General features: G+C 47.1%; 1 protein-coding gene and 1 pseudogene across 2 annotated transcripts; one reads left to right on the forward strand and one right to left on the reverse strand.

Annotated features, from left to right (window-relative positions):
- Positions 1–2,917: 2,917 nt before the first annotated feature.
- LOC144826373 (uncharacterized) lies at positions 2,918–36,543 on the reverse strand (annotated as a pseudogene). Its single transcript, XR_013609807.1, has 2 exons — positions 36,449–36,543; positions 2,918–4,933 (listed from the first exon to the last, which is right to left on the reverse strand). The product of XR_013609807.1 is annotated as an uncharacterized LOC144826373 (transcript).
- Positions 36,544–41,266: 4,723 nt separating this feature from the next.
- On the forward strand, positions 41,267–66,074 carry ZNF408 (zinc finger protein 408). Its single transcript, XM_078684703.1, has 4 exons — positions 41,267–41,513; positions 53,204–53,265; positions 55,856–56,514; positions 63,706–66,074. Exons 1-4 carry the CDS (start codon positions 41,343–41,345, stop codon positions 66,018–66,020), a joined length of 3,207 nt encoding a protein of 1,068 aa, XP_078540829.1. The 5' UTR covers positions 41,267–41,342; the 3' UTR covers positions 66,021–66,074.
- The last annotated feature ends 78,105 nt before the right edge of the window (positions 66,075–144,179 follow it).

A 144,179-nucleotide genomic window follows, 5' to 3' on the forward strand; every position in this document is an offset into this window, starting at 1 on the left:
GTTAGGGTGGAGCAAAATCTGACTAGCAAAATCTAAAAATGCACAACAACCTCGTCATCTTAAGACCACCTGTAGAGGTATTCAGAACAGTGTGCGGAAATCATATTACATGAAAAGCAATTCCTAGTACCACATATACGTACAAGGGCCTGGTTCCCTACAAATCTCGAAGTCTCCCTGGCCAACTGGCCCTGAATCCATAGTGTCAATGTTGCTGCCAATGCAGCGGGAGTCCTAACTCAATCAGAACTGTCCGCACGGATACATTTGCCTAAATGGCACTACTAGCAGCGCATCTGTAAAAAGCCCTAAACGGTGCAGCTGGCACTACTTGCTGCGCAGCTGTAAAAGGCCTAAATGGTGCAGCTGGCACTACTTGCTGCGCAGCTGTAAAAAGGCCTAAACGGTGTAGCTGGCACTACTTGCTGCGCAGCTGTAAAAGGCCTAAACGGTGCAGCTGGCAGTACTTGGCGCGCAGCTGTAAAAGGCCTAAATGGTGCAGCTGGCACTACTTGCTGCGCAGCTGTAGCTTAACTATTTAATGAGCGCCTCTTCCAATGGTTTATTAGGAAATGAAATTAAAATCGCACTGTAAGTTGTGAGGTTCTGTGAATCCTGAACCCGTGGGTTCCATTTTGTGTATGGCAGCCATTTTGTGGTTGCCCTCACATAGGCCATGATTGTGGCTGAACTAGTCTTTTAAGACATGAAGACCTTAGCTCGAGTTCATGCTGACTCCTGTTTGACCTGAGTGAACTGACCCTGTTGCCTGAAGCTGACCTTGTTAAACCAGTTCCTGCCCTTTAGTTGATCAAGATTGAGGATCAAAGCACAGGACATTGTAGAGTTTGGTATGCACACACACACACCTTATCCTGTTTCTTATCTGTTTCTGTTCCTTCTTTTATGGTCTGTTTATGATATGGGTTGTTGTCCTTTTATTATGGGTTTGTCCGGCTTGTGTAAGAAGTAATGTTAGGCATTTTGCATGCTTGCAAAAGCTAGGACTGCCCCTTACTTGTATGCTGAGGTTTGTAACCCTAAACATATAAAAAGCCTCTGTTTTCTGTATTCTTCAGACTACCTCATTCAGTTGCTACGGCTTCTGTGTGAAGTGGCCTCACTTATTACATTTAATAAAGATGTCTTTTCATATTTTCAGCTTCTGTGCAAAGTTCTTTTTATTAGTAAGTATTCCCTGAGAATGACGATTACAGTTCTTCAGTTGTACCATTTAACCAAATTCCACAAGCGTTGCATAGAAAGACGCCAAAACGCTGGAGAAAGTCAGGTGTGTTACTTTGCTTGCCGGCTTGGTGCATTTGAGGGGTGAATACATTTGCATTTTACCAATTTCGACAATTTGCTTTTGAAGCAGGAGGCTGGGCTGGAGGGAGTGACATTTGGGAGACAAAAAACACAGTTTGAGGTGACCTTGAACAACAATCTGAAAGGAAACCGAGAGGGATGGAAAAACCCACTGGAAGGGGGGGGGCCTGGGGCAGTGGTGGGGTCCTTCCCGTTTTGGTGATCCCTTCTCTTGAGCTTTGGTCCAGTATCGTTTTTCCCGAGTTTCGTTTTCTTCCTCACATGGCCAAGTTTCGGTCACGTGAGGAAGTGATGTGCCCAGGATATTGAGGAGACGCCGGGGCACTAACCACTATCTAATATCTGGCAATGCAACTGCCCCTTTGAATAGCAGCATCTTTGCTTCCGGGTTACTTGAGACCGCAATGTGCTTCTGAATTGGCGTTCATTTAATCACTGACCGCACAGATATTGAAGTGCTCTTGGTCGCCCAAGCACGTGTGTAAGGCGCGTGCGCAATGGATCTGGAGACACTGACGGTCGTATCATCCCAACATTCAGACGCGTGTTGGGGGTCCTCGCTACGCCCGAACAAGTAGCCGGCTGTCTCTGGGTCAGTCGGTGAAAACACACAGCCTACACGACGGCCCACTGGCAGCTGGAACATATTTTTCCGGTCTTTTTGCTCTTCTATAGGAAACGCCGTTCCACACACGTACACTTTCAATATAATATTCTCTCACCCAGTTTTAAAAAGAACCATCAAATAAGACTGTGTAAAGTCCCATACCTAAATTTCTGTCGTACAACAAAGCACCTGATCGTTCTTTTAATCCCAGCTTGTTCGCAGACAAATGGGACTACTTCACTCCCAAAGCCGTCGCTGCTACCGTCACTGCTTTCACCCTAACACCACTGCCCCAAGAGCGGCCACCACAGCACTCTCTTTCACTCCAGCTTTTTTTTTGCATTTTGTTGTTTATTGTATTGAATATCGGAGTCTGATAATAAGCTTTAATTAGATATGGTACTAATGCATACAGGGCCGGCTTTAGGGCGCTGCGGCCTGTGTACCCACACCTGACCTGGAGTGGGGAACGCTGTGTTTAGAAACAAGGTATGGGTTTAAAAGCATCTGCTGCAGAGTTCCTTGTGTGACCGGAAGTTTTCATGCAACAATAAAAATGTCAAGATAACTCTGGTGATTAATGGAACTGAATATATTGATTAATGGAACTGCTGGAGAGCATTGGAGTTTTGTCTATTGGCAGTTTTGACTCATCATAAAGTAGTGCAGAGTGTTAATATGTCCGCTGCAAAGAACGTGTGCCATGCAGATCAAAGAACTGTATTTCATTTGGATAGGTCAGTGGATAAGTATTTTTGTCACAAAAAACGTTTTGTTACTTGCAGTTCAAAAGTTACAATACGAATATAACAAAGTAACCTAAGAACACAGAGCTGCGTGCCGTCTGCATTGTATAGGTTAGAACATTATGCCCCCAGTCTTTTATTATCCTGTTGAAGGGAAACATCTCTATTAAGAAACAGCAAGGAAGAAACAAGTTGACCAAACAATATGAGTTTAATGCAATAATCAGCTGGGGAGATCAGCCAGGCTCAGCCGAGACTGCAATCTGATGTCCAACGCACATTTTAAAAGCAGTGGCTTATATACTCTAAAACCACAACAAGAAAAAGTTACAATCATAGGATTTGTGTCACAAATGGGTAGATTAAATCAGCAGATACAATAACTTCTTGGAAACAAAGCACATATCAGTGTGGGCCACATGGCCCTCGCCTCGCATGTTTAACGGAAACCTACTCAGTGTTTTTTCTATTTTCAGAATCTAAACGTTAGTAGCAAACATTTCACGTACATCTGTTTTCCTGCATAGCGAGGGTTTATATCTGTGCTGAATGCTTATTGGCTACGCTTATCTGACCTTTTGCATGTGGTTGCACCCATCATGCCTAACATCATGTAGGTGTGACATGTGGTTTTCAACAGAAGCGGACATTCATGTCACCATGAACAGTGGCAAAGCTTGCATCTAGACCAGTCCAACCTGTGTACGTACTTTATCTATGTGTGCCAGCATCAGTAACATGACTACAAAGCAAACAGAATTTAATAGGATTGATACATTTCGCCATCTCTCTAGCAGATGGAATGTGTGGTAACCTAATTTTGTAGTTTCTCCACTTAAGCACTACCGGTTTCCTGCGTCTAAAAGAAGATATGATCTACGCCTAACCTCCCATCTTCAAAGGGAATCTTCTCAAGTATAGCATTCTGTTCTAAGGTATCCGTGATACTTTTCCTAACCAAAAATGCTCCTCATACGCTAGCTGTCCTAATTTTGTAGTTTCTCCACTTAAGCCCTATCGGTTTCCTGAGTCTAAACGAAGATATGATCTACTCTTCATGCAGAAATCCAACATGTTAGCTGCAGGCTACTTCCTGAGTTTTCAGCAAACTGTGTGACCGTATTAGTTCAGCCCAACCCATTGTCCTTTGTGACATGCAATTTTTAAACTATTTCTCGCAGAGGCCTGTGTTTCTACTGGGGCCTATAACTGCTTCCAACTTCAAATCTTTGCATGGAAGTTGCAGGCCTCAAGTCTGTGTGTGTTTGTATATAATGTATCCTATTTTTCCCTATATCAGTCCCCCCTCTAGTTGATTCTTCAAAGACTTCTCCTAACCTCCCCTCTTCAAAGGGAATCTTCTCAAGTATAACACTCTGTTCTAAGGCATCCGTGATACTTTTCCTAACCAAAAATGCCCCTCATACGCTAGCTGTCATCCTTTTGCGACATGCTAGTATCACCTAAAATATAAGGCACGTCAAAAGCAAAGCAACATTTAATGGCAACAAGGCCTTGAACACCCCAATATCCAGGACGGCATCCAATTGAACCAGCCCTCGAACCACTCATTCGGAGCACCCCCCTCTTCAACCATCTTCTTGTGGAGATCATGAAATGCCCGAATGACCTCGGTCAATGTCCCATTGTGTGCATCATTGGCTGGCACATATGTGCAGCAAGCGGATCCAATCTTCTTGCACACCACTCACTCCATGGCCGTCATTAAATCTAAAATGTATCTGTGCTGCATCACCATTAATCTAAGGCCACATAGTTCTTCCTTTATTGCATTGAAGCCATCTTCCATTGCAATGATCACCTTCATGAGCTCCCATCTCGTGATCTGGAGCTAGCAGGCAGTTGCTTTCGCCTGAATCCACAGTATGATGCTGCAAAGAGAGAGCTGGACATCACTGCACAGTCTGTATTCTTGTGGAACATCTCCCCACGTTGTGGTGCCATAGTACTCAGCTGCTCTTTTCTTCACATGGTGATGCAACAAGGTAGTTGGATGGCTCATGGATGGTCATGCAATGTCTTAATGTCCACTGCTGGTATCACCAGGGAGGGGGTGTGCAGCGTGACGAGGGTTCAGAGGCAATTCTAGTTTGATGGTAGCTGTATGTGGAACTGGGCCCCACACTGCCAAAAGTAGTCCATCGGGATGGCAGTGCCCCCCTGCATGTCGGCGTTGTCCACTTTAGTATTGCAGTTGAGGTTCCTTCCCACCTTTACTGTCCCATTTCCTCTGAAACAAAGAGAAAACTGTGTTAATTTCATTGCTCTTCTAGGATGTGTGTTAGTTCCTGTCCTTGTATAGCTCTGTATGTTTATATCCCATATTTGCTTACATTGTCCTACTATCTTATCAAATTCTACAGGGCTGTTTCTGTGCCATTCCACAATGATATGGTGTAGAAATTAGACTTTTTGTGATCTCACCAGTGTAGGGCCACCTTGTCTACGAATTCAGAAATCAGAATCAACACTTGAGTGAAATGCAGAAGTGTCTCAGAGGGAACTGCTCTGCATACAAATCAATACAGGCGTTATACACGTTTTTCAAGACTTACTCAACCATGGTTCAGATGGTGGTATTTCCCTTTCTTACTCCTATGCAAAAAAGTAAGCGTCAAAGCCCAGTCGATATGCAAAGTAAATATTAATAGATCAACATGCAAAGCTGTTAAGCTGCAGAGAGAGAAAACTCCCAGTTTATATGCCAACAATTCTTTAGAATATCTATTCGTACATTTTGCGGTTGGTGGACATCTGTGCGTCTAGAACATTTACACAGAGGCGAGCCTTTATTTTCTATGCTTAAGCATGTTTGCATATTTCTGTTCACTCAGCAGCCCATGGCCTGCAAAGTCCCTGGCACCTGGCAATCACCGAAGTACAGTAGGGAGAGAGACACAAAATGGATACTAAGAGACAAAATGGAAGTCAGCATGGGCTAACTAAACATGCAGCATTTGTACCGTTCAACAGTCCCTCCTTTTAGCCTATGCTAATGTCCATTGTGTCAGCGCATGTAGACAGGCGTGTATAATTAGAGCCAGCACAGGGGGCGGTGTAAGTTCGGGGATGGAATGTCATAGGAGGACTGGGCCTGGGAGAGCATGCTTGTATACTCTGATTCAACGGGCAAGTTTGGGGATGTAACGTCATAGGAGGACTGGGCTCGGGAAAGCATGTTTGTATAGTATGATTCACCAGGAGGTGGCGGAATCATTGGAAAGTTGGTATCCTGCTCTTGTTCAGCACCCCCTGCAGCATCATCATACATGTCTCCTATTTTCATGTTCATCAAATTTTTTACCTCCTGTTTGAGCATCATTTGTTTATTCGTATCGTGTATACTCGTTTTCCTAGGGATGCAGGATGTGCATGCAGATGTACACATGGAACTAATCAGGGGTATACACTGAATACAAATACAACATCCTGGTATAGTGCCCCTGATACAGGCTGCTATGATCAGTAGCTTCCAACCCCAGGACATAAGGATGCTCCAGAGCCACCCTGACCAAGTCCAGGTCCCTGTCTCTTGGTGTATCTCAGCAGCTATTTTATGTAACTTTGAGATGGCATGGTAAACGCTAGATGCGTTGTCAGGTATATATACACAACAGCTGCTTCCGATGACACAGCATGCTCCACCCTTATCAGCTAGTATTACGTCTAAAACAAGTTGATTTTGCAAGGCAACTACCCTTGTCGCTTGGATTTCTTCCATTAAGTTGTCCAGGGCGCCCGTGGTGTAGTTTATGACAGCCTCAACCACCCTTGTGAGTCGCCGTATCTTTCTACTATTTACCACAGGGCCAATGAAGAAAAAGAACCCCAAATTGAAATCAACATATTGTTGCAACAACGTATCTGTCTGGTCCACCTGCAGTTCCCGTTTAACAAGTCGGTGTGTTTTATGATAAGTGGGTGGTGCAAGGTAAACGGGAGGAAGGAGAAAGACAGTATAGCAGCTACTTGACCATCCCTTGGGGAGCCAGACATATGCCTGATCGCCACAAACAAAATAGGTGCTCTGTGAAGCCACAAATGGTGGTGACTCAGTGCAGTTCAACGTCACTGTTTTGGAGCAACTACTATTCCCAACTGTGATCGGCCCTTTTCCTTGGACACAAAATGGTGCTTCCTGGGCATACACAGGTATTGGGATTATAGCTACCTTGACCACCTTTCTCTCCTTAAAGGTTAACAACATAGATGATTTATCATAGTCTGAAAATTCCTCCTTCACCTCCATAGTGCCAAATACTCTAATCCCATCTGGCCAGCATTGATAATAAAGATGGTCCCTAAGCTGGCTCGGCACTTTTGTGTCAGTTTTGTTTGATAATAGAAACTATATTGAACTCCCTCCATGCACCACAGGACCCATTAAAGGAAAACAGTAGGGAAATAAGAGGTTTTCTTTGCATTGAATGAAGATGGCAAGAAACCACACACCCAGCACTTGGTGGTATTATATCCGAGATGGGTATTATGTAAAACCTGAATGAATGTATTATTAACATATTGTGAGCGGTGTCCTTGTTTATGGGGAGCAAGAGTTATGTACTTATGGTCTGGTACTGGTGTTGATGGCATGAGTGCATGCACCGGGTGTGTGTTCTGCAGATACCAATCAACCACACATATACTGACAATAGGGATGAAAAGTTATATTAACATAACAATAGTCTTTTTCTGTCCAGGCCATTTGGACGCGGTCTGCTTATTCTCCTTCATCTTGTGTCGGGGCTGGAATCTCTGACCACCTCGGCACCTATTACCTCAAGGATCAGCTTGAGGATATTTACTCGAAGTCTCTGTAGTTTTTGTTCACTGTAAATTGTTCTGAGGGCACAACAGGGCGGAAATAACACTCAAGCAAAGCGTCTCAATTCTGCTTTGGTGTGGGTTGCCGAGGACAAGTGAAATAGAACGGATGTGAATTATGCAATTCAGGGTTATCTATAGTGATACAAATGTGTATTTCTGTAGGTGTCCACTTGGCTGTGTAGTTTAAGGTTGTATCCATTGGCAGTGTTCAATTGTTCATATCATCTATTAATTTCTCTTCTGTTTGGAGCACTGTTTCATATACTGCTTGTTTGAGATCGGGCAAATCAGGTCCCTGGTAGAAGCCGCTAGGCGAAAAATCTGGAAATTGAAGTCGTGGCCATAGGCATATTGCTGTTATAAAACTTTTACAACAGGTCCTTGGCCACCATGTGGTTACTTTTGATTCTATCTCTAGCTCTGGGCAACGTATGCTTATTTCAACGGAAATAGTTGTGGCGTCTTTGTGCACCTTGAAACCTCTGATCCTATCCATTCGATGTTTGGACATACAAGTCACTTGCCGTTGGGGGTGGAAATAACCTGCCTTCACGGATACAGGACAGGAGAGTGGACCTCTTCTACTCTTCCAACAACCAACACCGCATCCTTTTCGCTAACTCTCTCTATCCTCGAGTATCTTCCACAATTCTCTGTCTAATTGTCAATTCGCTTTTGGGAGCTGCAGCAATTTGCCAAAGTCTCTGGTGCTGCATTTCTAGATATCTGGAATCTCTGCTCCTCACGAATCTGCAGTCTGGTTCAGCATAAGCAATGTTCTGCAAAGAGTGATCTAACTAATTGGACTAGCTACACCTTACGTTTTTCATGTCCCATCCTTTGAAGTAGAACCCTTATTGTTCATTGGAACCACCTCTTTATTCCTTTGTGCGTGGCCTCAGGTTGTACCTGTCTTTTCCTTCTGTTGTTTGATCCGTAAAGAGTAGTTTGTCGGCTGTGGCAAAATACTGTTCCCCTCTTTTGTTGTCGAGGGCGCTGTGTATTATCGCCGTGTCCTCGGACCTCTATTGTTGGGCCAGGCTTGTTGGCACTTTCTTACAGTGTACCCAATTCTTCCTGTTGGTGACCTGGACTGCTGTTCGGGTTGCTAGTGAGACCTGTTCAGGCCCTTTCCAATCTGGGCTCCAGATTCTTTGCATGTTGAAAGTTCTTCGTGACAACCCAGTCTCCCGGCCGAATAGGTGTCCCTACAATTTATCTGGTAATGACTCGTGTACCTGTTGGTGAATCAGAGAGGTTGTCTGTCAGTTCCTTTGCATAATCTATTAAAATAAGATATTGCAGCTCTTTAATCTTTTTCAGGCGCCGTGGACCCCACACATTCATTGGTCTACCAAACACTATCTCAAAGGGTGTAAGGCCAGACCTGCTGTGGATAACTGCCCAAGTGGACATGAGCGCTAAAGGCAGGGCAACTGGCCACTGGAGGCCCGTGGACGCCTGGATCTTTGCTAGTTTGTGTTTTAGAGTCTTGTTATGTCTTTCCACCAATCCCGCGGATTGTGGATGATTAGTAGCATGATACTTCTGGAGTATGCCTAGGCTGTCAGTTATTAGTTTGATCACTCATCCAATGAAAAGGGGTCCATTATCATCCATAAAATTCTACAAATTCCAAATCTGGGGAAGTACTCCTTTAACAATGTCTTTGCAGTTGTTAGTGCAGTATTGCCTTTCGTAGGATACACCTCCACCCACTTACTGAAAGCACACACAATAACCAAAACATATTTTAAGTGATGGCATCGCTCGCGCTCAATGAAGTACATCTTCAAGACTTTGAATGGTGCGCTCGGAGGGGAGAACCCTACTTTTGAAGTTGTTACCCCCTTTCCTGGATTGTGTTGCAGGCATATCATAGAGTGTTTAACATGTTGTTCTGCTGTCTTCTTGATATCAAGGTGATCCCACACCTGTTCTAACTGTGTAGCCGTACTTTTTACACTGACATGAGCTGTGCCATGGGCCTATGTTACAAATGGCAGTAAGTAGGAATTGGGTAGTTTCCACTTTTCCCCATCTGGGCCCTTTCTCCAGCAGTTCTCACCGTCTAATATCCCTGTTTGTCCTCACTGTTCTATCTCTTTTGTGGTGGTCATCTGTTGAATCTCCCTGACCTCTTCATGTACATTTACTTGTTCGGCTTGGGAGTATCACACGTAAACTTTATCCTGCAGACTGTGCGCAGTGTCTTTTGCTGTGGTGTCGGCAAAGGCATTTCCTCTACCCATGTCGTCAACTATTCTCTGGTGTGCACTATATTTCATGATGGCTACATGTTTACGTAATGTCAGTGCTGTTAATAACTTTTGGACTAACTTGCCATGTTGTAGTTTCATGCCATCGGAAGTTAGGTAGCCTCTTTCCTTCCACAGACGGCCAAAGTTATGTGCCACGCCAAAGGCATATTGGCTGTCTGCAAAAAAATTCACATTGAGGCCCTGAATCAATTCGCATGCTCTGAGAAGTGCAACAAGCTCTGCTGCCTGAGCTGATTTGTATGGGATATGGGCTGTCTCAATTATTGTTTGTAGTGTAGTGATGGGGTAAGCAGCTGTAGTGGTGCAGTCTGGCAATTTAAAACAAGACCTATCTACATAATGGTCGCCATCAGAATTGGGTAGGGCATGTCTGTAAGGTCTATTCTCCCTTTTGTTTGTTCTTTTGTGGTGAAGATGCAATTGTGCATGTCACTAGGTTGCTCTGAAGGTAAGGGTAGTAGGGTAGCTGGGTTCAAAGTTAAACAGCGTTTGAGTATGACCTGTGGTGCCAGCAAGGTGAGTTCATAATCAGTGAGGCGTGCACTTGTGAGATGTGTCTAAGTTTAGTTGAGTAATATATCCACTGAATGGGGAACAAGGACTGTGAAATTGTGGTTTGTACAAGGCCTGCTGTCTGTCTGATGGAGATGGCTGTTGCAGCCACTGCTCTCAAACAACCAGGAAGTGCTCTGGCCAAAGGATCTAGTATGGCCGAGAAGTATGCACATGGGCATAGTTTCATCTCCATGTGGTTGACATAGAACAGAGAGTGCACAACCCTCTTGCTCGTGGACATAGAAGGAGAATGGTATTTTGTAATCAGATGTGATGAATGTCATGTCTTTATTATCAGGTGTACCAAGGACAGAGGAGGAACAGAGGGCACCCCGAAGCTGCTGGTATGCACTCTGACAGTCTGGGGACCAAGGCAGAGGGAATGGGGTGTTTTCAGTTGTGAGGGCGAGGAGAGGTTTGATGATAAGGGTGAAATTGGGAATCCATTGGCGGCAGTAAGATGTTATGCCAATGAGTGCCCTAACTTCCTTTTGGGTGTGTGGAATGGGTGTATGTATGATTGTCTTGATTCTGTCCTGAGTCAGTGATCGTCCCCCCTTCGACAAGAGGTGACCTAAGTAAGTGACCTGTGGTCGACAAAATTGCAGTTTATTTTTGGATACTTTGTGTCCCAGTTCACCAAGATGGTGAAGTAACAACAAAGTAGTGTTGGTGCAAATCTCTGTGTTATCTGCTGCGATAAGTAAGTCATCTACATATTGTAACAATGCAGCGCCTGATGGTAGTTGTAGTGTGTCAAGTTGTCTTTTAAGCGCTTTACTATAGATACTTGGGCTTTCTGTATAGCCTTGAGTAGCACGGCAGAAGTGATAGGAACGCCCCTTTAGGCAGAATCCAAACAAATATCTACCAGAGGGCGCTATTGGGATAGAAAAGAATGCATTCTTTAGGTCTATTACAGAGAATGCACATGCAGTTGGTGGGACCATTATGAGCAACGTTGTAATGTCTGGAACTACAGGAAATTGTGGAATTACTACTTTATTAATCTCGCACAAATCAATAATAAATCTGTAGACCTTTTCCGTTATGTCAGATGTAGCGCTTTTGAGGATGGGCAAAATAGGGCTGTTACACAGATTACCTTTAGTTTCCTCAACTACCCCCTTTCTGGTCATGTCCTTTATTATGTGAACTAGTGCATTTTCACCTTCCTGAGAAATTTTCTATTGGGGAACTCTTGGCAGGACTGCATTTGGCTTAACCATGATATGTACAGGGTCAATTTGTAATAAACCAACGTCCGAGTCACATTTTGCCCATACCGAAGACGGTACTGTGCATAAATGACGTTGTACTTTCTTACTGACATACTGTTTGACATTATCTGGAAAATCGGGCTGGTTGAACTATTAGGCCAATTTACAGATGTGATTCTGACCTTCTATGTGCAGCCATCTGACACTTTTGCGCATGAGCGAGGAGGTGGAGTTGCGCTAGTACCGAACGAGCAGCTCGTAGGCGCTCGCAGCACCGGGAGCCCCGGTAGAAGTCGGGGTACGTGGAAAAGAACGCGGAAAAGAGCTTTGAAGCCGGAGCTGCCGCAGCCGACTACACAGAAAAGGCGGAGAGAAAAAACGCAGAAAGAACTTTGAATCGGGAAGAAGCACAGGGAAGGCGGAGGGAAGGCGGGGAGGGCCCGCCCGGGCCACACCAGGATCAAGCCTTTGGGAGTCGAGCAGCCAAGCAGCTGAGTAGAGGCGGATGGAGAGGCGGAATCGCGCAGGACGAGGCAACAGTGCAGGTTGGTGCAGGTTGGTCCTGCTTCCTGCTTCTCTGCTTTCCTGCTTTCCCCGCCTGCTCCGCCCGACTCTCCTTCAGCATCTGCTTTGTCACCGCCATCTCCCCTCACCCATAGACTCTTTGTAGCCCGTTTTCCCGATATCCCGTTCAATCTCCCCACCCCCGCACTGAGAGCACCGAGAGCAGCAGGTCACCGGCGCGAGTCACAAAGGAGTGAGGGAGAAGCCGGCAAGGCCGCGGAAAACCTCACCGCGGAAACCGTGAGAATCGTGTCACCGCTAGGTCACCGCTGCACAAGTCCCCTCGTGGGCCACTGCGGCACTAAGGGGCAACTCTGTACTCCCGAAAAATAGGGGAAAAGGACCCTCTAAACCCAGCAGAGCACCCACAAAGGGAAAGGGAAAATCAGCCGCGCCAGCAAAATGTATCTTGCTCCAGTAACCAGCAACCAGTAACCCAGTAATTCGTGCCAGCAAGCCTTGATGCAGTGTCCTCCTACAAACAGACAAACAACCAGGGGGGGCAAGTGCAGCTCCCTCCTCCCGTCTTCCCTTCGTCGTGAGGTCTCTTGAGCAGCATTGGGGGGCCCAGTGCCCAGTGCCCTCATCTAAGCCACAATCAAGGCAAGATCTTCAGGACTTAACAAAAGTAACTCTGGGCAGCCCAGCGCAACAGAGTATTCGCGAGCGCGGCCGCCGTTAGAGGCCGCTGCGAAGTAAGAGCCGGGGGTGGTGGTCTAGGCTGGTCTGACTAGGTCCGACTTCGCCAGTGCCCCCCCCCCCCCCGTGTGCTCCGCTCGCTTACGCTAGCCCTTCAGTGGGCCTCCTACAGAAGGGCCCAAACGCTGGGAGAAACGCCAGATCTATTCCCACATTGAGGGCACTAACCACATTTCAATTAATTACAACCACCCGGCCATTAGAAGACACCCCCGCTTCAACTACGCCCTCATTACAATGCGCACTAGGAGCAGCCTCCAATTGCAACCTATACACCGCCCACATAAGTCTGCCAAACGCCAGAAATCGAAGTTGTTGTATCCCCAGGAGGCAGGTCGTGGCCACCAATCTCCTTTCCGTCCACTGCGGCTTGAACAAATGGAAGAGGTCGACGAGAAGTTCCTAAAGGCCCCAATGGAAGCCCCCAAGGGCGTAAAAACGCCAACCAACCTTCCTGCACAACTTGCCTGTCCTTCACATTCATCAAAAACCAAAAATAAAGGCAATGCAGACATCAGAGACCACTTCCTCCGGATCAGTCAACTAAATAAACCTGTCCCTCAACTTTCAAAAGACAAGAATATAAAACTCTCTCACTTATCAATAAATTATCCAATCCCCTCTAACCCAATTTCCCTTTATCCTGAAATAACCAACTGTCGCAAGATCACAGCTAGCGATACTGTTACTGCACCAGCCAACCCATCAGTCAGTCATTCCCTCTCTCACCCGACATCACCCCTGCTTCTCCCAGAGAAACAACTTCTACAATCAAGCCCAAGTAAGCCCTCTGATCTCACTCCATCCTCTGCAATGTCCGTTTCTCCAGTTTCGTCGCACACCAACAATCTTGTCTGTAAATCCGATCTAGAGAAAGGAAATCCATCTCCCCAGCTGGCAAAAGACAAAGATAAAGTCAAAACCATGGCATGTACCTCAGCTGATTCTATAATCTGGATTTCATCGATTCACTCCTCGACTCAATCATTAAAGCTTTCATCCTTGCAAAGTCCACTGCCGCACGGAAACATACCAAATATCCCAAAGGATACATCAAACGATTTCACTCAAAAACGTAGTTTTGATTTTCCATCGCAAACATCCACTCCGATTCCCAACGGAGTACTTCACTTCACTCTTTCCAGCAACAATGACTCATCCGAGGCGACGACCAAAGCAAATCAACCTAATGTCCCATTAGCAACTACCAACACTCCCAAAACTGGAATCAAAGACTGCAGTTTAAACCAAGCATCAAACAAAAATTTCCAAAAAGATCAAATTAACTCATTCATCAACTCACCTTTTGTATACAATTTTCCCATTGGAAATAATCACCCTTTAACATGCCTTAGACAAGGGGCCTCTCAAATTAATTCAGGAATGCCTAAAGTTGAAGCAATTCTCGCAGTCACTAACCAAGCTTTGAATTCTATGGCTAATGCTGCCCACATGCATGCTGATAAGCTTGACACTCAGATAACTATCCTCCAATTATTAGCAGACTCTATAACGGGTATTGACTTAAAACTGGACCAGCTAAACTCCCTGATACGAAGAGCCCACAAAAACGTGACTCAAAACTACATTCCCACAGTAAATCCAAGCCAGGAACCAATTACAAACACAAACTCATATCCAAACTATGCTCAAATCAGCTGTAATTGTGAGCCCCTAATAAAAAAACTTGAGTCTCTCCCCGAAATAATGTCCACTTTAATAGAAGATTTGAGGACAACGTCTCAGACCAGACCACAGAAACCAAGCACTCTGACTCAACCTCAAACCCAAGACACATCTAGAACACTAAAATCAAGCTCTAACAATCAAGATCGCCCTAATAACAACAACAATAGTCCAAAACTGGATCAACCACGACTCAATGCCATAACAAATCTCGACTACGACCAGCCCTCTTCTGTGGCTCAAGATCCCATTTCAGGCCCCCAAGGAAACATCCTTTATTCCGACAACGTTACAGCCTTCCCCTCACAATCACAGACCACTGAAGACACGACTACACAACCTAACACTGAAGAAACGCCACCTATTACATCAAGCCTTTCTATGTCCTCAACCAAGACCAAACAAATTCTGAAGGAAGGAACCTCCTTGTCTAGAAAGAACAAGAAAAAACTGAAGAAATTAAACAAACCAAGAAAAAAGGGAAACGCATTATTACAATGGCTTGGAACAAGCAAGAGAGATCCATCTATGAATTTGACTAAGCAGCTAGAAAAACCAGTCGACACACGAAAAGAAAAAATTGAAAACCTGAAAACACCTTTAAATCAGACACAGAAATTATTAGACTTAAAGGAAACTAAAACAACTAAAACAGTAGTAATAATAAAAAATCTCATAGTGACCATCCCAGCCAAAACGATAATTCTATCAAACCCATTAATATAAGTCTCTCTGCCATCATTGGTGAAAAAAGCAAACCCTCTATTCAAGACCAGGGACAAACAACAAGAACTTATACTTCAGAAAATCCACAGCCAAGAATAGAAGAAGAACAGCCCCATAACGAGGTCATTACAGAGGATGTTAGACCTGACAACAAGACGCACTTCGTTCAAAAATAGGCTACGGTAAGCGACCCGGCTACAAGTGCCTGCCCCTTGACTTTAAAACCAATTACTCAAGAAAATTCGGAGAATCCACGCAACGAAAAGTCCCTGACGGATCCTCTAACCCGCAGCCCTAACCAGGTACAATTACACAACCTGAATCCTAACAATCAAGAGCCTCGACCCATACAGCAACAACACAAAAAATATTACTGTACCCGGAATATGAATCCCAGGGTCAATGGGACATTCTAAATAGAGGAAATATTCTAAAGCTATGCTTGCACCTACCAGGCTTAGAAAGCGTTAATTCATCGGACATCGAAACAGTGGCTTTTATAGATCCCGTAATGGGACAGAAAAACGAGCCAACTGTGGTTACTTTCTTCAATCCAGATCAGGCTGCAAGACTAATGAAGAACGCAAAACAACTGAGTGAATGGGGCATTCAGGCTAGCCTTTATACAATCTCCAATCATCCGACCTTTCTAAAAAATACTTCCGAACCCACAACGACTGATAATATTAGACCAGACTTAAACCAAGAAAGGATGAACCAGCAATTACCCCCGACACTACGTGGTCACAGACAGGAATCAAAAACAGCACCATGGATTGAGACCCCGCTTCAAGTTACAGCTACAACAGCAGGAGGACCACGAAAATGTGTATTCAAGCTGAATAAATCCCAAGATTGGTCTTGGCTCTCCCAGGCCTTAGGGTAGTGCACAGACAACTTTGCACGAAAACAATCCAAACTACGACATAGCCCACTGCTTAAATATATGCTCCTGGAACATCCGGGGCCTAACAAAAAAGAAAATCGGACGATTAACTACAGACCTCCGGAGGACCCACGACATCTTTGCTATCTAAGAGACCTGGGCCCTGGAGGACACCATCTGGGAAGATTTTACCGTAATGGAATCCTTCGCCATTTCATCCACAGCAGGCGGCCATGCATCCGGGGGCGTGCTGATCACTGTGAAGAATACATTGGTCGCAAAATTTGAAACACTTCCTAATGGCGAGGGCGACTACATCTTCATTAGCATTGAGATCAAGAGCCACGATAAGGGAAAAACCAAGCAAAAAATCATCCTTGGCTGTGTCTACCTGCACCCCACAAAAACAAGACGAGAGTCCACTTTAAGCAACATGTTGCCTATAATAAATAATCTTGAAGCCCTATTCCCAAACGATCTGGGGCTGTTAATGGGTGACTTCAACTCTAATCTAATGAATACTGACCTCACCCAATCCTCTCAACTATTATCAGTAAACAAAATGTGGGCAATCCCAGAGATAAAATCTCAGTATCAACGGAGGGAAGCCGATGGCATAAAACTAGCAACAAAACTAAATCAATCCGGCTTGCGCATTCTCAATGGAAGGATTGCCCCGGACCAACCAGCCGAATATACTCATATATCCTCCTCCCGTATGGCTACTCTAGACTATATATGGATATCACTCTCCGCTTTCCACCGGGTATGTCAGCTCTTGATAATTCCATCCTCAGATAGCGATCATGCCATCTTAACATGCAAGATTGCCCTTAGGCAGTTACATCGCCCGAACATTCCCCAGCTTGGGATGGAATCGAATCTTCAGAATGTAAAAAAACTGGGATGGTCCGAAGGCAATCGTGAAGTAATAGAAGCGGAAGTGGATAATCTTTTGTCTAAATGGGCTCTGGCTGGCATTAGCCATTCGTCACCATCCTTTTGGGAAATCACAATGACCAACTTTGGAGATCAATTAGTATTAAAACCAACAAATAGCCTTCCGAAGGACCTTCCGGCTTCGATTACTCTGTTAGAACAAAAACAACTTATAATCACCACAAAAAGCAGATTAAATAAGTTGCAACGTACCAACGCGAATAATGAAAGTGAATATAAATCACTGAAGAGTGACATATCAGCTGCTAGAAAAGAATACAGGAAGGCTTGTTTCGTCCTAAAGAAACTGGAAGAAGAGCACCACTGGGCGACAGCCTTTGAGATTATAAAAACTAAAGACCAAAGAAAATTTTGGAACTGGGTTAACAAGGCCACCAAAGCTATTAAACCTCCCACCGCAACCAACATCTCTCCTGCTGATTGGGAGACTTATGTAAAAATCCTTAATACAGCACCATGTGCTTTGAATTGCAATAGCAGTAGCCTGGCCTTGCCCGATCAATCAATTCACCAGGACGATACAATTTCCTTCATCAAGTTAACAACAGATGACATAGCAGGAATAATAAAGAAAATGCGCTCAGGAGGTGCCCCCGACCTAATGGAATCCCTACTCAAGTATTCAAAGCCTCCGCCCAGAAATGGGCCACGATACTGACACCTCTTTTCGAAGCCGCAACACTGGGTGGTCCTATTCCGGCCTCTTGGCAAGGATCACTCCTTGTCCCCTTCCATAAAAAGGGCTCGCGCTCCAATCCCGACAATTACAGAATGATAGCCTTACTCGATGTGGACGGGAAGGCATACGCTAGCGTCCTTTTATTAGGAACTTACAAAATGGGCGGAAAATAACAACCTAATTCCTTTCACCCAAACTGGCTTCCTAAGAGGTAGCCATATATATTGAGGATAATTTGATTTGTATGGCTCACCTGATGGAAACCACACTAGCATCAAAAGGCAAATCGTTGTACCTAGGATTTATCGACTTTCGCAAAGCCTTCAACACCGTGAGCCGGCCTAAACTGTGGGAAAAATTGGCAAGATGGGGCATCCCACGGTCACTATTGAACGCACTAATAGCCCTACACACAGACACCTGGGTCAAAATAAGAGTAACATCTAGATGGTCCACTTCTAACAAAATCTACACCAGCAGAGGTCTAAAACAAGGGTGCACCCTTGCACCATTACTCTTCAACTTGCACCTCGCGGACCTCCCAGAATGGTTGTCCCGTTCCAGAGCTTTTCCCCCTAGAATTGAACAAAGAAAAATTCAAACTCTGCAATATGCAGACGACACCATTCTCTTAGACCAAACCCAAGTGGGCCTTCAAAGACTGTTCGACTCCCTCGCCCAGTACTGTAGCATCAATATGCTAGATATAAATGTTACTAAAACCAAAGCAATGGTAATATCTTCCACGAAAGGGAGGAGGGAAATGGGTCTGTAGTTCTTGGGGTCCATCAGGTCTGCGGAGGGCTTCTTGAGGAGGGTGTTGACTTCGGCGCATTTCCAGTCATCGGGGAACGTGCCTGTTTCGAGGGTGCAGTTGATTGTCCGTCGTAGTTCTGGTGCGATGGCGGAGGCGGCCCTGTGGAAGATGTGCAGCGGGCAGGGGTCCATGTGTGCTTCTGAGTGTATGCTCCTCATGGTCTTTGCGGTGTCTTCTGTGGCAACACTGGTCCAGGCGAGGATGGTCGGCAGGTTGGAGTTGCTGGTGGAAGGTGTTGGGTCAGTGCCTTGATTCTGTTCGTCGAAGTTGTAGAGTGTCCTGATCTTGTGGTGGAAGAAGGATCCGAGTTTGTTCCAGATGTCCTGGGACGTAGGGACGTCAGAGGTTTCACTGGGGGGTCTGGTGAATTCTTGTATGATGTTGAGGAGTTCCTCGGAGTTGCGGGAGTTGGAGAGGATTCTGTCCTGGATGAAATTCCTCTTTGTAGCTCTGATGAGTAGGTTGTGTGCTGTAGTGGCGTTCCTGTAGGCGGTGCATGCTTCCAGGGTTTTGCTGTTCCTCCACGCTTGGTTCTACTGCGGGGAACGCGGGCTGAAAGTCATTGCATCGCTATTGTGGGCCGCCGCAGCTGAGGAGCTGTTGCCGCTGAGAGCCCGCATTTGCCGTCCTGCAAGAATCATCGCTATCGCTATTGTGGGCCGCTGCAGCTGAGGAGCTGTGCCGCTGAGTGCCTGCATTTGCCGTCCTAAGAGAATCATCGCAATCGCTATTGTGGGCCGCTGCAGCTGAGGAGCTGTGCCGCTGAGAGCCCGCACTAGTCCCCACTTCGAGGACCTTGTTACCACCTGTGTGTGCCACTGGGGGCCTGCCTTTAAGCGACGTCCCAGGATTATCGAGAGTGCACGCCGCAGACCGCTACAGCTGGGAGCTGTGGCCGCTGCGAGTCCACCTGTCATCACCGTGGCTTCCTTGTGAGGCTGTGTGTCGTGCCCCTTTAAATCTCAGATACATTGTGCACCACCAGGTTGCGTGGACCCCAGCCTCGAACTAAGTTTGTTCCACATGCTTTTTGAGTCCTCTATTGCTTTTGAAGTGAATCTGTTATTATGTGCATTGTGGTTTCTTGATCACTTTAAAGCCTTGTGTTAAGCCTATATAGAGATACTTATTTTTCTATAGCTACTTGTGTGGTGTCCTTTGTATTGTCTTCACTGCGTTATTGTGTATGGTGCACAAGACAGCGGTCACGCTTCCTCAAAATCAGAGATGTCAAGGGGCAATGCATGCAGACAGAAGGGAGTCTCCTGCCAATACCCTACAGCTGACATGTTTCCCGGGATTCTAATGGATAAAACCACTACAAGGTGAATTTGACAAATTAAAATATAGAACAAAGACCCAGACATCAACACACAAAGACAATCTTAAAGGGAGCCAAGAAAGATACAGAGGGAAGCACAATTGCCAGAACAGCCAACCAACCTTGAAACAAGATGTGAAAGCATTTGCAATTCCAACCTAACACCAGCGACAACGATGTGCTGGTAAATTACACAACTTTATACAGCAAAAAGCCAACTGGCTTCTTTCAGTTTGTAATGTGTGGGTCATGCCACAAGGATACACTGTAAACAGACAGCCTGGATTGTTTCTTTAAATGGTGTGGCTTTACGTTTAGTCATGCCAGTGCAGCAATAGTGCACTTTATTGTCTCATGTTTACTGTTTGCTGCAGCAGAGGCCTGGTAACACGTTGTATTCAAATGTAATTGCATATATATAGCGCTCTTGTCCCTTACGAGGCACTGAAGTGCTTGTAGACAGCTTCCTGTCTGGCAGGGCAGGTAATCCCTTTTCCTTAAGCTCCACCAATACTTTATCAAAACAAACTCCATCCAGGTCACATTTTTTCAAACACTCACTCTTTCCGTCTGTGAATGGAAAGCTGACTATAGAGACAACGTGCTGCTGTTTTAAGTGGTGCATTGTGAAACTGGGAACACCGCCCGCAGCAACAAAGCAAAGACATGGAAACAAGGTTTTCACAACTAAACTGTTCTGTAACTAATTTTAGGATGTTAATTCCTCAAGATATGAGATACAATGCGTAGAAATTGGTTTTTATGGTCTGCTAGGGTATGCACCTAAGCCAGGCAGAATCCACCACTCTAGTCAGGATAAGGGGATTATACGTCTAACATAACCCCTGCTCACCCCCTTGGTAGCTCTGCAAGTGCAGTCAGGCTTATCTCTGGTGCAATGTGTAAAGCATTTGGGCATAAGAAACAGTAATACAGTGAAAACACTACAAAAGGACACCACACTAGTTTTAGAAAAATATCCAATATTTATCTGTGTAAAACAAGACCAAAACGATAAGAATCCAACATACATTTATTCAAAAATATCAATAAGCAAAAAAAGACTTTAAAAACAATTCCTTGAAGTCGATAGCTTGGTCCGGGGCAATCACGGTGCCATGAACAAACAAATCCAGCAGTTCTGGCTGACTGGGCATGGTGGGCCTGCTACGGTATCGGGGAGAACCGTAAAACAGTACCTTTGAAGCTGCAGGCCATCAGAAATGGCAATGTTGGCAGGCATTGGTTCCGGCAGTCGGTGCAGGAGTTGTCGGGCCTTGAAGTCACACTTGTTGCAGGTCGAACTCTGATAGAGCAAACATGTTATTAACACCAGTACATGTCTTACCTTTCCCCCCACACTGCACCCTGCCCACAACGGTACCTTTCACCTACCGTAGGGGTGTCTTATATGTGAGAAAATGGATGGGTAGGGCCTGGCAAGCGGGTGCACATGTCAGATCGACATGGCAGTCAAAAACTGCGCACAGATACTGCTGTGACAGGTCTGAGAACTCTGTGAAAAGCTATATGTGTGGGTGGCACAATCAGTGCTACAGGCCCACTAGCGGCATTTGATCTACAGGCCCTGGGATCACACAGTGCACAGTACGAGAGACTTGGTAGTAAATCAAATAGGCCAATCAAGGAAACCCAATCATAATTCAATTTACTTGGAGAGCATATCCACTTTAGCACTGAATAGCAGTGGTAAAGTACCCATAGTCCTAAAACCAACAAAAACAAGGTCAAAAACAGGAGGCCTAAAAGCAAAAAGTCTGGGGGTAAACCCACTGAAAAAGCCAAGTCTAACACAACGTATATCTCATAGATGTCAGGGGTAAAAAAAACATTTTCAAGCTGCAGTTAGCTGTTGTAAATCCTGTATTTAAAGGTCACATCCGTCATTTATATACAAGGTTTGCACAACTTTTTGGACACTTTGGAGCAATTCAAGGTCCTAGGTCAAACAGATAGAAAAAGTTTGTGATAGAAGTGCAATGCAGGAGTTTTATGTACTTATGCTCTAGAAGAGATAACATTTTCTCCCTTTTTTCTGTATCTCCAATTTAAAATCCTTAAGCCACCTCCTTGACCAAGGCCACACAGCAGCCCTCATCCTCCTAGACCTGTGAGCAGCCTTTGACACATTCTCCCACCGTACACTAGCTGCTAGACTCCACAACTGCCTTAGGCTGGATTCGATCTTTCCTCTCAGGCAGAACACAAAGAATGAGACTCCCGCCCTTCCTCTCCGAACCTACAGAGAGATGAAATGCGGAATACGCCAAGGAACCTCCCTCTTCAACGTCTACATGCACCCTCACGCAACCATTGCCAGGAAACACGGACTCAACATAGTGTCATACGCTGACGACATCCAGCTCATCCTCTCTCACAAAACAAACCGACATCACCAGGCACAGTTTCCAAGAAGGGATGAAGGATGTCGCAAACTTGAAGAGCAACAGCTGCCTGAAGCTCAACTCGGAGAAAACAGAAGTTCTCATCCTCGGCTCCACCCCCTTCGCATAGGACAACACCTGCTGCCCCCCCCGCCCTCGGAAACCCACCCACCCCTCTGGACCACACTTGCAACATCAGCATCATACTCAAGTCTTCATTCACCATGAACTGCCAGATTAACGATGTGTCCTCCACATGCTACAACACCCTTTGCATACTCCGCAACACCTTCAAATGGATCTGCCCCGACTTGAAGACCGTCACCCACGCACTCATCACCAGCAAACTGGACTACGGAAATGTGTTCTATGCCGGAATCAACAAAACACTCCTCTGCTAACTCCAGGCCGTGCAGAAAGCAGCAGCCAGACTCGTCCTCAACATCCCACGACATGACCACATCACCCAACACCTCCGCGACCTCCACTGGCTCCTCATAGAAAAAAGAATAACCTTCAAACTGCTCACACATGCCTATAAAGCCCTCCACAACACCGGATCCCAATACCTCAATGAAAGAATCACCTTCCACGCTCAAAGAGAAACCTCCTTTCTGCCGAGTTAGCCCTGGCCATGGTCCCCCGCATCCACAGGGCCAGAGCTGGTGGCAGATCCTTCTCCTACAAGACCTGGAACAAACTCCCCCTCAGACATAGCCCAACACTCACCTATTCAGAAGGGATCTCAAGACCTGGCTCTTTGGATGACCACGGAGCTGTTCGAACATCCCCCCCAGAGCCTTGAGACACTCAGGGATGAGTAGCACGCTTCAAAAACCTTAATTAAGCCTAGCTTCCTGCCCCCTGATTGTGTTTAGCTGCCGCTATTTTGATAGACTTGTTTGCGTAATCTAAAGAAATATAATTTTTTTTAAAGTAGTGATAACTTGAAAGCACAGGAAAAGGAGAAGGCTTGAAAAGGCAAAAAGGCAATGTGGGAGAAATAGTTGAGGCATGAAAGGAGGATCTGGCTCGTGAGCCCTTACAGGATGGAGCGCAAGAGATGGGGGTGTGCTTTGAAGTAAGGAAGGAGCGAACATTAAAGGACCAACCACAGGCTTTTTCAAACCCGTCTTTAATCAGTCCATTTACCAGGAGAACCCAGGGCCTGAAGAAAGTACTTGTGGCACTAGGGAGCAACAACTTGTGTTCCAAAATCTTCTGGGCTTGCAGAGGGATGCAAATATGGGGATTCAGTGAACACCATCTCCCAGAGTCAGAGCAGTGAGGGGCTTGTGTGTAGTGGCTAGACTGCCGGACCCTGTGTGATGCCTCCCATCAGAGTTTGACAGCCTCTATCCTTTGGGGTGATGGGCTCTATAGTTTCCACGGTTTCCCGCTCTCCATAGACATGATACCTGCCCACACTGTCATGTCTTCTCCCCATGTGCTCATTCCTTCGGTGACATCCTCCACTCCCTGGTGTGTCATCCCCCGCAGGTGCAGGACACCTTCCCTTTGGAGATGGTCCTCTCTCCTTCCCTGTGGAGATCCCACTCCTTCCATTTGGAGATGGTCTTCTCTCCTTCCCTTTGGAGATGGTTCTCTCTCCTTCCCTATGGAGATGATCCTCTCTCTCCTTCCCTGTGGAGATGGTCCTTTCTCCTTCCCTTTGGAGATGGTCCTCTCTCACATTCCCTGTGGAGATGGTCCTCTCTCACATTCCCTGTGGAGATGGTCCTTTCTCCTTCCCTTTGGAGATGGTTCTCGCTCCTTCTCTTTGGAGATGGTCCTCTCTCCTTCACTTTGAAGATGGTCCTCTCTCCTCCCCTTTGGAGATGGTCCTCTCTCTCCTTCCCTGTGGAGATGGTCCTCTTTTTCCTTCCCTTTGGAGATGGTTCTCGCTCCTTCTCTTTGGAGATGGTCCTCTCTCTCCTTCCGTTTGAAGATGGTCCTCTCTCCTCCCCTTTGGAGATGGTCCTCTCTCTCCTTCCCTGTGGAGATGGTCCTCTTTCTCCTTCCCTTTGGAGATGGTTCTCGCTCCTTCTCTTTGGAGATGGTCCTCTCTCTCCTTCCCTTTGGAGATGATCCTCTCTCTCCTCCCCTTTGGAGATGGTCCTCTCTCTCCTTCCCTGTGGAGATGGTCCTTTCTCCTTCCCTGTGGAGATGGTCCTTTCTCCTTCCCTGTGGAGATGGTTCTCTCTCTCCTTCCCTGTGGAGATGGTCCTCTCTCTCCTTCCCTGTGGAGATGGTCCTCTCTCTCCTTCCCTGTGGAGATGGTCCTCTCTCCTTCCCTTTGGAGATGGTCCTCTCTCTCCTTCACTTTGGAGATGGTCCTCTCTCTCCTTCCCTTTGGAGATGGTCCTCTCTCTCCTTCCCTTTGGAGATGGTCCTCTCTCTCCTTCCCTTTGGAGATGGTCCTCTCTCCCCTCCCCTGTGCAGATGGTCCTCTCTCTCCTTCCCTGTGGAGATGGTCCTCTCTCTCCTTCCCTTTGGAGATGGTACTCTCTCTCCTTCCCTGTTGAGATGGTCTCAAGTTTCAAGTTTGTTTATTATGTTTTGGAACTCCAAAGAGGTCCACATAAAAAGATACCTAATACAAAGTACTCGTACAAATGCAAAAGACATTAACACATTTTTACCAAAATACAAAATAGTCAGTACAACACAGTTAAATAAAACCCTCTAGTAGATATCTAAAAAACATTTAAAGAAATTAAAAATGCTAAAACAGAACATTTCATTAGGAGGATTATATAAAGCATGTAAGAAAGAATTGGCTGTAAGGATATTCAATTTCAAACAAATTTGTCTTAACCACTTGCAACGAAATAAACGAAGTACAAGACATATAAAGAGGACATGTATAAAGTCCTGGGTAGACAAATTACAAAAGTTGCAAATTGCAGAGCAACCATACCACCTAGCCATAAGCTTATTAAGGGGGAGTAAATCCTGCCTCAAGAGCAGCCAAAACCGCCGTATGGCATGGGATAGGTTCCAGGCGACATAGGGTTGCTTGCGTTTTAGTACGTAAGTATCAGTGAGGGGGATACTCCCTTCTTCGCAAGGATAGATTCCCTGTCCAACCTAAAACTAAGATCCCACGAGGCCTGTTTCAAAAGTGATTTTAACTGTACGGCAGATAAAGTGAAAAGAGTGCTCTCCTCCAACTGTAAAAGCACAACAGCCCTCCTGAAGTTCTTCACTATTGAGGAGAACTCCCTTAGAGTGCCCAACAATTCCGACTTCATTAAGTGTCTCAAAGTCCCCACTTCCCCTCTGGCCAGACTGGCTACCCAGCGCACTAACCCTGCCAGGCCCTGCACCCAACTACTACGGATACCGAACTCAAGTCTTAGGGACGCCAATGTGCAGGAAGTGTTAATAGAGGCTAAAAACCGTAGAATTTTTCCTTCTGTAACATGTAAAAAAAACCATTGCCCTAAATCAACTATTTCAATTCCGTACAGAAGGGAAGACGGGATTTTCGCCCTAAAAACCTCTAGCAGGTAAGAGAAATGTCTTCTCCCTGTGGCAGAGTACAATGCACTCAAACTTTTACCCTGAGACAGGGCCTTCCGGGAATTATTATCGATGTGGGCCTTGTCACTTAGGTTGTCAGATATTATTTTCCCCAGGAAGACATAAGACTTAACCACCTCCAGCCTATGACCTCCTATGGACCAACCAAAATTCTCATATTTTGTTTTTTTCCTCCCTGAAATACTCATAATTTTACTTTTAGCTGTATTTATCTTTAAAAAATGGAGTTCGGCATAAAGATGTAGAGCATGCAGACGTTTGTTTAACCCTTTGGGCGTTAAGTCCAATATAATGATATCGTCCGCATATAACAAACAGGTAATTGGAGATCCCCCTAATGATGGTGCAATACCATCACTAGCAGATAAAGACGTAGGAAGATCTGAAATGTATAAGGAAAAAAGCAAAGGCGCCAAAAGACAACCCTGCTTTAGTCCGTTGATGGAAGGAATGATTTGGGATAACCCCCTTTCCCCTCCTTGAAGGACTTGGCACCATGTATCTGAATGAAGGGCCTTAACTAAATCTAACAGGAGAGGAGGCATGCCTAGAGCGGCTAATTTTCTCCACAGCAACGGCCGATCCACTTTGTCGAACGCTGTGGAGAAATCTATAAACGCTGCATATACTCTTCCTCCACGAACCCTTACATATTTATCAGAGATTATCTGAAGTGCGGTGAGGTTGTCCAAAGTGCCATGTCCCTTGCGAAAACCTGTCTGTTCTAGAGGTAATATATGATTCCTCTCAACCCAGTCGTTAATAGAATATAGGAGACATTTAGAGAAAACTTTACCAATTGCATCAAGAAGGGCGATTTGCCGATAATTCTTAGGTTCGTTCCTATCTCCCTTCTTGAACAATGGCACCAATATGCTCCCTTTCCAGGACGAGGGGACAGATTTATTCAGGAAACAAAATTTAAGTAGAGAACAAAATTTTGCTCCAGGAAACTGGGTCCTGCTTCAGGACAGATATAGGGAGCTCATCAGGCCCCATTGCACCTGAAAGGCGAAGTTCTTTTATGGCCAATTCAATGTTTTTTTCGGACGGGAAATCTATTAGGAGATCACGATCATTGCAGGATCCCACATTCTCGGCCGTAGGCCCATTACTGGCATATAAATTAGCAATATAATTAACCCAGATTTGCTCAGAAATGTGGATAGGGCGGGGACTAACTGTAGTTCCACAACCCTCCCCGATTATAGACCAAAATAGTCTAGCGTGACCGTTTACTGGGGCCTCTCGCAGATTGATCCAGAAAGAATCCTCTTTTTCTTTTTTTATTTTAATCTTGGCCCTTCGTCTCCTTCTTTTTAAGAGGGCTATTTTGCGGTATCGTTCGGGAGATCTGGACAAGTATTGCTCCCTCACCAGTTTATTTATTTCCATATTTAAGGAGATGACCGAACTGGGGAGTATGGACTTTTTTGTAATTAAGTTGGATTTTCTTGCACCTAGAGTAACCTCCTTCATAAAAGCCTCAAAGGAAATTAATTCGGCCCCTAGCCAATTATGGAGATCTTTTAGTGTTATATCTAGAATATGTTCCAGACCCCTCATGGCTCTTGAATTCCAAAAACACCTTCCAGTTTTAGCACCAAAATTGACCTGATCACCATTAAGAGCCCAAGGATCAGCGGGAGGCGGAAATATAGAAAGGGTTCAAGTAATTACCTTGTGGTCACTGAATGCAGTCTGTGAGACCACCAGATCCCTCAGAAGATAGAAAAGGCAATATTCAATGATTATATAATCCAAAATCGACTCACTGTGATTGGATTTATGCGTATAGAGTGCAGGAGTGTCAGAGGGAAGCCTTCCATTAGCTATAATACCCTCGGTTTCGGACAATTCTTTCAGGAGCAATTTCCCTCTCTTATTCGTTCCGATTTTTACTGGAAAAAGAGCTTGTGGGATCTGGAAATATTCCTCTTTGAGCTTGTTTCTAAATAGATCCAAGCTTCAATTAGAGACTTTACAGTTAAGATCACCCAGTAAAATTACATGGGGGGAGGGAACTGTATCCTTAATTTGTTTAATATGGACAAAAACTTGTTTTAACACTCCATTAAAACAGTCATCGGGGGGATATAGGCATTTATTATTACCAGGGGGTGTTTCTTTTCCACATTGTCAAAACTAAATAGTGTCACAGCCTGAAAAAGGTTACTCGGATCTAAGTGGTGTGAATAATTCCACTTTATTCGATTAGATAACATGCATGCAATTCCCCCTTTAGCGTGTCCCCTCTTAGAAGCGACAGCCCCTCCTTCTAGGACGATATAATCCCTCCCCACAATCATTCTGTCCACACACCACGTCTCTTGAATACAAATCACATTAGCCTTCAAGGAATAAAGATATTGCAACTTTTCAGGGTTATTATTGATTCCAGCAGCATTCCATGAAATAATTTTTAAGCTATTGCTAAAAATGAGAAAATAATTTGGGATTGTCCGTAGATTTGCCTGATAGAGCGCCAGGTAACCAATTCCATTGCTGACTATCTTCTACTCTATTTCCATTAAGGGATAAAGATGGGGGAATTATATGTGTTACTAGGCGTTTAGATTTAGAAAGGCAGATCTTTAAGTCCTCAAAAGGGAAAGGAGGACCGGCTTGTCTCGAGCCAGGAATCCTCTTATCAAAGGAATCAACTCTACAAATGGGAAGAAAGGGTATTACGTCAATCCCGCGGCTCTCAAAACTCTCGGCCTGCTTCAAAATGTGGTTCACAATAAGTTTGGAATAGAACCTTACCCTGGTGCAAGAACTTGCCTCGACTCTCAAAATTGATACCAAATCAATGTCGCTGGTTTGGATTAACTTCAGACTCTCCATCTCTTTAAAACACTTAAGAAGCCAAGATCTATTCATTATTAATTCAGTTTCGAAAAGAGGGAGAAAATCCAACGTCAGCGTATCTATACTATCCTCTATTGGAGTTACCGAGGGTTTATTAGGACATACTGCATCATCTACCAAAGCAAACAAGCATTTGCAATGCAATAGGTCTCGCATTATTTAAGTTTGAGCTATTATTATTGTAAATGGCAATGTTTTTTGCTTTATGCTATAGTTTTCTTATGTACATAAAAAGCTACATATAAAGTATTTGTTGTTAAAATTATTTATGCAGTATTTAAATTTGTTTGCATAAAAGATTACAAGAATATCTTAGCAAAAAAGTTAAACTTTTTAATGGTAATTGACTAAATGTCCATTTGTACATTTTAATTTCAAATAGGTAAGTGTAAACATCACAAATATATTGTGCAAACAGTGCAAAATATTTTAGCCATAAATATTTTTGTTTTACGAGGTAGTTTGTAAGAAAATGATTGTAAAAGGCAAACACTGTAATTAAAATGTAACATATAACAGTACAGTTATGGCTAGTAAACATACATTAGTAGTATAGTATAATTGTAAACAAGATGTAAATAAGACTACAGAAATTAGCATGAATTATCACTTTAATATCAACTTTACAAACATTTTGAAAACACGATCACAGCTGGTAATCATGCATTGGCTTGTTATTACAAGCATTTCATTTTAATAAATATTTCTGATTCCCAAAAACAAATATGACAGTCTCTCAAAATAATGGCTTTTCAGTTTTAGTTGTATCTTTGATCTCCATGTCATCAAGTACTCATGAATATTACTGCCCCATGGACAGAGTCTGGCTTTACATGTCTACATATCAACATCCAATTCCATGAACACCCATCGCATGCCAGGGATGACCATCACCGCTGGTGAAGAGAAGCACAATTGGGTCAAGAATGCCCACAATACGTTGTGGTCCCATTATACCAGGGATGGGCTCAATAATGCCAAAGATGCCAACATCATGCCAAGCATTGCTAGACTAAAAGTGGGAATAATTCTAACAGGGACACCACCAATAAATTACGCTAAGGCAAGCATTACCGCCTTCGGGTAAAGTCCGCGCTATATAAAAATGCATAAATACATGAATAAAGAAATACCGCCTTCGGGTAAAGTCCGCGCTATATAAAAATGCATAAATACATAAATAAATAAATACCGCCTTCGGGTAAAGTCTGCGCTATATAAAAATGCATAATTAAATAAATAAATACATACCGCAAAACATCCTCGTTACTCTGCCGGCCTGCGACCAGGAAGTCAGGCAGGCCGGCGCGACACCCGGAAACAGGAAGTAGGAGGGCGGGAGCCTACCCCGCCTCCCACGGAAGAGCCGCGATTGGAGCCGTGTTGGGAGCAGGGAGCACCGGAGCAGGCAGGAGCCTACCCTGCGCCCCGGTGCCGAAGGAGGGAAGAAGAGTCCTGCTGCCGGGCCTTGCAGCTGAGGAGAGGAAGCCGGTGAGTGCGTTGCTGAGCGGCGGGCGGGCGGAGGGAGAGGAGCATGTAGGCGCGGGGGGGCGGCCTGTGTATGTGTGTGTATGTGTGTGCGTGCGTGTGTGTATGTGTCTTGGAGTGCGTGTGTGTGACTGTGGGGGAGGGGGTGTGTGTGTGAGCGAGTGTCTGTCTGCGACGTGTGTGTGTGTGTGTGTGTGTCTGTGTCTGTGTGCATGCATGCATGCGCGGTAGGCTGGGAGGGCGGCGCATGCGCAGTAGGCTGGGAGGGCGGCGCAGGACGGAACGTGCGCGTTCGCGCAGCCAAATCCGACTGCTAAAAATCGTGCCAGTTTTGTGTCCCTCATTCCCCGGCATCAGCCGACTATAAGTCTCCGTCCCTGTTCCAGGGCGAGACCTAAAAAAGGGGGGAGCAGTTGGGTTAAGAGCAGATGCTAATCCAGGGGCAGATTTTATCGTCTTCACTATCGGAAAAGGGTTCGTTGACCTCCCCAATCCGATAATGGGGCTTCTTAAATTGGGATTCGTACAACTGGAAGTGTTATCGTTGTACTCAACAAGAGAAGCTGGAGCATCATCTCTTTGCATATTGGGGTCCTGCTTCAAATTTCCATCTACAGTCCCAACAGTAGCCGGCAAAGAAATATTATCATCACTCTTACCATATTGGTCTAAAACCTCATAAAAAATTATTTGTCTCTGCCTCTTTTTTTTTATTCTGCGAATAGGTTTCCTCTTTTTTCCTCTACACTTTTTTGGCTTTTCCATTTTTTCTTTTTCCCCCTTCTCCTTAGTCTCTTGGGCAAAGATAGGAAAAAACTCTTTAACAGTATTTAAGTCAACTACTTCGCCGGTATCTTCTACAACTTCAAGAGCCAAGTCCACAATACAATTGTATGCAGACGATTTAGGGACTGATAAAATCTCATTTGATATAAGCTCGTTTCTGACGAAAGCAGGCGGGGAATTCTGGGCTGAATTATGGGGAATGTCTAAGTGCCTAGATCCTGGAGAGACATCACCACCGGATTTAGGCCCTAACAAACCCTCTTGAGGAACTATACCGGGTATCTTTTCCAAAGAATTATTTAAGAGGACCTTCAATATCTTGGTAACTGTTTCTAGAACACAATCATTACTGCCCACAAATTTACCCAATAGCAGTAATATAGAGGACAGCAGATGTTCTAAAGCGATCAGTGACTCAGAGATAGGTTTATCAAGACTCTCTGGACGAGGGAAGACAGTTGGATGAATGCCAGATAAATTCAGCTCAGGGCTTTTTGAGATGTTGGACTGGGAGGAAATATCTTGGGATTTAATTGAAGGGGTGCTACTATAGAGTCGGAGACCCGAGGGAATAGAACCAAGCGGGGTTTTTGTGGCCTCGAATAACTTCAAAGATCCGTCTACTAAGTAGCGCCCACAGAGTTCCAGATCAATATCTAGCATTTGAGAGTCCTCATTTCCTACTTCCCTATGGGGGGAACCACCTGCTAGTTCTTGAATCCGGTTGACCCTGGGCATTGTAAGAGTATTATGCTGCTGCGCACACTCAACTCTAGGAGCGGGCAATTTAATAAAAGGGGAAGCAGTGAGTTGTGTCGGATTAATTTCTTCACAAAACGGTGAGTTCAAGGCTAATTTATTTTCCACAAGTGGACCCTCCAATGTCGGCTTGGAAGACCCCCCAGGGGAACACACTACACCCATATCTGTAGGTTTGTTCGTATCTTTAGGCTTCTCCCATAATTGGAATAATTGACACTGGCCCTTTAGTTGCAGATTTTGGGCCTCCTTGTTTCTGAGTGGGTTAGACTTGGTTTTTGCACAAGACCTTCCTATCAGAAGTCTCCCTGAACGAAGCTTTTTAGCTGTCATGATTATATTTAAAAAAGGGAGATATCAAATATAGTCCTTAATACAAATTAACTAATAAATAAAATAGTTGTAAGGAGTTGGGCGAAATAAAACTGTGCAAAGCCAAAACCAACCAACAAAGAGACACTGTCTAAGCAAGACACAGATAGAGGGACAATAAATTCAAACGTAAAATGAAAATGAGTGGGCCCAGCCCAGCCTACTTCGGCCTCTGAGGGCCCGCCCTTTGCCCGTGCTATCTCCCGCGCGCGTCCCGCTGCGCGGTAATGGAAGCAAGTTTAAGTCCCTGCAGGCGGGGGGGCGGGAACGCCGAGGGAAGAGGCAGCAGCTGTGGACCAGAGAGCCTGCTGGACCTCGCAGTCCCTCGGCGTCTGCAGGAGTCAATGTTCTCTACCCTCTCCGCAACCCGCTCTAAACAACAAGCGCCGGCAAAAGCACAGGGATCCCGCGACGTCCTTCACTCGCCGCCACGGGATTAGGGTCAGAAACAACAGCAGCAGCACACGATGAGCGGCACCCGCGGAGCAGGGGCCGCGATAGGGATTTCAAATGTCCGGGGGGGGGGGGGGGGAAAGGCCGAGGGAAGAGGCAGCAGCTGTGGACCAGAGAGCCTGCTGGACCTCGCAGTCCCTCGGCGTCTGCAGGAGTCAATGTTCTCTCCCCTCTCCGCAACCCGCTCTAAACAAGCGCCGGCAAAAGCCTAGGGATCCCGCGACGTCCTTCACTCGCCGCCACGGGATTAGGGTCAGAAACAACAGCAGCAGCACCTGCGGAGCGGGGGCCACGATAGGTATTTCAAATGTCCGGGCGGGGGGACGGGAACGCCGAGGGAAGAGGCAGCAGCTGTGGACCAGAGAGCCTGCTGGACCTCGCAGTCCCTCGGCGTCTGTAGGAGTCAATGTTCTCTCCCCTCTCCGCAACCCGCTCTAAACAACAAGCGCCGGCAAAAGCCCAGGGATCCCGCGACGTCCTTCACTCGCCGCCACGGGATTAGGGTCAGAAACAACAGCAGCAGCACACAATGAGCGGGGGCCGTACAGGGTATTTCAAATGTTCGGGCGGGGGGCGGGAACGCCGAGGGAAGAAGCAGCAGCTGTGGACCAGAGAGCCTGCTGGACCTCGCAGTCCCTCGGCGTCTGCAGGAGTCAATGTTCTCTCCCCTCTCAACAACAAGCGCCGGCAAAAGCCCAGGGATCCCGCGACGTCCTTCACTCGCCGCCACGGGATTAGGGTGAGAAACAACAGCAGCAGCACACGATGAGCGGCACCCCTCATCATTGAGATGGTCCTCTCACCTTCCCTGTGGAGATGGTCCTTTCTCCTTCCCTTTGGAGGTGGTCCTCTCTCTGCTCCCCTTTGGAGATGGTTCTCTCTCTCCTACCCTTTGGAGATGGTCCTTTCTCTCCTTCCCTGTGGAGATGGTCCTCTCTCTCCTTCCCTGTGGAGATGGTCCTCTCTCTCCTTCCCTTTGGAGATGGTCCTTTCTCTCCTTCCCTGTGGGGATGGTTCTCTCTCCTTCCCTTTGGAGATGGTACTCTCTCTCCTTCCCTGTTGAGATGGTCCTCTCACCTTGCCTGTGGAGATGGTCCTTTCTCCTTCCCTTTGGAGGCGGTCCTCTCTCTGCTCCCCTTTGGAGATGGTCCTCTCTCTCCTTCCCTTTGGAGATGGTTCTCTCTCTCCTTCCCTTTGGAGATGGTCCTTTCTCTCCTTCCCTGTGGAGATGGTCCTCTCTCTCCTTCCCTGTGGAGATTGTCCTTTCTCTCCGTCCCTTTGGAGATGGTCCTCTCTCCGTTCCTGTGGAGATGGTCCTCTCTCTCCTTCCTTGTGGAGATGGTCGCCTCTCCCTCCCTTTGGAGATGGTCCTCTCTCCTTTGGAGATGGTCCTCTCTCCGTTCCTTTGGAGATGGTCCTCTCCCCTTTGGAGATGGTTCTCTCTCCTTCCCTTTGGAGATGGTCCTTTCTCTCCTTCCCTGTGGAGATGGTCCTCTCTCCGTCCCTTTGGAAATGGTCCTCTCTCTCCTTCCCTGTGGAGATGGTCCTCTCTCTCCTTCCCTGTGGAGATGGTCCTTTCTCCTTCCCTTTGGAGATGGTCCTCTCTCCGTCCCTTTGGAGATGGTCCTCTCTCCGTCCCTTTGGAGATGGTCCTCTCTCTCCTTCCCTTTGGAGATGGTCCTCTCTCCTTCCCTTTGGAGATGGTCCTCTCTCCTATGGAGATGGTTCTCTCTCCTTCCCTTTGGAGATGGTCCTTTCACTCCTTCCCTGTGGAGATGGTCCTCTCTCCGTCCCTTTGGAGATGGTCCTCTCTCCTTCCCTTTGGAGATGGTCCAATCTTCTTTGGAGATGGTCCTCTCTCCGTCCCTTTGGAGATGGTCCTCTCTCTCCTTCCCTTTGGAGATGGTCCTCTCTCCTTCCCTTTGGAGATGGTCCTCTCTCCTATGGAGATGGTTCTCTCTCTTTCCCTTTGGAGATGGTCCTTTCTCTCCTTCCCTGTGGAGATGGTCCTCTCTCCGTCCCTTTGGAGATGGTCCTCTCTCCTTCCCTTTGGAGATGGTCCTCTCTCCTATGGAGATGGTCCTCTCTCCGTTCCTTTGGAGATGGTCCTCTCCCCTTTGGAGATGGTTCTCTCTCCTTCCCTTTGGAGATGGTCCTTTCTCTCCTTCCCTGTGGAGATGGTCCTCTCTCCGTCCCTTTGGAGATGGTCCTCTCTCTCCTTCCCTGTGGAGATGGTCCTCTCTCTCCTTCCCTGTGGAGATGGTCCTTTCTCCTTCCCTTTGGAGATGGTCCTCTTTCCGTCCCTTTGGAGATGGTCCTCTCTCCTTCCCTTTGGAGATGGTCCTCTCTCCTATGGAGATGGTCCTCTCTCTCCGTCCCTTTGGAGATGGTCCTCTCTCTCCTTCCTTGTGGAGATGGTCGCCTCTCCCTCCCTTTGGAGATGGTCCTCTCTCCTTTGGAGATGGTCCTCTCTCCGTTCTTTTGGAGATGGTCCTCTCCCCTTTGGAGATGGTTCTCTCTCCTTCCCTTTGGAGATGGTCCTTTCTCTCCTTCCTTGTGGAGATGGTCCTCTCTCCGTCCCTTTGGAGATGGTCCTCTCTCTCCTTCCCTGTGGAGATGGTCCTCTCTCTCCTTCCCTGTGGAGATGGTCCTCTCTCTCCTTCCCTGTGGAGATGGTCCTTTCTCCTTCCCTTTGGAGATGGTCCTCTCTCCGTCCCTTTGGAGATGGTCCTCTCTCCTTCCCTTTGGAGATGGTCCTCTCTCCTATGGAGATGGTCCTCTCTCTCCGTCCCTTTGGAGATGGTCCTCTCTCCGTCCCTTTGGAGATGGTCCTCTCTCCTTCCCTTTGGAGATGGTCCTCTCTCCTATGGAGATGGTCCTCTCTCTCCGTCCCTTTGGAGATGGTCCTCTCTACGTCCCTTTGGAGATGGTCCTCTCTCCTTCCCTTTGGAGATGGTCCTCTCTCCTATGGAGATGGTCCTCTCTCTCCGTCCCTTTGGAGATGGTCCTCTCTCCGTCCCTTTGGAGATGGTCCTCTCTCCTTTGGAGATGGTTCTCTCTCTCCTTCCCTGTGGAGATGGTCCTTTCTCCTTCCCTTTGGAGATGGTCCTCTCTCCGTCCCTTTGGAGATGGTCCTCTCTCCTATGGAGATGGTCCTCTCTCTCCGTCCCTTTGGAGATGGTCCTCTCTCCGTCCCTTTGGAGATGGTCCTCTCTCCTATGGAGATGGTCCTCTCTCTCCTTCCCTTTGGAGATGGTCCTCTCTCCGTCCCTTTGGAGATGGTCCTCTCTCTCCTTCCCTTTGGAGATGGTCCTCTCTCCGTCCCTTTGGAGATGGTCCTCTCTCTCCTTCCTTGTGGAAATGGTCGTCTCTCCCTCCCTATGGAGATGATCTTCTCTCTTTCCCTGTGGGGTCCAGCAGTGCTGCTGTGAACCCCTCTCTCTGTGTTACACCCATCTCCGTGGTGTGATGTCCTGCCAGTGTCACAATAAGGTCTTGACTGAGCTGTGTGTGAGGTGCTGCTCCCAGCCATGCTTTTTTGTTTGATTTCTAAGATTTGTAGGGCTTTTTTTTATAATGGAATACACAAGACTACAAATACCAGAATTCAAAGAAAAACATGTCCTAGTGCAGCACATCACACGTGGACATTTGGCAGGACTGAGATCCATCCCTGTGGGTGCTCGTGAGAACCGGGGGTGTAAGGCTCTCCCTCCCGGGAAATAAGAGCCCCCCCTCACACGGTGTAAGTTCCCCCCAACCCCTCCTCTTCTCGGTGCTGTATTGAGAGATCTGGAGGTCCTCAGCCCCCTGCATGGATAGCTCATTCAGTGTAGGATTTACCTGTGCATTCTGGGATTTGTAGTCCTAGGCATCCAATGGACTACAAGTCACAGCTCGTGCTATCCCCTCCTTCCATCCGATCAACCCCCCATACACCACCACCACGACCCCCAGCCTGTGCCATCCCCCCAACCACGCTATCCTGCTCTCCTCCCGCACCCCACCCCCCGGCCTGTGGTATCCTCCCCCCTCCTTCAGGCCCGCGGCCTCAAGCCTCGGCGCGCGGCGCCCGTTTCCGGTCGGAACGTCATCGCCTGCGCACTTCCGGTCCGCGGGACGCCCAGGCCGAGCCCGGAGTTTGGAGCCGCCGAGGGGGGGCGACCGACGCCGAACCCGAGGAAAGTGAGGGAGTGAGGGGGGGAGCCTGGAAGGGGAGGGAGGGAGAGAGAGGGGGGCACGGGAGGGCCTGGAGGAGGGGGAGGGCTGTGAGGGGGCCGCCGAGTCTCGGCGCCGGCGCCGCATCCTGTGACCCTCGGCAGATCACAGCGCCTCCAGACGGAGGCCTCCCTGTGACGGGCTGGTGTAAAGCGCCTCGATGCACTGGGCCAGTTTACACTGTATACACCTGCAAAGGGGGGGGGGGGGATTACAATGCAACGCGACGGACACCACCGGATATGTGAGGGGGTGGGAGATACTAATGTATGTGAGGAGGGTGGGGGTTTGGGCATTACCAGGGGATGTGAGGGGGTCTGCACGGTCTGGGCAGTGGAGTATCTTTATTTATGCGATTTATATGTCGCGAACTTTACCCGAAGGTGTCAGAGCGCTTTACATAAGGACCAGTTGCAAAATATAAGGATTTAGGATTACATGCGTTACAAAAAGGATACACACAGAAAAAAATTGAAAATGTACAAGATGTAAAGTCACATAAAGAAGAGACTGGTGATTAGAGTTATCTCTATATACATAAGGAAGGGATATGAATGGATATACTCTTAAGAGTCACATAGGAATGGTAGAGAGTACAAAGGTCTACTGCATATACTAGTGATTAGAGTTCTCTCTATATACATAGGGAAGGGATACGAATGGATATACTCTAAGAGTCACACAGGAATGGCAGAGAGTACAAAGGTCTACTGCATATACTAGTGATTAGAGTTCTCTCTATATACATAGGGAAGGGATACGAATGGATCTACTCTAAGAGTCACATAGGAATGGCAGAGAGTACAAAGGTCTACTGCATATACTAGTGATTAGAGTTATCTCTATATACATAGGGAAGGGATACGAATGGATCTACTCTAAGAGTCACATAGGAATGGCAGAGAGTACAAAGGTCTACTGCATATACTAGTGATTAGAGTTATCTCTATATACATAGGGAAGGGATACGAATGGATCTACTCTAAGAGTCACATAGGAATGGCAGAGAGTACAAAGGTCTACTGCATATACTAGTGATTAGAGTTATCTCTATATACATAGGGAAGGGATACGAATGGATCTACTCTAAGAGTCACATAGGAATGGTAGAGAGAACGAAGGTCTACTGCATATACTAGTGATTAGAGTTATCTCTATATACATAGGGAAGGGATACGAATGGATATACTCTTAAGAGTCACATAGGAATGGTAGAGAGTACAAAGGTCTACTGCATATACTAGTGATTAGAGTTATCTCTATATACATAGGGAAGGGATACGAATGGATCTACTCTAAGAGTCACATAGGAATGGCAGAGAGTACAAAGGTCTACTGCATATACTAGTGATTAGAGTTATCTCTATATACATAGGGAAGGGATACGAATGGATCTACTCTAAGAGTCACATAGGAATGGCAGAGAGTACAAAGGTCTACTGCATATACTAGTGATTAGAGTTATCTCTATATACATAGGGAAGGGATACGAATGGATCTACTCTAAGAGTCACATAGGAATGGCAGAGAGTACAAAGGTCTACTGCATATACTAGTGATTAGAGTTATCTCTATATACATAGGGAAGGGATACGAATGGATCTACTCTAAGAGTCACATAGGAATGGCAGAGAGTACAAAGGAACGGATACGGATGGATATACTCTAAGAGTCACATAGGAATGGCAGAGAGTACAAAGGTCTACTGCATATACTAGTGATTAGAGTTATCTCTATATACATAGGGAAGGGATACGAATGGATCTACTCTAAGAGTCACATAGGAATGGTAGAGAGAACAAAGGTCTACTGCATATACTAGTGATTAGAGTTATCTCTATATACATAGGGAAGGAATATGAATGGATATACTCTTAAGAGTCACATAGGAATGGCAGAGAGTACAAAGGTCTACTGCATATACTAGTGATTAGAGTTCTCTCTATATACATAGGGAAGGGATACGAATGGATCTACTCTAAGAGTCACATAGGAATGGCAGAGAGTACAAAGGTCTACTGCATATACTAGTGATTAGAGTTATCTCTTTATACATAGGGAAGGGATACGAATGGATCTACTCTAAGAGTCACATAGGAATGGCAGAGAGTACAAAGGTCTACTGCATATACTAGTGATTAGAGTTATCTCTATATACATAGGGAAGGGATACGAATGGATATACTCTAAGAGTCACACAGGAATGGCAGAGAGTACAAAGGTCTACTGTATATACTAGTGATTAGAGTTCTCTCTATATACATAGGGAAGGGATACGAATGGATCTACTCTAAGAGTCACACAGGAATGGCAGAGAGTACAAAGGTCTACTGCATATACTAGTGATTAGAGTTATCTCTATATACATAGGGAAGGGATAATGGACAAAAGGAATGAAGGCTGTGAAAGTAAATAGAAAGGCCATGGGAGGAAAGGAATGAAGGCTGTGAAAGTAAATAGGCCATGGACAGAAGGAATGAAGGCTGTGAAAGTAAACAGAGAGGCCATGGACAAAAGGAATGAAGGCTGTGAAAGTAAATAGAAAGGCCATGGGAGGAAAGGAATGAAGGCTGTGAAAGTAAATAGAAAGGCCATGGGACAGAAGGAATGAAGGCTCTGAAAGTAAACAGATGGGCCATGGGACAGAAGGAATGAAGGCTGTGAAAGTGAATAGAAAGGCCATGGGACAAAAGGAATGAAGGCTGTGAAAGTAAATAGAAAGGCCATGGGACAGAAGGAATGAAGGCTCTGAAAGTAAACAGAGGGGCCATGGGACAGAAGGAATGAAGGCTCTGAAAGTAAACAGAGGGGCCATGGGACAGAAGGAATGAAGGCTGTGAAAGTGAATAGAAAGGCCATGGGACAGAAGGAATGAAGGCTCTGAAAGTAAACAGAGGGGCCATGGGACAGAAGGAATGAAGGCTGTGAAAGTGAATAGAAAGGCCATGGGATGAAACAAATGAATGCCAAGCTAGTGAATAGAGAGGCCATAGGACAGAAGAAATGAAGGCCGTGAAAGTAAATAGAGAGGCCATGGACAAAAGGAATGAAGGCTGTGAAAGTAAACAGAGAGGCCATGGACAGAAGGAATGAAGGCTGTGAAAGTAAACAGAGAGGCCATGGGACAGAAGGAATGAAGGCCGTGAAAGTAAATAGAAACGCCATGGGACAAAAGGAATGAAGGCCGTGAAAGTAAATAGAAAGGCCATGGGACAAAAGGAATGACGGCTGTGAAAGTAAATAGAAAGGCCATGGGACAAAAGGAATGAAGGCCGTGAAAGTAAACAGAGAGGCCATGGGACAGAAGGAATGAAGGCCGTGAAAGTGAATAGAGAGGCCATGGGAGGAAAGGAATGAAGGCTGTGAAAGTGAATAGAGAGGCCATGGGACAGAAGGAATGAAGGCTGTGAAAGTAAATAGAAAGGCCATGGGACAGAAGGAATGAAGGCCGTGAAAGTAAGGCCATGGGACAGAAGGAATGAAGGCTGTGAAAGTAAACAGAGAGGCCATGGACAGAAGGAATGAAGGCTGTGAAAGTGAATAGAAAGGCCATGGGACAAAAGGAATGAAGGCTGTGAAAGTAAATAGAGAGGCCATGGACAGAAGGAATGAAGGCTGTGAAAGTAAACAGAGAGGCCATGGGACAGAAGGAATGAAGGCCGTGAAAGTGAATAGAGAGGCCATGGGAGGAAAGGAATGAAGGCTGTGAAAGTGAATAGAGAGGCCATGGGACAGAAGGAATGAAGGCTGTGAAAGTAAATAGAAAGGCCATGGGACAGAAGGAATGAAGGCTGTGAAAGTAAACAGAGAGGCCATGGGACAGAAGGAATGAAGGCTGTGAAAGTAAACCGAGAGGCCATGGACAGAAGGAATGAAGGCTGTGAAAGTGAATAGAAAGGCCATGGACAGAAGGAATGAAGGCTGTGAAAGTAAACAGAGAGGCCATGGACAAAAGGAATGAAGGCTGTGAAAGTAAATAGAGAGGCCATGGGAGGAAAGTAATGAAGGCCGTGAAAGTGAATAGAAAGGCCATTGGATTAAATGAATGAAGGCTGCGAAGTTGCATATAGAGAACACAGAAGGGCAGACATGAAGGGCATAAAGGTGCATATAGGCCATAGGAGGGAAGTAATGAAGGTCTTGAAGGTGAATATAGGCCACGGGGGAGTAATGAAGGTTCCTGAAGGTGCATAGAGACCACAGGAGGGATATACAAAAACGTTAACATGAAGATAGGGATTCTAGTGGTAAGGAGAGGAGGCGAGAGTTTGAGTTTGGACACCACGAAGAGAACAAAGGGAGACAGGAGTATTTGTATGGAGACCACCGTTATGTTTGCACATAGACCTTAGAGGATATAGTTTAAGGATTGAAAATGATGACCTTTTGGGGTGTCCCAAAGGGTGCACCCACTGACTTCTACTCTTCTCTCTCTACAGATTGTGAGCTGCTGCAGCACCGGTCTGCAACCCTACCTCAGGCACTGGTCCTGCGAACCCGCCCCAAGATCTGGGAGGTGATGTCAAGAACTCCTCACTGGGCCCTTTGGAGCCTTCCTTGTGGGCTCGCTCTGGGACCCACTCGCACTCATGATAACGCCCTGGGAGTCTGGTGTGTTGGCGAGGCCCTTGCCATCGGGACTCTCTTCGGGCCACTGAAGATGGAAGACGGAGCCTCAGCGACGCAGGCGGTAGGCCATTGTAGGATTTGTGCCTTAAAGAAAGCAGCATCCCCAGTACTTTGATCTGTGCTTGGGCCTCCTAATGTAATGAGTCTGGCATCTGCTCTGGCCCCATGATGTCACCTGAGTCTTGTAGTTGGGCCTCTACAATGCAGTGTGAGCTTGGCATGTGTTAGGGGCCTATGTAAACTATGTGCTTGTTATGATGCTGGTATGTGATATGTTCACAATAATATATTCTTAGTCAAGTTTTGGTTATGATCACAGTAAGGAGAACTGAACCCTGCACATGTTCTGACTGTAGTAATTGTGAGGGCTCTTCTTGGTGCCCTAGAGCTGACAGTGGTACTGGGCAGTATCGTGGGGGATATTACGATATAATACTCGCGTTCAGGGACCTTGATTACTATTGCACTCTTATTGGATAGCCATGTTTCTCCCTTTCGGCACCCGGGTCTCTCTAGGTAGTGAGAGTGAGTATTTGAGACTTAACGCAAGAGGTAGTAGCGGGATTGAAACTCAGAGTAAACCTAGAGAAACTCACTCTTCAGTCACAGCTACGGCTTAAAAAAAAGGCAGTTAACATGATTATCTGCACACAAAGCAGCTTCTGGCTTGGCTTGATGTGATTCCAAACAGAGCACAGGAAACTAACATTAGTGCCTATGGACAATCCCCCTTCAGGGTTTGGGAAGGTAAGAAGATCTCTGTGTTGCTCAGCCCACGTGTTATTGCTGTTCTAAAGACCTCAATCAATGGAAGAAAGGTCTAGGACAGAATACTAGGGGCCCTCCAGCTCAAGTGCGGTAGGGGTGAGGTGGTAACGGGGGCACAAAGCAGTGGATTTAAGCCCAGCAGCATAGAATCAGCCACAAAATGGCATGAGCACAAAAATAGTTTAAACTCCCCAGTACGCACCTCCTAGAAGTGGACAAGATTTCGCACCTCCAATAGGCAGCCAAAGTACTCCTCTAAAGTCAGTGCTCCAGTGTACAGTAAACATGGCTGGTGGTTCATGACGAGTGGAGCTCTGGGCACAGCAGGCTGGTTATTGTTTAAACTGGGTTCTAGAGTCAAATATAGGAAGCCCTGGTGCTAGGAAAGGGTGAAAGGAGGGTGTACTTGATCTGTTGTGTTGAAACAAGGCTCTTAGATGAATGCATATGGGAGTTAGAACCAGAAGGTGCGAAAGCTGCTATGGGCTGTATGTAATGTCATCACGTGTGCTTCTACAAAGGCAGGTAATCCTAAGAGGCAGACATGCACCATCCTGCACCACAAGCATCGTGCCTTTATAAAGGGTTCCTGTGAGGAGTGTGGTGCTTTTTTTGCTTTTTTAAACTTTTATTTCATTTGCTTAACAACAAGAACAAACTACGTCTACACTGTAAGCAGGACAATCATTGGCCAAACGTGGCAAGTATTCTTGCTAATCGACATTCATGGCAGGAAGTAGGCCCTGAGGGACGACTGACTGCAGGTTGTCTAGGTGGTTAGTCAGGCTACAGAGTCCTCAGCATGAATGGCATACATGTAGTAACAGCAAGCATGGTGTAAATGGGAGGGGTATAAAAAAAGAATGGAGGCAGCACCAAGTTCAAAGTCAATCAACGGAACCAAAGTTTGTTCAAAAAATATATTTTTCTTTTTATTTTCTTTTTCTCAAAGTGCACAAGACAGCCAACGCGTTTCGCTCCCCAACCGCGGGAGCTTCGTCAGGGCTGAAACAAACGTGAAATATACACATATATTAATGACACATACTAACAAAGAAACAGTCACATTTAAAACACATACATTTTAAAAAACAATGAATGCAACATTCGAAAAAACAAAGAGATGACACAACATCTGAGAGGACACATCAATAATACATCTGACTATAGGGCATGTTACCCCACGTCAGGGTGCACAGACAATGTTTCTAATACACCACAATAAGTACCATAACCACATTAATGATCAAAATTATATACAAACATAAATTACATCTAAAATTAAAAAAACTAAGTCCTGATCCCACATGGGAGGGCAGGATTAAAAAAAGTAGAGTAGAGAGTCGGTAGATATGAGCGTGAAAACAGCAACAACATCGCAGAAGTGTGGCGGCCATGCTGGACTAGTCGCCACTATATTGGAAAGACATGGCATATGTATTAAGTGAATAACGAGGCCTATTCTGAACATAAATCGACTTTTAATATCTTGTTATTATAATTGACGTGTATCTTACAGTACGTTATTAACGTGATCTTGTCCTTACTACTACATATACAAATTTTGCTTTTTATAATTGCAGTATCTGTACCATTACATTGGCCAGATTCTCTTTATTCAACTTGACTGCACTACTGAAAGAGTAACCGCCTATTACAATTGGTGAGAACTTTATGCTATACTCTCCGGGAAATCTCTCATTAGTCATCTGTGAATTTGGGAGCTTTGGGGTCACCGCTCAGTGCTTCGCCTGTCCTTGAATAGTTACTCCTCTCCCCCTCCCTTTTCTTCTCTTATTCCTTTTCATTTTGATCATTAATGTGGTTATGGTACTTATTGTGGTGTATTAGAAACATTGTCTGTGCACCCTGACGTGGGGTAACATGCCCTATAGTCAGATGTATTATTGATGTGTCCTCTCAGATGTTCTTTGTTTTTTCGAATGTTGCATTCATTGTTTTTTAAAATGTATGTGTTTTTAAATGTGACTGTTTCTTTGTTAGTATGTGTCATTAATATATGTGTATATTTCACGTTTGTATTGGCGATTTAATCTGTTCCATCAGTAGAGCCAGCCTGGTGGCTATAACCTTGGCCAGAATTGTATTGTTTAGATGAAGTAACAAAAGTGAACGATATGAGGAGCACGGGTTAGGTGCTTTACCCTGCTTCAGAAGCTGCTTGATCAGTCTCGAAGAGTGTGGGTGGGCAAACCCAGTCTCGAGGTTCTCTGCATACCCCTCCAGGAGATGTGGGCCAAGCACGTGTTTATGCGCCTTATAAAACGCTCCCATGAGCCCCTTTCGCCCTGGGGCTTTAGCTCCATCAAGGGCATCTATTGCCTGCAATATTTCTTCACTAAAGAAGGGTTCACTCAAAAACTATCTCTGTCCCTCTGTAATCCAGACTTTCCCGATCCCAGCAAGCTAGTCACCAATTTTAGTGGCGTCACTTGTTGTTTGGGAGGAGTATAGGCTGTGGTAGTAATGTGTGAGTTTTGTGATTATACTCATTATCTGTCAGCAGTCCTCCCCCCTTCGTCCGCAGGTCAGTGATGTGCCCTTCGTGTCTATTAGGGGCTCAGTAGTCGAGCGAAGGTACGACCCTGGTGCTCTCCCTCCCCATATCATCGTGCACATGCATATTTCCCTAATTAAGCTGTTTCCCTGGCTGCTGGGTCCTGTAACTCATTCATCAGGATATATCCCATTCACATCTATAAAGCTGGCTGTATGTGTAAAAGGGACACTCCGTGGATTTGAGTGCAGACCCAGTGTGAACAGGAGCTGCAGTCTGAAAAGTAGCTATTGCCCCCCCTAAGACTATGCAAACGTAGATCTATCACGAGGCGAGAGGTGTGTTTCTTGTAGGAATGCTATTTTAACACTGTTAGAGATGGGGTATCTAGTTGGCTGGGGTATGCACCTAATCCAGGCAGAATCCACCACTCTAGTCAGGTCAAGTAAGTTACACACCAAAGATAACATGTGCTCACCTTCTGGTAGCTTGGCACAGAGCAGTCAGGCTTATAATCAGAGGTAATGCATGAATCATTTGTGCATTACACTCACACTAGTAACACAATGAATACACCACAAGAGACTCCACAAGGATTATATGAAAAATATGCTTCTGTATTATACATATCACAACCCAATACGATAGGAATCATAAATATTTTGTACCTTATGCATGGACCATACGTTCTCTGCACATTATGAATAAATGATGGGTGTTTCTCATATTTGGCATGAATCTTAAATCTCTTGCACATGATGCCATTTAGAGTAGGAACAAAAACCTATCGTGAAAAAATAACGAAAGGGCACGAAAGCAATGTTGCCCCTAATATCCTGGTTATGGTCATTTCTGTGGGCTTCTATAGAAGCAGGCCTCATACGTAGGGTGCAAAGCACTGGCGCACTTATTACGGCCTTTAGGGTGACTGCGACAGTCACCATCTGAACTATGCCAATGGAGGTGTGAACTCCGTGGCCGCACAAAACAAGGGCTGCCGCTTCCTCTAAGTTTTGTACGGGTGGCGATACCACACCTCTCTCCGTACCCGCTATGTCCTCCACAGCATAGCGTGATTGTGTTGGCAAACAGGCCGCATTTTCCTCCACAACACACTTGAGTCTCGCAAAGTGGAGTGCTGGTTCGCATTAAATGGGCCTCTACATGAAAAAGCGGGCAACAAAATCCCAGATGGCCCTGGAGATGCTAAAAAAGACAAGGGGGAGGACAAACTGACCAGCCCTTGGAGATCACAGGATTCAGGGTACAACGAGGGGTAGCAGACAGCAGGCCGGCACATTAGGATCCTTTCAGCAAGGTGGCAGTCCTTCTTGCAGCTTAGCAGGCAGCAGGTCAGGACTACAAAGCAGATAATCCAGATAGTGGTTCATCCTGGCAGCACATTAGTCCTCTGGCAATGTGCAGCAGGTAGAGCAACCCCTTTAAACCCAGCCCTGGCTCCAGACATCAATGGGGGAGTACATCAGCCCTCTGTGTGAGGGCGCAACATAGTCTATACTATTGCAAAGTGTGAACTCCCTCTTCCACCCAGGAAGACCATCAATATGCAGATGAACCCCTGTCACATGCAACCCTTCCTTTCTGATGGTTGTCTGGAAAGTATGCACAAAGTGAAGCTGTCCCTAAGGCCCAGACATGGATTGGAGTCTACTTTCTTAAAGTGGCATTTCTAAAATAGTAATGTAAAATTCACTACACCAGTTAGTAGGATTTATCACCACTATTCTAAACATACCAAACATGGCAACGCTACTCCTTTCTGATCAGGAATTACCCATAAAATTATAGAAGGGAATTACCAATGCTAGCCCATCAGAGGAGTAGGCCTCACAGAAGTGAGAAACAAAATAGGCTGTTTGTCACTACCAGGACATTACACACAATACAAACACATGTTCTACCTTTTAATTACACACCACCCTCCCTTAGAGCTACCTAGAGACTACCATAAAGGTGACCAATGTGTAATAAAAGGGGAGTTCAAGGCTTGGCAAGTAGTTTTAAATGCCAAGTCAAAGTGGCAGTAAACTGCACACACAGGCCCTGCAGTGGCAGACCTGAGACAGGTTTGAAAGGCTACATAGGGGGGTGGCACAAGCAATGCTCCAGCCCCACAAGTAGCATTTAATTTACTACATTTAATGTATCCATTCATACCATGGTTAGGGGGAGAGCATGTGCACTTTAACACTGATTAGCAGTGGTTAAGTGCCCAGAGTCCTAAAGCCAACAAAAAGAAGGTCAGTACAAATGGCAAAGGAAGGCAAAACATTTGGGGAGAACCCTACAGAAAGGGCCAGGTCCAACAAACCCCTTGCTGTGTCAGATGAGCATGAACTTGTTTGCTCCTGTGAGTGGTTATGAAGGCCCCTCATGTTCCATGTCAAGTATGAGAGCTCCGCCACCCGTACCCTTCCCTAACCATGAGCCGCCATTATCTAAGCGTGCACACAGTCGGACTTGCACATGTGCAATTAAAAAAGACGTCCATCAGTGTCTGGGCTCTGTCTCCCAGGCTGCACGTTTGCGGTCAAGCAACTGTGGCTACTGACTTGCAATGCGGACTACTTCAGCTTTTGTGGCCCTGTAGCTGCAACAGGAACTTAGCCAACGGACTCTTGCCGTTCACCTCTTCTGTCTGGGGCTCAGGGACGACTTTTCCACCAGCAGAAGACTGTCTTGTGGCCAGCATCTGTTAATGGTCACTGGGAAACTTGAGCAACAGAGTGTCAACTTTTTAAAGTGGCCTTTTTCTCAAATGTTACAGTAAATTAGACTTGGGCATCACGTTGGGTCTCATGTATCGATTATTTTGATACCTTGAAGTACCAACTTTAATAGTCCCATTCAGGGTTTAGCACAGCTGAGTTGTCCGCGTGTAACATCGTACTTTTTAATATACAGTACCCTACCTAAGGGCTCCATAGGCCTGCCAGCCTTAGAGCTGTCTTTTATAATATACACATTTATATTAATAAAAAGGAAAGTCTGGACTTTTTTCCGTTTTTTAGGTGGTCAAGTCAGATTAGTAGTGTGAAAACTGCTCTGCCAGCCAGCAGTGGCAGGCTGGGAGTCATGCGTTGCTATGTTACACTCATTGTGACACAATAAGTGCTGCACTCCACGGGGGACACTTTAACTTACAGGCCCTGGGTACCACGGTACCATACACTAGGGACTTATAAGTAAGTTAACGTTTGTTAATTGTGGGTGAACGTACAAGTCCTACACATTTTAATGATCAGGACACTGAGGCATATTTGGCAGGACTCCGTGCACCTTCAGAGTCGAAAGCCAGCAGCATCAGTCCAAAACTGTAGGGGTGATTTTGTAAAAGGAGGCATTTCCTTACACATTTGCTGCATTTGATAAGAGCGTGGCCACTCGCCTCATTGTTCCGTCTGCTAGAATGTCCAGATTTCCTACTAAGCCAAGGTTTCTGCTTCTGTCTAACTCACATTTGTGAGAGTGGATTTCACCGCTTTTCTAGTTCTGTTCCACAATTTTTGTAGCATAAACCTTAAACGTGCAGATTATCTTGAGCTCTTGGCTTTGCTTGTACAGACACAGACTGGTGTTGTTTATATATTGTTACCTTGAAGCCAAAGTACAAATACCAGAACATGTCATTGGAACATTGATAAACGCCACACAAAACATTGCACATATCTCCGTTAAATGATACAATACTTCTAATTAGATAAGATGTTTGCAATTTGAAAGACAGTGAAGTAGAGACTTTCTCAGAATGGCATGATCTGCTCCTTTGATGACAAAGGCCGGCTGTGAGTCCAGGTCTCCAAGCCCCAAACTAAGCAACTTAGTTCCTCGAGCATGTGCCTCCTCCCCGAGGTCCTAACCTTCCTCCTTTTAGATAGTGGAGGCCAAGCTCCAGGTCCTTTCCCAACCTAAGAAAAAATAGATTAACTTGACACCACAAAGAGGCAAGATGTAAAGAGAGTAGCAAATAAGAATGAGATGAACTGTTGCAATGGATTTAGGCGAACGTCCTAAAAGAAAGGTGTATTATTGGCTCCGGTTGAAATCTGTGCTGCAGAAAGCTGATGCAAGAAGCCTGACCTTAGACCAACCTGGTGATACCGCCTATGTGCCGGATGGTCCAATTGTAGATGCATTTTTAAAGCTAAGCTTTGTCAAACCAGGTTTGGTGTCTAGTGGAGTCCGCAGAGAGTGGCCCAGCCTTGAATCCGCTTGGCAGCTACTTGTGGTGAAGGCCCTCATGATGAAGAACATGGTCTGGAGGTGGTAGGAGGTACTGGAAACCAAGCGGATCCCAGTCTGAAGCCTGTGGTGACTCCGGGATGGTTGTTTTTGTGAGTGCAGAGACTCAAGGAACAGATGGTTGCAGGGATCTGTTGTTCATGCTTAGTGTCATCTTAACAGCATCCTAGGCCCTCTGGCAAAGCCGTGCACTGGGCTCTGCCTATGCAACCACTCACAGGAATACAAATACAAATTGTCTGTGCATAGATTAGCAAGAGCCACCTATTCTTGTAGCCCTCCCTCCCCCGTGCAACTGCCCAGCGTGCCCATGCGTTAAGACTTCACTGGTCGGGCTGCAACCATCTTGGCTTGACGAGGGGCTGTCTGTTGTGCTGATCGTGCATCAAAATGGCAGTAATTTCCTGAAGATACCAGTCAGTCCTTAGTTAAATGTGCTTAGCAGGTTAAGCTTTTAGCTAGCATTACCGTTGATTGTAATAAATAGTTTAGTTCCTGCATGATTTAGGGGAATACCTGTTGTGAATTCTAGACCAAGGAATACCTGGCATATATCTCCCTAAAATGTGCCACTCACCGGCCCTGTTTTCGTAGGAGTCCAGCAAATCCTTTCTCTTTGAAATACCCCAAAAACAGAAAGGTTCCCATCTTTCCCCCAACTCTCTCCTTTGAGCTTCTTGGAATTGGTTCCAAGAGTTCTGTTATTCTGTGACTTGATCCCTCCTAGTTTAGGCTGCTCCCCCACCCCCTGTGACCAGATCCCCCCCTAGTAAAGACTGCTCCCCATCTCCTGTGACTAGATTCCTCCTAGTAAAGACTACTCCCCCACCTCCTGTGACCAGACCCCTCCTAGTAAAGGCTGCTCCGACCAGATCCCCCCTAGTAAAGACTGCTCCCCACCTCTTGTGACTAGATCCCTCCTAGTAAAGGCCGCTCCCACCACCTCCTGTATCGTGCTTCGCTCTGCACCAAGTGAACAAAGGGCTCCTTCACTGAGGCGGAGGGGCATCGCCCCACTGCTGTTAGCAGTGGGAATGAAGGAAAAATGATAACTGGTTGTTATTATCATTTTATTTGTTCCTGCGTCTTTGCAGGGTGGGGCTGCTCTGCTCTCAGAGCAGGGGAAGCAGTGGTGGCACTCTGTAAAGTGCGCATGATTGACTCGCCTTCTCGAGCAGGGTACACACTCAAGCGCACTTTGCATGTTCTCCATGCAGGCTGCCTTACAGCCTGCATTTAAAAGTGTATTGTGTTTTAAACGTTGTAGGCATTATCTTTTAATGTTTTTTAACATTTTTTTGATTTTTTTAAGATTTACCTTCCTGCGTTGCACTACCTTGTTCTCCATTGTTCTTGGTGGCTTTCCTTCACTTCCTCCTTCTTCTGCGGCTTTGCCGTTTGTTGCGGAGGGAAGTGAGGATTCTTTGCATTCTCCCAGGGCTCTCCTCTGGTTGCAGGGGCAAGCTGCGCTTTAGTTGGTTTCCGACCCATCCTATTTCAGGGCGCGCGGAAGGCACGCCAAAGGCAAGCCCGTCCGCGCCTGGACTGCTCCTTGCACCAGGACCTCTGGCCCTTTTAGGGTAAATGAGACTAAAAATGTTATCTACACAAGGAAAGAGCTCTTAGATCGGCTGGGTTCTCCTCGCTGCCGTTTTGTGGACCTGAAGGGACCTACTGATTTTCAGTCCTATTGTTGTCCCTCCAGTAATTTCCATCTGCCTCAGGTAGGTGCTGGCAGTGTTTCGTAGAGAGCGACACTCCTTCTCTAATGACTCCGCAACGACTGTGGAATTACAATGACATCATAAATCCAATCTAGAGAGAGATTACTACACTAAGCTTCTCACCTTCCCCTCCCCCCCGTCTCTAGAACTCATGGAGAACTTGTTAGGGGGGTTAACGTCTGGGTGCCGCTGGAGTTATGCCCTCTGAAGATTCTGAAAATAGGATGGGAAGCTATTGTCCCCCCACCTTACCTTAGCACTTAATACAGCTATTTCAGTGGGGCAATACCCCATCCCCTGGAAGACTGCAGTGGTTATACCTCTTCTAAAAAAACCTTCTCTGGATTCAGCGGAACTAAAGAATTATCGCCCCATTTCCCTGTTACCAGTTCCAGCCAAAATTTTGGAGAAATATTTGAATTCCCACCTCGGTTCCTACTTAAGGGAGTACCAGCTGCTTGATGGCTCGTAGCATGGCTTTAGAGGTGAACATAGTACGGAGACAGCGTGAACCTCGGTATTTGACAACATTCGTCTTCAGGTTGATGCAGGACACGCCACGCTGTTGGTTCTCCTTGACCTGACCGCAGCCTTTGATACCCTATCTCCTTTGAGACTGGTGGAATGGCTCATGGAGATAGGGATTGGGGGCATGCCCCTCCCGCTACGTATCTCCTTCCTCTATGATTGTGCTCAGCTTGTAAAATTGGGTCAATTCTACTCAGCTCCTAATCATTTGGTTTGTGGAGTCTTGCAAGGCTCCTCTCTGAGCCCGACCCTTTTTAATATTTGTCGCCTCGCTGGCAAGGCTTGTAAAAACATTTGGATTGGAGGTACTGTCCTATGCTGACGACACACAAATTATGGTGTTTATTACTCACAGTATTAGGGAGTATGCTATGAATTTTAAAAATTGCATGCAGGCGGTCTCCTCTTGGATGGTTGAGAACTACCTTAAACTTAATGGGGAAAGAAAACAGAGGTCCTGATCTTTGGAAACCAACAGAACATCTGGTCTAGTGACTGGTGGCCAGATACGCTTGGTTGCTGCCCTCACCCTGTATCCCATGGTAAAAATCTAGGGGTCATAGTGGACAACTCTCTCTCAGGAATATCTCCCATTTCCTCTTTTGCCTCCCGAAAGCAGGCGGTGATTGCCTTAGTGATGTCCAGACTGGACATCACTATTTGGGCATTAACAAGAGCCTGGTTCGTCATCTGCAGCTGGTGCAGAACACAGCAGCAAGGCTGGTGATGGATCTTCCAAAATACCACTCAGTTTCAGCCTCCCTGAGCACGCGGCATTGGCTTCCTTTAAATCGAAGAATTCAGTTCAAAGCACTATGTTTTACCCACCAGGCTTTTTAAGGCCTAGGCCCGGATTCTTTTAAAGGGCATTTCCAGCGCTATGTCCCTGCCAAACAGCTTAGGTCAGCTAGTAAAAATATGTTGGTAGTTCCAATGTTTAAGAAGACTAGATGGGAAGGCAGGGCATTATCTATTGCCGCTGCTAAGCTATGAAACTCCCTCCCTGGTGATCTCTCTGGACAAATGCCTCACTCTGTTTTCTGCAAGGCTTTTAAGAGCTGGCTCTTAACAGAGACATCAGTTTGAGCTCTTCTTTTCTCTCTATATGACAGACCCTCATGCAGCGCCTTGACGCCTCTGGGCTAAGTTAACGCTTTAGAAATCTAATATTCATTCATTCATGGAGACCAAGCCCAGGGCCCCATTCCCCATCTGAGCACCGACCCACGGCGCTCAGACCAACCACAACGCTGCAATGCAGCCTTATGATGGGTTTGGGTGGCCTGGCTGTTTCCTCTTCCGGATGGATCGGAGGGATGACACGGAGGAGGTACGTTTTCCTATTTTTAATCCCTCTCTTTGAAACTCCCCAAACCCCTGATCCGTGCCAACCACTACTGACAAAGAGCCCAACCTTCTAGGGGATTACCAAGAGTAGTGCAAACCCCCTTTCAGGGGAATGACAGACAAGCACATATATGGGTCTGGTTGGATAGGAGCCATGCCTATACAAACGCTGAACAGCTTTTTAATTGTAATAGGACATTTATTATGGCTGAATGTGCTGCAAGTTTAACTTTTTCACAGTTTTCACAGCCACCGTAATGTATAATTGTTCAGACTTCAAAGTAAAGAACAGCAATGAACCATGGGCCTGTGATCCAGTTTAAATACTCTGGGATGCCTTCAATAGGTCAGGAATTTTATTCTTTCATTTTTGGACAGAACCTTTGCTAGTTACGAGTCATGATCAGTTTAATACAATCTGTGTTTACTCCACAAAAGGACTACAGCAATATAATCTGGGGCCCCCATATAGGACTGCAGTAATACAATCTGGGCCCCCAAAATAGGACTAGAGTAATATAATCTGGGGCCACCGTACTATAATCTGCACCCAATGCATGTTGTGACCTCCCCGACACTTGCTTTCTCTTATTGCTTTTCTAGGAGGTTCGCTCTGATGTCCAGAATGACACTTGGGCTCTGGAGAGGAATGCTGGATGGACAAGGTGAGTGGGAGGATTGCAAAAGGCTTAAAGAGAGGACCTGCTGTCTGCCCTGAGTTGCAGAGGTAGACCTCCGGAGTGGATGGTTTGGGGCACACAACTTCTACTGTAAGGTGGAGTGAAACTGGCAGTTTTCTGGAAGCATTGGAAATGTTGGGAGGGGGAGTGAGCCATGTGAAAAAGGTTAGACCAATACTAAGCACTCTGGAGAGGTGGGGGGACTTAAACAATACAGTAAGTGCGCGCTGTGTTTTGATGTCTGAACATGAGGGCTACCTACCTGTGAGGGGGATTGAAGCCTGTGCCGTACAATGGGATTGTGACAGCCAAAAATGTGCATTCAAATGTGATCAGTGACCCACACTTGAGGGTGTGGGAAAAAGATTTGCTCTCAGTTGCTGATGTAGGATTTCATTACATGGCATTTGAGTACCTTTCCACTCCATTCAGCCTGGATAAAAGCCTAAAGTACAGGACTATTAACTTTTTTTTCAAATTCCAATTCACCTTCAACATTCGAACTTCTCTCCACAAGCCACCATTCTTTTCACTTCCTTTCTCCCCTCACTTCAGCTTAGTATTTTTAGCGAAAGCAGCAACAAGCGAGGACGCGGTCTACAATAAGACTCCTTGTCCATTTCCACCTTGGCCGACTGGTCGATCACGTTGAAACCTCCATCTGATCAACGCCTCGGGCAGTCATTCACTAAAGCAGCTCAGTTGAAGGATTCATTCAAAGCCCCAGCCTTCCTGGGCACGACTGTTCGCTCCCTTTAGAGACAAAGTTCTTTACCCGGTGATCCATGAGGCCGGAAATTGTTTAATTCGCCCATACACATTTGTGGCAAGGTTTAGTTGATGTCTAGGATGCAAGCTGGAAATATCCCTTTCTTTTCCTCACATGCAAGATGAACTCTCTCCTACATCTATCAAGAGATCTGTGATGGTTTCTCTCGAACATATTGTCGACATAGTCTTCCCTTCTCAAAGAGTAGAAGGCTCCCACTGTCCTTGATGAAGAAAGTCTGCTGTTCTCATGTAATGTGGAGGAAGGTGGCCGACAAAGATACTGCTTCATGATAGTCCAATCTCTCGCTTGTCTAGCATGACTTCTACAAGAGATGACTTGTGTTTGAAAAAAACAAAAAAACATCTTTTTGTAGGCTGCTCCATGACACTCGACAGGGTAGGTGGAGGTTCGTACCTCTTTAATCATGCAATGATTTATCGGAAATAATATCCAAAAGATATGTTGCGTTGGACAATAAATGTAACTCCTTTATTATCTTGAATTGAGCAGGATAATGGTGCAAAAAGAACAACAACAGCCTAGAAGTGTTTTGCCCAGTGGCTGATTGGCCTGGGGCTTTTTCAAGGCTGATAAGTAAAAGACATCAAGAGTCAGGCAGATACGTCAGATGTCAATTAAGGGTGAAAGTCCAAAATGTGGTCTCTGCGATCTGGGCGGTACGTGGGCTGCCAGTGTTTTTGAAAAAACAGAAATCACCATTTGTTAATTTTTGGAGCTAAGCTGCCTCAAACTAGAGGTTGAGAAGCACTCCTCCCCTGTTTCTATGTAGAATGTAAAATATTTCTTGGAACACTCAGCATTGATTATCCTGCACACTACTCGCTATTTTAGAGTTCTCTCAAACCATCCTTGTAGAGTCTTGGCTTAATAAGCTGAAAGTAAGATGTGATGTGGTGAAATCACCAGCTTTACTATGTTAATTCTTCTTACCCATCACACTGTCAAGCCACATTGTCTATCACAAGTGTGGGATTGTTAGTCTTTGCTCGCTTCACCCCTAAGCACTTCAAGCAAGATGTTATTCCACCTAAAGGTGAAGTGTTGATTTAATCAAGTTTATTTTAAACCCGCAATTTATAAATCCTTGAACACCGTTAGGAACAACGTCAGTGGGTCAGCTGGATAGATCAATAGGTTATCAGCAAACTTGTATTTTGGACCCCAAAATGTAGGCCCTTACCACAGACCATCTATGGACTGGCTGTTTCATTATTAATGTAAATATGAGCTTAAATTGGAAGCCTTAATTCATGACTCTCCCTAGGTGGATCAGTATGTTTGGCGTGCAGCTCAGAGATACTCTGACCATTGGGCCACCATAGTTGATTATACACAAATCACACAAATCCATAGCGCCTTGCCCAAACCACATCAGTTTTAACGCCAGTGCAAAAAAAGGCCAGCCTCCTCGGTACAGCTGTTTTGTAGACTACTGGATTCTTTGTATGTTTTCCACTCCAGCTCAAGGAGTTCTGATTTTATCGAACTGGGTGCATCCTATAGAAGTATATTAGGTGAAGGACAGTCGCACCAAAATTTATGAATCCACATCTTTATCTTAACATAAACACTTAAGTATTTACAGGTTTCCAAATTTGGGAACGACCATGGTTATTGGGAGTGAGTGGAGCGTCTGGGGTCACTGCTTACTTTCAGTGTGGCATTTGTTGTTGGGCTTCCTGTCGTTGTCTGCCTTCCAAAGGAGGTACTTGAAACCTCCTAATGCTTGGCGCACTCATCCCAAATTAACAGCAACTTTGCTTCCTCCTTGTCATTTTGCAGCTTTGTCAAGAGGGGTAATTGTGCTGCGGATCACAACGTGGTGCATGTCACGCACTCTGGGTTCCAGTACATCGCTGTGTGCTCCACCATTCAGCCCGGCACCGAGCTGCACTTCTGGACTGAAGATCAGAAGGAGCCCAGAGCGCCTTTGGAGACAGGAGGTCTTCCGGGGGAGAAAGCAGTGCCAGCAGAGGAGGTGGAGAGGCACACTCATGCTGCATTGGAGGGGATCCCTGAAAAGGAGGACCACACTCATACCCAGGAAGAGGTTGATGACGTGGAGGTCGAACGTCGATCACTCATCGCAGCGGAGGTGCTACGGGTCAAGGACGTGGATACGGTAGCCCTCACAGAGAAGACTGTGCCAACTAAGGAGGTGGAGGGCCACATCCATGTAGTGGTGGTGGTGACTCCTGCAGAAGAGGGCAAGATCCAAACTGAGAAGGAGGTGAGGCCTGCCTCGGAGAGTCAGAACCAGAGTCTTGCTTTAAAGGAGAACGTACCTGTCGAGGTTGATGGAACCAAGCCTGCAGTTGAGGTGGCAGAACATAGATGGTCTGTGGAGGAGAGCTCTCTGGTGCCTGAGAGGGCCAACCCTACATTCCTAAATCCAGAGCCTCTTGCTGGTGTGGAAGACAGGACCACTCTCTCTGACGCAGGTACTGTGCTTACCATTACCTCTTTTCATTGTATAACTCACTGTGGCAGTCCCCACTCTGTAGGTCTGTTTCAGCCGCTCTTTACATTGAAAATACATTTTTGTATTTGCCTGTAACTTTTTCCCCTCTAAGACAGATTGCACCAAATTTGCCCATTACTTGGCGTAGTCGACTAAGGTCTGGCATGCCGCTTCCTGTCAGATCCGTGCAGGAGGGCACACGTTGAAATGGTGGGGAGAGAAGTTGTGTTTTTCCGGTTTTAGCTCCAATCAAACATTTTGCTTGCCTCCCACTGCCAGAACCAATGAATAGATTAACTCCAAACATGGCATGAAAGTAGAACACGACACAGACAGCCTGCTTTTATTGGTTTAGTGTAAATCCTTCAGTAGTTTTTGGAGATAGCATTTTTTTTTTAAAGCTGCTGAGTGGGCTTTAAAGGGTTTACTCTTTTGTATATCTATGACATTTGGGATTAATAAATTCTTCGCAATTCCAGAAATAAAAAATGAAGGAATCTGGTTCGATGAGGGAACCGATTCTCTTGTCATTCCTTTCAGATCAACGGATCCAAGTTGGCACTGCTAATAGAGTGAAACATTTCTCTTACAGCAACTATTTCAGGACACAGGGCATTTTCCTTGTGGTAATAGGCCAAATGAGAGTGCAGGGTAGGTACACCCTAACCCCCAGTCCAAAGTAGCAGGATCCTCCAAAAGCCCACATCCTTGGTGTAAATAAAGTTTAAAAAAAAGTGACAGACTCAGTGGATCCTCATCTGCATTCCCAGATCCTAGACACCTAAAATGGTAGCCACAGTCCATGAAACTGAGACCGTTACCGTGGCAACATTGGAGGTGTACTGGATCCAAATAAATGGCCACAAATTCAGTGCAAGCTTAATGCCTCGCTACTGTGAAACCAAGGTAACTTTTGCCAGACCATGCACCGCCTAGGCGGGGTTTGGGAAAATTGATTTGATACCACAGACCTCCACATTTATCGTCTGGCTTGCCTTTGGTTTGCGGTACCCATGGCATGACGCTTCCTTGGATGTGCAGTACCAAATCGAGATCTGCAGATCCAAACAATAAAAAAACACAATCTGGCCAACGGCCAATCTCTGTGGCACAAGTCCTGCGTGCAGTGGGGATGTAGCCCTGTAACAGATCCCCATTGGTCGCAGTCAAAGGCTGTTCGGAGCTGGAGTTGAATGCTTACGGCTGGTTAGGGAAAGGGTGTCGCCTGCCAGCCAACCAGACTGTACGCAGATAGGCCAGGACTGTACGCAGATAGACCAGGACTGTAAAAAAAAGAAGGAGTTACCCCAATGCCGAGCAAAGGGACGGGTAAACATAGTACAACAAATAAGCAATGTCCCTATTCAATAAATCACAACGAGAGAAAGCTCTCGCCACGGACCAAGTGTCTATATAGGTGTTTTTCTTAGTTCTGAACAGTGTTATAGCCTGATCTCGAAGTGAGAACCTATTTAACAATGACAGAGAGTACTAGAGCATGTCTCATCACAATTTATTCACCAAACATGATATTAAAAACATACAATTTCAGTCTACTTCTACCCTCAATAGATACTATAATATTCCTCCTTAGCCAAGGTTACAATCTAAAATCTTTGTATCAATTGGGATAATTAAAAACATTTGTTAAAAAAGACGACACGGCGTTTCGGTGGTTTCTTGATGGTGGCACCTGCTTCAGGTCTAACAAAAGTTTTTTATATAAAAATCTGCGTGGTGAAAGAATAGTCTATTTTGTTTCCTCGTTGGGTAAACATGTTTGATATCGTTACATCACACCACTAAATTTATACCTTCATTCTATGGACTTTATTCTCTATTAGTCCCATCTCTCTAGATATCTTGGTTAATACCCTTAATCTTGCTCAACCTTTGATGAAATTCTGTACAAAAACCTTTTGTAATACCTTATTTCTATCGATGTTTTTTTTAATGTTCTGATGTCATCAAATACGGGGATATATGTCCGCCTCAAGGCCACAGAATGTTTGCCTGTTCGTGATAGAGTGTTGGAAATCTCATTATTTTATGATCTCTTCGTTATGGACGAGCATGTTTTCTAATGTTTAAGCATTGAATTCATACCTATCGGATCTAAATTAGTCCACAGTTTTGTGTCCGTTAGCACCACCATACCATTACAGTATTCATAATAGTCACAGGGTGTGCTTACTTTCGGAGAGTTTGCCAATACTCGTTTTCAAAAGGTAGAAACAAACACACAGCGGAGATATCGAGTTATTTCTCTTTTTAAATTCTTCTCCCTTAATGGTATTGTTCTACTTGCATTATCTATTAATGCTCACCTATGTTTACAGATGCAAATGGTGATTCGCTGCATATCAACAAACGCGTTGGTTATTTGTAGACCTTGCGACAGCGCTTTTCAATTTGCGACTTAGTATTCGCGGTATTTGGCTATTTGTATATGCCCACACGTTACAAATCTGTAAAAGCATGACTATACCCATTTAGTGTTCTTGCTTTCCTGGAATATTCGCATACATGGAGTTTAATGCTGTAAATATTATAGTTTTAACTTTGGATAGTATCCAACTCCATGTATGCGAATATTCCAGGAAAGCAAGTTTGACTTTTTCAACTGTTTGATTTCTAGTTTTGGCTGGAGATCTGTTGAGACTCTGACCTGAGGGTGGGAAGTAGGGAACTGTTGTATTGGTTTTGCTTAGTGTGTGCCCGTGGCTGTGTTCCTTTCTTTGGGTGGAGACGGGGGGAGGCATAGCTCTTTGAATTCACCTTGACTAACTAGTCAATGCGCTATACTTTCCTTACATGGAATGTTCGGGAGATGGGCTCTGGGGATAAGTGATATCAAATCCTATCCTATGTGAAGTGTAGACATGACTCTTTTACAAGAGGCATACCTGATGGGACCCGAAATCTTCAAGTTACCAAAACCCTGAAGGGACCATATTTACGTATTTACGCGACCTGTTATTCTGTTTTCTCTAAGAGGGTGGGGGAGCCTGCTAGAAGCCCTGCACACGAATGTAAATGAGGTGGGCCGCTGTGTGCTAGCAATGGGAGGCTCAGCGGGCTTCAGATTCTGATTGGCTGCCTTTGCGCCTCCAATGTGGGCCAGGTGAAGTATTTTGCCACATTCTCCCCACTCCTCTTGCAAGACCCTGACATATTGATGCTGCTAGGAGTGACTATAACTGCATTGCATATATGGTCCTCGATAGAGCTACCCCCCTGCTGCGAGACTGGCACAGTGCCTTAGGGACTGGCCGGAATGCTGGACTATGAGGGACAAATGGCGCATCCAACACTGCAAGCGTACTCTTTTTTTTCTCCCCGGTGCATGACTTGCACGTCCCACTGGACACCATGCTCTGCAGGCTTGCTGTGCAGATTAATTGCGCTGAGTACCTAAATTGAACACTGTCTGACCCCAGTCCCTTACGGGTTGGCATGCACTGGGGATGCCACATAACCCCTACACCTACCTGGAGACTCCTACCTAGCTACCTCAACTAACCCTCTTGCAGGGACCCTCTAGCCAATGGCAACACTGATTACTTCGCTGTGACTATGCATACGGCCTCCCACTCTGTTGCATGGGAAGGCGGTTTTTCGGTGAAATTTCCTCTGCCAGTCAGTGGGAGTGGAGCTCTTGCTATGGGCGGAGCTGGCAACGCTGGAGGAGAACCTCTGTGTCCATGTGGGGATAATTGTAGAGCACACTGTTACTTCAAAGAGTGTCCTGGCGCTAAGCTGACTGGTAGTGACATGGGAGAAGAAAACTTAGAGGCAAGAGAAAAGCCATGTTTTCAGTTTTTTCCAAAACAGGGGAGTGGATTCAATGCTTCTCGGCTTAAGAGGCATTTTGTTCTAGTGGAGGGGCCCCAGGAAAGAGCGAGACTTACCTCCTAGCCTGGATTTTTTAAAACTGAGGTCATTGGCAACAACAGATCGGCGGAGCAAAGATTTCTACGAGGTGAGTGGAAGGAAATCCTACATTTAAGGTAACCTGGTCCTTCCCCGTAAAGGGCATTCGGTGTGACGATCCATTGCACGTGGAGGGAGGCTGGCCTGGATAGACGCAATATTTTCTTGAAAAAAAGAGGTCTGCGTCTCACACCATTCCTTGGAGGGAGGCTCCATATTGGAGCCTACTTCTGGCGTGGAAAAGGACCTCACGATTTTAAAAATCTCTCTTGAATGATTGCCTACCTTTAGTATTCTGTCTTAAAAAAAACTTTTTTGCTATTTTAATTTCTTTAGAATAGTTACCTAACTCTGCTGTATAGCCTGCTTTAGCTGCTGGACAGTGGTTTGTCCTTCATAGCCTCTTTTTGCGTTTACATGGCAGTTTAAATTTTTTTAAGGATGGGGTAAACCAGAGACTGGGCACTTTGAACCTCTGGCACCTGCAACCGGACTTGACTCGCCCAGAGGCCTTCAAAGCCCTGGAGGCGGATCGTGAGAAGCATTCGGAGGTGCAAGGTAAAGTCCACTCTCTAAAGTGACTGGAATAATACTGCGCAAGCAGAGGGAGGATGGGCTGGCCATGGCTGGCCTGGCTTACCCGACTAGGGAGGGGACCAGGGGTGCCCCATTACGCATACAAATGACCAGATGGATTATAGCCTTTTCCCAAACCAAAATGTACTCTGTGTTCACAGAGTTCTATAGAGACCTGTAAAGCGCTGGCCATCCAAACCCGGAAGAAACTCTGGGAACATTTTTAGCCAGGGTGACTCTATCACAGTTACCAGCTTAGGAGCAGGGGACACTGGACCCCCCATTGCAGATTCCGAGATCAGATCTACTAGAACTGACTTATGGTAAAATGCCGGGCACGCATCACTTCCTGGCCGGATTCTACCAATGAATGCCTTCTTGCTGGCCATGAGGCTGGCTGCGATCTATGTGAATGTGTTCTGTTGATACCTCCAGGACACTGGCAGGGAGGCCCTCATAGTCTCAATAGCGAAACCATGCATGAAGACTTTGATGCAATGGCGTTTCGCCCCCAATCAATGTTCAAGTTTGGATTATAAGATCCTAGTAAGATAGTGACAACCAGGCTCCAACCGCACCACTCAGGCCAAATACCCAACTAAGACTGGTACACAGCGAAGTGCAATACCTCGTCTGTATATAGCGTCTGTACCATATTTTCAATGAAACATCGGGGACACGATACACAGAGGCGTTGGTATTCTCTGTAGACATAGGAAAAGTTATTGACAGGCTGCAATGGGACTACTTGCAAGTGGTCATGTGCCAAATGGTTCTAGAGGAGGGGTGGAACAGGTGGTTTAGGCTGCTCTATGTGGCCAGACGGGCAGGTGTATATCGGATGCTTTTGGAGTCGATCGGGGAATGCGGTAAGGGTACCCTCTCTCCCCCATGCTTTTTGCCCAGGTGATGGATTCAATGGCCTGTTTGTTGCAGAAGGAGGGTTGTGGAAGACTGCATGCTCAATTTTGTGAAAGACGCGGGTACGGGCATTCCGTGAAGTATGTCCCTCTTGGTGGACTGCGGTAAAGTTTCTGACTTACAGATGAAGTGGCAAAAATCCTGTACTTTCCCTGAGTCCCCTGGGCTGGCAGAACCTCCAGAAGCGGTGTGGGATATTATGCTCCGGTGGGAACCTACAGTGCTCTAGCACTAGGGGGTCAAGATATACCACACCGACAGTGGCATCAGTGAGGGTACCCTTGGAGGAGTGCTGCATGCCCTCCGAGGTAGTGCATGTTTTGGAGAACAATGAAACTCTTGATTATGACCCGCGTAGCGTTAACCAAAATGGTCATGATGCCCAGGGGCCTGCAGTATTTTGTCAATGTGCCCATCTGAATACCAGAGACATGGTTTCAATCCATTATGGCATGCTAAGGAAACTGATCTGGGATGGGCAGTGCACCCATCTGTCACTGCTTACACTCCAAAGCCTAACCTCTAAAGGCAGTCTGGGGGTCCCTGACTTTGAGCTCTACTATTACGCAGGCAGTTGCAGTGGATTGCCCTCTGGCTGACGGGACTCGGTCTAGCCGAATGGGGGTTGTTTAGGACTGTGCGCAGGGAGGAGGGGGTGGTATTGGTCATGCCATTGGGGGCCAAGCTGGCTCTATCTTACCGGACGTGGCTCCAATGGATAGCACTGTGGTGCAGGGAGGGGTGGGCACACCGCAATGTTGGACCAATCTTGCTGTGTGCACCAGCGATACCAATGGGGGGGTGGGGGAGTTCTCACCGCCAAAGGAGGCTACTTCACCTCCCAGCGACTGACTACCTGGTTGGGGGCAGGCATAAAGAAACTTGGGGACTGCTACTATGAGGGCTCTTTCTGCATGGCAGAGGAGATGGAAGCCGACAATGGCGATTTTTTTTAAATTTTTTTTATTATGTTATCAGAACTCAAAATGCAAGCCAGACCCATTCACTTAGCTAATTAATGCTCGTTACTGGAAGGAAAGTAAGACTATGCGACACTTTCTCTTGATGATAGAATTCATTTTCTTTCTGGTTGATTTGTAGCTGCACACCTGAAGACAAAGTCTATGCTAAAGTTCCGGAGGCATTTTGTATAAAGGACCCTCATGGGACCTAAAGGGGTGCTTCCCTCCTAGACTCCTGTTGTCATTATTTGTCGACACATAAACAATGTTTATAGAATCCTCAAACAAAGAACAGCTCATTGATCAGTGATGTACGATTGGTAAACTGCGCCTATTGACAATATGGTAGCAGATGTAGATGTTCATGCTGTTGAATTGTTTCAGACAACTCCTTGCTTTACTCTTTGAGCCTTCATTTGTTTGTAGTATGCCCACTGCAAATTGCACTGTATCTGTTTTATTTTGTTTCTGGTTTGTGATATTTGTTATATATTATGACTTCTACGTAATTACAGGCAAATAATGTTGCACTGGAGATACTTGGGATATATGCAGAATTGCTTTTTAATTGGCTCCAACTTCTGATAAGTGGCAGTATCTGCACTGTGAGTCGTTCCATCCCTGATGTCCACTGAGGCTGAGGTGTTAAAACTCCTAGCTTAAGTCTCTCTTGGAGTGTTTTTATGTGTTTTGATATCTGTATTGTATTCAGGAACAAGAGTGAATGCTGGAAGGTGTTTCTTTGTTGTAATACTCATGCTAGTTCTTTGTCTCAACAGCACCCCCTGCTGGCAGGGCAAGGAATGGTGGTGACACAAAGACAGAAGTTGCACTTGCCCTTGTGACTTCTTATGATGTTGGGAGAATGGAAAAACGCCCCCAGTTGCTGCCACTGGAGAGCCTCCAGGCTACAATCGAGATGGAACAGGACAGCAAACCTTTAAGACATGCCCACAGAGAAGAGAGACCGTCAAGCAGAAGCATTCCAGCCCTGCAGAAGCATGATGCAGCAACAAAGAGTCAAAAGGATCCAGTGGTGCAAGGTGAGGTGGGATGGGCAGGCCCTGGGCCCGAAGCACCAAAGAACAGAGACAAAGATTGTATCGGCGGCAGTCTGCAGAATGGTGTCAAGTCAGCATGCCAGTTCCCATCAGGTCAACCTACAACCACTCCAGAGAGCCATGGCCAGTGGCAGCATGAAGAAAGTCCCACGATGAGCCTGCACAGTGAAAGAAATCATGTTTCTCTTAGTGAATGCGCTGAAGTGAGCAGCAAAGCAGAGGTTTCGGATGTCGACTCCAAAGTGGGCGATAAACACCACCCCCCAAAACAGACTCGAAGTTCAAAGAGTGACGGAGAATTTAATCAAACGGAGCTGGCCATTGATACGCCACATGTTACCAAGGTTTACAATGAGCAAAAACCGGCCAACACTGACCAGCGAAGGTACAGCTGTCAAGAGTGTGGCAAAGCCTTCATTCAACTCTGCCACCTAAAAAAACACCGCTATATCCACAGTGGCCAAAAGCCATTCCTTTGCACGGAGTGTGGCAAGAGCTACAGCTCGGAGGAAAGCTTTAAAGCCCATGTTCTAGCCCATCGCGGTGTCCGGCCATATAAGTGCACACAGTGCGACAAGACCTATGGGACCAAACGAGACCTGAAGGAGCATGAGGTGCTGCACACTGGCCAACGCCCATTCCAGTGCGAGATGTGTGGCAAGGCCTTTACCCGCCGGCCAGCACTCCGCATCCACCGGAAGACCCACCAGGGCAAGCAGTTGAACCAAGAAAACGTTAAGGTTTACAAGTGTAGCATATGTGAGCGAGACCTGGCCAATCCAGGCTCGCTGAACAACCACATGCGGCTGCACACTGGGGAGAAGCCCTATGCCTGCCCCGTCTGCAGCAAGAACTTCCGTCAGATGGGGAACCTGAGGGGGCACATGCGGCTTCATACTGGGGAAAAGCCCTACAAATGCAACTACTGCGGTGATGCCTTCCCGCAGAAACCAGAGCTGAGGCGGCACATGATCTTGCACACAGGTGAAGGCCACCCGTGCACCATCTGTGGGAAGGAATTGAAGGATCCCCACACCCTGCGGGCCCATGAACGCTTGCACACTGGGGAGCGGCCCTTTCAGTGTGAGCAGTGTGGAAAGTCATACACACTAGCCACCAAACTCCGGCGGCACCAGAAATCACACTTGGATGAGAAACCATACAAATGTGACATATGTGGCATGGGGTACACATTGCTGCACAGCCTGAAGCGGCATCAGGTCACCCACAAATCCATTGGAGTGGCTGTGCCTACATCATCTGTGGAGGGTAACTGTACTGTGCCCTCTGCTCCCTCAAAGAAACCAAGGACCAGTGAAGAGCAAGCGATCATGAACCTCAGGAAATCCTCCAACATCACCCTAAAACCAGTGGCGAAGGAGAAGGAATTGATGGATTCCCAAACCCTGCGCGCCCATGAACGCTCCAACACTGGGGAGCGGCCTTTTCAGTGTGAGCAGTGTGGAAAGTCATACACACTAGCCACCAAACTCCGGCGGCACCAGAAGTCACACTTGGATGAGAAACCATACAAATGTGACATATGTGGCATGGGGTACACATTGCTGCACAGCCTGAAGCGGCATCAGGTCACCCACAAATCCATTGGAGTGGCTGTGCCTACAGCATCTGTGGAGGGCAACTGTACTGTGCCCTCTGCTCCCTCACAGAAACCAACGACCAGTGAAGAACAAGGGATTATGAACCTCAGGAAAGCCTCCACAATCACCCTAAAACCAGTGGCGAAGGAGAAGGGATGTTTGGAAAAATCAGCTAGTTCAGACATTGCCTGCAGTCTGCCTCTCACAAGCCCTCCACGATGCCTGGTTCAGCCATTCCTTGGTCAGTCGGAGATCAATGAGTCCACAGAACACGTCCAGGTGACCAACATCCTGAAGATCGCCACCTCAGAACACAATGGAAAGTGCCTTGTTCTGCAGAGTGAAGAGTCCCATGGTAATGTGGTGATTATCCAGGACAGTATGAGCTTCACCAGTGTTGCAGAGGAAGTGGAGGTGCAGTCTGGCAGCTGACACCCTCTTCTCCCTCCAATTTTCCTGGAGACATTGCCCTATTCTACATTTCATGTATAAAGAGTTATTTTTAGACTCTTAGCTCCTCATTGTTACTCTTGAACTGGGAAATTCAGACCCATAGGTTGGATTTGGGATCCCTCCTTGGGAAGGCAAGATTAGCCGCAGTGACGTAAGACCGTGATCCTAATTTCTCAAGCAGCACTTGCACTAAACAAACTCAATGATCTAATGCACAGTAGATGTGCAGCAGCACAGATGAGCCTCTCCAGAGCTGTGTTTTGGACACTGGCACATTCATGTGATAAGCTTAACATTCAAGGCCCTAACTATAAGATCAATTGAATCTACATATATGGATTTGGCAATATCAAATCCTTTTTTACAGTTCATCTACCCTGTTCATCAAAATGCATTTTTTTGTTATCCTCTGCAGAATTAGCATGGAATTTGACACACTCCTAACAAAACTGGCTAAGTTTGGGAGGGTTAAATTTATTTAAGATACCTGCTACAGGAAGAGCTTAAGAAGTCAAAATATACATTTCTGATTTTAGTTTCAATAGAAAATGTTGCAGTGAGATACAGCAAAAAAATGGTGATCGGGTAGAAGCCAAGCTTGCCTTAAAAGTAGAACTTTACTCAAAATGTGTTCATGTAGTTTGATGTAAACCCATGCAGTTAATTTCAAGGCCTTACAATTTGAAGATGATGTCGATCAAGCAGCAAATGATTTAACATGTAGACGTACTTTGACAGCTAAACACACTAGCTAAAAATTCAATAGTTCTGTCAATCACATGTGAGTTTTTCATGAGATGTTGTTTTTTGCGATCTTGGAATTTGTGAATTTTCCAAGACTTACAAGTTGTACGTTGTGGAAAAGAAATTCGCAAAGAAAATGGGAGGCGCAATGACCAGTTCTAGGCCACAAAGAGTGGCAAAGAAGTACCCTGAAACCTTTAAGAAAATGAGAGTGGATGACAATCTCCCAAACTCAAAAAGCACATTCCACTATTTTGACTTCAGGAAGGGACTCTGAATTTGTGAGTTTCAGTGAATTTGCAAAAAAGGAGGATTCAGTCATTATGCTTATAGTTAGGTGCAGGGGTCCTGGTTTGATGCCTGGGTGGATGGCCTTAGAGCGTGGCTACAGACCAAGTCCTGCCTCCAATCAATGGTACCCCAGGACAGATGGGCACAGGGCCTCTGGCCAGTCCATGTGTGCAAGTGTTTGGACAGATAGGGAGTTGGGCGCACTGCGGCCAGGCCCTGCTTCTAAACCGAAGGTGCACAGCCAAAGGCTGTCGGTTCTGGAATCATGGGCGATTGATTGTAGGGCCTTGTCATAGTCTAGTTCGCCGGTGTTTGCAGTGGAATGGATGAAGGGCTGGGCCCTTTGTCCGAATGCTAATGCTTTTTCTTATTTTTTCTTTCTGTACACAAATAATCACAGAACTAAAAAAACAGATAAAGTAAAGTTGTAGTTCAGATAGTGCAAAACTTGTCAACACTTAAGAAAATCACTACAAAAATATAGTTAAAGTGGCACAATGGTTCAAAGTCAAAACTTAAAATACTATGAAGTTTGCCAGTTCGTCTGCTAAACAAATCATAAGTCGATAACTCTTTGACTATCAGACCGTGAATGTGTAATTGTCTGCACGTATGCAGTACAAGTACTTTGTGTGTGTGTGTGTGTGTGTGTGTGTGTGCGCGCGTATGTGCACACGTATGTGCACACGCACTACACAATATTGGACCATACATAGAAATACAAATTGGTGTTAAAATGTCTGCTTGTTGCTGCAGGGGCATGGCCATGTTCTACATGGCACTGAGCACAGTTCAATGTCATACAGGAATGTCTCAATGAGAGTCAATTAAAAAATACAATTTATAAAGCAAACTAATTATTCAAAAAGCACGTAGTCCCACTTTTAAATGTCAGGGCAATTGTATTAACAAAAGAAAAGGAAGGTATCAGTATACACTTTACAAGGAATAAGAAGCAGCATCAATCGTGCTTTTGAAATTGTGTACTAAGGTGCAGCGTGAACACATGCTTGTGAATAAAGTGTTTTTAACAGTGCAAGTGAAGCACTTAAGAAATAATCATAATTTTTCTTTGGGAAATACTTGAAAAGGGTATTATGCATGAACTTTACAATGTGACAATGATCATGACATAATTAACATTGCCCCAGTATTGGAACTTTCATAGATTCCCATGCTTTGTATCATTCCCCCGTCGTCGGATTGGGAGCCTCGGTAAATAAAAAATACCATAGCAATAGGCACAAAAGAGAAAAATTAGGCCTAGGCCTCATCTCATTTTGTAGCCCATCCACCTCTTTGTGTAAAAGAGACCAAACTTTCTGTAACAACTTCAAAGAAAGACCAGAGTTCTCGTATAGCTCCGTCGACGGTTCCGTTGATGGTGGCTTCGTCGACGACTGCAGCCTTGATAGCTTCGTCGACGTTTAAAGTGCCTGTTTCCTGCTCGTCGACGATGGTGTCTACATTCTCAACGTCGACCATTATGAAAGCAAAGGTAGTGTCGACGGCGGCGACGAGGATGACGTCGATGACGGCGGCTATAATGGTGATGACGACAAGCTCGTTGACGACACCGTCGACGATCAATCCACCGTCGACGACGAAAACTCAGTCGACGAGATCCATTTCTCCGTCGACTGTCCCGTCGACGGTTCTATCGACGACGATGATGCCGACGTTACCGTCGACGACGAGTCCAAAAGTCCGCATTTCAATGCGAAGGCAGCAAATAACCCCTGAGATGACTTCTCCTAGGCGGGTAACACCTTTGCCTCCCTTTCTGCTATTGGATAAGGAGTCTGACGACGAGGATGATAATGGGCCTTATGGGGATGCCTACAGCCCATCGGATTAACAAGTAAAGTGTCAAGATACAGATTCTGAGGACTATTACGATGAAGAGCGCCAATATGTTCAACAAGACAGGCCTCCACAGAACGTACAACAGGATATGGTGGCAATGCCGTCTTCTCTGATTTCGTATTTGCAGTTGATGTTGCAGGATTATAGGAAGAGGTTTCCTACGCAAACTGCAGTACAACAGGAGGGTCCTCCTACTCCATCTATTCCTACTACTCCTGCGGTGGCAGTGACGCCTGTGGTTTCACAAGTTGCGGAACCAGAACCTAGAGAGAGTTACCAAGAGGTTGTGCCTGTTCAGGATGACGATGTCTCCTCTGATGAAAATGTTCAGGAAGATTCTCCTCAGGATCCAGATAGAAATTATGATGATGATGATGACCTTCAGGATCCGGATGCTCCAGGGCCGGATACTGCTACTTCCCCTCCAGCTGACATTGGAGGTTTCCATAACCTTATGGAGAGGGCGTCTAAGAGATTTGGCCTGCCGATTACTGATGTTCAGACAGACTGCTTCCTTTATGACTTTAAAGAACCTTACAAAAAGTCCATTCGGTCAATCCCAATAATAGAACACGTATGGTCAGAAGGTATTAAAGTCATGCAAAATCCGGCAACAGTCATCCCTGTTCTTCCCCGGCTGGAGAAGAAGTATAAAGCACCAGAGGGCAGTCCAGCTTGCCTACTTGGACAACCAAAACCGGATTCCGTCATTTCCCAAGCGGCGCAAAGTAAGTCTAAAAACCCATTGACTCCACTTACAACACTGCCAGACAAAGAAGGGAGACGTCTGGACAATGTGGGCAAAAGATTCTCTACTATGGCCAGTGTCTTAGTTCGAGCTGCTAATGCTCTTGCCATCTTGGGCAGGTATGATCGCCAGATGTGGTGCGATTTATCCCCATTTGTGGATCAGCTTCCAGAGGCTGCGAAAGATGAGGTCAGGAAGGTTCTGATGAAAGGAGAGCGTTCCTCTTCGGGGGTGATTGATTGTGCTATGGACATAGCTACTACTACTTCTCGTGCCGTGGCGGGTTCGGCTGTGTTAAAACGCCAGGGCTGGCTGCGGGCAACCTGGTTTCGCCAAGAGGTCCAGAACAAAATCTTGGATTTGCCATACGATGAAGACATGCTTTTCGGAAAGCATGTGGATGAAGCCCTTCAGGGCATCAAAAAGGACACGGACACGGCGAAGTCCTTGAGGTCTTTGAATTACCGTAAAGTTCCATTCAGAGGTGCGAGAGGCAGAGGTTTTTCCTCATACAGAGGTGGGAACCAACAGCGGTACTCTTCATACTCGCAATCCTCCCAATCTTACAAACCCCAATACTTCAATCACCGCCAAGGCCAGTCGGCGTCTTTCTCTGGCCAACCACAGAGGGGACGTCAGGGTCGCCAAGGACGGGACAACTCCAAACGACAATAGCGGCCTCTCGGCTCTTTCTACTGTTCTTACCCCTCCGATGACATCAGTGGGGGGAAAGATTTCTCATTGTCTAAGCCGTTGGAAGGTTATTACATCAGACCAGTGGGTCCTAAATATCATTCAGATTGGCCACACGTTGGAGTTTCAACATCTTCCTCCAAACAGAGCTCCAGGTGCTAACGAGTCGAAACATCTGGGATTGCTACGACTCGAAGCCCACCAGCTTTTCATCAAGGGGGCAATAGAACCCGTACCTCTTTCACAAAGGGGGAAAGGGTTTTATTCCAGGTTCTTCCTGGTTCGCAAGACAACAGAAAAATGGCGCCCCATATTAGATCTACGGCAGCTCAACACCTATCTCATCAAGCTATCCTTCAGGATGGTCACTCTCCAGGATATTCTTCGTTTGCTAAATCCAGGGGACTACATGGCGACTCTGGATTTAAAGGATGCTTATTTCCATGTGCCGATCCATCCAGCTCACAGACAATACTTGCGCTTCACAGTAGGCAAGAGCCATTTTCAGTTCAAAGTACTTCCTTTTGGCCTCCGGTCTGCACCAAGGATATTTACAAAGGTGTTGGCTCCAGTGGCAGCATTCCTCAGGAAACATTCTCTGGAAGTTTTTCCCTACCTGGACGACTGGCTGGTCAAGGCTCCATCTTTCCAGGGAACTTCCAAGGCCATTTCGACCTGCATCCAACTATTCAACCACCTCGGCCTTCAGCTCAACAAGGACAAATTGGTTCTTCAACCATCCAGGGCAGCAAGGTTTCTAGGATCCATTCTGGACACGAAACGCTGCAAAGCTTACCCAACGGAGGAACGTCAAAACAAATTGATGCTATTGGCTCGCCTCTTGCTAAAGAGGAAATCCCTGTCAGTACGGCTCTACAAGTCCCTGCTCGGATCGATCTCATCCTGCATACCATTGATACCACATTGCAGGCTGCCAATGCGTCCTCTGCAAGAGCAGCTCGACAAGCCATGGTACCAGGCGGAGGGCTCTTTCGACTACAGGATTACGGTAACACCAGCAATGAAAAGAGCATGTGGCTGGTGGTTGGTGAAGGACAACATCGCAAAGGGGTTAACATTCACACTTCCTCCGTCTCCCATGGTTATCACCACGGACGCCTCGTTAGAAGGCTGGGGAGCGGTGTTACAGGAACTGCATGTGAGTGGTCACTGGGATCCAGTTCAACGCAAGTGCCACATCAACCTGTTAGAACACAAAGCCATTTGATTAGCCTTACAGGCTTTTCTGCCACAAATTCAGAATCGTTCAGTGCTGGTCCGGACGGACAACACAACGGCCATGCACTATATCAACAAGCAGGGCGGGACTAGATCCCAGATTCTCTCCAAAGAAGCTCAAGTGATTTGGGATTGGGCGATTCTTCACAATATTACTCTGACAGCAGAACACCTCGCAGGTTCGCTCAATATAACAGCGGATGCGCTGAGTCGTCAGAAATCGATCAGTCCCAAATGGGATTTAGACCGAACCATTCTGGAGGAGGTGTTCTCGGTCTGGGGAACCCCGACCGTAGACCTGTTTGCAACTCCGGAGAACACCAAATGCCCATACTATGCAAGCAGGGATCACCATCCGGGGTCCTTGGGGAACGCGCTTTCGATTGCCTGGTACCGCGCATTCTTTTACGCTTTTCCTCCGATTCCCCTGATCCCGAGGTTGATCAGGAAAATCAAGGCGGAGCCGTGCAGAATGATCTTGATTGCACCGGCGTGGCCTCGCCAGTTCTGGTACACAGAACTCCTCCTGCTTTCTCAGGACCATCCAATTCGCCTGCAACCGGTTCCTTCTCTGTTGACGAGGTCTCAGGGTCAAGTGCTCCATCCGGACCCGAGCTCACTTCACTTGACAGCGTGGCTCCTGAGCACAGGGAATTCCAGAATCTGACCCTCACCAAGGAGTGCAGGGACATCTTGTCTCAAGCTCGAGCTCCAAGTACGTACAGAACTTATAGAGCAAAGTGGAAAAGGTTCTGCCTCTGGTGTCAGAAACAACATCTTCACCCTTACACTTCAGCTCCGCATCAGATTTTGCCATATCTTCTGTCGCTAGCTAAATCTGGATTGGCTCATTCTTCTGTTAAAGTTCATCTGGCAGCCATCTCAAGTTTCAGACGGACGTCTTCAGGTCCTTCGCTTTGGTCCGCTAGGATTGTCAAGCAGTTCTTGAAAGGCCTGTTCAGGGTTTTTCCTCCAGTCCGTCCTCCTCCACCAGTCTGGCAACTTAATTTGGTCTTAGCTCAGCTAATGAGAGCACCGTTTGAACCCATTCACAAAACGGACCTTAAATTCCTATCTTGGAAGCTAGCTCGTCTGTTGGCATTGACATCGGCCAGAAGGATTAGCGAGCTCCAGGCACTGACAATCGTGGAGCCTTTCCTGCAATTCAAGCGGGAGGTCCTGATCCTACGGACGAATCCAAAGTTCATCCCGAAGGTTCCATCTGAATTCCATCTGAATGAACCGTTGATTTTGAAGTCTTTTTTCCCGCGACCTACTACTCCAGTAGAGAGGTCTTTACATTCTTGGGACGTTCAGAGGTGTCTAAAGTTCTATTTGAAGCGCACAAAACCTTTTAGAAAATCCTCACAACTGTTCTTCTCCTACAGTGCCCCGCGGAAGGGATTTCTGCTGTCCAAACACAGCATTTCTCGCTGGATCTCCAGTGCTATTCAGTTCTGTCATCAACAAGCGGGCAAACCGCTCGAAAGAAGAGTCCATGCACATTCCACAAGATCAGTGGCATCGTCAGTGGCTCTATTTTCAGGAGTCCCTATCAAGGACATCTGCAGGGCAGCGACGTGGAGCAGTACGCATACCTTCACGAAGCACTACTGCCTGGATTCTTCTACGAAGAATGACGCAGCTGTTGGACATGCAGTCCTGAGGAATCTTTTTCAATGAGGTGAGCTTTCCCTACAATCCCTCCTTCCTGTGTTGCACATTTTGTATCACTTGTGATTTTCCTTGCTAAGGTTACATGTATATATATATTTGGTTTTCCAATGTGAGTATCTATGTGGCAAGGGGGTGATATTCCTATAACAAAATGTGCTTTTATGGCTGACTGCTAGCTACTCTGATACAAAGCATGGGAACCTATGAAAGTTCCAATACTGGGGCAAGAAAACAAGTTACTTACCTGTAACTTTGGTTCCCCAGTATTGGTAACTTTCATAGATTCCCATACGCCCACCCACCTCCCCTGGGAAAGCTCGGCTTATTTTTTTTTTTTTACTGAGATAGTGGCTGTTGCACAACGGCTACGAAAATCTGAGGCTCTGAGGCTCTCTCAGGAGGGTTCTATGGGGTGAGGCTATGCTGATTGGTTGGTACAGAAAGTTTGGGCTCTTTTACACAAAGAGGTGGATGGGCTACAAAATGAGATGAGGCCTAGGCCTAATGTTTCTCTTTTGTGCCTATTGCTATGGTATTTTTTATTTACAGAGGCTCCCAATCCGACGACGGGGGAATGATACAAAGCATGGGAATCTATGAAAGTTACCAATACTGGGGAACCAAAGTTACAGGTAAGTAACTTGTTTTCTTCCCAATTAGGCTGATACAAGTCGATGGCTTTTCGTCCTTCATGACTTGGGGTCGTCATCGGGACTAGAGAACAAACAGCCACCTTATACCCTCCTTCCAATTCTATGCAGCCTGAAATATAGGCTTTTGAAAGTTCGGCCGTACAAGAAATTTCACAATTGTAACAAAACTTTGAATTTGCTCCTTACAATTTGCCACTCTCAGAGAAACACGGTCTGGAATCTCTAAAAATGAGAAGAATCTGCTTCTTAAATCAGTGGACAAGGATGGAGGAATAGTTCATATGAATTCCTTAAAAGACAGTATGGAAATTGAAAGACAATTGTCCAACACGGACCATTATTGTCAGTTACATTCTGACCTGTTACCTGAATTCAGATTCAAATTACCCACGTCACTAACCGGGCATTGGAACAGGATATCACCTTGAGAAAAGAATATCTGTTCTTGATTAACAAGTGTCCACGCACCCCGGTTCTGTACGTCCTCCCCAAAATACACAAAGACTCACAAACCCTCCTGAAAGGCCCATTGTTTCTGGGTGTGGATTGGTCCTTGAACCACTGGGCAAAAATATTGACTCTATAATCAAGGAATTTGTGCCGTTTCACAAATGCTTTTATTCGTTACAATATGGATTTGATTTGCCAAGTTGAAGGCAGACAGTTTGACTCCACCACAGAGCTTTGGGTTGGATTGGCCATAGTCTCTTTACACCAATATCCCACAGATAGAAGGCATTCAAATTATAAGGGACCTCCTGAATACTAGACCATTACCCATGTATATCCCTACAAATTTCATCCTGGAACTGCTACAAATAGCTCTTCATCTTAATTACTTTTTAAACAAGAATACCTTCTATCTCCAAAAGAAAGGAGTATAAATGAGCGCTTGCTTTGCCCCTAATTTTGCCATTTTGTATGTGGACAATCTAGAGAAAAATATCATTCTCTCACAGAAAATTCCGTTCTATGACCAAATCTCATTTTGGTGGCATTACATAGATGGCGTGCTACTCATCTGGAAGTTTGGGAAATACTTAATTATTTGTCAACTGGCTCAACACTTACCAACCCCATCTTAGGTTCACTTATGAAGCCAAAAGCAATAATCTCCCTTTTTGGACCTGTCTCTGCAAATCGAGGATGCAAAAATAGCAACATTCCTCTTTAGGAAACCTATTCCTATTGAACACAATGAACAAGTTACTTACCTTCGGTAATGCTATTTCTGATGGATACAGTATCTGCCTGTGGATTCCTCACCTTGTGAATATCCCCTGCACCAGCAACATTCGGAAACTTTTGTACCTCTTCACGCCGACGAGGACGTAGCCGACGTCACAGAGTCACGACTCCGCTCGCGACCTCGCTGACGTCACTGGATCCATAATAAAGCCTCGTTGGCGAGATGACGTCAGTTCCGCCCTTTTTTCCGTGCCTCGAGGCACACGGACGGACTGACATAAATAGGTACAGTATGCACAGTACACAGTATTCAAACCAACACACATTGTGTGAAATCAATGCATAAACTATTAAACATTTCCAATGAAAAATACAATCATAAAATAAACACTTTGTAGGTATAGAAGAGTGGACAACGGGGAGGCGGGTGGGCTAGTGAGGAATCCACAGGCAGATACTGTATCCACCAGAAAAAGCATTACCGAAGGTAAGTAACTTGTTCTTCTGATGGATACATCTACCAGTGGATTCCTCACCTTGTGAATAGAATCCCACAGCAGTCCCCACTGCCGGAGGAGGGTGTCCACTCCTCTATACCAAGAAATCCTGAAGGACAGAACGCGCAAAATGGCCATCCCTCCTCACTTCGGAATCTAAGCAGTAGTGCCTCGCGAAAGTGTGGAGGGAGGCCCAAGTCGCTGATCTACAAATGTCCTCTGTAGGCACACCTCTAGATAAGGCAGATGTAGAAGACTTCGCCCTGGTAGAATGAGCTCTTAAACCCTCTGGAGGTTCCTTTCCGGCCAAAGACTAACAAATCTTGATACACCAGACAATCCATCTGGAAAGTGTGCGCTTGTGCACCGCTCTGCCTTGTCTGCAGCCAGCATAGCCCACAAAGAGCTGGTCATCCACACAATAGTCTTTAGTTCTGTCAAGGTAGAAGCTCACCGCCCTCTTTGGGTCCAAACGGTGAAGCCGTTCCTCCTCCTTGGAAGGGTGAGGGGGAGGATAGAAGGTAGGAAGGGTAACGGACTGCCCCAGATGGAAGGGAGTAACCACCTTAGGCAGAAAAGCAGCCCTGGTCCTGAGTACCATTCTTTCAGCATGAATGGTCGAAAATGGGGGTTTTGAACTCGGAGCTTGAAGCTCACTTACCCTCCTTGCCGAGGTAATAGCAACTAGAAAGACCGTTTTAAAAGACAACAGTCTCAAGGGACACTTGTGCAAGGGCTCAAAGGGAGAACCCATCAAGTAGGTTAAGACAAGATTTAAGTCACATTGAGGCACAATAAATGGAGTGGGTGGAAATTTGTTGGTAAGGCCCTTAATAAAACATAACACAATAGGAGATTTAAATAATGACGGCTGATCCGGCAAACAAAGGAATGCAGACAAAGCAGACAAGTAGCCCTTCACAGTAGCCACTGCAAAGTCCTGCTGGGCTAAAGAAAGAGCAAACTGAAGGATGTTGGATAAACGGACCCTTAAGGGGTCAATAGACCTGTCTCGCCACACCATGAGACAAATTTGGACCACCTATAGGAATAAATAGACTTGGTGGAGTGCCGCCTGGCCGAAAGAATAACATCCACCACGTCAGGCGGGAGAGAGAAAGAATTCAGATTGCCCCGTTCAATCTCCAGGCATGAAGGCGTAAGCTCTGGAGGTGGGGGTGTAGAACCTGCCCCTGCGACTGCAAGAGGAGATCTGCCCTGAGAGGGAGACTGAGCGGAGGGCACAAGGAGAGGTGGAGAAGATCTGTGTACCACACCCTTCTTGGCCAATCTGGGGCGCTCAATATGACTTGGGCCCGGTCTTGGCGAATCTTCCTCAGAACCCGAGGAATCAAGGGTATGGGAGGAAACACGTAAAGGTGTTGTAAGCCCCAACTCAACTGAAACGCGTCCCCCAGCGCCCCCTGCATCGGATACTGGAGACTGCAGAATGACGGGCAGTGAGCGTTCTCGTGAGTGGCAAACAGGTCCACCCGAGGAGTTCCCCACACCTGGAAGACGTGACGAACCACCTCCGGATGAAGCCTCCACTCGTGATCGGCTGAGAACTGCTGATTGAGACTGTCCGCACGTACGTTTAGAACTCGGGCCAGATGATTTGCCATCAGACAAATCTGATGGTACCGAACCCAGGACCAGAGACGCAGAGCCTCTCTGCAGAGACAATGCAACCCTACTCCCCCGTTTGTTGACGTACCACATCGCGGTAGTGTTGTCCGTTAGGACTTGAACCGACTGACCGCGAAGGGAAGGGAGAAAGGCCTTGAGCGCCAAACGTATCACCCGTAATTCCAGAAGGCTGATGTGAAGCAACCTTTCCTCTGGAGACCAAAGACCCTTGATCTCCAGATCCCCCAGATGAGCACCCCATCCTAGAGTGGATGCATCCGTTATCACTGTGGCCACCGATGGAGGGAGATGAAAGGGCTTTCCCTGAGTCGGATTGCCCTCCACGCTCCACCAAGACAGATCCGCCGCAGCTTCTCTGGAGATCCTCACTGACTCCCTGAGATCTCCGTTGTGCTGATACGACTGCCTGCGGAGACACCACTGGAGTGCCCTCATATGCCAACGTGCATGGTTGACCAACAGAATGCAGGAAGCAAACAGACCGAGCAGACAAAGGACCTTCAGGACTGGAACGACCGCTCCATTGTAAAACAAGGGAATCATTTCCTGAATATCGAGAATCCTTTGAGGAGGAGGGAATGCTTGACAGACAGTAGTGTCCAGTACTGCCTCTATAAACAGGTTGCGCTGGGAGGGCACCAGGTGAGACTTAGGCACATTTATCGAAAAACCCAATTTGTACAACAGCTGGGTTGTCACTTGTAGATGATTCAGAAAAGGGGGTGGTGATGAACAGTGTCTGAATTAAGCAGACCACTCTTACCCAGTCCAAAGATCGGGGCTTGATCCATCACCGTTATTTAGCTCACTGCCCCATCCCAGCTCAGAACCTGGCTATATGCAAATTAGTCTGTCCCTGGCCCAGTGCATCATGGGAACAGGGCAGACCAAACTACCAAGCCAATTCTTCACCAGAAAGGATACAAGCTACCGGGGACCGGTTTCTGGCATTTCAGCCTCGTCGGCCCGGCTTGCTTGAATCCTGATGGAGCAGTGAGCAAGGGACTCATGTCTGAGTATACCCTGACACACCTATAATGGCCAAAAACGATTCAGAAAAGGGGGTGGTGATGAACAGAGTGTCTGAATTAAGCAGACCACTCTTACCCAGTCCAAAGATCGGGGCTTGATCCATCACCGTTATTTAGCTCACTGCCCCATCCCAGCTCAGAACCTGGCTATATGCAAATTAGTCTGTCCCTGGCCCAGTGCATCATGGGAACAGGGCAGACCAAACTACCAAGCCAATTCTTCACCAGAAAGGATACAAGCTACCGGGGACCGGTTTCTGGCATTTCAGCCTCGTCGGCCCGGCTTGCTTGAATCCTGATGGAGCAGTGAGCAAGGGACTCATGTCTGAGTATACCCTGACACGAATTGGCTTTTGTAGTCTGGTCTGCCCTGTTCCCATGATGCACTGGGCCAGGGACAGACTAATTTGCATACAGCCAGGTTCTGAAACTGGGATGGTGCAATGAGCTAAAAAACGGTGTTGGATCTAGCCCTGATCTCTTGACTGGGTGAGAGTACTCTGCTTAATTCAGAGACTCTGTCCATCACCACCCCTTGTTGTAAATAATTTTGTCCACCCTAAGCGTGGAAGGGTATACTCAGATGTGAGTCCCTTGCTCATTGCACCATCAGGATTCAAGCAAGCCGGGCCGAAGACGCCTGAAATGGCAGAAACCGGTCCCCGGAAGCTTGTTTCCTTCCCAGTGTAAGAATTGGCTTTTGTAGTCTGGTCTGCCCTGTTCCCATGATGCACTGGGCCAGGGACAGACTAATTTGCATACAGCCAGGTTCTGAAACTGGGATGGTGCAATGAGCTAAAAAACGGTGTTGGATCTAGCCCTGATCTCTTGACTGGGTGAGAGTACTCTGCTTAATTCAGAGACTCTGTCCATCACCACCCCTTGTTGTAAATAATTTTGTCCACCCTAAGCGTGGAAGGGTATACTCAGATGTGAGTCCCTTGCTCATTGCACCATCAGGATTCAAGCAAGCCGGGCCGAAGACGCCTGAAATGGCAGAAACCGGTCCCCGGAAGCTTGTTTCCTTCCCAGTGTAAGAATTGGCTTTTGTAGTCTGGTCTGCCCTGTTCCCATGATGCACTGGGCCAGGGACAGACTAATTTGCATACAGCCAGGTTCTGAAACTGGGATGGTGCAATGAGCTAAAAAACGGTGTTGGATCTAGCCCTGATCTCTTGACTGGGTGAGAGTACTCTGCTTAATTCAGAGACTCTGTCCATCACCACCCCTTGTTGTAAATAATTTTGTCCACCCTAAGCGTGGAAGGGTATACTCAGATGTGAGTCCCTTGCTCATTGCACCATCAGGATTCAAGCAAGCCGGGCCGAAGACGCCTGAAATGGCAGAAACCGGTCCCCGGAAGCTTGTTTCCTTCCCAGTGTAAGAATTGGCTTTTGTAGTCTGGTCTGCCCTGTTCCCATGATGCACTGGGCCAGGGACAGACTAATTTGCATACAGCCAGGTTCTGAAACTGGGATGGTGCAATGAGCTAAAAAACGGTGTTGGATCTAGCCCTGATCTCTTGACTGGGTGAGAGTACTCTGCTTAATTCAGAGACTCTGTCCATCACCACCCCTTGTTGTAAATAATTTTGTCCACCCTAAGCGTGGAAGGGTATACTCAGATGTGAGTCCCTTGCTCATTGCACCATCAGGATTCAAGCAAGCCGGGCCGAAGACGCCTGAAATGGCAGAAACCGGTCCCCGGAAGCTTGTTTCCTTCCCAGTGTAAGAATTGGCTTTTGTAGTCTGGTCTGCCCTGTTCCCATGATGCACTGGGCCAGGGACAGACTAATTTGCATACAGCTAGGTTCTGAAACTGGGATGGTGCAATGAGCTAAAAAACGGTGTTGGATCTAGCCCTGATCTCTTGACTGGGTGAGAGTACTCTGCTTAATTCAGAGACTCTGTCCATCACCACCCCTTGTTGTAAATAATTTTGTCCACCCTAAGCGTGGAAGGGTATACTCAGATGTGAGTCCCTTGCTCATTGCACCATCAGGATTCAAGCAAGCCGGGCCGAAGACGCCTGAAATGGCAGAAACCGGTCCCCGGAAGCTTGTTTCCTTCCCAGTGTAAGAATTGGCTTTTGTAGTCTGGTCTGCCCTGTTCCCATGATGCACTGGGCCAGGGACAGACTAATTTGCATACAGCCAGGTTCTGAAACTGGGATGGTGCAATGAGCTAAAAAACGGTGTTGGATCTAGCCCTGATCTCTTGACTGGGTGAGAGTACTCTGCTTAATTCAGAGACTCTGTCCATCACCACCCCTTGTTGTAAATAATTTTGTCCACCCTAAGCGTGGAAGGGTATACTCAGATGTGAGTCCCTTGCTCATTGCACCATCAGGATTCAAGCAAGCCGGGCCGAAGACGCCTGAAATGGCAGAAACCGGTCCCCGGAAGCTTGTTTCCTTCCCAGTGTAAGAATTGGCTTTTGTAGTCTGGTCTGCCCTGTTCCCATGATGCACTGGGCCAGGGACAGACTAATTTGCATACAGCCAGGTTCTGAAACTGGGATGGTGCAATGAGCTAAAAAACGGTGTTGGATCTAGCCCTGATCTCTTGACTGGGTGAGAGTACTCTGCTTAATTCAGAGACTCTGTCCATCACCACCCCTTGTTGTAAATAACTTGTAGATGATGACACACCTTCTCTGGTGATTCTGCTTTGATCAACCAGTCGTCCAGATAGGGAAAAACTGAAATCCCGATCTCCTGAGATGGGCTGCCACCACCGCCATCAACTTGGTGAAGACTCGAGGTGCAGTAGTAAGTCCAAACGGGAGAACCGCAAACTGATAATGTTGCGACCCCACCGTGAAACAGAGATACTTCCTGTGCGACTTCAGGATCGGAATATGAAAATATGCATCGTGCAAGTCGATCGACACCATCCAGTCCTCTTGCTGCAGCACTTGAAGAACCTGTGCTAAGGTGAGCATCTTGAACTTTTCTTGCTTCAGAAAAAGATCCAAGACCCTGAGATCCAGGATTGGATGTAACCTGCCATCTTTCTTGGGTATCAGGAAATACCGCATCCCTGACCCCCTTCCTGCTCTGGAACCACCTCTATCGCACCTTTTTTTAGTAAGGTTAGAACTTCCCCCTGCAGGAGAAGATAGTCCTCCGAGCAAGCTCCTTGGCAAGGAGGGTAATTTGGAGGGAATTCCCGAAAGGGAAGACCATACCCATTTTCTACAAGATTGAGAACCCAACGGTCTGTAGTGACCAGTTCCCAATTTTGCAGAAAATTAGTAAGCCGACCCCCCACAGGACCAACATGATCCGGAAGGGGGGATCTAGGGATGCTTTGCTGTGGTAAGTGGGGGAGAGGTAGAGGTAGAGGAAGAGGAGGAGGAGGGTTGTCGACCCCGTGGGCGACCTCTATTCCTGCCCCTATATGACTTATATAGGGTGTTTTGCTGCTGCTACTGAGGTTGTCTGTATGTCCGAAAGGACGACCTTCCAAAGCCCCTGAACGTCCTATAAGAAGAACCCCTAGGCTGTGTCTGCAGACCCAGGGACTTGGCTGTAGCTTTGCTTTCTTTAAAATGTTCCAAAGCTGCATCTGCCTTTTTCCCAAAAAGTCCAGAACCATCAAATGGGAGGTCCAAAAGAGTTGCCTGGACATCCTGAGAAAATTCTAAAAACGTAAGCCAGGCACTCTTTCTAGATGCAACCGACGACCCCATTATCCTGGCAACAGAGTCCGCTGTATCAAGGCCACTTTGGATCACCTGTTTTGCTTCCTGTCCTCCTCCGATAACTTTGGGCCCGGTTGTTTGGCAGAATCCATTAAATCATGGATGTACCTGCCCAAAAGGCAAGTGGCATTGGTGGACTTGAGAGCCATAGAAGCTGGTGAAAACACCTTTTTAGCAGCCTGATCCAGTCTTTTAGACTCTCTGTCACCAAAGCTCCAGCCGATTTATTTGAGCAGGCGGCTTGAATAACTAAACTCTCAGGTGCAGGATATGAGGATAAAAACTCCGGATCATCTGGAGCCGTCCTATATCTTCTGGCAACTGACCTCGAAACTGCAGGAGCCGAAAAGAGTGTTTTGCCAAACTTCCATAATTGGCTCAGTAATAGCTTCATTAAATGGAAGTAAAGGTTCCATTACTGCCGAAGGAGAATGAAGCACCTCTGTCAGAATATTAGATTTAAATTCTGTTGTCGGGAGTTGCAAATCCAAAAGATCAGCTGCCTTACGAATCACAGTGTGGTAAGGAACCACATCTTTGGAGGGAACCTCTGAAGGAGGAGAGAGTTGCCACTCTGGTGATATTTCCAAACCACTTGCCTCTCTTAGGTCTTCAAAAAAGTCCTCTGACTCTTGAAGTTCTCCTTCCTCCATCTCATCCGGTCTATAATGCTGCTCCTCCAGCAATCTTTGTGCCTCCCGTCTGGACCTTATCTTCGCGGCCAACGGAGTCTCACACGAATCCAACGGAGTCTGAACTGGTGTCGAACCCGGATCCTGGGGCACATTCGAAGTCGATCGAGGCCGAGCTGACGGCGCCAGAGATGGAGGAATCGACGTCTGTGTCGGCATCAACGTCCTCGGCGCCGGGAAATGCCAAGATGGAGCCACAGGCAGAAATGGCATGAAGGGAGCTGGAGCATACGCTTGAGGTACTCCCAAATTGAATGCCATGGGACCCGAAGGAGTACCAGAGGGGTACATTGCCCACGCAAAGACACCGTACATCACATTAAGATAATGCGTCGGGTCTTGCCCTGGACTAGGGAAAGGAGGGTACTTGCCTGGTATGCGTTCAGGCATAGGCATCACCGGACTCGGGCCTGCCGGTGCTGACGGTGGATCCACTGGAGTCGAAGGCCTTTCAGGATCTGGTACCTCTTCTACCGGAGTCGGAGAGTGCTCCGAAGATGGAGAAGGATTCGGCACCGGTGACTGCGCCGGTGAAGCCACAGAAGAAGTTACTCTCACCGGGGAAGGAGATACATAGTCCTTTCGATGTCGATGTGCTTTTGAAGTCGACGACTGAGCTTCCTCATTATCCGAACCGCATCGAGAGCCATGCCTCTTCTTTTTCTTATGCTTCTTGGATTTTGAAGCATGACCGGACGTCTATTTCGACTCCGATCTCGACCTCGACCTGGTCTTCGATCTCCTCCGACCTCTCTTTTCCTTACGCATTTTCGCCATAAACAGCTTGGCTTCCCTTTCTTTCAGAGCCTTCGGGTTCATTTTCCTGCAGGAAGGACAATCCTCGACGTCATGGTCCGATGATAAACACCATACGCAATCGTGGTGAGGATCTGTTATGTACATGTGTCCACCGCACTCCCTGCATGGCTTGAATCCTGATTTTCTCGACGACATCCTTGAAAAGAGTAAAAGAGAGAACAGGATACAAACTGGAAAACACAAAGTAACAAGCTACGGAGAGTCCCAAAAACCGTTGGCATCGACGGCGCGGAAAAAAAGGAACTGACGTCATCACGTCGACGAGGCTCTATTATGGATCCAGTGACGTCTGCGAGGTTGCGAGCGGAGTCGTGACTGTGTGACGTTGGCTACGTCCTCGTCGGCGTAGAGAGCTAAAAAAGTTTCCAAATGTTGCTGGCGCAGGGGATATTCACAAGGTGAGGAATCGACTGGCAGATGTATCCATAAGAAACATTGCTTCTGTACACTACCAATCATCCCAGCGGCCTCCCAGATGGATTACCCTCAGACAGTTCCTGCTAATCCGCAGAATTTGCAAGTGGAGGTAGAATTACTTCAGGGAAGTAGCTGTAAATTGATCGCTCGAGGCTAACAAAGATGGTCGGTATCACGCTCGCTCTAACTACCTTGGTATTGTCCTAGAGAAACATTTCTCACTCCCAGGACTAGAACTATGAATAAACACATACCATTTGTATCTACTTTCTGCCTAGATAGTAACCAATTCAGCAATCAATCAATAAGAACTAGAATGTTTTACGGTCCCAAACCAGTTCTGCAGACCCTCCTTTATTTTCCCACAAGAGAGGTAACAGCTTAGGTGATCACCTAACTCATGCTGTCATGTGGACACCTAAAACTAAAACAAACCAATCCATTACCGCCAGAGTGCGATTACCACCTATTATTGGCCACTGCAAATGCCAGAGCTGCACGGTGAGTGCACAAACCACCAATACCAAAACACCCATTGCAGGTACCCAGACATACAATTGGAAACAGATGAGTAATTGTAGATCTTTTAATGTGATTCATGCGATCCACTGTCCCTGCGACCTGCTTTATATTGGTGAAACAACTCAGCTGGTCAAAGTTCACAACATAAAAGCCGAATCAGATGCCAAGTGGAAAATGTACCTCTGGTTGCCCACTTTAAAGCACTTAGCCACACCGAAAATGACTTTGTATCAAATGATAGACCAACCCACCTTGCCAATACAAGGAGGAGATTTGGACCAACTACTGTTACGATGTGAATGTATTACACGTTATAATTGTTGACAGCGGCTTAAACACCATGGATGAAGGGATAATATGGTGTCTACCTAAACGGGACCTACCTGTTTGGCCTGGGCCCAGGCATATAATACCCCTGAGCTTCACTACCATGGGTGGTTTTTGCCTGCCTTTATCAATTTACATATACCTGATTATAGTAACTGTCTAACCATTTAGAATGTCTTTTTGTATATAAATGTTTGACATTTTCAGTAATGTGTTCCCCTATACATGTTCATGTTTTTAATCGATTTCATTCTCATAAATAGTGGTTCAATGTGCATCAAATCTATGGGAGACTGTAGGCCCGGTTTGGGCAGGCTGTACTCCATGGGTTGGTTCTCTTTTAGCACTCCAGGAACATGTTGCAGTGTATTCTAGTTGTTTTCCAATCCCAGCATTCAATGGCCTCCATTGCAAGGAGATCAATTTCATTCTCATTAATACTGATTGGATATTGATAGGTCAACGCGAGACTGTAAGCCCGCTTTGGGCAGGCTGTATTCCATGTGTTGGTTCTCCTTTTAGCATCCCAGGAGCACGCTGTAATGGACCTTTCCAGTTCCCCTTGCATTCTAGTTGCTTTCCAATCCCAGCTTCAATTGGCTCCATCACAGGGAGATGTGTTTTTCCTGGTTCACTTGGGACGTGCTATGAGTAAATAACAACACAGCGCTTTTTTGGGTGGGTGTTCCGCGGGCTTGATTTATGTCATGAATATTGTGTCTTACTTACCGGGCTGCTGGCCCTGGAGTGCGAATAAATAATTGAAATAAAATAATGAATAGAGCACAGCCTCACACTAGTATCTTCTGCGCCAGTATACCAAAAAAGGGAGACAGGTTATGGCTTGCCTCTCTCCCTCCCCCGCACTGGGTTTCCATGGGAATACTTGATCTTTAATTACCACCTGGTTAAGCCGCCTACCACCCGTAGTAAAAGCACCACCGACCCAGACTTGTCTGTAATCCAATATATTCATGTGAGCAGCCATTTATGCATCTGCTCCTGGTATCTACTCGACGAATCAATACCCTCGCCCTCTGGTGTTCTTAATTACAATGCAGGGGACCCATTATATAGCGAATGCATTTTCAATTAATATACCGGTAACCCATGCATGTAACTGCAAGCAGCTAATTAAGTTCTTGTTCACTTGCCCTTGGGGTTATGGAGAACCCCCCCCCCTTTTTTCGAGCACACGCGCCTGTAACCCTCTTGTTCATTATTCATTTTAGATTCATTCGTGATCGGTTGACATTCCTTTTTTTACATACCTAATCTTGACCATATGCAGATGGTTCCTGTCCCATTGGGTCAGTCCCTACTGGTCTAATCCAGATTTATTGAGTTACCCTCTCATTATCATTTGACTGGGCTGTTACTTATGTTCTTTAAAGCCTGCGAATAACACGTATCCATGACTCGTCGTCGCACCCTGAAGAACAACTTGTGGACCCCATTCCTCCTGGCTGGTGACTAGCGTGCTGGCCCAGCTTTTGACAAATTCTTTTTGCATTTTTCTCAATGTTAGTGTTTGGGCCGTACATTTTCTGGCTACTCTGGACGTTTTCTTCTGATTTTGGTAGCAGTGGCTAATGTAGCCCTTTTCTTTACTTTTCCTTGTCCCTAGGTGCCTAGGATTTTCTTGAGGTACCTTCTAAACACGTACCCCACCTTTTATAATTAAATTCATTTTTCGATTGGGTTAACCCTTCTTTATATCCGGCTAGGCAGTAATCTGCTTCTGTTTGATATTCCTGATGATGACCAAGTCATGAAGGTCGAAACGCCACAGACTTGTATCAGCATAATGGGAATTTTGAATTATGTCATGACTATTTTCATTGTCACATTTTAAAGTAAATGTTCATACATAATGTTCCTTTCAAGTATTTCCCAAAGAAAAACGCTGATTATTTCCTATGTGTTTCACTTGCGCTGTTTAATACACTTTTTTCACGAACACAATGTGTTCAACTTGCACCTTAGAACACCAATTTAACAGCATGGTTGATGCTGCTTCTTTTTCCTTGTAAAGTGTTTATTGATATCTTTCTTTTCTTAATACAATTGCGCTGACATTTAAAAGTGGGACTACATGTTTTTTGTGTAATTAATTTGCTTTCTAAATTGTATTCTTCCATTGAGACATTGTTGTATGATAATATACTCACCGAGGTCTCAACTGGTTTTCTCCTAGCAGAGTTCATCCCAGCCTCTCTCATTTCTCCATTCAAACAAGAATTCCAATAAAAGCATAGAGAAAAGAGAGAGCCTTACTTGATCCACTGATTATAAACAACGGAATGCTTGGAGATGGCAGTATACTATTACGTTAGAGAACAGGATCCGATGAAAGTGAGATATGGACCAGACCTTGAGGCTCGGATGCAAATCGAATGAATTCCTGGGCCTATCCATGAATATCCCTGAAGAAAGAGGTCCAAAGAAGGGAACATACAGGAGGAAGACAGATATTAAATACTGGGTATAGTATGTTAAAAGCCAAAATGAGCTTTGGTAGTATTTGATTGGTTGGGGCAGTACGAGATGTTGGAGAAAGAAGAAAGTGGGAGAAAGATGGGGAAGAGGGTTTAATCTCCATGCAAATCACTCGTGGAATGCGGGTGAGGCTGGAAAGAGAAATGGTTGGATGGCGGTCCAGAGGGTTTTGAGAATTTGTGTCGTGAAGCAGACATGAGTAAACGGCTTTGGATCCCAGAATCGCGTTTAAATGGAGGAATCTGTGGGGCTAGGACAGACTCCACTGGTTGGCACAGAATCATGACCACATTCTCTTCGGGCACCTGTTGTGTAGTTCCTATATAGGATCTGCACGTTTAGACAACATAGATTGTGGGATTGGTGTCCAGACTGATTCCAGGCACCCCCACCGGAGATGTCCGCCTGTATACCAGCTAGCTCACCGTGCCTCTAGAAACCCCTCTTACCAAGGAGAGAATAGTTATTTGCAACTATCAAAGATGACAACTCTGTTCCATCAGGGATCGTGGAAACAGTGCGATATCTTTCGCTCAGTCACTCGTGCTCACTTTGTCTCGGAGAGATACAGAGAATAAACGGTGGGAACGTTTTATATAAGCATTTATTGAACCAGCTTCATTCTAGTGTAAAACAGGTGAGATTATAAGCATCAACAGAGTAGCAGGATGGTGGATTTCTACCATAGTGCTAAAACAATGAATATAGGCAGGTATAAAAATACATGACAATAAAAGGCGTACTCCTACAATGCGACCCTAACTAGATGTACCTAAGTGTACCTAGCATGTATGTAGGTGTGGAGCCAAGAATCCCTCTAGGATAAAGTCAACCCCATTACCTGAAGTGAGAGACTGTGGGATCCCGTCTTGGTATGGAGATGTACACCCCACAAGGGATGTCAGACCACTGCGACCTGGAGTGTCTGTGTGCAGGAACCTCAGCGTCTTATGTCAGCATGGAAGTTCTTTGTCTCCTCTTCCTGCCTCAGCAAAGATATGGTGTTTACATACCCAAAGTGATACCCTCAGTGGATCTACATTGCTGTGTCATGTCGGACTTAGGATGACGGAAGGAATGACCCTTAGACATAGTTATTGTGCAGGAGATGGTAGTCTGCTGAGTTTCCAAGAATCCTTTAGCATAATGGATAAGGTTAGTTTTAAAGAAAAACACCACATCCTGGTAGCAGTACCTTAACTAGGTAAAAGGTCAATCCCAGGAACCATTGTATAGTGAAATGGCAGGGGAAATATAGGTGAGAGGTTATGTTGCTACCTGAGCCTATATTGGGGTACCTATATCAAACAGAACACCCGCTCTTCATCTGACTGGACGACATACTAAAAGTTTAATGTACTTCTAGGCATTTGTACGCACTGTTTACAAAAAAATTTTTATAAAAATTGTTACAATTGTATTTTAAGCGATAGAAGTCTTACTAAATATGTCCGTATATATAGTTCGGACTACTATGAGTGCCTGAAAGCCATGAAGTTCAGCAAAAAAAAAGTGTCTATTGTTTGAAAATCCAAATTAGGTTGTTTTGAAAAAGGCCGAATTGTTCCCAGCACACGATGAACCAAAAGTTTGTGTCCTGGCTGATAGACGAAACATCACTGTTGCTTGCCATCGCAGACGACGTCGTCCCTGCAACACCTCACAGACCAGGTCAATTGAGAAGAGATGATCTTCTGTATTGTCCACAGCCGATGCTGGGGAAGCATGAGTGACATCCAAGGCCAGAGTGTTTATAGAGGAGCCGGTATCCATTCCAACAGGAGCGGAAGCATCCTGTGGTGGCTCTAAGAATGCAGACATCAACATGAGAGTTCGCTGAGGACACAGCAGTACATGGGCTGTTATCAGGTCCAGTAAAGCATCCATATCCGGTGGCGTAACCAATGGAAATGGTAGACACAGATCCAACATGCATTCTTGTCCGCAGAACAGACATCGGAGGACAAGCAGAACAGTCAATCCAGACTGGTTTAAATTATAGGAACCAAGAATCGCTCCGTGCGTGAAGGCGAGGTGTGCTCAGATGGAGTACCATGCGATCACCGTATCTGCACTCCAGGAGCATTTTTTCCATCTCCTTTATCACTAGGACGTCCATTGTGTAGCAGAAAAATTACAATCCGAATTCCTACTATTAGGAATAGGTTCCGCGGAAGTCCTCCAAAAATGCTTCCTAATAGAGTGTATGAAGTTTGTTATCACTCTGAAGATGGTCTGATAGGTGCGTAACAGTCCAGAACCTATGGTCTTAAATAGGTGTACTATACGTGTCGTATCAGACATGTTAAAGATACGTTGTACCATATCTGTGAAATGGTAGGGGCAGTTTGTTCGGACTAGTGCCTGTGTCTCAGCTGAGGACCTTGCGACCTGGAGATCAAAAGTCTCTCGGGCGGAGGTTAAGGGCACCATTTTCTGTAAAAACATGGCTTTCATTCGAATCAGAGTATCATACCGTACAAAGGAAACATTCAATGAGGGCCATAACAGCACCTCCCCGACTATGTGGGTCGGTGGAAACAATACTTGCAAACAACAAGTAACCTTGGAGTTAACATCGTCAAGATATGCGATGGCCGAAAGCATCCCAAAACAACCTTGATCATTCAGCATCAAGTGACTCCCATTTGAGAGCAACCTGAACACCGGATTAATCACGCAGCTGGGGACGTTCTCAAATGACAGGATAAGTTTGCATCTGAACCATTACAGGCCTTGCGAAGCATGATATCCTGGCATATGAGACATTCACTTAGAGTTCTCGCAGTTTGTACCGCTTAGAAACACTTCCATGTCCCCACTCCTGCATCGAAATCTGTATAGCAATTCCCAAGATTCCTGATGAATTCCCTACAAATTGCTTCATATCTGCCTGCCTGTTGTTGTTCTAGGCAGTACTGAAACTGAAAAGTTGTGACCGGTAATGTTATATGGACATGGATTAACCATTCTGTGGAAGGTGATTCTGCCACAGTGAAGGGTAATTTGTCCAGTTTTTTCAATACCCAGCATTGTATATTTTGCTCCCCTTTGTGCCATTGTTATCTGTTTTTTAGATAGATTGTAAGCAGAGAACAAGGACCTACTGTTGATAAATCGCCAAGGCACATAACCGGCAAGCAATGATTGCAGCATCCAGCTTAATAACATAATAGAACGTAGCTGAGACTGTCGGTGCTGTAGAGATACACAGAATAAACGGTTGGAACGTTTTCAATAAGCATTTATTGAACCAGCGTCATTCTAGTGTAAAATAGGTGTGCTGAAACAACCATTAGACAGGAACAGATGTAAATGGTTATAAGCATCAAAAGAGTAAAAGGATGGTAGATTTCTACCATAGTGCTAAAACAATGAATACATGCAGGTATAAAAATACATGACAATAAAATGCGTACTCCTACGATGCGACCCAAGTGTACTTAGCATGTATGTAGGTGTGGAGCCAAGAATCCTTCTAGGATAAAGTCAACCCCACTACCTGAAGTGAGAGACTGTGGAAACCCCGTCTTGGTATCGAGATGGACACCCCACAAGGGATGTCATACCACTGCGAGCTGGAGTGTCTGCATGCAGGAACCTCAGCGTCTTGTGTCCGCATGGAAGTCCTTTTTTCCTCTTCTTGCCTCAGCAAAGATATAGGGGCAGATTTACAATAACTGGTGCATCCCTGCATATCAGCAGGGATGCACCCGTTATTATGCGTCACGGCAGACACCTCTTGCGTTGCCATGCTTGCTCCGCATTTACAATGCGGCGCACCATGGGGCAAGAATAGTCCGATGCGTGACGCATCTGCTGCCGTAAAGGTGACGCATTGCTGGAGTTGCGTCGCAAGCGCGACGCAGCTCCAGCAAGGCTCGGGGTGCCCCTATGCCTAACATGCTGTGTCAATCCTTACGCCTGCTTCAATCAGGCGCAGGGTTTTGACGAAGCATGGCCGTAAAAGTGACTGAGTGAAATCTTGTAGATCCACTCATCCTGCACCGGAACGACCCCCCTGCGCCTGAACGCCCACATGTGGCACAGGGCTTTACAACGTGACGCATCTCCCTAGCTGCGTCATGTTGTAAATACCCCTCAGCATGGCCCTGGCTTTGCGCCGCCGCTGCGTCACAAAAGTGCCTCAATGGTGGCGCAAATGTGGCTTTACAGGGCTTGTAAATCTGCCCCATGGTGTTTACATACCCAACATGGTACCGTCAGGGGATCTACCTTGCTTTGTCATGTCGGACTTAGGATAACGGAAGGAATGACCCTTATGCATAGTTATTGTGCAGGAGATGGTAGTCCTGCTGATTTTCCAAGAATCCTCATGCATAATGGATGAGGCTAGTTTTCAGGGAAAACCCCACGTCCTTTTAGCAGTACCTTAAAAGGTCAGTCCCATGAACGGTTATGTAGTGAAATGGCAGGGGACATATAGGTGAGAGGTTAGGTTGCTACCTGAACCTATATTGGGGTACCTATCTGAAACATAACACAACATGCAGAATTCCGGAGACATTTGAACAAATGTGTCATTTTTATGTATCTTTGAAATGGAGTTAATGTTGACTAATAAGTTAAGAGTAGCTTCTGCATGAACTGATAAGTCAGGAAATTGATGTAATTGGTTTCGTAGAGCGCACTATCACTCAGGTGGGTATCCTGGCACTGAGTGGATGCGAGTATAGCTATATAAGGAGGGGAAGAGAGATTTACCTGTTCAGCAGACGTCCTCTCTCTAACAATAATCTCACAAATGTGTGAGCAGTTCCAAGGTAGTGGTCCAAGTTATCTGCTGTGATAGACTTGCCCAAAAAAAGTAATCTGAGGCAACTTAGTTGCGGACCACAAGCCCTCACCCACCATCAGGTGCAGGCTTCCTCATTGGGCTGTGCTCCTCATTGGTCTGACTGCAATGCCTGACTGGGACCCTCACGGGGGCTCTTTTCCAAGTAGGTTGTGAGTTTCAGAGTGCCAGACTTAATGTGTGGGCCAGTGTTTTGTAGTGCCTTGAAAGTGTTAATGGAGAGCTTGAATTCTGCTTGACTGTGTATGGGGAGCCAGTAGAGCTCCTTCAGGTGTGGTGTGATGTGAGTGAGGCGTGGGAGATTGAGACTGATTATGGCCACTGAGTTTCTGAGTGGTCTCCAGCCTTCTGGTGAGTTTTTCTGTTGATCCTGGGACCATGGTGTGCATGAGTTAAGCTGCCGCCTTCAATCTCTGTTTTTAGTTTAACTCCTAGCCAGGTCCCTATTTGAGGGAGTTTGAAATTAGGATTTTTCGAGAGTCCTAGATTATGTTTGGAAGTGTTTTAAGATTGTCTGTTGGTGTTGCTAAATGTTTGGACTAACCGTGTAGACCACTGGTAAATGGTTGCGTGATTGTATGATAATTCTTGAGTTGGTGTATTATGGTGGCTGCTTGGGTGTATGATACTGAGTGTGTGGGCATTTCAAAGCGGATGCATGATCATTTGTTATTGGTAGTGAGCCTATAATCAAGGCTGTGTGGCTGTCTCAGTGGTTTCAACCAGTGCTTAATTTTAGCCGGTGGTTTCCAGTGCTCTGCACCAGTACTTAATTGTTATCACTGGTGCTTATGACAGTCTGCCACATGGTGGCGATGTCTGCCTAATTTATGTATGAGCACAATAGCAGTTTATGAATTCAATATACATTAACAGTGACTACTACCTGCCACCCAAGCCATTCTTACAGCTGTGGCACCTGAATAATATGACTTGTCACACTTGTAAGAATGTGATGGTAAGTAGCTGTGTTGGTACTTTCGTTGGCCGTACTGGCAGGATCACTGAATGGTGCAGCCTGCAGTGTTCTCCTGATGAGGGGCCTGGCAGTCGTGTTTTTTTACAAATTAAGTACTGGTTTCAACGTCAGTTGTGGCTGGTGTATTTTCAAAGTGATGGAACAGAAATGTTATACCCTTGTATAATGAGCGAACCCCAAAGTGCAAAAGGAGGGTGCTGCTAGAAAATGTTGAAAAAATTTATTAAAATGGTGGATTTTACACCTCATGTTTATTGCAAGTTTTTTTAAAAAGGGGATCAAATATAGCATTTTAAAGCACAAGTGTGAAGAAAACAAACAACTAAAAAATTTTCCCAATTCAGCCCGCATTTGCTGTTGGTTGCCTGTCCACACCCCGCATTGCTGCTTACCCCGCTAAACTCTGTTGCACAGATCCCTACCTCCCTTGACTCTGTTTCACATTACTTTTGGGTGCAGTTTTATATAGCGGTGACACCGCCCAAAGGTATTTGAGCCCTTTACATAAGCACCACTTACTTTTATTGTGCAGTTTTATATAGCGGCAACACCACCCGAAGGTATTTTAGCGCTTTACATAAGCATCAGTTACTTTTATTGTGCAGTTTTATATAGCACCAACACCACCCAAAGGTATTTGAGCGCTTTACATAAGCATCAGTTACTTTTATTGTGCAGTTTTATATAGCACCAACACCACCCAAAGGTATTTGAGCGCTTTACATCAGCACCAGTTACTTTTATTGTGCAGTTTTATATAGCACCAACACCTCCCGAAAGTATTTGATCGCTTTATATAAGCACCAGTTACTTTTATAGTGCAGTTTTATATAGCACCAACACCACCCAAAGGTATTTGAGCGCTTTACATCAGCACCAGTTACTTTTATTGTGCAGTTTCATATAGCGGCAACACCGGCCGAAGGTATTTGAGCGCTTCACATAAGCATCAGTTACTTTTATTGTGCAGTTTTATATAGCACCAACACCACCCAAAGGTATTTGAGCGCTTTACATCAGCACCAGTTACTTTTATTGTGCAGTTTCATATAGCGGCAACACCGCCCGAAGGTATTTGAGCGCTTTACATAAGCACCACTTACTTTTATTGTGCAGTTCTATATAGCACCAACACCACTCAAAGGTATTTGAGCGCTCTACATAAGCACAAGTTACTTTTATTGTGCAGTTTTATATAGCGGCAACACCACTCAAAGATATTTGAGCGCTTTACGTAAGCACCAGTTACTTGTATTGTGCAGTTGTATATAGCGCCCACACCACCCAAAGGTATTGGAGCACTTTACATAAGCACCAGTTACTTTACACAAGGACACCTTTATTTTTATTGGCATGCGAGATTAAGTGATTTGCCCAGATTCCAGGATGTGAAGTCAAACCCAGTCGATTAGTTCCATAGTCTGCAGCTCTGACCATTACACCACATCCTCTCCTGAAAGGATGCCATATCAGCTCCCAAGCCGTGGCTCCACATTTTGTGATTATGGTTAAGTCACTTAACCTTTCCGAATGTAAATACAACAAGCGTTGGCAAAGCCAGTAGATGAAGGAACGTGAGGCAAAGCCTGCTTACCAGGTTCTACAATAACGTGCTGGATGCTGTGTGTGCGGCCACTGTAGGACTGAAAGTAAGAGGACTTCACGCGAGGGAACCGCAGCAGGCCAAAACAAAACTTCAAACAATACTCACTCACTCACCTACATACTTATTCTCCCAGGGCCTGGTGACTGGACAGTAGTGGTGCGCACTGTTAACCCACCCTGTAAGAACCTGGAAGAAAGCTGCTGGACTCTTCCCCCATACCTGAGCCCACCTATCAGAACAGAATCCACAGGAGATGCTGGGTCTCGGGGGGGAAGAGGCGGAGGCCACTGGCACGCCCACTCCTACATTGCCTAAGACTTCCTGCCCTGCCCCCAGCCATTGAGATGAATGGAGGTCTTCCGACTCCTCCTGGGCCTTGTGAATAACGCTCAAAGTAAAAGTATCGGCAGGAACACACCCACCGCACCCACCAGTCATGCCTCCAGTTTGAGGAAAGCTTCCCCCAGCCAACGCATGCGCAGGGCCCAGGGCCATCCACCCTCCCCAAACCTCTCAAGCAAAAACACAGATTTACACACCTTTGTCACAGAGCAGCAAGCACAATTTATTTCTAGTTGCTGGGGGTTTCTTCTCACCCTTTTGTTGCTCCCTAGGGTGGCAGGGCGTGCCCATCTCGCTCTAACACCAGCTGTCCCTGTTCAACGTATAGTGTTAGTTGTGAACACATATGGCGTATATTTAGTTACATATTATGTGTAAATGCTCCTATAGTGGTTGGTGTTTTATTGTAGACGCTGTATAGCATGTGTACATGTTGTCTGTACGTACAGTGTTCGGTGTGTTGGCGTACGACAGTGACTGTGTGAGTTCATCAGTCGGTGTAAATGCATTTGATGGTTTGATTATGAATGAGGTCAGGGTATGAACGTGGTTACGAGTTTGTGTCAATGCAGTTGTGTGTGCGTATACTAGGAACTGTGCAAGCTTTTAATCCTTGGTATATAAAGTGTATAATACATGATGTCATGTGACAGATTTTCTATTCAAAGTTCTGAAGAATTGTAAGATGCCAGCAAAGTGTTTGTACAGTCAGGAGTATGGAGTCGGATTGAGTGCTATCAGTGTACTGGGTGACCGTCTCTATCACTGTGTGTTTGTGGCTGTTGGATATGTGTATTACAGGGTCTGCATCAGCCATATGTATCAGTCCCAGTATATAAAGAACTGTTTTATCATTTTGTGTGTGTGGCACAAGTGTTTATATCGAAATAATATGTGGAGTCGAGAGTCTGTACAGTCTGTAGATGTGTTATCACTGTATGAGCAAATTGTGGATAATGTGGAGTTTGAGTCTGGGGTATCATGCAATGTGTGTAGCCAAAGTGTGTCGAGTGCACAGTGTAAATATATATCTCTCTGTGTAGAGTCTGAATGTAAGCGTGTCTTGCAGCATATATGCGGCAACAGGTGTGTGTTCATAATGTGCAAGAGTCTGGAGTGTGTCATCAGTTTGAGTGCTTCTAGAGTTGAGTGTGCATGCTTTCTGTGTATCAGAGCTTGTGAAGTGTGTGCATCCGTTCTGTCAAGCTTATTTTATCAGTATGAGTTGGGAATGTTTTTTGAATGTGGAATCAGGAATCAGGAGTTAGATTTGTGTGTGGATGTGTGTGTGTGTGTGTGTGTGTATGTGTGTGTGTGTGTGTGTGTGTGGATGTGGATGTGTATGTGCGTGTGTGTGTGTGCGTGTGTGTGTGCGTGTGTGTGTGTGTGTGTGTGTGTGCGTGTGCGTGCATGCGTGTGTGTGTGGATGTGTGTGTTTGTGTGTGTGTGCGTGCGTGTGTGTGTGTGTGTTTGTGTGTGCGAGTGTGCGTGCGCGCGCGTGTGCTGGATGTGTTCAAGCATAAGGCATACAGTAGCCATGGGTTAGTAGAAGATTAAAGAGTGTGATAAGTGTGGGTAATAGCTGGTCTATATAATCCAAATAAATCTCGACCGGAAGCCCATCTGAGCCTGCAGCTTTCCACCGCTTCATTTTCTTTAGTTGGTTTAATATTTCTCCTTCTGTTATCTCACTTTCTAGATATGTTTTATCCAGTTCAGAAATTTGAGGTAGATTTTTCTACCTCAACCAACTTAGGGTCTTTATCTTCCGTATAAAGACTTCTCATGAAGCTCCTGGCTTCATCTCTGATTTCAGCGTCTACCTCAATCAGGTCTCCTGTGTCTCTTTGTATTAAGACTCTGATGCTGTTCCTAGTTCTTTCCTCTCTAGATTTCCAAGCTAGGAGGGCTCCACATTTTTCGCCGTATTCGAAGTTCTTTAATCTACTGGTCTCCCATTTTTCTTTAATAATTTTCTCATCACAGACTTTCAGCTGAAGTTGTAGCTCTATAAGCTCCTTCTCTAACAGGTGAACCCTCTCAGAATTCGCTAAAATTGCGTTTTGTAGCTCTAGATCTTTTCTAGTTATTGCCACCAGGTCTTCCCTTCTCTTAACTTTTATAAGCTTTCTTTTATGAGCCATTAAGGAACTCAATACCCCTCTCAAAAATGCCTTGTAGGCTTCCCAAACTACCTGGGGGGTAGAGGTGCCTAAATTTATTGTGAAAAATTCTGTGGTTTTTTCTTTAACTTCTTTATTTACCTGGTTGTCCAATAAAAGTGACCTTTCTAGGGTCCATCTTGTTTTTAAAGGACTCAAGTTCAATACAATTACCATTTCCAATACTGCGTGATCTGACATCCCTACAGGTGTGAAAGAAAGATAATTGATGTCTGTGAGGAGATGCTGATCAACTAGAAAATGGTCGATCCTTGAATAATTTTTATATTTTTTACTGTAAAAAGTAAACCCCCGTAAAGATCTATATTTCTTCCTACATACGTCCATAAGGCTAAAATCTTTCATTATACCGCCTAAGGTAGCAAGAGATTTAGTGGGAGCGTGATACTTAGCTTTAGAGGTTCTATCTAATTTCTGGTCAAAAACCAGGTTAAAATCACCTCCCAAAATTACCGGGCCAGTTGACCCTATTAATGCCGTCGCTAACTTGAAAAGCGGTCCGGGGTTATCATCGTTTGGACCATAGTATACACCAAGTATACATGGGATATTTTGAATATGTGTTGCTGCTCCCATCCATCTTCCTGTTTGATCTGTCTCATATTTTTTCAGGCTTATCCCGCAATTTGCGCGAATTATAATGGAGACCCCCCTTGTTGTTCCAGTCTGCCTAGAGCAAATTATTTCCTGTACCCATCTTAATTTCTTGAAAAGTGAACTACAAATATCTGCCTCTAAATGAGTCTCTTGGAGCATTATAAGATGTGCATCTGAGTTTTTTAAGAATTTGCAGATCCGGGTCTGTTTCTTTTTTTCCCCCAAACCATTGATGTTCCACGAAAGGGTTTTAAGTTTATATGTATTACTCATAACCCTGCTATAATCTCATACCCATCCATAGCTATATATAAGTAATTTTTTCCTATACATGAGGATTTTTTATTTTTTGTATTTTCTCCCCCTGCTCCCTCCACCCAGTGTACACCCTCCCCCCAGAGGAACACCCCCAACATACCAGACGATGGCATCGCCTTTGGAGCACCTAGGAGAATCCTCTGACTGAATCAAATATATTGTAGCGAGTGAAAAGTGTAGTGCTAGTAAGTCGTGTTCCCTCGTCCGTGATTTAGTGTTTTAGTGCATTAATTTTATTCTCTGTTTATTCCCTCATTCCCTTTCACTCTTTCCTTTGCCCCTTTCCCCTCCTTTTTTTTTTATATTGAGACCCGTCTCTGACAATTGTCTGAATCATCACTGATTATCCTGATCATCTCTCATACGACCTAAAAGATTGTCTACCTCTTCAGGCTGTGAAAAACTATAAGTCTTATTTTTCCACATAATTCTAAGTAGAGCAGGGAACCTCATCTGCACCTGGGCTCCCAACGATCTCAATTCTGGCATTCTGGTGCCTAGCTCCCATTGTCTCTGTGCAGTTCTGGCTCCTAAATCAGACCTGATAAGGTATGGACTGGACCGGTAGCGTAGATCAATTTTCGACAGACATCTCCCTAAGATGAGCTCCTTAACACTGAAGGTTTGAAAATTAACCAATATTTTTCTTGGAGCTTTCCTGTCTGGACGTCTCTTAAAGGGGTCTCTGTGTACTCTTTGGATTTCCGCTTCCAAGTCTATATCTGGACGGTCTTTTAAGACTCCTTCCCTGAGAAGCCTACATACAAATCCCTTTATGTCTTCCAGCTCTTCACCCTCTGGTATCTTCAGGATTCTCAGGTTATTTCTACGAGCCTGGGTTCCCAATCTCTCGACATCAGCGGCCAGTGACCTGTTTTGCGCTTTCAGGGTGTCTATATCTTTTGAGTCTCCTTGTACAGTTTGACTCAATGTTGTTACTTCCATTTCCAATTTCCCCGTACGGAGAATAACATCATCTAGCTTGGATTCAAAAAGGTCAAATCTATCGTGTATTGTCTTTTGATTACTCTCAGATATCTCAAATTTTGACATCATATCACCCCTTAAAGATCGAAAAAGATCGCCCAAACGATCACTATCTTGCTCACGTAATTCTTCTGATTCTCTTCTTGATCTGGAAGGTGCTGATTCTGGGGTTTTATCTTTATTGAGATCCTGGTTCGTATTACCTTCTTGGGTCTTGTTTGAGCCAATTTGTAAGGTTTTAGCTGTTACCGGGGGTCTCTTGGCTCTGGTGTCTTGCATACCTGGTGTTTTATCGCTGGTTAAAGTCTTATTTAAGGTTACAGGGGAAGGGGGGAGGGGAGGTAGGAAAGGGGGAATTGAAGGAGTGGGAGATATGTCAGAAATTTTAGACTCCGGAGGATTCGTCTGAACCTGTTGATGCTCTAAATCGGATATTACCAAAGTCTCTGTACCCCCAACCTCACCTCTTACTGCCCCCCCATTCATGGGACCCAGCAGCCCATCGTCTTCCATGTTACACAAATTTTCCAAAGGCCCGTAACGATTTTTTTAGAGGTACTGTGTTAACACTTCCCTCTATTTGCGTAGTGGAACTCATAGCCTGATCTCGGGCTTTAAAGTAGGATTTAAGAGAGGGAGTGTTCTTCACCACCTGTTTATCTGAAATACCTCCTTTAGATTTTTTTACTGACGTTGCCCTTTTGTTTTTCCTTTTACAGGGGGTTAATGGCATAGGTCTCTCCCTCTCTTCGAATTCCAGAACTCCTCCCTCCTTCAGTTCTTGTCTTGACCTCAACTGGTACCTATTCCTTCTTGGGGGGAGGGGGTTGGTCTTTTTTTCACTGTACTCAGACTTATGTTTACAGTGCCAGGTGTGGTTACTGCAGTTACTGCTGCTCCTTTAACTAAGGCTACAGGCTTTGCTGCTTCCTGCACCTGCTCTGATACCACGTCTAAGTCTGGAGAGTTTACCACGATTTCCGGAGTCTTTTTCAGGGGATTATTCGTGGTTGGAATCTTTATTGATATCTGCTCCATAAAACCCTGCCTCCTTGACATAGACGGGGGATTTATTACTAAACCCCCCTTTTCTCCCCACCTGATCGCAGTATAATTAGACAGCTCGCAGAGTAAAACATTCCGGGGTTCTTTACATGCTTTACACGCTGGCCCTCTAAGCTGGAGCTGAAATATGGCAGAGCGTGATCTGCTCCATAGACACCGCCGGCGTTCTCCCGGAGTAAGCGATGCCTCCCACGTCATACAGGTCCGGGTGAGCGCAGGTCCTAGCGCCGACTGCTGTATTCTTCGCGTAGCCGACCGGCTGACCGTTAACCTCGTAAAAGAAAGAGGAGCCGGCTTAGCCTAACCAGTAATACTTTTCAGGCATAAAACATCTGCCTCTTACCTTGCGGAAGGCCGCCTCTGATGTCTCCAAGTGGAGCCTCTGAGGCAGTCTATTCCACTGTGTGGCGGTCATGACTCTGAAGGAACGCCCTCCCATTCTCGTTCTGTTGAATTTTGGGACCTGGACTTGCCCCGTCCCGCTTGACCGCAACTGTTGAGTAGGGTGGTATCGTTTAAGCAGGTTAGTCAGGTACCTAGGGCCCTTCCCCTGTAGGATTCGATGACCCACACAGAGGGCCTTAAAGATCACACGTTCCCTGATTGGTAGCCAGTGCAGTGTTTTGGGCGCTTTCTTAGCAGAAGCTCTCCTGGGTAGCATCAGGATCAAGCGGGCAGCCGTATTTTGTATGTGTTGCAGCCTCTGCGTGCACTTTGCACTAGCTCCCAAATACATGACATTACCATAATCCAGTCTGGAGGTAATTAAGGCGTGGACCATGGTTTTCCTAGCCGGCAGTGGCAGGATGTCCAATGATTGCAGCGTCCAGCTTAATAACATAATAGAACGTAGCTGAGACTGTCGGTGCTGTAGAAATACACAGAATAAACGGTTGGAACGTTTTCAATAAGCATTTATTGAACCAGCGTCATTCTAGTGTAAAATAGGTGTGCTGAAACAACCATTAGACAGGAACAGATGTAAATGGTTATAAGCATCAACAGAGTAAAAGGATGGTAGATTTCTACCATAGTGCTAAAACAATGAATACATGCAGGTATAAAAATACATGACAATAAAATGCGTACTCCTACGATGCGACCCAAGTGTACTTAGCATGTATGTAGGTGTGGAGCCAAGAATCCTTCTAGGATAAAGTCAACCCCATTACCTGAAGTGAGAGACTGTGGAAACCCCGTCTTGGTATCGAGATGGACACCCCACAAGGGATGTCATACCACTGCGAGCTGGAGTGTCTGCATGCAGGAACCTCAGCGTCTTGTGTCCGCATGGAAGTCCTTTTTCCTCTTCTTGCCTCAGCAAAGATATAGGGGCAGATTTACAATAACTGGTGCATCCCTGCATATCAGGAAAACCCCTCGTCCTTTTAGCAGTACCTTAAAAGGTCAGTCCCATGAACTGTTATGTAGTGAAATGGCAGGGGACATATAGGTGAGAGGTTAGGTTGCTACCTGAGCCTATATTGGGGTACCTATCTGAAACATAACACAACATGCAGAATTCCGGAGACATTTGAACAAATGTGTCATTTTTATGTATCTTTGAAATGGAGTTAATGTTGACTAATAAGTTAAGAGTAGCTTCTGCATGAACTGATAAGTCAGGAAATTGATGTAATTGCTTTCGTAGAGCGCACTATCACTCAGGTGGGTATCCTGGCACTGAGTGGATGCGAGTATAGCTATATAAGGAGGGGAAGAGAGATTTACCTGTCCAGCAGACGTCCTCTCTCTAACAATAATCTCACAAATGTGTGAGCAGTTCCAAGGTAGTGGTCCAAGTTATCTGCTGTGATAGACTTGCCCAAAAAAAGTAATCTGAGGCAACTTAGTTGCGGACCACAAGCCCTCACCCACCATCAGGTGCAGGCTTCCTCATTGGGCTGTGCTCCTCATTGGTCTGACTGCAATGCCTGACTGGGACCCTCACGGGGGCTCTTTTCCAAGTAGGTTGTGAGTTTCAGAGTGCCAGACTTAATGTGTGGGCCAGTGTTTTGTAGTGCCTTGAAAGTGTTAATGGAGAGCTTGAATTCTGCTTGATTGTGTATGGGGAGCCAGTAGAGCTCCTTCAGGTGTGGTGTGATGTGAGTGAGGCGTGGGAGATTGCGACTGATTATGGCCACTGAGTTTCTGAGTGGTCTCCAGCCTTCTGGTGAGTTTTTCTGTTGATCCTGGCATGAAGGAATTTCCTGTAGTGCAGCTTGCTTGGGACCATGGTGTGCATGAGTTAAGCTGCCGCCTTCAATCTCTATTTTTAGTTTAACTCCTAGCCAGGTCCCTATTTGAGGGAGTTTGAAATTAGGATTTTTCGAGAGTCCTAGATTATGTTTGGAAGTGTTTTAAGATTGTCTGTTGGTGTTGCTAAATTTTTGGACTAACCGTGTAGACCACTGGTAAATGGTTGCGTGACTGTATGATAATTCTTGAGTTGGTGTATTATGGTGGCTGCTTGGGTGTATGATACTGAGTGTGTGGGCATTTCAAGGCGGATGCATGATCATTTGTTATTGGGAGTGAGCCTATACTTAAGGCTGTGTGGCTGTCTCCCAGTGCTTAATTTTAGCCGGTGATTTCCAGTGCTCAGCACCAGTACTTAATTGTTAGTACTGGTGCTTATGACAGTCTGCCACATGGTGGCGCTGTCTGCCTATTTTATGTATTAGCACAATAGCAGTTTATGAATTCAATATACATTAACAGTGACTACTACCTGCCACCCAAGCCATTCTTACAGCTTTGGCACCTGGAATAATATGACTTGTCACACTTGTAAGAATGTGATGGTAAGTATTTGTGTTGGTATTGTCATTGGCAACGCTGGTAGGGGCAATGAATGGTGCAGGCTGCAGGGTTCTCCTGACGAGGGGCCTGGCAGTTATGTTTTTTTTACAAAATAAATACTGGTTTCAACGTCAGTGGTGGCTGGTGGATTTTCAAAGTGATGGAGCAGAAATGTTATACCCTTGTATAATGAGCGAACCCCGAAGTGCAAAAAGGAAGGTGGATTTTACACCTCATATTTATTGCACATTTTTTAAAAAAGGGGATCCAAATATAGCATTTTAAAGCACAAGTGTGAAGAAAACAGAAACAACAACAAAAAATCCCAATTCAGCTCGCATTTGCTGTTGGTTGCCTGCCCACACCCTGACCATTGCTGCTTACCCCGCTAAACTCTGTTGCACAGGTCCCTACCTCCCTTGACTCTGTTTCACATTACTTTTGGGTGCAGTTTTATATAGCAGCAACACCGCCCAAAGGTATTGGAGCGCTTTACATAAGCAGCAGTTACTTTTATTGTGCAGTTTTATATAGCGGCAACACCGCACAAAGGTATTGGAGCGCTTTACATAAGCAGCAGTTACTTTTATTGTGCAGTTTTATATAGCGGCAACACCGCCCAAAGGTATTGGAGCGCTTTACATAAGCAGCAGTTACTTTTATTGTGCAGTTTTATATAGCGGCAACACCGCACAAAGGTATTGGAGCGCTTGACATAAGCAGCACTTCCTTTTATTGTGCAGTTTTATATAGCACCAACACCACCCAAAGGTATTTGAACGCTTAACATGAGAACCAGTTACTTTTATTGTGCAGTTCTATATAGCACCAACACCGCCCAAAGGTATTGGAGCGCTTTACATAAGCAGCAGTTACTTTTATTGTGCAGTTTTATATAGCGGCAACACCGCACAAAGGTATTGGAGCGCTTTACATAAGCAGCACTTACTTTTATTGTGCAGTTTTATATAGCACCAACACCACCCAAAGGTATTTGAGCGCTTAACATGAGAACCAGTTACTTTTATTGTGCAGTTCTATATAGCACCAACACCGCACAAAGGTATTGGAGCGCTTTACATAAGCAGCAGTTACTTTTATTGTGCAGTTTTATATAGCGGCAACACCGCACAAAGGTATTGGAGCGCTTTACATAAGCAGCACTTACTTTTATTGTGCAGTTTTATATAGCACCAACACCACCCAAAGGTATTTGAGCGCTTTACATCAGCACCAGTTACTTTTATTGTGCAGTTTCATATAGCACCAACACCACTCAAAGGTATTGGAGCACTTTACATAAGCAGCAGTTACGTTACACAAGGACACCTTTATTTTTGTTGGCACGCGATATTATGTGACTTGCCCAGATTCAAGGATGTGAAGTCAAACCCAGTCGTTTAGTTCCATAGTCTGCAGCTCTGACCATTACACCACATCCTCTCCTGAAAGGATGCCATATCATCTCCCAAGCCTTGGCTCCACATTTTGTGATTATGGTTAAGTCACTTAACCTTTCCGAATGTAAATACAACAAGCGTTGGCAAAGCCAGTAGGTGAAGGAACGTGAGGCAAAGCCTGCTTACCAGGTTCTACAATAACGTGCTGGATGCCGTGTGTGCGGCCATGGTAGGACTGAAAATAAGAGGGCTTCACGCGAGGGAACCGAAGGAGGCCAAAACAAAACTTCAAACAATACTCACTCACCTACATACTTATTCTCCCAGGGCCTGGTGACTGGACAGTAGTGGTGCGAACTATTAACCCACCCTGTAAGAACCTGGAAGAAAGCTGCTAGACTCCTCCCCCATATCTGAGCCCACCTATCAGAACAAAATCCACAGGAGATGCTGGGTCTCGGGGGGAAGAGGCGGAGGCCACTGACACGCCCACTCCTACATTGTCTCAGACTTCCTGCCCTGCCCCCAGCCATTGAGATGAATGGAGGTCTTCAGACTCCTCCTGGGCCTTGTGAATAAGGCTCAAAGTAAAAGTTTATTATCTGCAGTAACACACCCACCAGAGTCTCGTCACTGCCCTGATTTACGCCTCCAGTTTGAGGAAAGCTTCACCCAGCCGACGCATGCGCAGGGCCATCCTCCCCACCCTCTCAAGCAAAAACACAGATTTATACACCTTTGTCACTGAGCAGCAAGCACAATTTATTTATAGTTGCTTGGTGTTTCTTCTCACCCTTTTGTTACTCCCCAGGGTGGCAGGGCTGTGCCCATCTTGCCCTTAACACCAGCTGTCCCTGTTACGTATAGTGTTAGTTGTGAACACATAATGGCTCATATTTAGTTACATATGATGTGTAAATGCTTCTATAATGGTTGATGTTTTGTTGTAGACACTGTATTGCATTTGTAAATTTTGGCTGTATGTACAGTGTTCGGTGTGTTGGTGTACGACAGTGGCTGTGTGAGTTTATCAGTCGGTGTAAATGCTTTCGATTGTGTGATTATTGTGGAGTCTGCCGTAGCGCAGGCAGGCCCTTACTCTGTTACGATAATAAACATACAATACTCGTAATGATGTGCACTGGCAGGAAGACCCCGAGCGGTCTCCCGCGGGTTTATTTATCCCCTCGGCGCAGACCCGCCCGAGGGGTGTGGGGATGCATGTCCAGTGGATACAATGTAGGGGAGCGCCCGAGTGGCACTCTACATCCCTCCTTTATTTTAGCTGACTTCAAGACACCAAAGTCTTTCTTATGGGGAGGCACAGGCAAAGTCTCGGAGTCTCTGGCTGGGGCCTGGGCTAGGCCGTAGATCGTTGGCTGCGGCGGATTGGAGACGCTGGAATCTCGGGGAGACGTTCTACAGCGTTCTCGTGGCCCGGGGGCGAACAGGTGATGTTTGGTCGTTCTTCGGCCCTGGGGCTCACTGGCACCCGCCCGTCAGTGGTCGGACTCCAAGCCGGTGACGACCCTGCAGAATCTCTTCGTGGTGTCGTGTGTGGGTAGGCCTCACTTCCAGCATCGGTTTCTGGCTTGTAAGCTCTCTTGAAGCTAGAGACGTTTCGAGTGACTAGTTGGTTTCCCTTTCAGACCGTCACCATCGTCCCCTTGATCTTCTCAACCGTCCAAACCTCAGGCTCGTAGGGAGTCCTGAATTTCCACCCGGGGTGTCGGTCTTTGATCACCACCGAGTCCCCTGCGGCAAACGTCGGTTCTTTCGCATGACGCGCCTCACTCGCCTTCCGATTGGTCGTTTCTCTTCTTGCCTGAACCGCTTCATCGTTCCTTGCTTCTGGTGACCATTCTGGGCCCGCCGGTATGCTGTCTCTCGGGGCCCGTTTGAACGACAGGTGGGCTGGGGCACACTTCGTAGTGCTGTGAGTTGTTTGACGATATGCCCCCAGAAACTGGTCAAGGGCCATTTCCAGATTTTCCCCATTGTCAACGGCAATGCGCAATGCTCGATTTAGAGTCCTCATAAGTCTCTCCACCTCCCCGTTGGCTTGGGGCCACAGAGGGGTGATCTTTCCGTTCTCCAGGTATTCTTTGAACTCTCGTCCCTGGAAGGGGGGGGGTCCATTGTCGGACTTGACCTCAGCAGGGAGGCCCATCAGCGCAAAGATCCAGTCCAGGGCTGTCTTCACCTGTGGGAAGGCTGTCGATGATAGGACCTCCACAATCGGGAATTTGGAGAATGAGTCAATGACCACCATCATGTGACGGCCATCAGGAAAGCTACCGAAGTCCGCACTCAGGTGTGTCCACCGAGTCGTGCATGGCTCCTCTGTAATCACAGGTGCGGGTGCGGGGTGTCCACCGGTGATGGTGCAGGCATGGCAGGACCTCACCATCTCATCCACCATTGTGTCCATGGCTGGGAACCAGACCTTGTTTCTTAGCCTCGCCTTGGTCTTGGCTGTTCCTTGATGCCCTACCTGGGCCAACGCGAGAATCCTTTTCTGCAGGCTCTCGGGTACCACGATTAGGTGACCACTCAGGACGACGCCGTCCTCGCCCACGCTCAGTTCATGCCTCACTTGCCATAGTTGCTGCCGAGCGTGACTGACCTCCAGCCGGAGGGTTCTGGCTCCATCGATGAAGTGCGCCCAGCTGTTTTCTTCCAGTGCTACCTTGACCTTTGACAGGGTGTCGTCTTCCGATGTGGCCTGACTTATCTCCGCAAATGTCATTGCTTTGAGGCAGGCAGACTGCGAGACCATGCGGACGAAAGCCTCAATCTCGTGGGCGACATCTGGGGCGTGTCCGGAGCTGCCTGTTTCAGGATGACGGGAGAGGTAATCCGCAGGATTGTGAGCTTCCGGGCGAAACACGACCTTGAAATTGTAGCCTTGCAGTTGTACTGCCCATCGTTCAATGCGGGGAGGAGGCAGCCTGGTCGAACCTGCGAACAGCGGTATCAGTGGCTTGTGGTCGGTGACCACCGTAAAGGCTTGACCACACAGGTACAAGTGGAAGTGCTGGCACGCCCATTTGATGGCCAGCGCCTCATGTTCGATCTGCGCGTAGCGTGTCTCGGTGTCAGTCAGCGCCTTGCTGGCGTAAGCGACCGGTTTCCATGACTCAGCCCCATGTTCTTGCAGAAGTACCGCCCCCAGGCCAACCAGGCTCGCGTCGACGACCAGTTCCGTTTTTTGCTGGGGCTGGAAGTATGCCATCACCGTCTAGTCGAGCAGGCTGGTCTTGATGTCATTGAACGCTTTGTTCGCGGCTAGGGACCATTCCCACTTCCGGTCTTGGCGTGTGAGGGTCCTCAGGGGCTCTGACATTGCCGCTAGATTCGGAATGAATCGGCCACAGTATGTGGCCATACCTAGGAAGCTCCTCACCTCGGTGCGGTTCCGTGGGGTGCTTGCTGCCCGGATAGCCGCGGCCTTCTTTGGGTCTACCTTGAGTCCTTCCCGCGTGAATGTGTACCTGAAGAAGTCTATGCTTTCCTGGTAAAAGGAGCACTTGGACTTATGTAGGGTCAGGCCGCTGTCCACTAGCCGCTGCAGGGTCGCTCTCAGGTGTGCATGGTGTTCCTCCAGGGTGTTGGAATATACCAGGATATCGTCACAGAGGTTGATGACGCCGCTGAGCCCCGATAACACCTCACGGATCGTGTTCTGGAAGACCTCGGCGGCGGAAGATACCTCAAAGCTGAGTCTTCGTTATCGGCGTAGTCCTACATGAGTCGAGAAAGTGGTTATATATCGACTTTCCGGCTCCAACTCTAGCTGATGGTAGCCCGCATTCAGATCGAGCTTGGAGAACCACTTTGCGCCGTTCAGGTCGGCCACTATGTCGTCCATGGTCGGGGTGATATGCCTCTCCCGCTTCACGGCCTTATTGGGCAGCCTCATGTCGACACAAAGTCGAATCGCTCCAGGTTGCTTGGGCTTGGGGGCTACGACCAGGGGAGATACCCACGGTGTGGGCCCAGACACCTTCTCTATCACTCCTAGTTCCTCCAATTTTCTGAGTTCTTCCTCCACCTGTGGTCGGAGATTGAAGGGCACGCGCCGGTGCCGGAGGGCTATAGGTCGTACTTCTTCCCTTTGAGTTTTCCCAATCCTAGGAATAGTTCCGGAAAGTCTTCAAGCAGATCCTCGGCGTGGGACTCGTGGACTTGGTTTGCAAAAAAGACGAGCTCTAGGTACTCCGCCGTGTGACAACTGAGCAGGGTCCCTTTCTTTCCTTCGGTCACGTGGAATTTAGCCCTTGTGGAGAGCTTCCCGCTTACGACGGTGGTTTGTATGACCCCTTGTAGTGGCAGGGGGTCAGTGCCTCCGTAAGTATAGATTCGTGCGGTCGATGGTGCAAGTGCCAGCTTGGGCGACAGCTTCTCGTATTGGTCCGAGTCCATCACATTTACTGAGCCTCCTGTGTCTATTAGAGCCTGTATGTCGTTGCCGTCTATGGTTACTGAGCACATCGGTGGGGGCCGTCTCTTGGTACCCGCTCGGTTGACATATGATATGACGAACACCTCCTCATCGTCGTCGTCCTCATACATGGGGCATCTCCCTTGAGCCTGATCATCTGGCGGTGTTGCTTGGTCGTCCAGTGACACTTGGCGTATACGCTGTGACGCGCCTCTGGCCCTGGGCGCTGTTGCTCGAAAACAACCTCCTCTGCACACTTTAGCATAATGGTTCAGCCGCCCGCAGCGGGAGCATGTCTTCCCCCTGGCCCCGCACGTGGCATCCGCGGGGTGGTCTTCTCCGCAGTATCCACGTTGGTTCTTTTGTGCGGATTTTGGCGTTTGGCACGCTTGGGTGGGCCTCCTCTGGATAGCGTCCACCTTTTCTTCCTTAACCGGCAGGAGCCTGGTTGTCGATGGAGTAGCCACTGGGGTATGAAGGGCAGCTTCCATTACCTCCGCCCGAGCATCGGACAGTTCGTGGGAGCGGGCCAGGACTAAGATTTCGTCGAGGGAAATGCCGGGTTGCCGCAGTATCAATTTTCTCAGTAGCTTGGAGCGGCACCCTACGATGATCTGGTCTCTGATCTCTTTTCTTGGCTCTGTGAACGGGCACGTGCTGGCCAATCGGCGGAGTCTAGCATAGAACATGTCGACGGATTCTGATTCAGTTTGCCAGGCCCTCTTAAATTTGAACTTCTCAAAGTCATTGTTGAGCTGTGGATCAAAATGTGCATTTAGTGCATCGACTGCTGCATCATAGTCGTTCTCCTCTCCGGTGTTCGGGAGTGTTTCAAATAAATCGTAGATTTTTTCTCCCCCGTAGTAGATGAGGAGCGATCTCTTGACCGTTCCGTCGGTTTCTCGAGTCCCTTTGAAGTAGTGGTTGAGCCTCCCCACCCAGGCCTTCCATCTGGGGGCAGCAGTCGCCGGGTCGGCAGATTCGCTAAACGGGGGTAATGGTGCTACCGCCTTGTGGGTGGCCATCGGTTGCGGGAGTCTCGGCGCAGGCCCTGGGTTGTTATCTGCACCTTGCTGTGTGGCTGCCGCCGCTGTCGCTGCTGGCGCTACTGCTGCTGGCGCATGGACACTCATGGCATCGCTGTGACCTGGCTGGGGGTCGCTTTGGACAGGTTCGCGTCACCGGGTTTGTTTCTTTCTGTTTCATGTGTCTGTCTGTGCTGCCAATTTTAGTAGGTGTGGTCACGCGTTGCGCCACTAGTCGCCTGCGGGGTGGAGGTCTTCGTTCCCTTCTACACGTGTTGAGAAGGCCTTGAGGTTACGCGGGGCCTTATGCTCTGCTATGCGTGACTGCGTCAGTGTTCTCACTCCTTGCCCCTTATCCAGTCTTCCTCCGAAATCCCTTTCAGTAAGCTTTTCCCCTGTGTAGCCGTTTGCATTTGCCAATGCTTGTTTGGAAGTCTTGAGACACAGGTGTGAGCGTGCAACCGGGACTAGTAGAGCGGCAGCCTGGTCTGCGCTCGCGGGGCGGTTCTGTCACCTCTCGTGCCTCTAGCACTCTGGCCTGGCACGTGGGGGCCTCGACTGGCATCGACGGGAGAGAATGCAGGCACCGTGAAGGGCAGCATCAGCCGGAGCCTTCGACGCGTTGCTTGTCGTCTTCTTCGGCCGCTCGCGGCCTAGCAGGCTGCAGCGGTGCGTCCACGTTGCAGAGGACGCTCAAGATGCAGGTGGGCCTCAGCGAGGGGGCCGCACGGTGGTCGCGATGAGGGGGGAGGGATCGCGCTTCGCACTCACCCCCTTATCAGCGATGTTGCCGGGAGCCTGCCAGCTGAAGGCAATCCCTGTTGCGGGATACGCGTGGGCAGGCTCAACCGGTCGGCGGGCAGCGGCAGGCTGTCTCGTGGCGTGCTGGGGGGGGCCACGCTCTTCCACCACGCACCCCTCGCTTCGGGGCGCGATAGCCACGGGTGGGCACCGCGCGCTGCAGATTAGGCAGGCACACGTGCACTGGTACCGGCCTCGTCGCCAGTGTGGAGTCTGCCGTAGCACAGGCAGGCCCTTACTCTGTTACGCTAGACCCCGAGCAGTCTCCCGCAGGTTTATTTATCCCCTCGGCGCAGACCCGCCCCGAGGGGTGTGGGGATGCATGTCCAGTGGATACAATGTAGGGGAGCGCCCGAGTGGCACTCTACATCTATGATTGAGTTCAGTGTATGAACGTGGTTACGAGTTTGTGTCAATGCAGTTGTGTGTGCGTATACTAGGAGCTGTGCAAGGTTTTAATGCTTGGTATATAAAGTGTATAATACATGATGTCATGTGACAGATATTCTATTCAAAGTTCTGAAGAATTGTAAGATGCCGGCAAAGTGTTTGTACAGTCAGGAGTATGGAGTCGGGGTGAGTTTTATCAGTGTACTGGGTGGCCGTCTCTATCACACAGTGTGTGTGGGTGTTAGATATGTGTATTGCAAGGAGTGTATCAGCCATATGTGTCCGTTCCAGTATATAAAGAACTGTTTTATCATTGTGTGTGTGGCACAAGTGTTTATATCGGAAAAATATGTGGAGTCGAGAGTCTGTACAGTCAGTAGGTGTGTTATCACTGTATGTGCAACTTGTGGATTATGTTGAGTTTGAGTTTGGGGTATCATGGAATGTGTGCAGCCAATCTGTGTTGAGTGTACAGTGTAAATGCATATCTGTCTGTCAAGGGTCCGAATGTAAGTGTGTCTTTCAGCATGTATGCGGCAACAGGTGTGTGTTCATAATGTGCAAGAGTCTGGAGTGTGTCATCAGTTTGAGTGCTTCTAGAGTTGAGTGTGCATGCTTTCTGAGTATCAGAGCGTGTGAAGTGTGTGCCACCGTTATGTCAAGCTTATTTTATCAGTATGATTTGGGAATGTGTGTTTTTTTGAATGTGGAATCAGGAGTTAGATGTATGTGTCTTAGAGAGAGAGAGAGAGAAAAAAAAAAGAATATGAATGAATGAGAATCTAGCAGATAAATTGAATATAGCCTGGGCACTGATACATATTTTTTTTGGGCAAATGTGCAGTCTGGTTTAGGGCTCAGGGCTGCATCAGTGGTGGGGCAGGGTGAAGGCGAATCAAAAACAAAAAAATCAATCCCTTTTCAAAACATTAGTAGAAAATGAAGTTGTTGATGTCTTTTTTTGGGGGTGGGAATCAGAAGAATTCGGGAAAAGTTTACCTCCCCAAAATTGCCTCTCCTTTTTACAGTGGCCAAGAAAGTAACTTGTATCTTTGGGTCAACATATGTTTATTTTAAACTGCGGAGTGTTGAAGAAAAAAAACTCAGGACTAAACTTACTTCCATCTGGATCTGCTCTAGAGGCTTGCAGTCTCTGACATTGTACCAGATTACAGGACTTTAATAGGAGACATGAAATGTAACTAAGGAACCTGTTCAATTCTGACACATTGGGACCATGTTGAATGTCGGGTTAATAAGCTCTGCCACGCGATACCTACTGAAATTGCTACTGTTTTTGACAATAAAAATACATTATCTCAAAAGAATGTGCTTCTTAAATTGTACATATTTATGAAAGGTCAACCAAGTCTATTTACTTCTAACCCCAGAGTTGTTTGAACATTTCACCTTGTAATTTCTAAATACAGCATTGTGCTGCATGTCAATCTGCTCAATTTCTGATTGTGCCCTTTTTAAGCCAATAGGTTTATCAAATTCAAGATTTCGTGCACTCACCATCCAAAAGGGTTTCAATCAGCATGAACGGGGGAGGTGGGAGGGGGTGAGCAGTGGCGTAAAGAAACTTGAGGGGGCCCCCCTGCAAAGGTTCTGGAGGGGGCCCCCTCTGACCACACTCAAGAGCTTGGTGAGCCCCGCATCGTGAGGGCTGTGGGGGGCCTTGGTTACACCACTGGGGGAGATCCATATTCAAGACTTCTTCTGGACTTTAACACAATAGCTGCCCTCACTTTCCGGTTTATAATTCAGTTCACATCTGGTTGACAGCCCTCGCAGTTGCTCATTGTTGCCCTCTCTATATCTTGGGTCACCGTTAGCACCTCTCCTGCCATGCCCCTTTGTAGTGCTGCTTCTTGCCTACATGTTTTGTGGGTCTTACAGGTGTGTTTGCAGCAGTGCGCCGGGTCCTTCAGTCAGATTCCGGGCACGCCCCCGGGTCACTGTTGTACCACTCAATGCTGAAACCAGTAGGGCTTGTTTCATAAGGAATCTATTCCTTGTTATATGCCCAGTATTATCTGTACAGCACATGCCCTCAGTCCTACAGCCAGTCAGCTTTCCTCCCCTTGTAACACCAAGACAGGGGATGCTGTCTCTTGAAACAGAGCTGTGCAAAGGAGGTGGGCTCCAGTTTGCCATTGCTCTTCTGCTCCCATTCCCTGGTTCTCTAAAGACAGGGTATTGTTTTTCTCACCTGATTTCTGGGCCTGTTGGCACTTTCCATCCTGTGCACCTGTTGGCACTTTCCATCCTGTGCATTAGTGCAGAAATTGAGGGATGGCACGGGCTTTTAGTGGATTCATGAGTCCGAAGCTTGACAGCAATTCATGTTAGAATTATTCCCATCACCTTGTTGGTTGTTGCGGCTGACTCCCTAAATTCAGCGGCTACGCCCAGTTGTGGGTACCACGCTCAATTGTCATAAGAACCAAGCTATGCCTCTCTGATGAGTCCTAAGTACCTTTTGCTGACCCCATCTCTAGTTACACATTAGTTGTCCCAACTAATCCATTATAGTGTAATAAGAAGGTGTTTTACAGTTGTGATATATGGGAAAACGCTACTTTGGGTGATTCTGTGACTCCACGAGTGCAGCTGGGGCATTTTTGAAAAACATAACACTCAATGGTCCTCCATTCGAAACGTTTGACGCAAAGCTGTATGTAAAGAGTTGGCTGGCAAAAGGTAGAAGGTCTGCTGAAGAAAATTGTTGTGAGAAACCCCAGCAAAATAGACACAGTGAATATCTTCAAGGGTTTTGGGAAATCCTGCAATAGATTTCTAAATAAAGTTTGGTATTTTATGGCTTATACTTAATAAATATACCTTTTTGCCTATTTTATTATCCTTTGCTGGATGCAACTTCATGATTTTCTTAAGCACACAATGCTAGTTGGTTATCTTGATTTAGACCACGCCCCTACTCTGATAGGCCACACCCCTTTAAGAAATTTGCCACGCCCCTTTTAGAGCACCACCAGTCTTTTTTCCCCACTTAAAGCCCTGCTCCTGTCCATGATGACGGGGTGAGAATGCATCCCCGACCCTCCCAGAGGGACACAGAGGTCCCACCTTACAACTCTGCCAGTACAGTTGGTTGTCGTTGGCTGTCGCTGGGCGCCCTGATTCTGGGACCATTTTAACCATCTTTCTAGCTCTCAAGATCTCGCCTTTTCGTTTGTACAGAAGCATAAACTCTACTCGCGGTTGAAACTGGTGAAGCCTTTGGGGCCAGTGGGATTTTCTTCCACTGGAAAACGTGACTTGCACTAGCCGAGTTGTATGTATGCGTGTATGTGGTATCACTGTGGTGAGGACCCAGCCAAAAGGCAGCGGAACAAGGGATGTTCCAACATTTAGTGTCTTTGCTGGGTTGGGGTTGACACAACAGGTCAATTTCATGACTTTTAACATGTTTGTGGTGAGACCTCTATTAATATATTAGTTAATCTAAAACCCGTTATAACTTTTGTTTTTTTGCATCAAAATAATCAAATGAATAACCATGTGATAAGATCCTGGGTTGTCATAGAGTTGTTTTGGTGGCATCGTAAATCATATGGGGTGCTTCAATATAGACACGCCCATGGTCGATCTGGACAGGTTTTTGTAGTGACGGTCTAGTTGATGCGCGACGCGTCACCCACGTGACGTATGTGCGATCGTCACCGGCTGCGCGCGCAGCTTAAGGAGAGTGGCGCGAAGAGCGCAGGGGTGAGACAGAGAGAGCCGGCAGAGGACCTAGGCTCGGCGCTCTTTAGGGAATTAGTTAAATAAAAGCAGTTAACAGAGCCTGGCTCCTGAGTCATTATTGGAAGCAACCTGCATCATTACAATGGCGACGAGGATGGGATAAAGACCCCCCAGCAAGGCAGGACCACCAAACCGACCTCAGGACAGAAAGCAGAGCACCAGAGGCACCAGGACCACCACACAAGGGACGGAAGAGCAGGACCATCCTGGTGCAGGTCAACAGGTACCCTAAAGAGCGTGGCAGAGCCCAGGAACACCCAAGGGGGTGGCGCAGAGGAGTGGAAAAAAAAAAGGGGGACAGACCCCAGGTACCAGCGTAACGGGTACCAATCCACAAAGCAACCTGCAAGACCAGAGAACACGCGCTGGATAACCCACAGGGAACTGAGGGGGCCGACACAGATAGTCCCAGAGCCCAAGCAAGGGAAGAAGAACAGGACGACGCACCAGGGAGTCCCCGAAGCCGAGGAGGAACGCTACCCACGGTAAAGAGAGAGAAGATGAGCGCGCAAACAGGCTACGCGACGGCGCCGGTACAGTTTTTACCCCGCCCAGGAGAACCCCTCATGAAGTGGGAGGACTGGAGAGAATACATAGATAATTTCATAGGTGTCCTGGAAGACGAGAACGAAGAAGTGTTCAAACCCCAGAGAAAGAAGCGCATCTTGCTGTTGAACCTAGGCCCGGAAGGTCTCCGGATTTACAAGAGCTTAGTCCCGAAACAGAGAACAGCCACGGACGACGATGTGTACGCACATGCACTCGACGACCTTAATGAACACTTCAGACCGGCAGTATGCGTGTCGGTGGACAGGTACAATTTCCAACAGAGGAAGCAGCGGCCAGGCGAAACGGTGGAAGAGTACGTGGCGGCACTGAAACGGCTGGCAGCTACGTGCAAGTACGCCAACTGGGAAGAAGAGTTCATCAAGGACCAGGTGGTGATGCACACCACGTGCACGACCGTGCAGGACAAGTTATGGGCCAGCGGAGACACCACACTAAAAGAGGTATTAGTCATCATGAAAAGAGCGGAATTAGCACGCCGATGTGCTGAAGTGACGAGGAAAGAGACGGCGTCCAGCACTATGGTGAACAAGGTAGATGATGATGGACCTCGCAGAGAGTATCAGAACAGGAAACCAACGGAGAGAGGCCCCAACAAGTGGCAAAGCAACGCTAGCACGCCAGGGAAACAAGCAGGGAGCAGCAGGAAGCTATGCTACAGGTGCGGGAGCTGGTCGCATGAGGCGCACGACAGGAAGTGCCCCGCATTCCGCGCCAAATGCATGTACTGCGGAATAATGGGCCACTACGAGAAGGTCTGCAGGAAGAAGGCCTCCAAGAGCACGGTGAGATGTGTGGGTCAAAGCAATGAAGACTTAGACGACGATACAGAAGCTGAAGAAGTCACAGTGATCTACATTGAAGACCAAGTGCTAAGCACGGACGGCAAAGTCATGGATAGGGAAGGAAGACGAACGATGAAACCAGTCTTGGAAATGGCGATAGGTGGCGTCACGATCAAGGTGGTAGCAGATACAGGATCGCCCTTCACCATCATTCAGAGAGCAGTATGGGAGGAGAAATTCGCACCACAGTTAGGCCCAGAGCTGGAAAAACTAGACATCCGCCCAGTCACGTACAATGGCGACCGCATACCAATGGCGGGGTTCCGACCCTTGATCTTCGAATTTCTAGGCCGGTCAGCATACTGCAAGCTCTATGTATCAGAGAGAGGCCCGTCGGTCTTAGGATGGCTGGATCAAGGTGACCTGGGCATCAAGCTTGACCCGGGAGGCAAGGAGCAAATACTGTTGACGGACCGGGAAACAGCACCAAGTTTGGACAAGTGGAAGGACGAATACCCCAAAGTGTTTGGGGGCACGGTAGGAAAGCTGGAAAAGTTCGCCCACAAAATCATCCTGAAGGAGGATGCCGTCCCGGTGGCCCACAAAGCAAGAAATGTTCCATTGGCGGTAAGAGAAGCAGTAAGGGAAGAACTCCAAGACTTGGAAAAGAAGGGGATCATCGAGCCCATCACGTGCGCTGAGTGGCTGGCGCCCTTAGTGGTGGTTAAGAAACCCAACGGAAAGGTCCGGCTGTGCGTCGACCTGAGAGAGCTGAATAAAAACATTGTGGTGGAAAGGTTCCCTTTGCCCAGGATAGAGGAGATGCTAGCCAGCACCAGGGGGATTAAATGGTACTCCACCATAGACTTGACCTCGGCGTACCATCAGATAGCTCTGCACCCAGACAGCCGAAAACTAACATCCTTTATCACCCCGTTTGGGTGCTACCAGTTCCGCCGGATGCCATTCGGCCTAGCCTCACCGGCGGCGGTGTTTCAGAAGATGATGCACCAATTATTCAAGGATATCACAGACGTCCAATACTTCCAGGACGACATCCTAGTGATGGGAAGAGACATACCAGACCATGACGTGAAGCTGGGTAAAGTACTGAAGATTCTTGAAAGCAAAGGACTCACGGCTGAATGGTCCAAGTGCCGAATAGGGATGAACTCGGTAACCTACCTAGGGCACGAGATAGGAGTGCAGGGGGTAACTCCCAAAGCAGAAAACGTCAGGGCGATCTGCGAAGCACCATCCCCCACCAACAAGGAAGAGGTCAGGTCATTCTTGGGAATGGCAGAGTACTATGGGAAGTTCCTGCAGCACTTTGCCTCAAAGACTCATCACATGAGACAGCTTACAAAAGAAAACACGGAATTTAGCTGGTCAGAGGACACACAAAGGGAATTTCAGATCATCAAAAAGGAAGTGGCCAGTGCTATACCTCTCCAAGGATTTGACCCTCAAGGCAAAACCGTACTGACCACCGACGCCAGCGACAAAGGATTGGGAGCTGTGCTCATGCAAGACCGCAGCCAGGGACAGTTGGAAACAATCAGCTTCGCCTCACGCACGCTGAGCGACACAGAAAAAAAGTACAGCGTGATAGAGAAAGAGATGCTGGCGGTGGTGTGGGCCACCACGCGATTCAGACAATTCCTGTGGGGCACCAGGTTCCAGTTACGAACGGACCACAAACCGTTACTGAGAGTGCTAACATCGAGCGGACACGCAGATGCCACACCCCGCATATCGAAAATGACCTTAAAACTTCTTGAATTTAGATATGACGTGGAACACATATCAGGCTGCAAAAACAAGGTGGCAGACTACCTGAGTCAAGCGGCAGCCATGGAGCCAAGTGAGGAAGACAAGGCGGGTACGGAAGAATGGGTAGCACTAATGGAGGATCATGAAAGAGTCATCAGCCTCCAAGAATGGACACAGGCGTATGAGGAAGACCAGACATTGGAAGAAGTGAAGGTATACATAACTCAAGGCTGGCCTGACAAGAAACACACCCGGAGAGAACTCAATCCATACTTTGAAGTGAGGGAAGAACTATCCTTGGACAACCAAGGAGTATTCGTGTACAAAGGAGAGAAGGTTGTTCCCCCGACAAGCATCATCCCCAGACTGCTGGACATGCTACACGAAGGGCACTTGGGCATTGGGAAACTCAAACTGCGGTCCAAACAAGACTATTGGTGGCCAGGAATGGATATAAGAGCGGAACGGCATGTGGGAGAGTGTGTGAGATGCCAAGGTGCAGACAAGACCCTCAAACCGCTGCGCCCAACATTGGGCACATTCGAAACGCCAAGGAATCCGTGGGAAGAGCTGTCAGTGGATATCTTAGGCCCGATCCTAGAAACACAAGGAGTCCAGAAGTACGTGTGCGTCCTTGTCGATAAATTTTCGAAATGGCCTGAAGTAAAAATAAAGGAAACCATGGACACCGAAACAATAGTGAAGTTTTTGGCAGACACCTTTGTGAGGGAGGGCATACCCAAGTCCATCCTCAGTGACAATGGGCCCCAATTCAGATCGGAGAAATGGGACAACTTCATGCACAGGAATGGCATCATGGCGAAACACACGTCCATCTACCACCCGGCGGGAAACGGCCAAGTGGAACGCTTCAATAGGGTAGTGATGGGATCAATCCAAGCAGCCATCTCGGACAATAAAGACTGGGAGAAGGACATATGGCATATGTTATGGGCATACAGGATCACTCCCACAGGCACCGGCTACAGCCCCTTCCAGTTATTGCGAGGCCGGGAACCATTCACACAGGACAACCGGGTATGGAAGGAAAAGACGATAGTAAGTGAATGGTCCCCCGCGGTGGTGCGTGCCAACATTGAGAAAGCTCAGGCAGTATACACAAGACATTACAACGAGCGGAGGAATGTGCGTGACACAGAGCTCAAAGAAGGAGAGTGGGTGAGAGTAAAGTTGCCTACACTACAAAGAAAGGGAGAGAGCAAATACAGCAAGCCCATGCAGGTGAAAGAAATTAAGGGTAGAGCGGCCAGATTGAGCGATGGTAACATATGGTCGCAGGACCGCATGGCTAGGTGCAATAAGATCCTAACTTGGGAACATGAAAGAGCAGGTGGAGAAGAAGGAGAGAACTAACTCGAGCAACAGGAACATCGGGAGAATGAATTTGCCCTGAGAGAAGGAGAACAGCGACAAGTGGAAGCGAGGAGCATCGAGCAGGAGATAAGAGATGACGAGAATGGTGGTGACAGCAATGGACAAGGAGAGGCGAGAGTAAGCAGAAGGAACGGCGAAGAAGAGAACCACACCACCCCAGTAAGACAGACTCGGAGTGGCAGAGTGGTGGTGAAGCCCACGAGGTTCAGAGACTATGATCTGAGCGACGGAGTGTAAGTTACAAATGTTTGTGTGAAAAAAGGGAGATGTGTAGTGACGGTCTAGTTGATGCGCGACGCGTCACCCACGTGACGTATGTGCGATCGTCACCGGCTGCGCGCGCAGCTTAAGGAGAGTGGCGCGAAGAGCGCAGGGGTGAGACAGAGAGAGCCGGCAGAGGACCTAGGCTCGGCGCTCTTTAGGGAATTAGTTAAATAAAAGCAGTTAACAGAGCCTGGCTCCTGAGTCATTATTGGAAGCAACCTGCATCATTACAGTTTTGACTTTTTAGAACAGCAAGCAGCTATTCTGCATCTGGGCACTAGATGGCAGCATGGTGCAGAGTATGTGAATCTTTGTGCAATGGCTACTTACAAAACCATCTTTCCAGTTAGTTGATCACGAACCAGAAACAGCCCACGTCATCACATACGTTCTAGCCCTGCCCAGCAGAGGGCCCCTCAATAGGCTTGCACCCTCTATACATCCCGCTTTGCATGGTCTACACAACAGTAAGGGCTTTGCTCTCCTATACCCAGTTTATTATGGTACAAGAGTGCCAGCGGTCTTCACGGTTCATTGTTTGTGAACATTATCTGGCATTTCCAACCTGTATGGGGCAGTAGTGAGGAAAAACCTCTCCTTGGGGGTCTCTAACCAGTAGCTCGTGAGCTAACTCCGAGTAGCTCACCTGTGTGCAGTCCAGCTTATTAAATTAGAAATATTTTGCTTGGTTGAATTAATATACATATAAATAAATGGAAATTAGACTGCACTAATAATATTAGTAGCTGTTAATGTGTTTTATTGAACATAAGTAGCTCTCAATACAGAAAAGGTTGGAGACCACTCGATGGACCAATGCATCGACACATGTTTTTGAGGGGAGCAGGAGTTGGAGCCCCAGCGTTGAGCCCTTCATCAGTGAGCCCGAGGGCGAAGGTGAAAGCTGCCAAATGCGCATTCTAGCAGTAGAAGAACTCTGCAAAGAAAGGAGGAGTCGCAGATAAAGCCAGGGAGCCGCTATCTCCAGTTTTCTCAACTACCATAGCTTCTCCCCCTATGTTGACTTTCTCTGGGTCCCCCTAGACTAGCCTCTGCTGGCATGGGCTCTATGCCAGAATGTGTCTTGGTGCCTGAGGCTGATCACACTAAATAAGGGGAGGGTGGAACATTTAAAGGACACTATCAACCCGCAACACACCAACAGTAGTGGAAATGTGCCTATAGTCATACCTGGCGGAGCTATAGAGGGGAGATAAGCCCCACAAGGATTATCCCCTATTTGCAAAAAGTTGTAAACCAATGTTGGAGGGCCTACATTGTCAGCCAGAGGGTCAGGTGCAGGTAGAGTATCATCTAGGTACACTGCAGCGAACTTGGTATTAGCTTCCATGGAGAACGTATCAGTGCGGAGCATTGGTCCAAAGGTGGAAACAGGAGTAGGGAACGTTCCAGATTCACCCCCCAAGTCACAGTTGTATCCGGACCCATGAGTCTAGTACAGGAAGGGCCACCTCAAGGATTCCAGAAGGTGGAGTACGCTAATGCCACGGGACGCCAAAACCAAAAGCAGTGCAATGAGTTACCAACTGGGCTATCGAGCCATCGCCAGCCCTCGGTGCATCAGGTCTTGGAGTTCGTTTGATTTAATGCCTTATCCTATGTGATTAAACTGCACTATTTTAATTTGTTTTCTTGATGTGTTAACCTATCTTGTAAAGCGCTCTGATACTCTTGGGTCCAGTAGCGCTATATAAAACCTTTGAAATAAATAAATTCGAGATTCGAGAATGCAAACATGTGCAGGCCCAGGAAATGACCACAGTTCATCAAATACTAGATAAAATTGAGGGTATGGTACAACAAATTCCAGAATGAATCAAAGAACTTGAGCAACGAGCGTCGGATATGGATGATCACTCCTTGAGCTGGGACAGTGATATTGTCACTCTTTGAAAAAAATTACAGGCCTCACAATTGAAATGGAGAATAATGCGAGACGATCTAATCAGCTCTTCATGGAGATTCCGAAGGATAATGAATGTATAAATTGCCAGTCTAACCCCTTGTTATTTATGTTTATGTTTTGTTTATGTTTATGAAATTTTCATTGCGCGCAAATACCCGAGGGTGTCTCGGCGCAGATCGGACTCCTGAGATGAAGCTGCCTATAGTTATTGGTCAAATAACCAAGTTTTCAGGAGTTTTCTAAAAATGGTAAGGGTCGGACTGGTTTTAATGAGCAGGGGAAGGGAGTTCCACAGCTTGTGGGTGGCAACTAGAAAACGCCTGTCTCCCCAGCTGCCAGTCCTGGTACGTGGGACAGCAAGAAGATGGGTGTTAGCAGAGCGAAGATGTCTTTGTGGGGCATAAATACGAAAGGCATCTTTGAGGAACCTTGGTCCGGAGTCGTGAATAGCTTTGTAAGCTATGCAAAGAGCTTTGAATTTTATGCGATTCTTAACTCTTAGCCAGTGTAGATGGCGTATAGCCATGGTGGTTGAGCGACGACTGGGGATGTTAAGCAGGATTCTGGCCGCTGCATTTTGCACGGACTGCATTTTTGCTAAAATTTGTTCCTGTGTGCCAAGAAAGAGGGCATTGCCATAGTCCAATTTTGAAAAGACAAGGGTGGTAATCAAGGTTTTCCCAGCTCCTGCCGGGAGGTACGGCAGCAGTTTTCTAATTTTTCTTAGCATGAAAAATGATGAAGAGACCACCTTGTTCACATGGTGTTTGAACAGTAGTTTGTTATCGAACACAACACCGAGGTTTCTGACCTTGGCAACCGGGGTCGGGGGTGGACCCATTTCACTGGGCCACCAGATGGGAGACCATTCTGGTGCAAGGTTGCCAAAGGTCCATGAACTGATGGTCCTCATTCCTTCCTGAAATCTTGCAGCCACAGCTGGCCCGTCTTTGTGTATTGCCAACACCAATTGGGTATCATCCGCATAGGTGGTTAAGCGGAGACCCTGAGCTTTAATGACTCTCGTCAAATCTGCCACATATATATTAAATAAAGTGGGACTTAGTGCAGAGCCCTGCGGCACCCCGCACGGTAGGGTAAACGTTGGCGAATAGAAGGATCCTAGTTTTACTGCCTGGGTACGATTTGCCAAAAAGGAGGCAATGAGGTCCTTAGCCTGATGGGTCACTCCCAGGGAGGTGACACGGTCGATCAGGATGGAATGATCGACCGTGTCAAAGGCGGCAGAGAGATCTAAAAAAACAATGATTAAAGAACATTTATGGAAACAATGATTAAAGAACATATGCTTGTGAATGCACCTGAAGATCTGACCATTATGAGGGCACGCAGGGTTCCACCACATCGTTCAGCGGGGGTCAAATACCTAAGGACAATGACCATAAACTTTTCAGATTTTCGTGTAAGAGAAACCATTCTAAGTAAGGCAATTCAGAAAAAATATATTTTGTTAACTGAGGATCAAGAGTGAGAGTATTCTCTAGTATTATGGCATTTGTAGCACTCAGCCAAAGGGAGTATGTAGGACTGATTGGCCAGTGTAAGAGTGCAGGAGCAGAGGCGTCTATCATCCAACATTCCAAACAGAAAATGTTATTTAAAGGTCAATTCCATATATGTGTTACTCTCAAGGAAGCTCATGGTGTATTACAAAAAGTGGTTCAAGCAAGTAAAGGCTAGTGCTAACCAGGGGGTGGGCCAAAGAGAATGTGATTATAAGAGACTAAAAAATATTTCTGTGGTTGAGGGGAATGGACTATAGATACACTGATTCCTTGGGGGAGGGGACATTGCGGATAGATGGACAAACACTAGTTGCTTTGTTCCTGTAATTTATCAGGTCTAGATCTTTTGCACTTTGCACATTTATACACTAGCACTTTTATTTATATATACCAGAACTGGGTCATCTTCTTACAATAGCACTTTATGAACGTCTTATAGCCTGAAATTTGTATTTCTTAGGTTTATAAGCTGTTAGGGTTACCTCCAAGCTCTTTGCACATTGCACTTTCTAGGTAGGACTACAGGTGCTGCTGGCTGGTTACCTTATCTATATACCATTTGGTTTCCTATGTAAAAGGAATTTTCAGGGATTATTATATGTAATTGGGTCTTATTCAGGATAAGGAGAGCTGTAGAATGGTGAGAAGCACGTCAGGCCTGGCGAATTTTAGCATCTTAAGAAGGTTTTTATCCATCTAAACAGCAACGGTTTATGGCTGAGGGCACAAGTTAATACACTGTTGGGCATCATTCAGCCTGCGGGGGAAAAGTAGGAGCCATTTGGTTGCTGAAGCACCTTTCTTTCTAAACTGTTTACATTTCATTGTTGTTTCGATGATGTCGGGAAGTGATATCTATTCATCATAGAGGGGGTGGGAGCAAAAGCGTGTGGGCAGGTGCCAATCGAGGTGCCAAAATGTTGAGTGGGCTGAAGAAGGGAGTTAATGGCCGTTCCCCTCTTTGGATGAGGCAAGGTTGGGGGTTTGGAAGTGAATAGATGGATAGTAGGGGTATGCAGTTAATAAAAATGAGCTAGACAAGAGCAGGGTGGGAAGGGGCAAGGCATAATAGCATATGGAAAAGTGGGGGTGAGGGGGTAACTGTGGTAATTGTGGAAAGCAGGGGAATGGAACAAGTCCAGGTAAGAAGTGGATGCAAGGAGACAAAATAAGGGGGAAAATAGTTTTTGCGCAAGCAGGGGTGCTATGGTTAAATTGAAGGAATGCCCCAAAGGATAAAGATAATCTCCTGTAATGTAATGGTCTTTTAAAGGCGCATAAAAGTGAGGCTCTGATAAAAATCTTAGGGATCCATGTATCCTAAGGTACTATTTCTATAGGAAACGCATTTTAAGTCCAAAACTCCCAAACTATTATTGCCAAGGAAATATTCACAAGCATATTTTGCTTCTGCCAATATGGCAGTTCGGGAGTTGGTATTCTGTTTTCGAGTATGTTAGATTGGGAGGTGAGAGAGGTGATCTGGGATGAGGCGGCGAGAAGGATCTGGATTGAGGTTAAACCCTTGAACGAACACCGGAAAGCTACACAGCCCACAAGAACGCCACCCGCAGACGCCACCACCTCATCAGATCCGCCAAAAGGACCTCCTTCAAAGACTGCCTAGACAACAACACATACAACAGCAGAGAGCTCTTAAACATCGTGAAGGAACTCTCCAACCCCAGCGCCAACACCAACGAAATCCCACCGTCACAAGACCTGTGCAACTCGCTGGCCACCTTCTTCCATTGCAAGATCGCAGACATCCACGACAGCTTCGATGCTGTCACCACCCCGGCAACCGCTGAGACCCCCGCCCCCATGACCACCACCAGCACCAACCGCCTGCTTGCCTGGACCAACATCAACGATAACTACACCATCAAGATCATGAACACCATCCACTCCGGATCCCCGGAAGACCCCTGCCCACACCACATCTTCAACACAGCCAGCAGCACCATCGCACCCCATCCCTGGAAAACCATCAACATCTCCATCGAGACAGCGACCTTCCCAAAGAGCTGGAAATACGCAGAGATCAACGACCTACTCAAGAAACCCAAGGCGGACCCCAAGGACCTCAAGAACTTCCGACCCATCTCCCTGCTCCCGTTCCCGGCGAAGGTCATCGAAAAGGCTGTCAACAAGCAACTGACCAACTTCCTCGAGGAGAACAATATCCTGGACCCGTCCCAGTCCGGGTTCCGCAGCAACCACAGCACCGAAACTGCCCTCATCGCCGCCACCAACTACATCAGGACCCTGCTTGACAATGGAGAAACCGCGGCCCTCATCCTCCTCGACCTGTCAGCCGCCTTCGACATGGTCTGCCACCGCACCCTACGAACACGCCTCCATGACGCCGGAATCCAAGAGAAGGCCCTGGAATGGACCACCTCCTTCCTCTCTGGCAGAACATGGAGCGTCCGCCTCCCGCCCTTCCGCTCCGAAGCCACCGAGATCATCTGCGGCGTACCCCAAGGCTCATCCCTCAGCCCAACGTTGTTCAACGTCTACATGGCACCACTCGCACAAGTCGCACGACGGCACAACCTCAACATCATCGCCTACGCCGACTATACCCAGCTGATCCTGTCCCTCACCAAAGACCCCCACACCGCCAAAGCCAACCTCCACGAAGGAATGAAGGCTGTCGCCAACTGGATGAGAAACAGCCGACTGAAGCTGAACTCGGAAAAGACGGAGGTCTCGTCCTCGGATCCACCCCCTCGGCCTGGGACGACTCCTGGTGGCCGTCTGCACTAGGAGCAACCCCTGCAACCACCAACCACGCCTGCAACCTAGGGGTCATCCTCGACTCCAGCCTTTCCATGACGAAGCAGGTCAACGCTGTCTCCTCCTGCTTCAACACTCTCCGCATGCTTCGCAGAATCTTCTAGTGGATCCCCACTGAAACTAGAAGGATGGTCACCCAGGCCCTCGTGAGCAGCACACTAGACTACGGAAATTCACTCTACGCAGGAGCCCTGGCCAAACTCCTGAAACGGCTCCAACGCATCCAGAACGCCTCAGCGCACCTGATCCTCGACATCCCTCGCCGGAGCCACATCACGCCCCACTTGAGAGTCCTGCACTGGCTCCCCATCAACAAGAGGATAACCTTCAAGCTCCTCACCCACGCGCACAACACCAGACCAGCGTACCTCAACAGCTGACTCAGCCTCTACATCCCCCCCCGCCAGCTCAGCTCTGCAGGCCACGCCCTCGCCACCGTCCCCCGCATCTGAAGAGTGACCGATCTTTTTCCCACCTCGCCGCCAAGACATTGAACACCCTCCCCATCCTCCTGCGGCAGACCGAAGACCTCCTAACCTTCAGGAGACTTCTCAAGACCTGGCTCTTCGAACAGTAGCAGCCCCCCCTCCCCCCCCCCCCCCCCAGCGCCTTGAGACCCTCACAGGTATGTAGTGCGCTTTATAAACTCTATGATTGATTGATTGATTGATTGATTAAAGTTCTTGGTGTCCCTCTTTTTTTTTTTTATTATTATGGGTCATCGTATGACGATCTTAAAGCTTTAGAGTAGATTTATGATCTGTTAATAAACGCAGAGGATCCCATGGTTATCGGGGGAGATTTTAATTTTTATATAAGATCTAGCGTTAGACACCTCAAATAAGACTAAGCAACAATGAAAACCAAAGACCTCGAAATTGATTAAGTTTATAAAGGAAGATTTTGCTGTAATAGACCCATGATGAGCAGATCACCCGGACTTTTCCCAGTTCACGTCATTCCTCAAGGTTCAAAACAGATTTACGATTTTTATTTGGTAGATAAGTGTTTAGAAAGAGGACAGTCGGAGATTATTACCAACTCGTTTTCGGACCACTCGATAGTTTTCCTTGTCATAATATTGGGTACGTCTCGAAAAAGTAATGCTAGATGGCAGTTTGAGAAATATTTACTGAAGCACCCAATGTGAATTGAAGAAATGCATACGTTTATACAGCTGTTTTTAAGGATAATATAAATACTGACCCATGTTTTATGGTGTGGGAAGCTTTTAAGGCCTCTTTTCAGGGACCGGTTATTTCCTATGAAGCTAGGACACATAAGCAGAAGGCGCACAAGCTAGAATTTCTACAATGCAGAGTAGAACAGGTTAGGAATTAACTTAAATCTGTGTGCTCAAGAGACTATGATGATAAGGCATCACTGCAAGAATTGGTGAGTGCGAAAGACCAATTTAGATTTTATTTTATTTTTGAAGATATGACAGGAAGTAAGGCATACCAACAGAAAGTATATGAAGAAAACCGGCACATAGGCACATATCTAACATGGTCTACTTAAACACAGCAGAATAGGCAAATAATCACACAAATAAGAGATCCTAGTACTTCAACTATGTTGGAAATTAAAGACAGGATAGCAAAAATCATTCTTCTCCATTTTGAACGAATTTATGCCGAAATCCAAGTTGTAGACCCACAGGAGTTAGAAAGTTACTTCAACACATTGGAGCTTCCACAAATTACTAGGGACATAATTGAAGCCTTAAATAAGTCCATTGAGCCTATAGAATTGGCCGAAACATCAGAGGGTCTGGCTAGTGCTAAGGCTAGCGGGAATGATGGTATTCCTGGTAAAGTATACAGAAAATTGTTAGCTTTTCTTTCACCTTTTTACTATTCTTGTTTAATCAAATTATGGAAGGGATTTCTATATCAAACAGATTCAAGGAGTCAGTTGTGATTAGTATTTTAAAAAAAGAGAAAGATCCAAGTGACCCCAATTAATATCGGCCAATACGTTTGTTAAATGTAGACTATATGCTTTTTATGATTATCTGGGCGAACAGGATTGCTCCAAGTGTGCAACAGGTGGTCCATGCTGACCAAATAGGATTTCTTCCAGGCAGATCAATGGCCGCTAATACTTTCCTTTTGACTCAGGTTATTGATTATTTTTCAGTCAACAAGGACAAGGCTGCAATCTCAATGATGGACTCTGGAAAAAGCGTTTGACCTTGTTGACTGGCAGCCTTTGTGTTTTATTTTAGGAAAGTTTGTCTTCCCATCTCAGTTGATAGCGGTTTTAAAGGAAGCATACAAAGGGGCCGTAGCAAAGATAAATATGAATGCGGAACAGGTGGAAGAGGTTAAGATCAGTCGTGGCACCCGTCAGGGATGCCCATTCATCCCACTCCTCTTCTCTGCTCTAATTCATCAATCTGACCTCAGATAATAGGGATGGCAAAAATTTAACTTTTTGCTGATGATCTAATCTTATATCTAAAGGCTGAAAGGGCACATATACAGGAAGCGCTGCAGGAAATCCATGCTTTTACAGGGCTAGCTGGCTATAAAGTCCATCTAAACATACTTAGTTCTGTTTAACTCAACGAATGCCCAGTTGCCAGCAGATATTTAGGTCTATATGTAACAAATGATTTTCCACAATGGTTTTACTTAAACTATGGGAATACCCTTATAAAGGTAAAAAGGCCACTAGAGAGGTGGACGTTATTACCCTTGTCGTTAGTGGGTCGAGTTTTTTAGGTTAAAATGTCAGTATTCCCCTTGTTTGTATTTTTGTTTCTGAACCTACCTCTGAGGGCGCTGTATTCTTATTTTAGGGAATTCGACAAGTTGTTTGGGAGTTTATATGTGCAAAAAAACAAACTCGGGTAAAACTCTCTATCCTTCAATTACACACAGAGCAGGTGGGGCTAGCATTGCCACATTTTACAACATACTAATAGCCCTCTTAAGTTAGCCAGTCAATACAATTAGCAACTTCACTGTCATAATATGATAATTTTATCTTAAATCATATATTAAAAGAAAGTGAAATTAATTTACCAGTTTTTCTTCAGTCAACGAAGCTACCCAAGAAAACAAGATATTAAGGTCATAAAGGCAATACCATTATGCACCCAGCTATTTTTTAAAGCATATAATGTACTGGCATGCCATGCACTTACCTCTCTCCAAGAATGTGGGATTTGGGGCATACAGCCTTCACAGGGGTCTTGTAGTCATGGAGAGACCTAGGTTTTTCGAAGCCATGTGACTTTTATAATCTTACTAACCTGATAACATAGGAATCGATATTACAACAATGTGTGGTAGCCAAAATCAAGCTTTATGGTTAAGTTTTATCCAAATAACTAATTTCCCTATAAATAACTATATGATGATTAATGAAACTGCATGAATATTAATTAGGTGTATCAACTAAAGGAAATTGTGTGGAATAGGAAACTAGTACCACTTGCTACGGCAGAGTGCTAATAGTGGGCTTAAGGAGCTCCTTCCAAACATGTTGAAAGAAATGGGCTGCAGGTTTAATATTAAAGAATGAGAACTATTGAGTGAGATGGGTCACAAAGCCTTGAGAGCGACAAACTTTAAGAAAATGGCGTTTCTACCTAGATGGTTGGCATATTACACGCCCCATAGAGTTCATAAAAAGTTCCCATCAACTCCGGATCAAGGCTTCAGATGCAAGATGCTTGGGACAGGTGGATGAGTACATATATTTTTTGCATGCCTTAGCCTAAAGCACTTTTGGGAGGATGTTTTTGAGATTATTAGTCACTGCATGTCAATGACTATCCTTTCATCAATGTCGCTGGTTTGATTTGGCTTCTCTCGTAGGACACCCCGCGCCGCACGGCCACCAGCTGCTGCGTGTGCCCCCGCCTGCCGATACTTCTGCCTCGCTGTAGCCTTCCCACCCTCGGGTCCGCCCTCAGGCCACGCCCCCCGCCTGTTGGTTTACCGCGTTGTGTGCCACTGTCTAGCTGTACTCGTTTCTACTGTATTTTAATTTTGTATTCTGTACCCTGTAACTTGTTTTGTCCCCTTGCTGCCCTCTGTACCTACACCCCCCCCTGGGCTGCTTTCCCCTGCACCCGCTCCCCGCTCCCGCCTCCCAGCTGCCCCTCCCTCCCTGCACTTCGCCATAACTGGCGACGTGCGCACGCGCAGCGGGCGCGCCGATTGTGCGCCGAAGGCGCGCCAAAGGTAAGCCCGTCTGCGCCCGTCCGCGCCTGGACCGCGCCCAGTGCCAGGACCCCTGGCCCCCGCAGAACCCAGCCCACCCGCCGACCTACGATGCCACCGAACTCTACGCACTCAACGCCGGCCGACTCCCGGGCTGCTACCGAGCCACCCCGAGACGCACCCACGGACCCTTCTGCTGCAACTCCTGCAAGTTCACCTGCATCGCCGACTTCATCACCCCGCACGCCCTCCCCTCCGCTGACTACATCCTCCTCGGGGACCTCAACTTCCACCTGGAGAACAACAACGACCGCAACACCACCACCCTGCTGGACACCTCGCCAACCTCGGTCTCAAGCAACTGGTGACCACCCCCACCCACTACGTCAGACACACACTTGACCCCGTCTTCTCATCCAGCAAGGACATCGCCTTCAGCCACGCCACCGGACTCCACTGGACGGACAACAGCTGCGTCCACTTCAGCTTCAGAAGGACCACGATCCACCACCACCTGCAACAGGTTGCACGCAGAAGCTGGAACAAGATCACAGCCGAAAAGCTCGCAACTTCCCTGAACGAGAACCCACCCACCAGCGCAACGAACCCCAGCCAAGCAGCCACCAACCTCACGAAGTGGATCAGCGACTGCGCAGACGACCTCGCCCCTCTGAGGACCCCGCAGCAACAAAGCCCCTTGGTTCACTGACGAACTCAAGTGCTCCAAGAAGAACTGCAGAGCCCTTGAGAACGCCTGGCGGAGAGACCCCACCACGGACAACATGGCTGCCCTCAAGCTCGCCACCCGAAAACACCACCAACTGATTCGCACCACCAAGAAGACTGCATTCAAGGAACGACTGGACAACAACGCACACAACAGCAAGGAACTCTTCAACATCGTTAAAGAGCTCTCCAACCCCAACGCCGGAAACAACATCACCCCTTCGCAAGACCTCTGCAACTCCCTCGCCTCCTACTTCCACAACAAGATCGCGGACATACACAACAGCTTCAGCACTCAACCGACGCACGCCACGACCGAACCACCGCCCCCCACCACCACCCTCCGCGCCTGGACCACGATCAGCACCGAAGACACCATCCGCACGATGAACTCCATCCACTCCGGATCCCCGACCGACCCCTGCCCCCACCACGTCTTCAACAAAGCTGACGCTATCATCGCACCCCACCTGCGGGACATCATCAACACCTCCTTCAACACTGCTACCTTCCCGGAGAGCTGGAAGCACGCCGAACTCAGCACCCTACTGAAGAAGCCATCAGCCGACCCCACCGACCTCAAGAACTACCGACCCATCTCGCTGCTCCCGTTTCCCGCAAAAGTCATCGAGAAGACCGTCAACAAACAGCTGGCCGCCTTCCTCGTGACGAACGGATCCCTCGACCTCTCGCAGTCTGGCTTCCGGGCCAACCACAGCACCGAGACCGCCCTGATCGCAGCAACCGATGACATCCGAGCCCTGCTCGACAACGGAGAAACAGCGGCCCTCATCCTCCTAGACCTCTCCGCGGCCTTCGACACAGTCTGCCACCGCACCCTAGTACAGCGCCTCAGCAACGTCGGAATCCAGGAGAAGGCACTGGAGTGGATCGTCTCCTTTCTCGCCGGAAGGACACAGAGAGTCCGCCTCCCCCCGTTCAGATCAGAAGCCACCGAAGTCATCTGCGGCGTCCCTCAAGGCTCCTCGCTCAGCCCAACCCTCTTCAACGTCTACATGAGTCCCCTCGCAGCCATCGCACGCCAGAACAACCTCAACATCATCTCCTACGCCGACGACACCCAGCTGATCCTCTCCCTCACCAACGACCCCGCCACCGCCAGAGCCAACCTACACGAAGGGATGAAAGAGGTAGCCGAATGGATGAAGAACAGCCGCCTGAAACTGAACTCTGACAAGACGGAAGTCCTCATCTTGGGATCCTCACCCTCCGCCTGGGACGACTCCTGGTGGCCCCCCGCCCTAGGCAGCGCACCCAAACCAACAGACCACGCACGCAACCTAGGCTTCATCCTGGACTCCTCCCTCTCCATGACCAGGCAAGTCAACGCCGTCTCCTCATCGTGCTTCAATATCCTATGCATGCTACGCAAGATCTTCCGGTGGATCCCCACCGAGACCAGGAAGACGGTCACCCAGGCCCTCGTCACCAGCCGCCTGGACTACGGCAACGCCCTCTACGCCGGAACCACCGCCAAACTCCAGAAGAGACTCCAGCGGATCCAGAACGCCTCAGCACGACTCATCCTGGACATCCCCCGCCGCAGCCACATCTCCGGACACCTGAGAGACCTGCACTGGCTCCCGGTCAACAAGCGAATCACCTTCCGTCTCCTCACCCACTCACACAAAGCCCTGCACAACCAAGGCCCAGGATACCTCAACAGCCGCCTCAACTTCTACGCTCCCAAACGCCAGCTTCGATCGACCAGCCACGCCCTCGCCGCCGTCCCCCGCATCCGAAGAGCCACCACAGGGGGAAGGTCCTTCTCCTACCTCGCCGCCAAGACCTGGAACTCCCTCCCGACCCACATCCGCCTGACCCAGGACCACCTCGCCTTCAGGAAGCAGCTCAAGACCTGGCTGTTCGAGCAGTAGCGGACCCCCTATCCCCTAGCGCCTTGAGACCCTCCGGGTGAGTAGTGCGCTATACAAATGCTTTGATTGATTGATTGATTGATTGATTGATTGATTGCTCTCATATAGGGCTGCAGCTAACACAATACCTGCAAAACTTTATATGCATTGCAATAGCGGTCGCTAGATCTTTGGTGCTGCAGAATTGGAAACCATCAAAGGTACCCACGACAGGTCAATGGCTTATTAAGTTGGCCCAGACCTATCAGTTTGAGGAGGCTTATGCGAAGAGGGTAGGGGCACTCCGTAGATTTAAGGCTAGATAGGCCGACTACTCCTTCGTTTCTCTCGCAATGTAAGATAAATATCACTATGTAAGCTAGACGGAAGAAATATGTGTTGCAGTGTATGGCAAACGTCTGTTCCTGGTGGAAGAGGGTAATGCTGCTTTATGTATTTTAGTATTGGTTTATTGCACATGTATTGTTGTCGTTTTTAATATTCCAATGCACTATGCGATTCTAAAAAGGGAAAAGATTATGGATGTTGTTATTATGTGAAATATGGTTTTAGGGTATTTGGAGTTGGGTAAATTATATGATTATTTGATGAGAATTGTTTTCACCTGTCATATACTTGAATTTTCATTAGCAATGTATGAACTTGTTGTATTGCTTATCTCTTTTTTGCTCAAATAATTAAAAAGAACAAGCATTTGCAATGCAATAGGTCTCGCATTATGAAAGTTTGAGCTATTGGTATTGTAAATGACAATTTTTTTATTTATGTGTTGGTTCTGAAAATAGCGAAATTAATAGCTTTGTCATTTACAATGCCAATAGTTTTAACTTTCGCAAATGTGACACCTATGGCATTTGTAATGCAATATGTGTTGTATTTACTTGAATTAGATGTATTGATATTACAAATAACAATGGCTTTGAATTTTTTTAATAATTAATACTTAAATAAAAGTTATTGTAATTTATGGCAATAGCTTAAACTTTTGTAAATAACTTTTGTGAAGATTATGTTCAGTGTATTTTATTGTGACGAAAATCCAAGAACAGAAGTGAAATGTTAACTTTTTTTGTGACATTTGTAATAAAGCTTGAAAGGATAGATAGATGGTTCTATGTGTGGTTGTGTGTGTGGGGTTGTGTGTGCGGGGTTGTGTGTGTGGGGTTGTGTGTGCGGGGTTGTGTGTGCGGGGCTGTGTGTGCGGGGCTGTGTGTGCGGGGTTGTGTGTGCAGGGTTGCGTGTTGTGTTTGGGGTTGTGTGTGTGGTTGTGTTTGTTGTGTGTGTGGTTGTGTGTGTTGTGTTTGGGGTTGTGTGTGTGGTTGTGGGGTTGAGTGTGGTTGTGTGTGTGGTTGTGTGTGGTTGTGTGTGTGGGGGGGTTGTGTGTGTGTGTGTGAGGGGGTTGTGTGTGTGAGGGGGTTGTGTGTGGGCATTGTGTGGAGCGGGTTGTGTGTGTGGGGGGTTGTGTGTGTGGGGGGTTGTGTGTGTGTGGGGTGGTTGTGTGTTTGTGGGGGGGTTGTGTGTTTGTGGGGGGATTGTGTGTGTGGGGGGTTGTGTGTGTGGGGTTTGTGTGTGTGGGGGTAGTGTGTGTGGGGTTAGTGTGTGTGTGTTTGGGGGGTTGTGTGGGGTGTGTGTGTGGGGTGTGTGGATGTGTGTGTGTGTGGGGGGTTGTGTGTGTGTGTGTGTGTGGGGATGTGTGTGGGGGTGTGTGTGGGGGTGTGTAGGGTGTGTGTGTGGGGGTGTGTAGGGTGTGTGTGTGTGGGTGTGGGTGTGGGGGGGTGGGGTGTGTGTGGGGGTCTGGGTGTGTGTGTGTGGGGTTGTGTGTGGGGTTGTATGTGTGTGGAGTTGTGTGTGTGTGTGGAGTTGTGTGTGTGTGGAGTTGTTTGTGTGTGTGGGGTTGTGTGTGTGTGGGTGTGTGTGTGGGGTTGTGTGTGTGGGGTTGTGTGTGGGGGTTGTGTGTGTCTGTTGGGTTGTATGGGTGTGTGTGTGGTGGGGTGTGTGTGGAGTTGTGTGTGGGGGGTTGTGTGTGTGTGGAGTTGTGTGTGGGGTTGTGTGTGTGGGGGGGTTGTGTGTGTGTGGGGGGGTTGTATGCGTGGGGGTGTTGTGTGTGGGGGGTTGTTTGTGTGTGTGGGGTGTTGTGTGTGTGGGGCGGGTCTGTGTGTGTGGGAGGTCTGGGTGTGTGGGGGGTCTGGGGGTGTGTGGGGGGTCTGGGGGTGTGTGGGGTTGTGTGTGTGTGTGAGGTTGTGTGGGTGGGGTTGTGTGTGGGGTTGTGTGTGTGTGAGGGGTTGTGTGTGTGGGGCGGGTTGTGAGTGTGGGGGTTGTGTGTGTGGGGGGTCTGGGTGTGTGGGGGTCTGGGTGTGTGTGGGGTTGTGTGTGTGTGAGATTGTGTGTGGAGTTGTGTGCGGGGGGTTGTGTGTGGGGTTGTGTGTGTGTGGGGTTGTGTGTGTGTGGGGTTGTGTGTGGGGGGTTGTGTGTGTGTGGGGTTGTGTGTGGGGGTTGTGTGTGTGGGGGGTTGTGTGTGTGGGGTTGTGTGTGTGGGGGGTCTGGGTGTGTGTGGGTGTGTGTGTGGGTGTGTGGGGTTGTGTGTGTGGGTGTTGTGTGGTTATGTGTGTGGGGTTGCGTGCGTGTGGGGTTGCATGTGTGGGGTCGTGTGTGTGTGGAGTTGTGTGTGTGTGGCGTTGTGTGTGTGTATGGAAGCATTTTGTGTGTGTGTGGTTGTGTTTGTGGGGTTTTATGTGTGGGGTTGTGTGTGTGTGGTTGTGTGAGTCTTTAGTTGTGTGTGTGTGACCTGGGATACCTACTGGCCAAAAGAGAAATTGTGCGGAAATGGGGAAATACTGACAGACCAAGAGTGCACGGCTGGGCGAAGGTAATGTAGAGGTGTCGATCCCTGGAAAAACTGATGTACAAAGGCTGGGGATGCCCCAGGAATTTGGAAAGATATGGGATGTCTGGGGCACGGTGGATACCAGTGAACGCAGCTGAGGGGGGTGCAGACCAAGAAGGGATGGGGGGGGGGGTCGAACACGCATACGATCGGAACTGTGTGCTGGGAGAAGAGAGTGCACAGTTAGTGCCAGACATGCAGGGGGTGTTAATTAAGTCCCTGGTGAGGAAGAGCCTCTTTGTGGCATCCCACGTGAGGGAAGAAAGCACAGGAACATTATTGATTGCAATTAACCCCCTCCCCCATTCTGCATGTCCCCTCCCCAATCTCTCCCTGCCCCCTGTGGCTTCTGCTTCACAAAGGAAGAAAGGCAAAAGCAAGCGTGTGGGTGGGGGCAAGGGGTGCGCTTTACAGATGGGTGCAGTAAAGGGTGAGCGCTAGGAATAAGTGAACGAGAAGGGAATCAGGTGAGAAAGGGGGGACTCAGGAGGGACACAAGAAACAGAACTAGAAAATGGGATTTAAAGTGTGAAATGGTATAAAAGAAAGGAAGGGAAAGAGAAATACAGTAGTAAACAAACAGATAAACAGACATAGAACGAAATAAAATGAGAGAATGTATGAAGTGAGGTGATGAGAAATATAAATAGTTGGAGAGACACACAGAGGTGGAAAAAATGTCAAGAGTAGTAGAGACGGGTGAAGGAACAGAAGGGAGGATGGAAAGGGACGAAAGGAAGGGAGGGAAGGAGATGTGGAGAGACACAAGCAGAGAGGAGAGAGCAGAAAGATAGAGGGACTGAACAAGAAATGGGAAATTTGGGAGAGAAGGTGAAGGCACATAAACAGGTAAATAAAGAGGAAATGGTGAGAGACAAGAGAGAAGCAGCAGGAAAGAAAGGAATTGATGATGAGTGAAGGTGGCATAGGGAGATATAGAATGGGAAAAGAAGGAAGGAAGCGGAAAAGGGAGAGAGGGAAGAAACTGAGAAATTAAAGAAAAGAATAAAGGGGTGGATGAAATGAGAACTGAGTAGGTAGCACGAAGGTAACTGTAGGAAGGTAGATCCCTGACTATGGTTGCCCCCAACTTTTTGCCTGGTGTTTTGCAGGTTTTCTGACTTAGTTGACCTGGGGCCCTGCTATTCAGGACCCCATGCCTACTGCTCTCTCTGTAAAATGGATACCATGTACCCTAGGTACATATCTAATTGGATACTGAGTCACCTTATCAGTCCCTGTACAGTGTACCTTAGGTACCCAGGGCATAGGTGTACCCAGGGCCTACCAGGGGCTGCAGCATGTATTATGCCACCCCTGGCTGGCCATCCAAATCTGACACAACTGGCTGCTTGACAGCTGGGGCAGAGTGGTGTACTCACCCTCTGCTGTAGATATAGTATTCCTATATCTAAACCTATATGGACACACAGATCCCCTATCAGTCACTCCTATGGCAGGCCTTAACAATCCTGAAGGCAGAGTGCTTGGAATCGTGTGAGATGGTGCTCTGGCATGAGCTGAGCCTGTCTGCGGCTTTCGGGATCCATCCCTTAGCCGTTTCCATGATATCGCATACCATATACTCTTAAGTGCATTATAATCCTCGCGGTTATGTGCCAACTCTGGTATCGCTTTATCAAAACATGTCGAGTAAGGTGTCATACGAATTGGAATACTAACCCCTCGCCAATTCTGGCAACGGGGTTAGCATTCCACCCTTCTAGAGGGACACGACATGTATGTAACCTGTAACCCCGGTTAAAGTCAGACAGAGCCTTAGCTTCACAAAATGGATGCTGCCACCGAGACACAAGTCTGCCCTCCTGCTGCTGGGAGTCCTCCCAGAGCAGGAGGCAAGGACAAAGGGTTTCCTGCCAGGGGCGGTGCCAGCACCGTCCCAGACAGGGTTTTGTGTATTCCAGGTAGGCAGGGCTACAGAGGAAGGTGACTGCAAGTGGCACCCCGGTGCTCACTGTGCATAGGCCGGCTTGAACCAGTTCCAGGGGCACACCAGCCCCTGAGCTGGGGAAAGCCCGCCAAAGGAGAGGGGTGTAACCACCCCCCTCCTGGTCCCACCCATAGGGCAGGACTTAGTCGCGTGCCAGCCCCCTTTTCCAAGATAAAGGTAGGAGCAGGCCCCCTTCCAAATTAGATCATCTTTGGAATCAAGACACGACTTTCTACGAAAGGACATCAAGATTTCTTCCTCAAGATTCTCCCTTGTGACTAAGGAGTAGTCACCCTGCATCCGCAGGCACCATCTTAAGAACACTGCGGTCTGCTGCAAGTCCTTCCTCCGGAATCTGACTGCCCAGCTCGACGAGAACCGGCTTCCCTGGCACCTCTGACCTCTACCCACCTCTACAGCTAAGCTGAGAACCGTGGGTGCGACGAGACCTCGAGGGACCGGCCATCTTCAAGACTGCACAACTTCTTTCCAGCACGACCGCCGAGGGATCCTCTGGTGAGTGCTTTGGGGTCCGAGAAGCCCCGACCCTGAGCAGCCCCAGCACCGAAGTTCAGCCTCCCAGCATCTCCACGATCTGCGTGGGGCCCTTCTGCTTTTTGCTGCTCACCGCGTTGTTTGGCTACTAGCCCGCTGGCTTGTGGCCTTCTTAACGACGCCCGACGACATCACTGTTGCTGGTCTGGTTGCTCCAGACTGGCCCTTGCTCCCTTCCAAGAGAGGAGCACCCCGGACCCTCCTGGTCCACTCCAGACGCCATTTTAGGTCCACCGCGTGGGCTTGAATTTGCCAAGACTTGTTGCCCCAATCCTGGGTCCAGCGACGTCGAGAGCATCATCCATCGTGGGACAGCTCGTACCTCCATCCTGGTTGCCGACAACGCCTCCTGGTCCGTGAGACTACAGAGCCCAGCGTCGCCCACTCACCTAGTCGAGGTGACTACCATCCGGTGCCCTCCTGGTGCCACCTGACTACTGGCTAGTAGTCACGAACTTGGTCCCCTCTGCTTTCAGGTGTCATCTATCTTCGATCCAGGCTTGGATCACCCGAACAATCTTCACTGGTCGCCTGCCAGCAACTCCTTTCCTTCAGGCTCCTGGTTCGTCAACGGAGAATCCCGACGTCTTTTCAGACCTATGCAGCTGCAGCCCCTGGGCTAGGTAACTTCGGCATTTCGGTGCCTCAGCATAGCCTCACTATCCAAGGGTCCAGATCCACTTTCGTTTTTGACCTACCTAGTCGGGTTCGCCCGAGAACACTAACTTTGTGAATACTAGCTTCCATAGGCTTTTTCCCGCCTTGCGCGTGAGAGTTCCCACTCTGCACGTGGCGCCCCTAGGCCTCCTGCTCCTAACCTGAGTGTTCAGTATTGTAGGCCTAGCGTTTCTAAAGCCTCTGAGAATCGTTACTTACCTGCTAGTAATTCGCATTCCACTTTTAGAGTATATGGTTTTTCGTGCCCCTCGGGCATTTGTGTAAATTGTGCGACTTAAAGTATTTTCGTAAGAGTTTTGTTGTGTGCTTAGCTCCCTGTCTCATAAAGAGCCAGGGTAGTCTTGTTATAAATAAATACACTGTTTATTTTCATAACAACTTGTGTGGTGTCCTTTCACTGGGTGTTCAAGGGGTAATGTGATGGTAAAACAGCTGGCTTAACACGCCCTCTAGAGTCTTAGCCTTAGACTGCTCGTATCCATGCTACTAGGATAGCTGGTCTATAAGGTTGACTTACAACCAATCATCAATGAGGGTTGTTTGGACTGATACATAGTGATCACTAGAATAGTGAGCACTGCATATCAGGCCAACTTCTCACAGTAACACAGAGAAGGGATGATATCTAAAGGGATTGGAAAGCGTTAGAAAGTAAACAGGAACCAGGTGAACGTAAAAATAGAAAGAGACGGGTGGGACGAGAAAGAGATAGCGAAAAAAACAAGATGCAAGGGGTGTAGAAGAAACAAGGGGGGGAGGAACACAGGGAAGGAGGACACTGAAGGAGCATAGGAGGACAGGACGGACGTGGCAGCAACATAGGGGTTATTGTAAAGTAACACAGATGGTGCAGGTGGGGGAGACAGAAGACGGAGGGCGCGGGAAGGCAATGGGGAGAAACAGGCCAACACAATTGAGGGACCGAATTTAAGTCAGCTGAGTGGATGGAAGTTTGTAATTTAGTTTGGTGTCTGCCGTTGCTTGCACCCCCACCTGTGCCTCTAATCATGAAACCATGTGACTGATCCAGGCTGCTGGAGACTCCTTGTCGGTCTGTGGTTTTCAGTCACTCAGCCTCAGATGCAGACTTGTACTGGCCACTGAGGTTAGAGTGTGCACAAGTAAATATTTAAATCATGTTGATTAAAAAACATTTCTAATGTAGTTTTAGCTGTCTGCAACTCAGAACTGCTCACGTTCTCAAGCTGCTTTAGGCATGATTCTAAATCCGGCTAAATCGCAGAATCACATATTGCTTACAATTTTATTTCTCCTGTGCCGCAGTCACCATGGACTTTACCCATTTGCTGACTGAATCTATAAATTATGTTGAGTGTGTCAACATGAGATACTTAAAAAGTAGCTGATCTTGGGAGGTGACCGGAAACATGGTGTTAGTCAAATATCTTTAACTCGGCAAGCCCAAACCAGATTTCGTTATGCATTTGCTACTGTTAACAATAGTAGCGATGTTTATGTAATGTAGTTTCTTGAAGAAGAGACCAGAACCTAATATTTTTTAAATAAAAATATTTAGTGATGAAGAGACCAGATCCTAATATCTTTAAAATAAAGATGCCCTAAACATCATCAAAATACTATGGGACATTGTAGTAGAATAAAATTAGCTGGCAGCAGTCCTACTCGAACCCTTGCCTTCGGAGTGATTGGAATAGTAACTCTGCTGCTAAGACCGCTAAGCCATTTTCGTTTCCATAGGATTGTTGTCAAATTTTAAAATACAGACTTCAAAAAGAAGGCACTTATGCTGACAGTGCTTCGCATTAAAACAGGGCATGCAAATATTTCCACCAGCCATTCACATTGTAAAATAAGTGATTCCCAATGCAAAGGCCACATACATTTTGTTTTCCTCTGTCAGAGCGATAGCGCACTGCGGGAGGAGGTGGAGGGAGCCATAGGGAGATAAGGTGATTTATGTCAAACATTCATAAAGCGCGTCTGCCGGAGCCTCGGTAGACAAGGCAACGGATTCGAGTCTCGGCATCTGCGCCAGCTTACTTGGCACCGGTATGGGTGGGAGCGAGGGGAGTCGTGAAACCAACATAGAATGTGGCGTCTACTTTTAAGTTATGCTCGGAACGCTATTATCGCGGAAGCGGTGGCAGTACTGTCATCGTAAGGTAAGTATTCCAATTACTATAACGTTCACAAAGTCTTCAAAACTACCCATTAAAAGCAGTACTCGGCACAGCCGCAAACTCACAGACATCGATATTGGTAAAGATGGGTTTGTAACGCTAGAATCGTTCATGGATGGAAGGCTTCCTAACGAACATAAAGACAAGAAAAACAAGACCGTAACACACATTCTCAACAAGCTCTTGGCATTGCTGTGGGGAGGGGGGTGGAGGAGAAATGCGAGACACGGCCTGGCGGCCGTGAAGTGTCTATCCATTAAAAGCAATACTCGGCAGAGCCGCAAACTCACAGACATCGATATTGGTAAAGATGGGTTTGTAACGCTAGAATCGTTCATGGATGGAAGGCTTCCTAACGAACATAAAGACAAGACAAACAAGACCGTAACACACATTCTCAACAAGCTCTTGGCATTGCTGTGCGGAGGGGGGGAGGAGAAATGTGAGACACGGCCTGGCGGCCGTGAAGTGTGAAGCAGGGGGCGGGGGAGCGTATGCCTTTCAAGTAAAGCTCTCGGAGGCAGGGAGGGGTGGGAGGACTAGGCAGCTGCGTGCACAAAGTGAAGAGTCAATGAAAGCTCTTGTAGGGGAAAAGTGCGTGCTTGTGTTCACGTGAACTGTTGGAAATTCGCCGATGGTTTGAGAACTTATTTTGCCAACTAAAATTCTCCCCTATCCATTCCTTGCGGAATGGGATAGGCGAGACCTAAAAACTAAAAAGAGAGTGGAGCGCACATTTTCATCCCAAGAGTCTGATCGCCCATCTTCACTTTTCACAACTGTTGAGAGTGAAGCACAAGGTTCGAGGCATGTGGGCTGCTAAATTCATATCTTAGCATTAGATCGCCGCCTAGTGTTGGGTCCGGATGATCGCACATTGTTGTCCTGGAAGAGTCTTCGAAGTATCCTGAGATAGGTGGCTCCTCCCCTGGACTACAGTGCGCATGGGCATCGGCTCCATCCCCAGATTGTTTTTTTCCGCCATTGGGTTCGGATGCGGTCTCGACGTCTCTCTGTCGGAACCGAGAAAAACTAACTTTTTCAGGCCAAAAGGCCTTGTTTTCATAGCGTCGGTATTGTTTGCGCACGGTCTCGAGTTCTTCCGTCTCTTGGAGTCGGAATCAGCGGAGTGCTTACGCTCTTCGGACATCGAGGCCTTCTCATCGCGACACGACTGCAACTTTACAGCATGGAGCGGAGTCCGTTTCAGCTCTGTCCGCTCTGTGGGTCCAAATACCCACATATAGATCTGCACCCGGTCTGTAACAAATGCCTTTCGCCGGACCATGACGACGGCAACTGCAGGGCCTGCGCGAAGTTCAGGTCCAAGAAAACACTCAAGATTCGGCGCGCGGTGCGCCTTGAAGCCAGACAAGCGGCCCCGGATCCAGAAAACATCTTCGGCGACCAAGAAGACGAAGACCAGAGTCATCATCTTCAAATCTCCCCGCCTGAGACGGAGGTCGAGGCAGATCCGGAAGACGGAGACGGAGTCGCGGGTCAAGGCCTTGAATACGTCGAAGAGGTAGGGGACGTCGAAGAGGTTTATGGGGCCGCGGAAGATAGCTCAGGGGACGAGCTATGCCCCGAAGGTTACGAAGATCAAGATCGGGTCACGGGATCGCCTGTCGGCCTTACCCTAGACCCCGTACCGCAAGCCACGGCCCCGCCTTCCGGCCCGGCCACGGACAAACTTGCTGGGCAGGCCGTATCGAAACCGAAACTGAAACCTACGGTATCGACTACACCTAAAATGGCCGACCCGAAATCGAAACCGAAACTTATGGATTCGAGCACACCTAAGATGGCGGCCGTACCACAGAAAACGACCAAACCCGCTGCTTCATCGACTCCGTCGACCTCCGGTCCACAGAAGTCGAAGAAATCTGTCGATTCCACAGTGTCAAAATCGACGCCGGAGGAGGGATCCTCTAAAAAGGGTGGTCGGCACGGGTCAACCGCTGCGGCGCCGTCAAAGCCCGCAAAAGCCAGCGAAACAGCTCCGGTTCCGACTGGGACTCCGTTAGTCGGACGCGTGGTGGAGACGGTGCCGACAAAGTCTCACGGATCGAAGGCTGGTACATCTGCGCATCGGTCCAAGGACTCTGGGTCGGCGGCTGCGGCATCATCGTCAAAGACTCAAAAGGGACACCAGGACGTCGGATCCGAGGCCACTGCAAGTGACACGTCCCTCATCGCCTCTTCACTGCAGAGAATCAGGGAGAAGGCCTCGGCTACGTCGGCTCCGTTGCCATCGCCACAGAAGCCGATGGACATTCCAGTGAAGCCTGCGGGTAAACTTCTCTTCCTTCTGCCGCCAAAAGAGGCGCCGAAGGCCTTTTCAACGAAATCGACGCCAAAGAAGTCGGATTCTTCAACGGCAGGGGCACTTTCAAGTCGGGTACTCGACTCAGAAGAGGATTCGGAGCGTTTTATCGACGCAGACACGGGCAAATTGACCCTTTACAAGAGGAGGATCACTTCACAGCCAGTGGACTCCTGTGTCATCCCCCTCAAGAAGAAAAGGCTTCCTCAGGACGCCTCAGGCCTCATGGAACCCATCCAGCCTCCTCCAAGAAGGAGCCCAACTCCTTCCCCAGAACATATGATGACATTGGTGACCAAGGCACCCAGGATGTGGGGCAAGACCCACAGCCTGACCCACAGCCTTTCAGTGCACGTGCATCCCCAACTGAAGATTCTGCTGGTTTTCATGCACTCCTTGAAAGGGCAGCTGCTAATCATGATGTGGACATGCATGCTGACCCAGTAGAAGAAGACTTTCTATTTGACACTTTTTCAGTCTCTGAAAGGACAGTAAAGACACTGCCTATGCTCAAGGGGGTCCTCAAACATGCTGCGGACATCTTTAAAGAACCTACCAGGGCGAGAGTGGTCAATCCACGGATTGAAAAAAAGTACAGACCAGCACCTGCAGACCCTGCATACATTCGGGGACAGTTGCCGCTGGACTCCCTGGTGGTCGCAAATGCCCGCAAACGGGCCAACTCCCAAACAACGGGTGAAGCCCCTTTCCCCGGATAAGGAGTCGAAAGTGCTAGAGGCTGGAGGCAAAAGAGTAGCTGCACAGGCTGCCAACTTTTGGCGTATTGCGAATACACAGGCACTCTTAGCACGTTATGATAGGGCGCATTACGACACCCTAGAGCAAGTTTTACAACACCTGCCTCCGCAGTTCCAAGAGGGTACCAAACTGCTTATAGAGGAGGGCAAACTAATCTCCAATGCAGCCATAAAGTGTGCACTTGATGCAGCAGACA

The sequence above is a fragment of the Lissotriton helveticus genome, chromosome 3_2 (assembly GCF_964261635.1).
Source record: "Lissotriton helveticus chromosome 3_2, aLisHel1.1, whole genome shotgun sequence".
In the NCBI taxonomy this organism is placed as follows: Eukaryota; Metazoa; Chordata; class Amphibia; order Caudata; family Salamandridae; genus Lissotriton; species Lissotriton helveticus.

What these genes read in the sequence shown, in the direction of transcription:
- ZNF408 (XM_078684703.1), top strand. Translation starts at nt 41,343, where the DNA reads ATGTCAAGAACTCCTCACTGGGCCCTTTGGAGCCTTCCTTGTGGGCTC. An exon ending in GAGCCTCAGCGACGCAGGCG is followed by an intron (nt 41,514 to 53,203) that starts GTAGGCCATTGT and finishes TTGCTTTTCTAG; the next exon opens with GAGGTTCGCTCTGATGTCCA. An exon ending in GACCACTCTCTCTGACGCAG is followed by an intron (nt 56,515 to 63,705) that starts GTACTGTGCTTA and finishes TTGTCTCAACAG; the next exon opens with CACCCCCTGCTGGCAGGGCA.